Raw genomic sequence first — 144,179 nt, 5'->3', positions numbered from 1 at the left:
TGTTGTAGCCCAGGCTGAACCAAGTGCTCTGCCTAGAGGAGAGGACTTGGAGCCCTTGCCCTACAATGAAGGACAGTCCCCAGTACCTGAGGATGCCTGGTTTACCGATGGTTCTAGCCGAGGGGCTGCAGCTATTTGGACGGCTATTGGTGTGCAGCCCAAAACAGACCATTTGGTTTGATACTGGGACAGGCCAGAGTAGCCAGTGGGCTGAATTACGGGCTGTGTGGATGGTAATCAGCCACGAACCTGGGCCCCTAGTTATTTGCACTGACAGTTGGGTGGTGTTCCGGGGCCTAACGTTGTGGCTCCCTACATGGAAACACCAAAACTGGTTGGTGGGACACCGTCCACTGTGGGGTCAAGCCATGTGGCAGGACCTCTGGGACCTAGGGCAGAGAAAGGAGGTGACCTTAATGTATGTCACAGGTCACTCCCCCTTAGTGTCCCCAGGTAATGATGAAGCAGACGTCCTAGCACGGGTACGATGGTTAGAGCGGGCTCCTGACACTGATGTGGCCCATTGGCTGCATAGGAAATTACAGCACGCCGGAAGCCGAACCATGTGGCAGGTGAGCAGACGCTGGGGCCTGCCTTTGAAATGGCAGGAGATAGCAGATGCCTGCTATGACTGTGCCGTCTGTGCCCAGGACAGCTCCCAAAGGCGGAGCCTCCCCTGGGAAACACAGCAGATTACGCGAGGGAGGGTGCCCCTCACTCACTGGCAAGTGGAGTACATTGGACCCCTGCCTAAGGCCCGCAATGCGATATATGCATTTACAGCAGTGGACACTGCTACAGGGTTGATGTTTGCTTGGCCCTGTCCGGCTGCGGATCAGCGGCATACAGTGGTCGCCCTTACACGGCTGTGCGCCCTCTATGGGTGCCCCCAAGTCATTGAAAGTGACAGGGGTACCCATTTTATGGGGCAAGAAGTGCAGTGCTGGGCTGCCAGGATGGACGTGCAATGGTTGTTTCACACCCTGTACAATCCACAAGCAGCTGGCATGATTGAACGCTATAATGGCCTTTTGAAGCAAGGTCTCTGGGTGTCAAAACACCCTCCCATGATGCGTGACTGGGCCTCGCATCTATGGGACGTCCTGAGAGTCCTGAATGACAGACCACGGAAGGGAGGGCCCGCACCAGTAGAAGCTCTGCTACATCGAATGGCCGCTCCCATTCAATTACAAGTTACCACCAGTGAGACTGTTAAAGCCAGGCTACAGCAGAAATGGGAACATTTTGCTGCCAGCACCCACATGCTTGAAAGCAGGGGAACGGCAGCAATGGACTTGGCCCTGGCAGATCAAAAGCCCCCACTGTCGGTGGTTGTGCCTGATAGCCCCATGGGGGGCTGGTTTCACTCATGATTTGCAAGTGATGCCAGGGGTGGTGGCTGAGTGGCCAACACAAATGACCGTAGTATACGGAGGTCCATAGTATACAGAAGTCCTGACATTGGGATGATTTTGCGGGGAACCTATGTGCTCTCACTATGGCCTATTATGGGGTCCCTTGTTCTGTTACATGTTAAATCTACGCAAGGGACCCCAAGCACTGCCATAAAGGTCTGGTACCACAAAACAGGAAAGGTGCCAGTGGCAGCGACCCTCCTTTCCCAGGACAAAAAGCTAGCATGTATCCTCCCAGATGGAAGGGATTTGCCATTGTTGGTTCCTAAGACTACTGTTTCTTTCCATCCGTAGGTGCATGTAGGCTAATATGGCACAGGGACCCTCACGGAAGAAGCTTGTCACGTAAATTTTACGGTGAGACCCTGTAGGGGTGGAATGTGGGGACAGAGTCCCAGAGAGCAGTTTCCAGGCTCTTGGCCTCACGTGGAATAGTGCTGGCTCGGGTAGTAAATGGCCATCAGCTGTGGGTAATTGACCATCAGCTGTAACCAGTTAGCCAATTAGCCACTGATATAACTGCCACAGCTGCATTGGTTGGTCGGTCAATCGGTTGGCAGGCAGAGAAGCGGACAGCAGGTTGAAGGTCGTGTGGATCCAGCCTCCAGTGAGACTATAGTGCTTCCAGTGAGACTGTAGTGGTATGACTCCCCTATGTATGGCTCCGTGGGTGTTCCTTTTTGGCCTAGCCATATCCTGCATTCTTATGTGGGGAGCGGGAGCAGAGACCCTGCAGGCCGCCTCGCATGACAATAAATACATCTCTACAGAGTCAAAATATTTCCCAAGATCAGGTGAAGAACGTTCTAAATAGTAATCTACTTAATTTACAGTTTGCCAATTTTCTCTATAAGTAATGAACAAAATAATTTTTATTTTATTTTATTTTATTAGTTTCAGGTGCACAAGATAAAGCAAAACTTAGACGTTTATCATTTATATCCCTCCCACTGTGTGAACCCCCCTCCCCCATCCACTATCCCTCTGTACGTTCCCCAAATTAATTTTCAAACCCCCATGACCATCTTGTGGTTACCGACTATTTTTCAAAACCTCTCACCTTCCCCTTATCCCCACTCCCCCGCCCCTCTAGCAACCCTCTGTTTTTCCTCCATGTTTCCAAAACTGTCTCTGATTAGTTCATTCACTTATTCTTTTCTTTAAATTCCGCATATAAGTGAGATCATATGGTATTTGTCTTTCTCTTTCTGACTTATTTCACTTAACATAATGTTCTCTAGGTCCATCCATGTTGTTGCAAATAGTAAGATTTCTTTCTTCTTTATGACTGCGTAATACTCCATTGTATAAATGTACCACAGTTTCTTAATCTAGTCATCTACTGACGGGCATTTCAGTTGTTTCCAGGTCTTGGCTATTGTGTATAGTGCTGCAATAAACATAGGAATGCATAAAGATTTTTGAATTGGAGTTTTGGATTTCTCCGGATAGATACCTAGGAGTGGGATTGCTGGATCATAAGGTAAGAACAAAATAATTTTTAAATGATGGCTATAAAAAATACATGTTAGCCCTATATTTTTGGCCTGCTGAAGGAAATATAAAAGTTTTTTGCTTACATTCACAATGAACTATTTATGAAAAATTTTTAAAAAGTATGTATATTGTAAAAATAACCTCACAACATCCAAAAATTTTTTAATTTTGTCTTCTACCTTAAAGCTCCATTCTTCTGGTAATACTAAGTTTGTCATCTACTCCAAAAAGTGTTCTCTACACTCTGAGCATATAGATGGATAGTTAGGAAGAGGGTGGTATGTGTGTGTGTGTGTGTGTGTGTGTGTGTGTGTGTGTGTAGATGTCCAGAGGAAACGGCCCTACATGGGAGGGGGCCCCAGGATCTTAGGGGCTCTCATTCCCAAAATAACCTTATGGGAGGGTTGAGCCCTGGCCTAGGAGGCTGGAACCCTCCCTTCTCTGGATTCCACCCACCTCCCTGCCTGGACCAACCCCTGCCTCTCCTGGCCTTAGTTTCACAATTGTCACGTGAAGGTCAGACACCGAACTGTGTGAGCCCAGCTTCTGGGTGGGGGTGGCTGGATGTGCATGGGGCCACAGACAGCACGTGTGCAAGATGTCATCTCGCTGTCTGTGCTATGCACCAATAGCTTCCAGCAGTGCTGTACCACTCATCCCTGGTGGCCACTGCTCTGAGAACCCATGATCCCTGGAACCTCCATGCCGCCCGACTCCGGCCAGGTGGGCCAGAGACCTGGGTACATGAGAGTCATGGAATACACCACCCAGCTGTCCTCAGGTTATCCTAGGGGCCAGCTCATGCATGGCTGTGTCAGGGGGCCCTGGAGGCAGCAGTGGACACCGAGTCCAGGCAGGGAGAAAGTCAGGCTGCTTCTTACCCTTCTTCCTCTTTGCCCTCTTTCCTGTTTTTTGAGGCAGGACCCCTGGCTGCAGCCTAGGCTGGTGTAGAAGGGGGCAGGAGAGAGCCCTGGAAGGAAGTGGCTCCACAGTGAAAGCAGAGCGAGTGTTGGGGGCAGTACTGTTATTAGGAAACCCCACATGCTCATTGATTGAGTTCACTCCATTTTATAGATGAGCAGTGGCACCAGCACTCAAGGTCCCTCAGCTCTAAGTGACTGAGCCCCACTGAACTGAGTCTCTATGAAGTCAGGGTAGAAGCATGCCTGTCACAGGGCTGTGACATGGCCCCAGGTCAGTCTGACCCCAAAGGCAGTGCTTGCATGGAAGCCCAAGGAGGTGGCCCCTGGGCCCAGTCTTGGAGGTGAGTCCCTCATGGACTATGGAGAGGGGCAGTGCAGGCAAGGGGCTGTGAGGGCCCCTGAGTGAGTAAAGCTCTAGGGAGGCTGGAATGGGGGTGAGGGTGCACATTGGGGACATCAGGACCAGATCACCCAGGACTCTAAATGCCAGGCAGCCAGGGGGCACTGTGGGTTGGGGCTGGGCAGGAAACAGTCTAGAGCCACAGCCTCGGAGAGCTGAGCCGAACACATTACCCACTCCCACCAAGAGCCCCAGGGGATGAGACCTGCCTGGGTGTGCTCTTGTGTGCAGTGGAGGGCTGTGGTCATTGTCTGTCTCCCAGGACAGGGTGTGCTACCTGGAAGGCCAGAGCTGGCTGCTGGTCAAAGGAACAACACCCAGAGAGGTCTGAGCGGGCACTGAGGGGACTGTCCCGCCTGTCCAGATCAGGGCGCTCCTGTCCGAGTGGCTCCAGGCTGACGGGGAGGGTGCAGAGCAGCAGGGAGGCGCAGTGCTTGTGGCTATGTGTGGTCGTCCAAGGCATGGCAGAAGCTGACAAGGACATGCTGCTGGTGGTCTAACTGGAGCTGGTGATGTTGGGGGCCGAGGAGGTCCACTCCTGGAACAGTGGGGGATGGTAAAGTCAGCCGAGGTCCCAAATTGTGCAGGGCACCCATGGCGGGGTGCAGCTTTGGGAACTCGGAGAACATGGGGCATCTTGGCTCCTTTTGTGGGTGCAGACTGGAGAACACTGGCACTGAGAAGGCAGGTGCTGAGGCAGTGCTGTCAGACAAGGGGCAGGCACTCCTTTTCTTGGCCATCAGAGAACTCCAGGAAAAAGCTCATGTTGGTTTTCTTCACTCCAGAGCTGGAGGAGCCAGCTGAGTGCTTGTGGAACACACCAGTCAAGCCCCTCTGCTGATGTTGGGCTGCCTTTAATGGGCACAGGACTTGGAGGGGAGCTGCCGCTGGACTGGGGCTCTTCTCTGGGGCCCTTATTTGGGGCCCTTGTGGCTGAGTGAAAGGCTGGCTTTGCAGAGGTCAGACCCACTGGGAGAGTGGGTATCCCAGGGTGCCTGTAGGCACAGGTGGCAGTGACCCACACCCAAGAAGAGAGGAGTAATAGGTGGTGGGCATTTGCATTAATGTGTATGGTGTGATAGAGCATTCTAGAAATGGATGGTGGTGATGGTTGCAACAGCACACTGAATTTACTTAATGCCACTGTCTGGTACCATTTAAAATGATTGAGAGGTAAATTTTCACTGGGTGTAACTTTTGAAACATACAATGTAAAATGTGAAATAGATGAAATAGAAAAAGGAAATAAAAGTTACAGGCACAGTGAGAAGGGCAGCCAAGGTATAGGAGCCGCTGCTGCCTCAGGAGCTGATGCTGATGAGGCCGCCAGGACGCACCTGGCCCTGGAGCGGTGCCACCCCGAGTGCTAGAGACACCACTGGCCTTGGCTGTGGAACTGTCATAGGACCTGGTGTCAGAGCTGGTGCTGGAGCTGGTTCTAGAATTGGCTCTCTTTCTGTGGCACTTCGAATCTGTCACTGGTTCTAGAACTGGTAATAGAATGGCTTATGGACGTTGCTATAGGTCTAGAGCTAGGACCAGAGCTGGCGTGAACACTTGAGCTGGTGCCAGAGCTGTCCAAGCCCAGTTGTGTAGGCCTTGTGCTAGCAGGGGCTGTGGCTCTGCAGCCCCACCTGCTGCCTGTGGGTTAGATGCTGTCTCACCTGCTGGGCTGTGAGCTCTGAGGGCTGTAAAGGTGTCTGCGGCTCATGTTTATATGAGTGTTGCAGCCGCCTGCACATGACAGGGAGCCCTGCACAGGAATGCAATGATGAACAAACCAGTCATCCCAAGACTTCTTTATGTCTCGGGTCTCTCATCTGTAAGGTGACAGCAGCCACCTCATAGGACTGCTGGGGGATTACACTGACTCAGTGCATGTGACCATGCCTCCTGGTGCCAGGCGCTATTCTGGAGGCTTAGGGATACAGCAAAGAAAAGGCACGGCACCTGCTCACAGGGAGCTGACTGACAGAGGAGTGTGGGCCACAGGCAGGCCATCCAGCTCGTTTGGGAGCAGCTGCCTGGATGAGCGGGTCGTGCACATATCTTTGTCCAGCAACTCAGGACCGTCCTGAGTGGAGCTGGAGGGGACGTGGACCCCTTGGTGTGAGTGCCCAGGCTACATGTAATCCCAGGTGGCCATTCCCATCTTTAAAATGGGCATGTGAGAGAATCATTCCTTGGTTCCTCCACCAAGTTTTTCTTGCTCCTGCGAGACACACAAAGACCTCCCTGTGATCTGTCTTCCCACTGGGAACCCCAGACACTGGGGTTTGAGTTTACCAAAGGAACTGGGCAATGTCCTTCAGAAGACTAGCTAGGGCTAGTGGCTAGCTAGTCTGGTCAGTGTCCACACTTGGCCGGGATCCCTGGGCTCGAACCCCCAGTGGCCACAATGACCCTGGCATTGGTGGCACACTAGTCAAGCCATGTCTCCAGGTGCTCAAAAAAGCCAGCTTCCCACGGGAGGGACAAAACAGAGAGGGCCAGCCCTGCAGGCAGGCAGGACCAGCAAAAGGGCTGCAAATCAGTAAAGAGCTTCCTCCCTCCAGTCGTTCTTCCTGGTCTTTCCGCCTACACTGTGTTTCATCTCAGGGATGGTCATCATTCATTTAAGCAGATCAACAGTGAAGGAAACTGGGTTGTTCCCAGTCTTTTGCTTGTATGAAGAAGGCTGCAGTGAATGACTACTTATGTCCAATGTAGACGTGTTTACATGGACTAAATTCCCTGAACCGGGATAGTTGAATCAAAGGGTGAATACATTTGTCATTTGATAGACATAGCCAAACTGCCTCCTTTGGAAGGCAACTTGTACCTCATCAGTAATGAATAAAAGTTCCTATTTGTACACAGCTTCGGAGTATATTCTCAGTCTTCTGGATTTAATTTTGTGTTAGGGCTGAGACTGAGCATCACGTAGTTAAGGCTATTTATATTTATTTTTCATGAAGTGTATTATAATGTATTTTGCCCGTTTTATACCGTGTAACTGCTCTTTTCCTCATTGGTTTCTAGGATCTCTTTATTTATAGGGGGTGTTAGGCCCTTAGCCTGAGATATGAGTTGCAAATATTTGCTCCCAGCTTATCATTTCTTTTTAAAATATGGTATCTTTTCCCCTGGTATAGTGTTAAAATATCAGTTCTCCCCAATTTGATTTATAGATTCAATACAGTCCCCATAAAATGCCTCAACAGGTATCTCTTTGTGGAAATGGTGACCTAATTTCAAAGTTTATATAGAAATACTTAGAGAAGTACTTAACACCCCTGAATCGCACAATTTAAAATGATTAAAAGGTTACATTTTATTGAATCTAAATTTTAACACATAAAATATTTATCAAAATTTTAAAAATATAAAAGAGAAAAATGAAAAACAAAACATGCTGCCAGCAGAGGGGAGAAGGCCAGCTCTGGTGCTGGGTGCTTAGGAGAGGGTTCTGAGGGAGGTGCCAGGTGCAGCCCCAGCTCCACAGGTGCCTCACCCAGCTCTAGCGCCCCTTCCAGCCCAGCAGAAGCCAGCTCTAGTGCCACAGTTGCTGCTAGAAGTGGTGTGCATGTGGCTGTGGCTCTGGCTCTGCCCCCGGAGGTGGCATCAGATCTAATGACACAAATGCCTCCAGCTCTAGAGCAGCTTTGCTTCTGTAGTCATGCAGCTGGATCTGGCTTTTGAGCTGGTGCAGGAGCCAGTGCTGGGGACAAACCATTGGGGACATCACCCACAGGCCTGCTTCCCCAGGGGCCAAACACTGAACACATCCCAGAGCTTTCCACATAAGAACATCTTCCCAGACTGAGTCCACCTGACGGGTGGTATGAGGACAGTGGCTCCCGACCCTGCTCTAGTCTCTGGCAGTTCCTCCCTGAGTAGCCCCAGCACTGACCCCTCCCCATACGTTCACTCTAGGGTTCTGCCTCCGGGGGTTCCTGGTCAGCCAGCTGGGTCAAAAGTGGGGCATGGTGCTCCAGGTGTGGGCCAGGCATGCTGAGCTGCGTGTAAGTCACAAACTGCTTCAGGGCGACAAAGCCGCATCCTCCAGATGCTGGTCCCAGGCCTCAGCCCCCAGAAATCCGCCACCACAGAGACAGGAGCCCTCTCTCTTAACCCAAAGCCCACTCACTCTTACTTGTTCCTGGAGTCTGTCACCCTGACGAAGGCAGAGGAATCCATATCCAGACGAGGTCAGGAGGGCATTGCCTTGAATGTCCTGTGCCCTCCCTGCTGTGTTGTCTCATGGGACTGGCCAAGTCCCCAGCTGGAATGGAAGCCTGGGGCGGTAGAAACTTCAGTCTGCTCCATTCAGTGAGCTACACCAAGTGCCTAGAAAAGGGCCTGCACACAGTAGGCACTTAATATTATATTCTTGACTGAATGAACCTCAGATACCTCAGTCAGCCCTCAGAAGTTCCTGCTCTGGCTACACCCAGGATAGGGGACTCTTCCCCCCCCCCAATAGAACATGAAGCCTTTACAGATGGAAAACAGCTCTTCCCAAGGCCACAGAATAAGTGAGGCTTGAGGCAGAAAGCTCCTTCATGGGAGAGAGAAAAATCATAAGTAGGAATGACCACAGCCCTTGGCAGCCCTTTCCACGGGACCAGGCACGGGGTCAGCACTCTCCATGGCTTATCTCATTTAATCCTGACAAGATCCCTACAAGGGTGTTTGGTCCGCATAGCACCCCAGTTTTCACACAAGCAAACAGGCTCAGAGGTCAGGTGACGTTCCCAAGACGCACAGCTAGGAGGTGGCAGAGTAACCACTGTGCTGTAGAGGGGAGAGGCACCCACCTTTTCCGCAGCAGACGTGTGACCTGTTGGGTGCTGGAGAAGTTTCAGTGGATAGATGGGAAGATGGGGACACGGAGTCTGCTCTGGGGGCCAGACACTACATATTCTACCAGCTGCTCTGGCGTGCCTGCGTTTACAGTCCCCACCCTGCTAGTCTCATCCAAGTTCAGGGACGATTACTTTTACACTGGGGTGGGACAGAAGAGGAACGGGTCAAACAATATGAATAGTATCAAACTGCAAAAATAGTTATGGCCATAATGTGAAGTAAAAAGAGTAAAGAATTGTCTGATATCCCGGCAAAAGTAATTTTGTTTTCACAGTAGCTGAATGAGTCAATGAGAAGGTCTCGGAACCCCCCTCCCGCCTCTGAGCAGCTCACATTGTGGAACTGGAGTCTAATAATAAAAGATGCAAGTTGAGTTGGAGGCAGGGGCACGCCCAGAATGACCCCTGGGTGACCCCTTCCCTCTCCAGCCGCTCCATTGAGCACAGTGGGTACAGCCCGCCCCCTCGTGGTCATCCTCAGCACTGCAGCCGCAGGCGGAAAACCAGGGGGGAAAAAATACACCTTTGGGGGTCTTCAAAGCAGTGGAGCTGGCTCCAGGAGAGATGAGAGGAACCTCGGATGCTCCATGTCCCCGGTTTATGTCCACTGTCTTGGGGTGCCCAGTTTCCCCCGGAGGCTCTGGCATGGGTGGTCCGGCCCCTGATCCCAGGAGAAGCAGTCTAGCACCCTGCCCCTGGCTCCCAGGCCACCCCGTCCCAGGGTCCTCGGGGTAGAAAGCATTTACTGGACTCAGCGCAGTGGGTCATGGACGGAGAACAGTGATAGCACACTGTTTCCTAGGAGCCTGTAGGACCCTCGGGGTCCCCGCCCCAAGCACACTCCTGTATCCTGGAGGACCCTCCCCATGGGGGCTTCTCCTGGTCGCAGGCGCCCAGAAAGGTCCTGACCCCGCTGACACAGCACTCCAGACCCCGTCCTCTCCAGGCTGCCATTGGGTGGCACGACCGACTGGGAGCCTCCGGACCCCAGCCCATCAGCCTGTAATAGCTCCCCTCGGGATGCGGTGAGCCACGGGAGTTTTGCTGGGAGACTGAGGCCGGGCCTGATCCTGCCTGGGCCCCAACGCGTGGCGCGTGCTCCCCCTTTCCCAAAGTCCCACCTTCAGAGATGTGGGCGTGCCTGCTGGCCTCCCTGGCACGGTCAGCTAACTGGCCTCCTCTGAGCCTCTAGCCAATCGGGGCCTCCCGCTGCTGGCGCCGCCAGCCAATCAAGGTGTCCACGGCCAGCGCCGCCCTTCCGTGATGCCGCCAGCCAATCGGCGTCCCCTGTGGCTTCCCTCGAGTCGCGCAGCAGCTCCGGAAGACCTCTTGAAGTGGAGAAGATACCTATTATATTTTGTGCCTGGGCACCTGGAAGTGAGGCGCCATCGCAGTGGGGCGTCGGAAGCGGGGGGATGGGGGTTGGGGGGTGGGGCGGCGCCTCTCCTTTCCGTGACTCGCCTGGATGTGGAGGTGCCACCGAGGGGACACGTGCAGCTGCATCGGCCTTCCCAGCCGGTCTCCTGTACCTCCCTGGGAGGCTTCCTGTGTTTGAAAAATGGATGGAATTTTTAGAGCATAGATTTAATGAAAATGGGGCTTGTCCCGATGGTATTTCACATTGAAGCCAAATCATAATTATTCAGAAATAATGTTTGGGAAAGCCCAGAAGAAAATGTTGTGGAGCTTGGGTAAGGGCAAAAATAGTGGCAGTCACCTAACTAGATCAAACAGCAGCCAACTGTCACTGGAACACGTTATGTGTATCAAGAAGATAAGGAAATGGTGTTGTTGCCAACTTCGTTTTAAACTGAAGCTTCACGTTACCTGCGTAGAAACCTGACGGTGGAAGCACTTTGAACTTTGGAACTTTCCCCTTGGACTTCTAATTCTTGTCAGTGCTTTGGGACAAGGCACTAACTAAAAAGCCTTTCAATTTTTTTTTTTTAAACTTAGTCTTTGGGGCCAGCCGGGTTGCTCAGGCAGTTAGAGCTCCATGCTCCTAACTCCGAGGCTGCTGGTTGCCTGACATGGGCCAGTGGGCTCTCAACCACAAGGTTGCCAGTTCAATCCCTCGAGTTCCGCAAGGGATGGTGGGCTGTGTCCCCTGCAACTAGAAAACGGCAACTGGACCTGGAGCTGAGCTGCGCCCTCCACAACTAAGACTGAAAGGACAACAACTTGAAGCTGAATGGCACTCTCCATAACTAAGATTGAAAGGACAACAACTTGACTTGGGGAAAAAAAGGCCTGGAAGTACACACTGTTCCCCAATAAAGTCCTGTTCCTCTTCCCCAATAAAATTCTTTAAAAACAAAACAAAAACTTAGTCTTTGATAAAAAGATGTTGCTTCCAGAAATCACATAGGAAGTTATTGGATGACTCGGAATTAGAAGGACAATCCCTGCTCATCTAAATATTTAGATTATTCTAAGACATATAAACTCTTAGAGGCTGCCCCGACCAGCGGGGCATTCAACAGAGACTGAAGAGAGACACCCTGAAAAGAGAAAATAGGAGGCGCGAAGAAATGGAGGCAAGACAAAGTTCTGATCAAGCCTCAAATTTTTTATTGCAGCTACAAACTTATATAGATTAGGGTAAACTGGGCGGGGAGCGGAATGAGGAAGGAGTTTTACTTAGCAGAGACGTGACCTTTTAAGGGCAAACTGACTGTTCCAGGAATTAGGTCATGTGCTGCCGGATGGCATAGTTTTTCTGAGTCAGGCTCCTACATCTCCTCTCTCTTTATCTTTTTAAGAGAGTGAGCCTTAACCGAGACGGGAACTCAGAGTCCCAGAGGGTCCCAATAGTGCGTAGCCCCTGGTGTCTTTTGTGGACCAGGGGTGGGGCAGTTATTTTTGTTGTAGGCACCAACCCCTATGCAGTCTGGGCATGAGTTCAGGGAGAACTGAGATTGGGTCAGTCGGGACCCTCCCTTGCAGTACCCAATCGCTGCAGCCGTCTGGTGCTCAGGCCTCTTGTTATAGGCCGACATGTCCTCAGCCACCATGTCAGTTATATGTCTATATAACTGGAGCCTGTTTGTGAACGAGTATAGTCACCCTCTGGGTGATCCATTGTCGCCAGCCGTTGATAATGAATGTGGATGGGTTTGGCCAAAATGTTGTCTATTTGTTGTTTGATAAATCCTGTCAGTTTATTAAATGCCCAAGGTCCGAGGGAGACAAGTAGGAGTAATCCTAGAATGGGACCAAGGATGGGGAGGAGGACAGGCAAGAGACCATTAAAACTGGTTAGAAAGGGGTTGTCAAGAAGTTGTTTTTTGCGTTGAAGAAGATCTTCTTGGAGTCTCTTGACCTTGTCTCGCACTATGCCAGATTTGTTGGCATAGAAGCAGCATTGTTCCTGTAAAGCTAAATAGATCCCCCCTTGTTCCGCTGTTAGAAGATCAAGCCCTCGTCTGTTTTGGAGTACTACTTCTGCTAAGGAATCGACCTGGTCTTGAAGGTCATTAATAGTATCTGATAGTGTGGTAACATCATCAATAAGTTGGAGAGAAAGCCGTTGATAAGTGTCTACGGACACTCCTACCCCGGCAGCACCTGTGGCCATAGCGGCGGTTATACCTAGTCCTGCCATAAGGGGAATGAACACGAGGGCCCGTTTTTGTCGCCCAGGGAAAAGATCAAGGGCTGGTATAGGAAGTGACTGATCTCCGGGTAGAATATCTATATCTGGCAAGAGAAAAGCCAGTGCACAGAGGCCAGTCCAATTGGTGGGGAGGGCCGTGAAGGCCAGGCCGTTGCCGCAGATGAAAACATGATTAGGAGCGGGGCAGGCAGGAGCAGTGGAATTAACAATAGCCAGCCAAAACGCAAGAAGTTACCAGGAGTAGATATCCAACGAGAATGGTTGGGTGTAACATCTGTGGAAAAAAAGGAAATATCTCAGGGATTAAGTCCCTGGTGGTGGTGGATTAGTGATAGGGGGGTTAATGGGTTTGACCAGACGAGCGGGTAACCAGTGGGGATTGTTTTCTTGGGTATCATATATGCAGGCAGATCCTCGTGCCCAGATGAGAACTGTGTCGGGCCCGTTCCATTTTGCCGTGAGGGGATTTCTCCACATGACCTTGGCGTATTGATGTTTTGTTTTTTGACGCCAAAGGCGGTCTGCAGCGGAGTTACCCTGGTCATCTAGTTGTAGAAAATTGAGGACGAACAGGGCGTGATTTAGAATATTATGAGGAGAACCTTTAGTGGGGTAGAAAGTGGATGTTTTGAGTTTATATAAGGTGTTTTTTAAGGTTTGATGAGCTCGTTCAACAATTCCTTGTCCCTGGGGATTGTACGGGATACCAGTGACATGTTGAATCTGAAATTGGCCGCAAAATTGTTTAAAGGCCTGGGAAGTGTACCCAGGGCCATTATCAGTTTTTATCTTTTGGGGCTTTCCGAGTACAGTTAGACACTGGAGGACATGGGCAATAACATTTTTTGTAGCTTCTCCTGTATGGAGGCTGGAGAAGATAAACCCACTGTAAGTATCGATGGTGACATGAGCATATTTGAGGGACCTGAACTCTGGGATATGGGTAACATCCATTTGCCAGATTTCATTGGCGAGAATTCCTCGAGGGTTGACCCCAAAGTGGGGTGTTGGGAGAAGAGTAACACATCCAGGGCAGCTCTTGACTATTTCTCTGGCCTGATCCCTAGTGATTTTGAACATGAGGCGGAGTGTGCGGGCATTTAAATGATGGAGGGCGTGACACTGTTGAGCTTTGGTTAGGGGGTCGGTGAGAACGGAGAGGACGAGTCGGGTGCCGGCATCCGCAAGGGCGTTACCCTGAGTTAGTGGGCCAGGAAGGTCGGAATGGGCCCGTAAATGGCCGACAAAGAAGGGGTGATATCTTGAGGTAATGAGCCATTGAAGGCAGCAGAAAAGAGGGACTGCATTACTGGAGGGTTTGATGTAGGGCACAGTTTCTAGAAGGGGAAGGGAGAAGGCGATATAAGCACTATCTGTATATAGGTTGAATGGAGTATCTGGGAGTTGGATAAAAACCTGTAGGATAGCAAACAGTTCAACTAGCTGTGCAGATTAATAGGGTGAGGGGACTGTAAAGGTTTGGCCATTGATAACATAGGCAGCCTGACTGTTGGAGGAGCCGTCAGTGAAGACTAAGGCAGCCGCTAATAGGGGCTTGGCACTGGTAATTTTTGGAAAAATGAATGGGTGTACTCGTGTAAATTGGAGCAACCTATTGGCAGGATAGTGGTTGTCTATAGTACCCGGAAAGGAAGAAAGTACTACTGTCCAGTTATCATCGTTTTGCATGAGCCAATTAATTTGATTTTTAGTATAAGGGAGGATGATCCGGTTAGGGTCCTTCCCAAAATGTAGTCGACTTTTTTCTCTCCCTATTTGGATGATGTTGGCTGTTAATGTGGGATAGGGAGTAAGAACCTTGGCGGGTGAGGAGGGTAAATGAATCCACAATAGGGGGGCCTCTTGCCATAGTACCGCCGTTGGAGAGTGAGAGGTGGCACATATGATAAGAGAAAAGGGTTGGTGGTAAGATATGTGTTTAATCTGTTGTTGTTCAATGGCTAATTGTATTATTTGAAGGGACTGGTGAGCTTCCGGAGTAAGCGAACGCGGAGAGAGAGGATTAGGATCTCCCTGTAAGATATCAAATAATGGTTTTAACTGTCCTGTAGTGAGCCTGAGATTTGGCCGGAGCCAGTTAATGTCCCCCAAGAATTTTTGAAAATCATTGAGCGTACGGAGATGGGATGTTTTTAGCACAATCTTTTGAGTGGTAATAAGATTGGAATTGAGTTCGAAGCCAAGATAATAGTAGGGATCTTGTATTTGAATCTTATTAGGAGCGATTTGGAGACCAAATTGGGCAAGATTTTTGGTAAGTTCCAGGCAGCATTGGAGAACCTTTTCGGAGGATGGCCCGGCCAAAAGGATATCGTCCATGCAATGGATGATGTAAATAGAGGGCCACCGAGTGCAAAGAGGGTCAACTGCTTGGGCCACAAATTTTTGGCATAGTGTAGGGCTATTGACCATGCCTTGTGGAAGGAACTTCCATTGATAGCGAGGCATGGGTCCTTTGAAATTAATGACTGGGAGACTAAAGGCAAATCTCTCTTTGTCTTGGGGATGGAGGGGAATGGTGAAAAAGCAGTCTTTTAGATCAATAATAATTTTGGCGTGATTGGCTGATATGGCAACAGGGGAGGGGAGGCCAGGTTGAAGGGCCCCCATGGCAAACATAGTTTTATTAATTTCACGGAGGTCTTGGAGAAGTCTCCAGGCTCCACTCTTTTTTTTAATAACAAATATAGGAGTGTCCCACTGGGAGGTGGTAGGCTCAAGATGGCCAGCCGCCAGTTGTTCCTGTACTAACTGTGTGGCGGCTGTGAGTTTTTCTGAATTAAGTGGCCATTGGTCTACCCATACAGGCTCATCCAATTTCCATCTTATTTTGTCTGCATGGGGTACAGGGAAATCAATGGCCGCTAGGAGAAATTTTGGTCGGGATGTCCCAGACCTGTCCGATTATTGTTGGTTATAACAGTTATGGGATGTTTGATGCCTTGTCCTGACTTTCCAAGCCCCTGTCCTGGGACAAAGCCTTGGTTGAGCATTTGTTGTGTGACTACTTCATTGGGGCTACACATGATAAGCTTTAACTGGGAAAGTATATCGCGTCCCCAGAGGTTAACGGGAAGCCCTGGGATGATATAAGGTTGGACGTGGCCGGTATTACCTTCACTGTCTGTCCAAGTGAGAAGTTTTGTACTTTGTCTAGGGTTAGTAGACTGACCGATGCCCTTTAGATGGGTGGAGGCAACAGTGGTAGGCCACGAGGCAGGCCAGAAATGAGAGGCGATGACTGTAGCGTCAGCCCCAGTGTCAATGAGTCCCTCAAAGGGTTTATTGTCTAATTTTAGGGTGAGTAGGGGTCTGTCAGGGGTAATTTGTTGTATCCAGTAGGTATCCGAGGCCCCAAAGGCAGAGTGTAGTCTGGGGTGAGGGAGGTTAGACTTAGTGGAGGAATCTAAGGGAAGTAAAATAAGTTGAGCTATTCTCTGGCCTTGTTGAATAGTAACCGGCCTGTTAGGCGCTGAGGCCAGGAGAGTAATGATCCCCGTGTAATCTTGGTCAATTACTCCCGGGATAATATTAATCCCCGCTAGAGCTGAACTACCGCGCCCAAGGACTAACCCGAAGGTATTGGGTGGTAGAAGCCCATGGGCATTGGTAGGGAGGAGTTGTATGCCTTGATCAGGGGTTAATAATGTTGGGGTGGGGGACAAGAGGTCCAATCCTGCACTGCCTGGGGTGGCTCTGCAGAGGGAGGTAATGGAGACTGGGACTGAGGAACAAACTGTATTGCCCCTGGTTTGTTCTGGGGACTTGGGGCCAGGGGCTGGCCCCGTTGGGGGTTTCCCGACCTGGGAGGAATTGGGTTACCCATAGCATCTACCTTGGAGTGACAGTCTCTAGCCCAATGTTTGCCGCGTTTACAGCGAGGACAGATAGTGGAAGGTGGCTGACGGGGCTGTTTGTCTATAGGGCATTCCCGGACAAAATGACCAGGTTGTTTACAATTGTAACAGGATTTTTGATTGTCCTGTGTGAAGCTTTTTAGTGCGGCTCCAATGGCTAGACCGATGGCGTGAGACATCCCGACACCAGAAAAAGTTTAATATAGTCTGAGAGGGAGCCATTGCGATGGGGGCGGATGGCGTTTTGGCAGGTGGCATTGGCATTTTCAAATGCAAGATGTTTAATAAAGGCGCTATCTGACTCTTCTTTTCCAAATAAGCGCTCGGAAGCCTCAGTTAGGCGGCTGATGAAATCACAATAGGATTCATCAGGCCCTTGATGGATTTTGGCCAAGGAGGTGCTGGCGGGCCCTTTGGGTGGGAGTTTACGCCAGGCCTTGAGGCCGGTGTTTTGGACTTGAGCTAATAAGCCTGGGGGGAAGGTGGCCTGAGCCTCATTGGTGTTATAGGGCGGTCGGCCGAGAAGGCGATCTCTAGTCCAGGAGCGGGAGGACTGGCTCTGAGTATTTCGTTCAGCCATTTTTCGTGCGTTTTCCACATACTCTGTGCGCCATAAAACAAAATCACTGCTAGACAGGGCAGCGTGAGCTAAAGTGAACCAATCATTTGGCGTTAGCCAACGGTCGGTGAGGCTTTCCAGCAAGGCTACCGTGAAGGGAGCTACAGAGCCATAAGCGTGGACCGCAGCCTTTAAGTCTTTTAAATACTTAATGTTTAAAGGGCGGTAGCGCTGTCTGTCTCTTAGGGGCCCCGCCTCTTCCTCTGAGGGGGGGTTATCCTGTTCCTCAGCTTCATTATCGGACCCCTCCACGGTATACTCCTCTTGGGGGTCCTCAGGGGTCTGAGTATCGGGACCTACCTCTGCAGCCTGTCTGCGAGTGACCGGAAAAGCGAGGACAGGTCTTTGTTTGGGAGCTCGTTTTAGGGGTAGACGGGGGGAAAAGTGCAGCCCAGAGAGTGCAGCGAGTTCAGCCTCAAGGGCACGGAGTTCTTTGAGAAGACTAATGTGTTGGCGTTTTTCCTGGAGGGCCTCTCGAAGAGAGGCAATCTGTTGTGTTAGGGAAGCAGTTGTTTGAGTAGGGGGATTGGAGTGAGGAATAGTAGAAGGGGGACTGTGGACGATGGGAGCGAGGAATGGAGGGTGTTGAGGGATGGTATAAGGAGGTGGCCGGAGGGTGGAGGAGACGATACAGAGGGGTCCTTCTGATGGTAACGAGCGGCCGCATCCTCAAGGGTAGCCTGGTCCTCGGGAGGGAGGGTTGTGTCCGAATCTTGGGGAAGGTTTTTAAGGCAGGGATAAAGTCTTATTGAGGGATGACTAGGGGGTTCAGCCGAATTTTGGGTAGGGCCTTCCTCGAGACAGGGCTTGGGCTTAGGGTCAGTAATAGGGATATCTATAGACACGGAGTCATTTTCAGACGGGGGACGGGACGATTCCTTTAAGAGGCTCTCCCCCTTTTTAATAACTTCTATGACATCCGGGTCATGGGAGTGAACCCTGAGGACGTCATTTATGAGATTCCAGTAAGTAAAAGTAGAAACGGGGACCTTTTCAGGCCCAAAGGCTTTATAAAAATCTTGGAACGCATCGCCGACGCGCTTCCAAATTGTAATATCAATTGTTCCCTCCTGGGGGAACCAGGGGCAAATGTCTGTCAGAAATTCGAAAAAGTTACGGAGATCTTTTTTTCTAGCCTTAATTCCTCGCACCTTGAGGGAAGTTTTTAACCCAGAAATGAAGAGTTCATGAGAACTCAATGTCTGACCCATTATCCCCTTTTCGGCCCTTCAGTCAACAAAGGAAACAGTCAGATGCCCGTCTGGCCGTGCCCCTCGCGGGACTAAATCTGTCTTGGCTAAGGCGCTTCGGTATAAGTCCCCGAACTGGTGGACCGGAGTCCAGTCGCCGTTATGCCGTATGACAGAAACGGAACCGCAGATTAGGGCCCAAGCAAGCTCCGTGACAAGAAGTCGTGGAACTATCACTCATTCACACATTCATTTGACCGAGGGGTAACATTAAATCTAATTTTATCCCGAAACATCTATTTTCATATGTCTGCTTACCTCTATCAGATCAGGCTCACGGATCGGCTTGTATCCGCGGAGATCAGGAAACGAGTCAGGCTCACGCGGTAAAATCGCGCAGAGACTCAGCAACGCGTCGGGCCGGACTTAAGGCAGACAGTTTTTCAAAGGGTCTGGGATCTTCCAGCCCCACGTTGGGCGCCAGAAATGCCCCGACCAGCGGAGCATTCAACAGAGACCGAAGAGAGACACCCTGAAAAGAGAAAATAGGAGGCGCGAAGAAATGGAGGCAAGACAAAGTTCTGATCAAGCCTCAAATTTTTTATTGCAGCTACAAGCTTATATAGATTAGGGTAAACTGGGTGGGGAGCTGAATGAAGAAGGTGCTTTACTTATCAGAGACGTGACCTTTTAAGGGCAAACTGACTGTTCCAGGAATTAGGTCATGTGCTGCCGGATGGCATAGTTTTTCTGAGTCAGGCTCCTACAAGAGGCCATGGGTGTTGTTCTCAGCATCTAGCCAAGGACATGCGTATTTGGCAGCCATTCAGTGGCTTTAACTGTCTTGACTTATTAAAGTCTTATTGCCTGACTTCAATTCTGTCTTTTATGTCCTGTGTCTTCTGCACACAGCTGGGTGTAGGAGTCCAGACATTCCTGTACACAGCACAAGGAAAAGCTGTGAAAACCGTGCTTATGGGACCAACACATTCCCTTTTTATTGTTGTTGGACTTCAGGGGCATAGAGTTGGATTAATCACAACCTCCCTGCCCTGCAAACTAACGAACACCCATGATCGATGGGAACAGAACAGTTCCCAGGAGAAGACAATTGTAACGGCAGCCCCCTGCAAGCTGACAAGCACCCTACATCCTGCTTAGAAAAAAATAAAACCTGAGCACTCCTTCTCTTGGGGCAGCTGTCCCTATTGAGCCTGCCCTGGTAACACTTCCCTTCACCACAACTCTCTCTCTCTGCCTGACTTTCTATAAAGCTTTTTCGCTCTCCCACTTTGTAGAGTCTCATGAATTCTTTTCATGTTCTACAAATGACCAGGGATTAATTCTATGCCAATATATGAATATCAATTTTTCTCTTCATGTTTGCTAATGTTTATTTAAGTTACCCTATGTTGTGTGCATGGATATTTACGAGTGTTGCAGTCTCTTATTGGAGTGATCCCTTTATCATTATGTAATTCCTTTTTTGTCTGTTCTTACAGTCTCTGCTTTAAGGTATATTTTGTCTTATAAAAGTATTACTACTTCAAATTTCCTTTTTTCCCCCCATTTTCATGGAATATCTTTTTCCATCCATTCACATTTAGTCAGTGTGTGTCTTTGAATCTAAATGAGTCTCCTGTATGCAGAATATGGAATATATGGGGCTTGTGGTTCTTATCCATTTTAACCTTTGTCTCTCAATTGGAGAATTTCATTCATTTACATTTGAAGTAATTATTGACAGATATGTACTTTTTGCAATTTTGTTAATTGTTTCTGGGTTGTTTTTGTAGTTCTCTTTCTCTGGTTTTTGTTTCGTTTTGTTTTGTTTTTGTTGTTCTTTTCCCTTGTGATTTGATGACTTTTTTTAAGGTTATATTTGGGTTCCATTCTACTTATTTATTTTTGTATGTGTATGATACAGGTTTTTGGTTTGTTTTTATCATGAGGTTCATAAAAATGACATATATATGTAAAATCACTCTATTTTAAGTGTATGGTCACTTAATTCATTCTAAAAGAACTACATTGTTACCACCCTCCATACTTTGTTTTTGACATCAATTTTATTGTTTTGGTTTTTATATCTCTTACGTAATTATTGTAGAAATAGATGATTTCTCTTTTAATCTTCCTATTAGCCTTATAAGTGGCTAATCTACTTCATTTACTCTGTATTTGGCTTTATCAGTGAGATATTTTATTTCTTATGTATTTTTTTTAATTAAATTTATTGAGGTGACAATTGTTAGTAAAATTACATAGATTTCAGGTGTACAATTCTGTATTACATCATCTATAAATCCCATTGTGTGTTCTACACCCAGAGTCAGTTCTCCTTCCATCACCATGTATTCGATCCCCCTTACCCTCATCTCCCACCCCCCAACCCCCCCCCCTTACCTTCTGGCAACCACCAAACCATTGTCTGTGTCTATGAGTTTCTGTTTCTCATTTGTTTGTCTTGTTTTTTGTTGCTTTTGGTTTATATACCACATATCAGTGAAATCACATGGTTCTCTGGTTTTTCTGTCTGACTTATTTCGCTCAGCATTACACTCTCAAGATCCATCCATGTTGTCACAAATGTTCCTATATCATCTTTTCTTACCGCCGAATAGTATTCCATTGTGTATATATACCACAACTTCTTTATCCATTCATCTATCGAAGGACATTATGGTTGTTTCCATGTCTTGGCCACTGTAAACAAAGCTGCAATGAACATTGGAGCACACGTGTCTTTATCTCTAAACATTTTCAGATTTTTTGGGTAGATACCCAGAAAAGGGATTGCTGGGTCATATGGCAATTCTAAGAGTATCTGATTCCCTCGTGTCTAGGATCGATTACATCCCTAACCAAATTCCATAAGGAAAAAGTGTCTACCGGTACCTTAGAGGGTCCATGAGCATCATAATATCCCTGTAAATGCTCTCTCACTTTTTCCCCCCAAGTTTCTAAGTTTAACGTCCCTTCTTCGGGGAACCAGGGACATATTTGTTTTACAAATTCTAAGAATCGAAGCAACTGTGCTTCACTGGTTTTTCACTCCTCTAGCTTTTAGCATGCTTATCTTTAACATGTGAGTAAACAGCCTTTTACTGTTACCCTGTCGCATTTTGTTTTACTGCCGACAATGGTATCTCACCGCTTTCACCAACCTTACTCTCCACGCGTCTCACTTGCAAGCGGTGTCCTTCACTTCTGATTCCCCAGTATTCAGGTCCCTGTTCGGGCGCCACTTGTCGGAGCCTGCCGACTAGACGAACGGTTCCTGAAGTGGGGAGTGAGGATTGAGGAAAAAACAGACAAGAGACAAAGGTGGGAGCGGGAGAGCGAGCAGTTCTAACTAGACTGCTGCACCTGTTTTATTTTCCAGCTTTCTTTTATACACACAGAAACAAGAAGGATACATAGAGCGGCTGAGGCAGCAAGTACAGATTAGTTATGTTTTTTCAAAGTTTGACCCTGACTGTCTTTATCTTTTTGATAATCCCTCATCCCCAGAACAGCTGGTGACTGTTTGTTCTTTATGCTTGTCGGAGTTCCCCTCGGTGATCCTCCCAACCTCTGCTTGAAGTTACATTTTCTTAACCCTCGATGCTCCAGCTCCCTACATATCCCCCTCTTATATTTTTTTGAGATCGTGTCTGGCTTAGGGAGTCAGTACAGACGCCTTTACTTACCCGTCATGGGATATCGATCATCACAACGATCGATTCCTGTCTTAGGTTGTAAAAACGCTTACTGACCATTACCCGTCATTGGCTACCGATCTCCTCTGGGGTTAGACAGGGGCAGTGGCTTTTGGTTTATTAGCCATGTGGAGCCTTATTTTGTGAATTTCTCCGTAAATTTCTGTGACTGTCCCGATCACAGCTTCTGTGATGCAGGGGAGGAAACATAGTATCAGGAGGATCACAACAAGCGGAATTACAAGGGGTGCCATAGATTGAAGCATTGAAGAGTACGATGGCTATACATTGTGAAAGCTAGAGACAAGCTTGTTGAGCGTCTCAGCTATATCAGTATTTAAAGGAGAGGTCTCTTGCAGTGTCAAGACCTCTTTATGGAACTGGATAAGGTCAAGAGTAACGTTTTCATGATGCCAAATGCCTAAGAAGTGTTTTTTTTTTTTTTTACCTTATCGCAAGGTGTCTCAGATTGATTACATTGTTTTGCCGTCACACAGATCCAAGTGTGCTCTGCATGACGAGATAACCTTGTCTTAATTTTTAGGGCTTGTACCTCCTCACCCGTCCAAATTGATATCTCGTATAAGGCATCGATTTTTGCGCTTAATTTTTGATCTATGAGATCTTGCGTACCTAAAGCAGTGGATACATTTTTAGACAACGACTTTACATAAGCAGCTGTTTTAACAGTCTGGGATAGAGAAACTGCCGCCGTTACAGAGGAGGCTATGAGCACAATTAAGGCAGTTATCCCAGCTACAATAAGCCCTGCGGCTCGAATTGGTCTTGAAAGAGCCACTTCTCACTTTACTATTACTTGATATCCTTTGTCAGAATACCATTCTTCAGACATGTGAACAGGTAACATCACCAAGGAAGGTTGATGTAATACCATGACTCTCTGTTTTTTGGGGAGCCATGTGACACAACTACTAAGTTTACAGTTTATACAAGAAACATTGAACTGAGAATTATCTAGAACATGAATGGTGACATTGCCTATCAAAAGTACATGTGGGGGTCTGACACAGGCAGTAACAGTTTCTTGTCTAAGAGTAACTTTACCGGAGGGGGTTTTAGCCGCCAATTCCACGGCATCTAATGCTCCTGCTATTTTCCACATATGATGTTGGGGATAGGAATCAGCCCACCACAGGCCTGCAACTGTTGCCAATTGTCCGGGGTTTGGATGTGTCCCATTTCCTCCGGACCAGTCTATGAAGGACCTATTAAAGCCTGGGATGGGATACCTCCAGGGTTCGATGTAACAGTCTCTCCATAATGCAGTTGTGCTGCTTGTGCGCTTCTGTTTTCACAAGCATCTACAGTCTGGGGTCCTTCCCATATGGTGGGATGCAAGAGGGGGGGTCAGGGATGTAAGCCCAATACGTGGTTCCATCAGCTGAGGTCAGGACCGTCAAGACTCCGAGTAGGATCTGCAGCAGAACGCACCAGCCTTTCCAGCAGCCACCGTGCTCCTCCATTATCCTGTGAATAAACACAAACATGTCCTCGTCCCCATATGAGGACTGGATCTGGCCCATGCCAGTTATTGTCAAGAGGGTCGGTCCCTCCACTTTACATATGCGTAATCATGTTGAGTAGTGGGATGCCACAAGCGATCTGCGGCAGATCTGCCCCGTGCATCCAAATTTTAAAAATTCACAATAAAGTATGATTTAAGATTGTATGTGGCGAAACAGCGTAGGTCTCCCCCTGTTTTATTTTTTATTTTTGTTGGGCTTTTAGCATTCTATGAGCACGTTCAACAATTCCTTGTCCTTGTGGATCATAAGGAATACCCGTTTTGTGTGTGGTGTTAAATTGAGAGCAGAAGTGTTGAAACCCTTTACTGGTATGTCCAGTACCATTCTCTGTTTTAATTATTTCTGGAAGGCCCATAGCAGAGGAGCAATGCAAGCAGTGATTAATAATATGTTTCGTGGCTTCTCCTGTCTGGGCCGTAGCCATGAGAAATCCAGAGAAGGTATCTATAGTGACAGGTACATATTGTAATTTTCCAAAACTGGGGACGTGTGTAACGTCCATCTGCCATAATTGATTGGGCGTGATACCCCGAGGGTTAACCCCTAAATGTGGCACAGAGTGATGTACAGGACAGATCGGGCATTGTTTTACAATTTGTCTGGCTGTTTCTTTTGTAAGCTGGAATTGTCCTTGTAGACTCCGACTGTTTTGGTGGTGTAACTTGTGTGATTGTTCAGCCAATTCAACGTTAGTCAGGGCCACCAATTTTGTGAGCGGATCTGCTGTGGTATTGCCTTCAGTGAGGGGGCCAGGTAGCCCGGAATGGGCCCGAATGTGTCCGATAAAGCAAGGATTTGTACGTTGTCTGATAAGAGTTTGGGTTTGAATGAACAGCCCCTGAATTTCATTATTTTGAGTTTTAATGGATGCTATAGTTTCACGTTTATCTACTGATTGAGCTACATAGTAGCTATCAGTATACAAGTTAGAAGGAACTGAGTGTAAGGTTTGAAATACAGCACTGACAGCCCGTAATTCAACTACTGGAGCTGATGCCGGAGGTGATGCAATTACATGTGGTTGATCACCGATAACATAGGTAGCTCTTCCATTAGAGGAGCCATCTTGTAAAAACAAGAACAGCATTTTTAATGGGTTGTTGCTGAACAATCTTAGGAAAGGTAAAGGCATGTGTCATATAGCAAAATGCAGTAATTTGTTGTTTGGGTCATGTATACCAATTTTTCCAGAAAAATTAGCAAGTGCAATGCCCCAAGTGTTAGAATGTTGAAACAGCCAGTCTATTTGCTGCATGGTAAAGGGAACTGTAATGGTTTGTGGCTCTCTTCCAAAATATTTAATTGATTCTCCCCGACATAGCTGAACTAACAGCGCTACAGCTTCATGATACGGATTTAACACTTTCACGGGAGAAACAGGGAGATGGATCCATCTTAGGGGTCCTTTTTGCCAAATAACTGCTGTTGGGGTGAGGTTTGTGGGTAAAATGTACGCCTCCCAGGGTTGGGTATAATCTACATATAATATTTGTTGTTCATTTATGGCGGTTTCTACTATAGCTAAAGCCTTTAAGCCCTCTTGAGTCATCTCGCGGGGAGAAGTAGGATCGGCTTCCCCTCGTAGTTCATTAAACAAAGGTTGCAAAGCTCCGGTTGTCAACCGGAGATTTAATGTCTCCCAGGAGCTCTTGAAAACCATTTAATGTTTTTAAACAATCTCGCCGGATTTGTATTTTTTGAGGCACAATGGCCTGAGGCATTAAACAATATCCCAGATAAGAGTAAGGAGGCACTTGCTGAATTTTTTCTGGGGCTATAGCCAGCCCATAATTGAGGAGTTTTTTTCTGTAAATGAGCAAAAGCAGTAAGCAACTTTGGTTCACATGAGTGGGCAAGGAGTATGTCATCCATGTAGTGGATGATGTAAATGTCTGGAAATGCCCTTCGGGTAGGTTCTATTGCAGCTGATACAAATTTTTGACATAATGTGGGGCTATTAGCCATTCCCTGAGGTAGCACTAGCCAATGATATCTCTTAAAAGGTTCTTGTAAATTAACAGAAGGAACATTGAATGCAAATCTAGGGCAATCATTAGGATTTAAAGGTATGGTATAAAAACAATCTTTTAAATCCAAAACAATTTTATGTGTTTTTTGGTATGGCTGCGGGGCAGGGTACGCCTGGCTGTAAAGCTCCCATTAATTCCATGGTTTCGTTGATTTTTCGTAAATCCTGTAACAATCTCCACTGACAGGATTTTTTCTTAATAACAAATATGGGAGAATTCCAGGGAGAATTAGAGGGAACAATGTGTCCTTTTTCAAGTTGCTCCAGTGCTAGCAGCTTGGCAGCTTGCATCTTTTCTGCTGATAAGGGCCACTGATCTACCCATACTGGGGCATCACTTTTCCAAGTGAGGGCGTCAGCATAGGGTACAGGACGCTCAGCGACCCCAGCTGAAAATATCCTAGTCCTGATCTAAGGGGTAAAGGAGATGGGACAATAGGTGACCTTCTTCCTTGATTGTTTGTTCCCAGTCCATTTTCAGGGAGGAAGCCTTGGCCAAACATCATATTAGTGACCTGTTGATTGGGACTATACAAATACACTCCCATCTTACTCATGGTGTCGCTCCCCCATAAATTAACAGCTAATCCTGCTGCAATATATGGTTGAAAAGTCCTTCGATGTCCCTCCTGATCTTTCCAATTTAAATTATCACTACTTTGTTCTGGTGATTGTGACATTCCTATTCCTTGTAATTGAGTTATGGTTTGATGTTTTGGCCAATGTGCCGGCCATTGTTGAGCAGTTATAACAGACACATCAGCTCCCGTATCTAAAAGTCCTATAAAGGAGCGGCCATTAACAGTGAGAGTCATTTCTGGTCTTTGATGATTCATTGCTTGAACCCAACAAGCATCAGATGAGCCGAAACCATGTTGTCCTCTAGGTTTATTTTGTTTAACCTGACCTGTTTTGAATCATGGAATTAATGACAATTGGGCTAGTCTCTGTTCTTTTTCTATAACAGGGATGCAACCATGTTCAGCTGTTGCCTACATCCAGGTATACATTTAGGTTCGGAACAGATTTTGAGACATGGTAACCACGAGGGAAGATAAGGTTGGTATGATTGTTAGGGTGAGGGTGAGGAATGGGACAGTGTTCAGCTTCTGCATACAGCCAGGTGTACATTTATTCTCGGAACACTGTTATGGCCACAGTTAGCTGGAGGGTATGGGAAAGGATTGTATATTGGTTACTGTCAAGCTTTTGGATGAGTCAGAGTTCTGTTACTGCTTGCAGCTAGGTATACATGAAGGTTCCGGTCAGTGTTAGAGTCGGTTAGCCGGAGGGTGAGACAGTGTTTGTGTGTTAGTTAAAATGAGGGTGAGTGTTTGGACATGGTACGGTTTCGTTTAACAGCCAAGTATACATTTAGGTTCGGAACAGTGTTTGAGCCACGGTAACTGTGAGGGAAGTAAAAGGTTGGTATGATGGTTAGGGTGAGGGTAAGAAATGGGTCAGGGTTCTCCTTTTGCTTACAGCCTTTTGTACATCTAGGCTCGGAACACTGTTAGGGCCACGGTTAGCTGGAGGGTATGGGAAAGAATTGAATGTTGGTTAGTGTCTGTCTGAGGGATGGGAGAGTGTTCGGCTAATGCCTGTATCTATGTATACATTAAGGTTCGTGTGAGGGTTAGGAACTCGGTTAGCCTGAGGGTGAACAGGTTTGGTGTGTTAGTTAAAGTGACGGTGAGTGTTTGGACAGTGTAGAGTTTCGGATAACAGCCAAGTAGTTTCGTAACAGTATTTGAACCTTGGTCAGCCTGAGGGAAGTTAAAAGTTGGTATGTTGGTTAGAGTGAGGGTGAGTGATGGGAGAGTGTTGAGATATTGCTTACAACCAGGTGCACGATTAGGCTTGGAACACTGTTATGACCACTGTTAGCTGGATGGTATGGGAAAGGATTGTATGTTGTTCAGTGAGAGGCTGAGGGATGGTGCAGGTTTCAGCTACTGCCTGTAGCCAGGTATACATTAAGGTACCTGTCAGTGTTAGGGCCTCGGTTAGCCCAAAGGTGAGACAGGGTTGGTGTGTGAGTGTAAGTGAGGGTGAGGGTTTGGACAGGGTAAGGGTTTGGATAACAGGCAAGTATACGTTTACGGTCGGAAGAGTGTTAGAACCACGGTTACCGTGAGTGTAGAAAAAAGGTTGTTATGTTGGTTAAGTTGAGGGTGAGTGATGGAAACATCCACGACTGTTGCCTACAGGCAGGTATACATTAAGTTCGGAACAGTGTTTGAACCTTGGTCAGTTCGTGGGACGTTAAAGGTTGGTATGTTGGTTAGGCTGAGGGTGAGGGATGGGTCATGGTTCGGGTTCTGCTTAAAGCCAGTTGTACGTTTGGGCTTGGAATTATGTTAGGGCCATGGTTGCCGGAAGGTATGGGACAGGATTGTATGTTGGTTAGTGTGAGGCTGAGGGATGGGACAGGGTTCAGCTACTGCCTGCCGTCTGGTATACATTAAAGTTCGGGTCAGTGTTAGGGCCTCATTTAACCCGAGGGTGAGAGAGGGTTGGTGTGTTAGTTAAAGTGAGGGTGATTGTTTAGATGGGTACGGGTTTACATAACAGCCAAGTATACGTTTATGGTCTGAAAGTGTTAGAACCATGGATACCGCGAGGGTAGGGAAAAGTTTGTATGTTGGTTAATTTGAGGGTGATTGATGGAAACTTGTTCTGCTCTGCCTACAGCCAGGTACATTTAGGTTTGGAACAGTGTTCAAACCATGGTCAGTGTGAGGGACGTTAAAGGTTGGTATGTTGGTTAGGCTGAGGTTGAGGGATGGGACAGGTTCGGGTTCTGCTTACAGCCAAGCGTACGTTTAGGCTTGGAACACTGTTAGGGCCACGGTTACAGGGAGGTATGGGACAGGTTTTTATGTTGGTTAGTGTGAGGTTGAGGGATGGGACAGGGTTTGGCTACTACATGCAGGCTGGTATTCATTAAGATTCCGGTCAGTGTTAGGGACTCGGTTAGCCCGAGGGTGAGAGAGGGTTTGTGTGTTAAAGTGAGAGTGAGTGTTCAGACAGGGTACGGGTTCGGATAACAGCCAAGTATATAATTAGGGTCGGAAGAGTGTTAGAGCCACGGTTATCGCAAGGGTAGGCAAAAGGTTGGTATGTTAGTTAAGTTGAGGGTGAGGAATGGAACTGTGTTCGGCTGCTGCCTACAGCCATAAATACATTTAGGTTCGGAACAGTGTTTGAGCCACGGTTTACCGCAATGAAAGTTAAAGGCTGTTATGTTAGTTAGAGTGAGGGTGAGGGATGGGACTGTGTTCGGGTTCTGCTTACAGCCAGGTGCACGTTTAGGCTCAGAAGACTGTTAGGGCCACGGGTAGCGGGAGGTTATGAGAATGGATTGTATGTTGGTTAGTGTGAGGCTGAGGGATGGGACATGGTTCAGCTACTGCCTGCAGCCAGGTGAACATTAATTTTCGGTTCAGTGTTAGGGCCTCGGTTAGCCCGAAGTTGTGGACAGTGTTGACTTGTTAGTTAAAGTTAGTGTGATGGTTTGGACAGGTTACGGATTTGGATAACAACCAAGTATAAGTTTAGGGTCGAAAATGTGTTAGAGCCACGGTTACAACGAGGGTAAGGAAAAGGTTCTTATGTTGGTTTAGTTGAGAATGAGGGATGGAACCGCGTTCGGCTGTTGCCTACAACCAGGTATACATTTAGGTTCAGAACAGTGTTTTAGCCACTGTAACTGCGAAGGAAGTGAAAGGTTAGTTTGATGGTTAGGGTGAGGGTGAGAAATGCGACAGGGTTCGCCTTTTGCTTACAGCCTTGTGTACGTCTAGGCTCGGAACACTGTTAGGGCCACGGTTAGCTGGAGGGTATGGGAAAGGATTGCATTTTGCTTAGTGTCAGTCGAGGGATGGGACAGAGTTCAGCTACTGCCTGCATCCAGGTATAAATTAAAGTTCGGGTCAGGGTTAGGAATTCGGTTAGCCAGAGGGTGAGACAGGGTTGGTGTGTTAGTTAAAGTGAGGATGAGTGTTCAGACAGGGTACGGTTCGGATAACAGCCAAGTATACATTTAGGGTCGGAACTGTGTTACAGCCACGGTTACCGCGAGGGTAGGGAAAGGTCCATATGTTGGGTTAGTTGAGGGTGAAGAATGGAACCTTGTTCAGATGTTGCCTACAACCAGGTATACATTTAGGTTCGGAACAGTGTTTGAGCCACGGTATCTGTGAGGGAAGTAAAAGGTTGGTATGATGGTTAGGGTGAGGGTGAGAAATGGGACAGGGTTCGCCTTTTGCTTAGAGCCTTGTGTAGGTCAAGGCTCGGAACACTGTTAGGGCCACGGTTAGCTGGAGGGTATGGGAAAGGATTGAATGTTGGTTAGTGTCAGTCTGAGGGATGGGAGAGTGTTCGGCTACTGCCTGTATCCAGGTGTACATTAAGTTTCGGGTGGTTAGGAACTCGGTTAGCCCAAGGGTGAACAGGGTTGGTGTGTTAAAGTGACGGTGAGGGTTTGGACAGTGTAGAGTTTCGGATAACCCTAACCCTAACGCTAACATAACCGTAACCCTAACCTAAACCTAGCCCTAACGCTAACATTACCCTAACCCTAAGGCTAACCATAACCCTAAACCCCAAATCTAACCCTAATCCGAACCCTAAGGTAACCCTAAAACTAACACTAAACCCTAACCCTAACCCTAACCCTAACGCTAAGACACACCCTAACTCTAACCCTAACGCAAACCCTACACTATCCCTAAACCTAATCCTAATCCTAACCATAACATTAACCCTAACACTACACTAACCCTAACGCTAACATAACCATAACCATAACGTAAACGTAGCCCTAACCCAAACACTAACCCTAACCCTAACACTAAATTAATACTAACCCTGACATTAACAATAACTCTAACCTTAACCGAAACGCTAACATAACACTAACCCTACCATATCCGAACCCTACCCGAACCCTATCCGAACCCTAACCCTAACCCTAACCTTAACCCTAACCCTAACCCTACCCTAACACAAACCCTAACTTTAACATTAATCCTAAACTTAACCCTAAAACCAAACATAACCCTAAGCTTAACCCTAACCATAATCCTAATATTAATCCTAAACCTAACCCTAAAGCTAACGTAAAAATAACCCTAACACTAACCCAAATCCTAACACTATACCTAACCCTAAGCCACCACTAACCCTAACCATAACTCTAACCCTAACCCTAACACTACACTAACTCTAACCCAAGTCCTAATACTAAACTCTAACCCTAATAATAACCATAACGCTAACCCTAAACCTAACATTACCCTAACAATAACCCTAAAACTAACGCTAACATAACCCTAACCCTAACGCTAACCATAACCCTAAACCCTATCTCTAACCCTAATCCGAACCCTAAACTAACACTAACAATAACCCTAAATCCTAACCCTAACCCTAACCCTACTCCTAACCCTAACCCTGACAATGACCCTAAACCAAAACCTAACCCACACCCTAACCGTAACATCACCCTAACCCTAAAGCTAAACCTAACCCTAACTTTAACCCTAACTATAACCCTAACACTAAACTAAACCTAACCCTAATATTAACACTTACCTAACCTTAACCGTAATGCTAACATAACACTAACCCTAACCCTAAATTAACCCTAACCCTATCCTAACCCTAACCCGACCATAACCCTAACCTCAACCCTAACCCTAACCCTACCCTAACCATAACCCTAAAACTAACATTAAAACCTAACCCTAACCATAACCCTAACCCTAACCCTAACCCAAACCCTACCCTAACGCTACACTAACCCAAACACTATCCCTAAACACTAATCCTAATCCTAACCCTACCCCTAACCTTACCCTAAATGAAACCCTAATCCTAACCCTAACCTAAACCCTAACCCTAACACTAAACTAACCCTAACCCTAACATTAACAGTAACCTTAAACTTAACCGTAACGCTACATAACCCTAAACCCAAACCCTAACCCTAACTTAACCCTAACCCTAAAACTAACCCTAAACCCTAACCTTAACCCTAATCCTAACCCTATCCTAATCCAAAACCTAACCCTAACACTAAACCTAACCCTAACTCAAACCCTAACTCTAACCCTAACACTACCCTAAACCTAAACCTACCCTAAATACTAACCCTAACCCTAACCCTAACCCTATGCTTAACCTAAACGAAACCCTAACACTAACCCTAACCAAAAACTGACCCTAACATTAACCCTAAACCTAACCATAAGCCCTAACCCTAACCCTCACCCCAACCCTAAACCTAATCCTAAACCTAACACTAAACCTAACGCTAACCTTAAACCTAACCCTAAACCTAACCCTAAAAATAAACCCTAACACTAACCCTGTTCTGAACCCTTACCTAAACCTAACCCTACAGCTAAACCTAACCCTAACCCTAACCCTACACTAACACTAACCCTAAACCTAAACACTAAGCCTAACCCTAACCCTACACGTAACCTTACCCTAAACTAAATCCTAACCCTAACCCTAACCCTAAAGTAAACCTAACATTAAACCTAAATTTAACACTAAGCCATAACCCTAACCCTAATCCTAAACCTAAACCTAAACCTAAACCTAACCCTAACCCAAACCCTAACATTAACCCTAACAATAAACCCTAACCCTAACCCGAATCTGAACCCTAACCTTCCCCACACCCTAACGCTAACCGTAAACTTAACTCTAACCCTAAACCACACCCTATCCAAAACACTAACCCTACCCTAACCCTAAACTAACACTAATGAAACACTATCCTAAACCCTAACCCTAACCCTAACCCTAACCTAACCCTAACCCAAACCCTAACCCTAACCCTAATCCTAACACTAACCATAAACCCTAACCCTAACCCTAATCCGTACCGAAAACTAATTCTAACCTTAATCCTAACCCTAACCGTAACCATAACCCTAACCCTAACCCTAACCTAACCCTAACCCAAACTCTAACCCTAACCCTAACCCTAACAATAACCCTAAACCCTAACTGTAATCCGAATCCGAACCTTAACATAACCCTAAACCTAATTCTAACCCTATACTAACTCAAACCCTAACCCCAGCCCTAGCTTTATGCTAACCCTACACTAACACTAACCCTAATCCTAAACCCTAAACCCTAAACACTAACCCTAACCCTAACCCTAAACCTAACGCTAACCCTAAACTTAACATTAACCCTAACTCTAACCCTAACGCTAAAATAACCCTAACCCTTACGCTAACACTAACCCTAAATTCTTACCCTATCCCTAATCCGAACCCTAACTTAACACTAAACATAACCCTAACCCTAAACCTAACCCTAACCATAAGCCACACCATAACCCTAACACTAACCCTAAACCTACCCTAAAATTAACCCTAAACCTTACCCTAAACCCTAACCCAACCCTAACCCTAAATCTAAAACTAAACCTAACGCTAACGCTAAACCTCAAATTAACGCTAACACTAACCCTAACCTTATCGCAAACATAACCTACCCTTAACGCTAAACCTCACCCTTAACCCTGTCCCTAACCCTAAACCGAACCCTAACATAACCCTAAACCTAACCCTAAAACTACCCTAAACCTAAACCTAATTCACACCCTAACCCTATCCCTAATCCTAACCCTAACACTAACCCTAAACCCTAAAACTAACCCTAACCCTAACCCTAACCCTACACTAACACTAATGCAAACACTAATCCTAAACACTAACCCTAACCCTAACTTTACACTAACCCAAACCCTAACCGTAACCCTCACACTAAACCCTAACCGTAACCCTAACCCTAACCCTAACCCTAACCTAACAGTAACCCAAACCCTAACCCTATCACTAATTCTAACACTAACCCTAAACCGTAACCCTAATCCTAATCCGAAATTTAACCTAATTCTCACCCTAATCCTAACCCTAAGCGTAACCCTAACCCTAACCTAACTCTAACCCAAACCCTAAGCATAACCCTAACCCTAACACTAACCCTAAACCATAACCCTAACCCTAATCCAAACCCTAACCTAATTTTAACACTAACGCTAACCCTAACTCTAACCCAAAACCTAACCCCAACCCTAACACTTCACTTACACTAACCCTAATCCTAAACACTAAACCCTAAACACTAACCCTAACCCTAACACTAAACCTAACCCTAACACTAACCCTAACCCTAAACACTAACCCTAACACCACCCTAACCGTAACCCTAACACTAATCCTAAACACTAACCCAAACCCTAAACTTAAACCTAACCCTAACACTAACGCTAACTCTAACCCTAACATTAACCCTAAGCCTAACCTAACGCTAACCCTAAACGTAAACCTAAAGCAAAACCAAATACTAACCACAAACCTAACCCTAACACTTACCCTAACCCAACCCTAAACCTAACCCTTACCCTAAATGAAACACTAACCCTAACCCTAACCTTAAACCTAACCCTAAACCCTACCCCTAACGCAAATCCTAACCCTAAACCTAACATGAACACTAATACTAACATTAACTCTAACACTAACCCGAACCCTAACGCTAACTTAACCCTAACTGTAACGCTAACCCTAACCCTAAACCTAACCATAAACCTACCCCTAACATTAACACTAATCATAACCATAACCCTAACGCTAACCTTACCCTAAACCTAACCCTAACCCTAACGCTAACCCTAATACTAACATTAAACCTAACACTAACCTGAACACTAACCCTAACATAACCCTAACCCTAACGCTAACCTTAACATTAAACCCTAACCCTAACCCTAATCCGAACCCTAACCCTAACCCTAACATTAACTCTAAACCCTAACTCTAACCTAACCTTACCCCTAACCTTAACCTTACCCTAACCGAAACCCTAAACCTAACATTAACTTTGTCCGGAACACTAATCCTATCCCTAACGCTAACATAAACTTAACACTAACCCTAACTTAACCCTAACCCAAAACCTACCTGAACTCTAAACCTAAACCTAACCCTACACTAACACTAAACCTAACCCTAAACCCTAACCTAACCCTAGCCTTAACCCTACCCTTAGTCCAACCAAACTCTAACCCTAACCCTATACTAACCCAAAAACTAAACCTAACATAACCTTAACCCTAAAACCTAAACCTCAACCTATCCGTAACCTTAACCGAAACCTAATCAAAACATTAACCAAAAGACTAACCCAAAACTAACCCTAACCCTAACATTAACCCTAACCCTGACCCTAATCTAAATTAACCAGACAACTAATCTTAACCTAAGCTTAACCCTAACCCTAACAGTAACGCTAAACGTAACACTAACCCTAACCGTAACACTAACCCTAAACGCTAACCCTAACCCTAATCCAAACCCTAAACCTAAACCTAACCCTAACGCTAATATTAACCCTAAAACTAACCCGAACCCTAACGCCAACATAACCCTAACCCTAACGCTAACCCTACCCCTAAACCCTAACCATAACCCTAATGAAAACCATAACCTAACCCTAACACTAAACATAACCCTAACACTAACCCTAACCCTAACCCAAAACCTAAACCTAACCCTAACCTTAACCCTAACTTTAATCCTACACTAACCCTAAAACTAACCCTAAACCCTAACACTAACCCTGATCAGAACACTAACCTAACCCTAACCTTAACCCTAAACCAACCCTAACTCAAACCCTAACCTTAAACCTAACCCTAAACTAACCCTAACACTAAGACTAACACTAAACCCTGACTCTAAACCTAACCCTAACCCAAACCCCAATCACAACCCTAACTCTAACCCTAACCCAAACAATAACCCCAATCGTAACTCTAACCATAAACCTAACCCTACCATAACCCTAACCCTAACCCTAACCCTGAACACTAAACCTAAACACTAACCCTAACCCAAACCCTAACTTTAACCATAAAACTAAACCTAGCGCTAACGCTACACCATAAACCTGAATTAACCCTAACACTAACCCTAACACTAACGCTAACCCTAACACTAAACCCTATCCCTAACCCTAATCCGAACCCTAACCTAACCATAACCCTAAGCTTAATCCTAACCCTAAGCCACACCCTACCATAACTCTAACCCTAAACCAAAACCCTAAACCTAACCATAACCCTAAACCTAACCTTACCCTAAACCAAAACTTAACCCTACCCCGAACCTAATCTAACACTAACCCTTACTCTAAACCCTAATCCTAACTCTAACCCTAAACCTAACCCTAACGCTAACACTAACCCTAACCCTGACATTAACCCTAACACTAACCCTAACACGAACGCTAACTCTAAACCCAATCCCTAACCCTAATCCGAAACCTAACCTAAACCTAAACCTAATCCTAACACTAACACAAAACCTAACCCAAAATCTAACACTAACCCTAACCATAACCTTAACACTAACACTAACCCTAAATACTAACACTAAGCCTAACCCTAACCCCAACCCTAAACTGACCCTAATATTAACCCTAACCCTAACTCTAAAACTTAACCATAACCCTAACCCTAAACCCTAACCCTAACCCTATTCTGAATCCTAAATTAACCCTAACACTAAACATAAACCTAACCCTAACCCTAAATTAACCTTAACCCAAACCCTAAACATAACCCTAACCCTAACAAAACCCTAACCCTAACCCTAAACCTACCCCTAACTCTACCCTAATCCTAAACCTAAACACTAACCCTAACCCTAACCTTACCCAAACACAAACCTTAACGCTAATCCTAACCGTAAACTGATCCTAATATTAACACTAACCCAAATCCTAAACCCTAACCCTAACCCTAAACCTAATCCTAAACCTAACTCAAACCCTAACATTAACACTAAACCTAACATTAACCCTAACACTTACCCTAAACCTAACTAAACACTAACCCTGTCCTAATCCTAAACCTAACTCTAACTTTAACCCTAACCCTACCTTAAACCTAACCCTAACCCTAACCCTAAACCCTAAACCTAACCATAACCCTAACCCTAAACTTAACCTGAACCAAACCCAATCCCTAAATCTAAACCAAACCCTAAACGTAACCCTAAACCTAACTCTAACCCGAACCCTACACTAACCCTAAAACTAGCCCTAAGCCAAACCCAAACCCTAATCCTAACCCTCACCCTAACCCCAACCCTAAACCTAACCCTAAACCTAACACTAACCCTAACCCGAAACCCAACCGTAACCCTCACCCTAACTCTTCCCTAATCTTAAAAATAACCGTAACCCAAACCCTAACCCTAACACTAACCCTAACACTACACTAAACCTAACACTAACCCTAAACCTTAACCCTAACACTAATCCGAATCCTAACTAAACCTAACCCTAACACTAAACACTAACCCTACCCCTAACCTTAACCCTAACCCTAACCCTAACCGCAACCCTAATTCTAAACCTCACCCTAACTCTTCACTAACCCTAACCGTAAGTTGCACTAAACTGAATCTAACATTGTCCCTAAGGCTAACCCTACACCCTAAACTTAAACCTAACCCTAACTATAACATAAACCAAACCCTAACCGTAAGACTGAACATAAACCCTAACCCTAACCCTAATCTGAACCCTACCATAGCACTACCCCTAACCCTAACACTAACCCTAACCCAAACGCTAAACCTAACCCTAACCCTACCCCTACCCTAATCCTACACAAACCCTAAAACTAACCCTAAACCCTAACCCTAATCCGAACCCTAACCAAACACTAACCCTAATACTAACCCTAAACAAAACCATAAACCCAACCCTAACCCTGACCCTAATCCTAACCATACCCTAACGCTAACCCTACCCTATTCCTAACCCTAACACTAAACTCCAAAGCTAACACTTATCCGAAACCTAACCTCTCTAAACCTCACCCTAACCCAAAACTTACCCTAACACTAACATTAACCCGTACCTAACCCTAACAATAACCCTAAGCCTAAACTAACACGAATATTAACCCTGAACCTAACCCTAACCCTAAACCATAACCCTAACCCTAACCCTAATACGAACCCTAACCTAACCCTAACCCTAACACTAAACTTAACCCTAAACATAAGCATAAACAAAACCCTATCCCTAACCCTAAAGATAACATAACCGTAACCCTAACCTTACAATAACCCAAACCCTAACACTAACATTAACCCTATCCCTACCCTAACCCTACCCCAAAACCTAAACCTAAACCCTAACCTTAACATTAAACCTAACACTACGCTAACCCTACCACAAACCCTAACCCTAACTCTAACCCTAACCCTAACCCAAACCCTATCCCTAAGATTAACCCTAACCTTACCCTAACTCTACCCCAAACCGTAAACCTAACCCTAACCCTAACCCTAAGTCAAAACCTAACCCTAACCCTAACCCTAAACCTAACCCTAACCCTAACCCTAACATCAACCATAAACCTAACCCTAATCCTAAACCTAAAGCTATCATAACCCTAACCCTAACCGTAACCCCAACCTAACCCTAACCATAAACCTACTCTTCCCCTACCCCTACCCCTAACCCTAACAATAATCCTAACTCTAACCCTAAACCTAACACTAACCCTAACACTAACCCAAATCCTAACCCCAACCCTAACCCTAAACCAAACACTAAACCTAACCCTACCCTAAACCAAACACTAACGCGAACCCTAAAACCTAACCCTAACCATAACCCTAATCTGAACCCTAACCTAACCTAACCCTAACACTAACGATAACCCTAATACTAACAATAACCCTAACACTAACCCGAACCCTAACGCTAAGATAACCCTAAACCTAAACCTAACCCTAACCATAACACTAATGCTAACGCTAACATAACCATAACCTAACCTAACAGTAAACCTAAACATACACTAACCCTAAACCTAACACTAATCCTAACGCTTACCCTAACCCTAAACCTAACCCCAAACCTACAACCTTAACTCTCACACTAACCCTAAACCTAATCCTAAACCAAACCCTAACCCCAACCCTAAACCTCACCGTAACCCTAACCCTAACCCTAAGAGTAACCCTAACCCCAAACCTAACCCTAATCCTAACCCTAACCCTACCCTAACCCTAACCCTAAACCTAACCCTAAACATAAACCTAACCCTAACCCTAACATTAACCCTCAGACTAACCTGAACCCTAACGCTAACATAACCCTAACCCTACAACAAACGTAAACCTGAACCCTAACCATAACCCTAACCCTAAGCCACACCCTAAACCTAACCCTTACCCTAACTCTATCCTAACACTAACCTTAACCCTAAACACTAACCCTAACCCTAACCCTAACCTTATCCTATCCCAAACCCTAACACTAAACATAAACTTACCCTAACACAAAACCTAACTTTAACACTTAACAATAAAGTAACCCTAACATTAACCATGACCCTAACTCGAACTCTAACCTACCCAAACCCAAACTCTAACCATTACCCAAACCATAACCTTAACCATAAACCTAACCTAACCCTAAATCTAACTGTAACGCTAAACCATAACACTAACCCTAACGCTAACGCTAACATAACCCTAACCCTAACCGGAACTCTAACCTAACACTAAACCTAACCCTAATCCTAAAACTAACCCTAAACTCTAACACTAACCCTAACCCTAACTCGAACCCTAACCTGAACCCTAAACCAAACTCTAACCCCAACCCTAAACCTAACCATAAACGTAACCCTAACACGAACCCTAAACCCAAGCCTAACGCTAACCCTAACCCTAACCCTAACCCTAACCTACCCAAACCCAAACTCTAACCATTACCCTAACCCTAAACTAACCCCAACCCTAACATTGACCCTAACCCTAACCCAAAACCTGACCCTGACCCTAACCCCAAAAATAAACCAAACCCTAACCCTAACACTAACCGTAATATTAAACCTAATCCTAAACCTAAACCTAACATTAACCCTAACACTAACCCTAATGCTAACACAATCTTAACCCTAACCTAAACCTAAGCCAAACCCTAAAGCTAACACTAACAATAACACTAAACAAACCCTAACCCTAACATTAAACTAACCATAACCTTAACCGTAATGCTATCTTAACCCTAATCCTAACCTTAACCCGAACTTAATTCTAACCCTATCCTAACCCTAAACCTAACCCTAAACCTAATCTTAACCGTAACACTAACCCTAACCCAACCACTAAACCGAACCGTAACCATAACCCCAACAATAACCCTAACCTTAACCTTACCTTAAATCAAAACCTAACCCTAAAACTAACCCTAATCATAACACTAACATAACCCTAACCCTAACAGTAAACCTAACCCTAACCCAAAACCTTAAACAGAAACCTAACCCTAACCCTACACCTAACCTTACCCTAACCGAAACCCTAACCCTACACCTAACTGTAAACTAACCCTAATATTAACCCTAAACATAACCCTAAATATTAACCCTAACCATAACCATACCCCATACGTAATCCTAACAATAACCCTAACCCTAACATTAACATTAACACTAACCCTAATGCTAATATAACCATAACCATAAACGTAAACCCTAACCCTAACACTAATCCGAACCCTAACCTAACCCTAACCCTAACGCTAACCCTTATTCTAACCCTAAACCTAAACCTAAGCCACAACCTAACAATACCCCTAACCCTATCGCAAAACCTAACACTAAACCCTATCCCTAACACTAATCCGAACCCTAACCTAACTGTAACACAACCCAAACCATAACCCTAAATGAAACCCTAACACTAAACCTAACCAAACACTAACCCTAACCCTAAACCCAACCCTAACCATAACCCTAACCCTAACACTAACATAACCTTAACCAGAATCCTAAACCTAAACCTAAACCCTAACCCTAACCCTAATCCGAACCCTAACCTAACCCTAAACCTAACCCTAACCCTAACCCAAAAACTAATCCAAACCCTAACCGTAACTCTAACCCTAACCCAGCCCTACTCTAAACCTAACACTAACCCTAACCCTAAACCCAAACCCTAACCCTAACATACCTTAACTGAAACCCTAAACCTGACGCTAAACCTAAACTAACCCTAATATTAAACCTAACCCTAACTATAACATTAACCCTAACACTAACACAAATCCTAACCCCAACCCTAACAATAAATTAACCCTAACTATAAACCTAACCCTAATCCTAACCCTAAACCCTAACGCTAACATAACCCAAAGACTAAACCTAACACTCGTCTAACCCTAACCCTAACCAAAACCTAAACCTAACCCTAAACCTAACACTAAACCTAACAATAAACTATCCCTCAGCCTAACATTAACACTATCCCTAACCTTTATCGTAACGCTAACTTAACCCTAACCCTAACACTAACCATAACTTAACCTACCACTAATCGAACCCTAACCTAACCCTAACCCTAACCTTAACCGTAAACATAACTACCATAAACCTAACCATAACCTAACCCTAACTAAAACCCTAACCCTAAACTAACCCTATTCCTAACATTAACCCTAACTCTAAACCTAAAACTACACTAACCTTAACCCTAACCCTAAACTCTAACCCATACGCTACTCCGAACACTAACCGAACCCTAACCCTAACCCTAAACGTAAATGTAACCCTAAAACTAAACTTTACGCAAACCTTAACCCTAACCGTAACCCTAACCTTAAAGCTAACCTAACGCACATCCTAACCCTAAAACCTACCCTATCCCAAACCCTTACCATAACGCTAACATAACCCTAACCCTAAACCTAACCCTAAACCTAACCCTAACCCTAACCCTAAACCTAACCCTAAGCATAAACCTAATCAAAACCCTAACCACAACCCTAATCCTAACCCTAAACTTAACCCTAACCATAACCCTAACACTAACCCAAATCCGAACTCCAAACTTAACCCTAACCATAACCCTAAACCTATCCTAGCCCTAACCCCAACCCTAACCCTAAACACTAACCCTAAATATTACCCTAACACTTCCGTTACCGTAATGCTAATTCTAACCCTAAACACTAACCCTAACCTTAACACTAAACCTAACCCTAATCGAAACCCTCACCCCAACCCTAAACCTAACCCTAACCCTACATTAATCCTAACACTAACCCTAAACCCTAACACTAACCACAATCCGAAACCTAACCTAACCCTAACCCTAAACATAACACCCTAAACCAAACCATAACCCCAACCCTAACCCTAACCCCAACCCTAACCCTACCCTACCCTAACCAAAACCCTAACCCCAACCCTAACACTAAACACTAAAACTAACCCTAACCCTAAGCATAAACCTAACGCTAACGCTACCATAACCGTAAACCTAACCTATCCTAACCCTAAAGCCTAAACCTAACCCATTTCTGAACCCTAACATAACCCTAATCGTAATCCTAACCTAAACCTAACCGTAAACCTAACCAAAACCATAACCTCAAACCTAACCCTAACGCTAACCCTAACCCTACCCTAACCCTAACCATTACCCTAAACCTAACCCTAAACACTAACCCTAACCCAAACCCTAATCCTAAACCCTAACCCTAACCCTAAACCTAACCCTAATACTAATCTTACCCTACATCACACCCTAACCCTAACCCCTACGCTAAACCTAACCCTAACCCTGACACTAACCTAACCGTAATCCTAACCCTAAACCTAAACACTAAACCTAACCCTAACCGTAACCCAAACACTAACCTCAAACCTAACTCTAACCCTAACCCTATCCTAACCCTAACGCTAACCCTAATCTTATCCCTAACCCTAAGCCAAACATAACCCTAACCCAAACCCTACCCCTAAACCCTAACCCTAACCATAACCATAACCCTAACCCTAAGTTTCCCATAAAACATACCCTAATACTAACCCTAACCCTAATGCTAAGATAAACCTAACCCTTACACTAACACTAACCCTAAACCCTAACCCTAACCCTAATCTGAATGCTAACCTAACCCTAACCCTAACGCTAAGGCAAACACTGAATCTAACACTAACCCTAACCCTAACTCTACACTAACCCTAACCGTAACCCTATACCCTAAACCTAACCCTAACCCTAACCCTAACCCTACCCCTAACATTACCCTACACCAATCCCTAACCCAAAACCTAACACTAAACTAACCCAAAATTAACCCTAAACCTAACACTAAACACTAAACCTAAACTTAAACCTAACCCTAAACATAACCCGAAACTTAACCCTAACCCTAACCCTAACATTAACCTTAACATTAATCCAAACCCTAACCCTAACTCTAACGCTAACATAACCATAACTCTAACCCTAATACTAAACCCGAAACCTAACCCTTACCATAACCCTAACCCTAACATAACCCTAACACTAAACCTTCCCTAACTTTAACCGGAAACCTAAACACTAACCCTAACCCTAACCCTAAAACTAACCTTACCCTAACCAAACCCTAAACCTAACCCTAAACTGATCCTAACATTAACCACAACCCTAACTCTAAATTCTAACCCTAACCCTAACCCTAATACTAACGCTAACATAAACCTAACCGTAACCCTAACAAAAACACTAAACCTAAACCTAACCATAACCCTAACCCTACACTAACCCTAACACTAACCTTAACCCTAACCCTAACCGAACACTAATCTACCCTAAACACTAACCCTAACCCTAGCCATGAACATAACACTAACCATAAACCCTAACCCTAACACTAATCCAAACACTAATCTAACCCTAACCCTAACCCTAACACTAACCCTAACCCTAACCCTAAAAACTGACCCTAACGCTAGCCATAACCCTAACCATAACACTAAACCCTTAACCCAAACACTAACCCTAAACCTAAACCTAACCATAACGCTAACCATACCGTAAGATTAACCGTAACCCTAATATAATCCTAACCCTAAACAGAACCCTAGCCTAACTCTAACCCTAACCTAACCCTAACCCTAACCCTAATGCTAACATAAACCTAACCCTTACACTAACACTAACCCTAAACCCTAACCCTAACCCTAATCTGAATGCTAACCTATCCCTAAACCTAACCATAAACCTAACCCTAACGCTAAGGCAAACACTGAATCTAACACTAACCCTAACCCTAACTCTACATTAACCCTAACCGTAACCATAAACCCTAACCCTAACCCTAACCCTAACCCTCACCATACCCTACACCAAACCTTAACCCTAAACCTAACACTAAACTAACCCAAAATTAACCCTAAACCTAACACTAAACACTAAACCTAAACCTAAACCTAACCCTAAACATGATGTATTTAAGTCCCGTAGTATAATTGTGTTTTGGTCAATTTCTCCCTTTAGTTTTGTTAGTAGTTGCTTGGTATATTTCGGTGCTCCCTGATTGGGGGCATAAATATTGATGACGGTTTTGTCTTCTTGTTGTATAGTCCCCCTTACCATTACAAAATGTCCATCTTTGTCTCTTATTATCTTTTTCACCCGGAAGTCTGTTTCATCTGATATCATTATGGCTACACCTGAATTTCTCTGGGTACCATTTGCTTGGAGTGTCAATTTCCACCCTTTCACTTCGAGTCTATGCTTGACCTTGTAGCTGAGATGTGTCTCTTGGAGACATCATATGGTTGGGTTTAGTTTTTTGATCCAATCTGCTACTCTGTGCCTTTTTATTGGTGAGTTCAGTCCATTTACATTTAGGGTAATTATTGATATGTGAGGATTTCCTGTCATTCTATCTTTAGTGTTCTGGTAAGGCTGTGTCTCCATTGTTTCTTTGACTTTTTGTTGTTGTCTATTATTTCTGTGTGGTGGTATGCTATGATGTTTCCCTCTGTTTCTTCTTTTATTACAGTATATGGTTCAGTTCTGGATTTTTTGTAGTGGTTACCCTTAAGTTTATGTAAAAGAAAGTTTGGTATTTAGAGTATTCCATTTTCTTCAGCATGCTTACTTTCTCCATTCCCATATTGCGGTTCAGGCCTTTACTCTCCCCCTTTTTATGTTTCAGTTGCCACGAATTGTCCCTGTTGATGGTGGTCGAATAGTCTCTTTTAATATTTCTTGTAGTGCAGGTCGTGTATTAGAAAATTCCCTCAGCTTCTGTATGTCTGGAAAGGTCTTTATTCCTCCTTCATATCTAAAAGATACCTTTGCTGGATGTTGCATCCAGCGCAACACGGGCAGTGAGGGTGCGAGAAGGGGTGGTTTGGGTTAAGTTTTTTAGAAAGAAACAAACAGAGACTTAATGCAGTTAAATCTCTCCGAAGGCCAGGGGTCTCTCAGTCCCAGAGGACTGGAGCCCAGAATATGGCCGACTGGCGGTTTTTATTGAATAGATATGCAAAAACAAGAGAAAGCAACATTGTTTCGTACATGGTCTCTGAAACTCACACATCATAGCAGAAAAATATTTATCTCAATTACCCTTTGTCAGTCAACAGCTGAAGTACAGGGTCCCACAATGTCCTAATCAAGGTATGTATCTTCTCAGGGTCAGAAGGGTCAAGTCTCTTATTTGTAACAGTTCCGTTGAGCTAAGTGGAGAGAACTGATCTTTATTGTTTTTGTAACTTCTCTCACAAACAGGTGCCAGGGAAAAGGCAGAGCCTGCAACAGCTTTTGCCAGGCAGGGGGGAGGGGAGGCAAGGCCCCTTCCCATGTTTTTGTAAGGCAGCTCATTGGGGGTCCCCACTCGGTTCCGCCTGGCTTAGGTTGTATCTCCCGTGAGATATCTTACCCATCTTTGGATGCAAACCATCTTTTGGGGACCAGACAGAGAGAAATAAGGTGTAAACATAAGGATGGAACAAAGACCCAGAAAGGCAGAGTGAAATAAGGTGTAAACATAAGGATGGAACAAAGACCCAGAAAGGCACAGTCTCACAGACTCTTCTTTCCTTAAGGAAAGATACGGGGGGACAGTTGGTTAGGCTGTTGTGTGACTACAGCTGGATATATTATTCTTGGCTCATAATTTCTCTCTTTCAATAGTTTGAATATTTGGTTCTACTCCCTCCTGGCTTGTAGAGTTTCTGCTGAAAAATCTGATGATAATCTAATGTGCTTTCCTTTGTAGGTTACCGTCTTCCTTTCCCTGGCTGCCTTGAGGATTCGTTCTTTGTCGTTGATTTTAGACAGCTTCAATACAATGTGCCTTGGAGAAGGCCTGTTGGGATTGAGGTAATTAGGTGTTGTATTTGCTTCTTTGATTCAAGGATCCAGTTCTGTCCACAAGTTTGGGAAGTTCTCATCAACAATTTGTTTGAATATATTCTATGTTCCCTTCTCTCTTTCTTCTTCTGATATGCCCATTATTCTTATATTGCTCTTTCTGATGGAGTCTGAAAGTTCTTGTAGAGTTCTTTCATTTCTTTTAAGTCTCAAGTCTCTTTCTTCTTCCATCTTCCATCTGTGTCATTTCTGGGTTTCTATCTTTGATGTCACTGATTCTTTCCTCCATCTGGTCAACTCTACTACCTAAGCTGGTTATTTCATTCTTCATTTCTTCTATTGAGTTCTTAATCTCCATAAATTCTATTTGGTTGTTTTTTGAAATTTCAATCTCTTTTGTAAAATGCTCATGTTGTTTTTTGATTGTGTTTCTGAGTTCATTGAACTGCCTTTTTGTTTTTTCTTGCATCTTAAGTTTTTTCAGAACCGCAATCTTGAATTCTCTGTCATTTAAGTCACATATTTCCATAGAAAGGCATCGCCTCTCCATTCCCTGTGTTTAAAATTCCTTCCAAGGCAGAGTGTCCCTTGTTTCAGACTGTGGGACAGGCCAGTTCCCATCCCTGAGCTACAGAATTATACGCATCCTTTACTGCGTGTTTCACCTCTTGTCCTCCCAAGCTACGGACTTAATGCAGACCTCATGTCGTACTTGATGGGGAGCGACTCCTCTCTGTTCCCCAGAAATGAAAAAGGGGAAGTTATAACAGATGCCACAGAAATACAAAGGGTCTTCCAAGAATACTATGAAGGACTATAAGCCACCAAATTCAATGACCTAGAAGAAATGGACAAGTTCTTAGAAACATATAGCCTTCCTAGGCTGAACTATGAAGAACTGGAAAATCTAACAGACCGATCACCAGTAACAAAATTGAATCAGTCATCCAAAACCTTCCCTAAAGCAAAAGTCCTGGGCCAGATGGCCTCACTAGTGAATTCTACCAAACCTTTAAAGAGGATCTAATACCAGTCCTGCTCAAACTCTTCCAAAAAAATGAAGAAGAGACAGTACTCCCTAACTCATTTTATGAGGCCAACATTACCCTGATACCAAAACCTGGCAAGGGCAACACAAAAAAAGAAAACTACAGACGAATATCTCTGATGAATATAGATGCAAAAATCCTAAATAAAATTCTAGCAAATCGAATACAACAATGCATTATTTATAGATGATGTCATACAGAATTGTACACCTGAAATCTATGTAATTTTACTAACAATTGTCACCCCAATAAATTTAAATTAAAAAGAAATTATTCATCACGACCAAGTGGCGTTCATCCCTGGGGCACAAAGATGGTTCAATATCCGCAAATCCATCAATGTGATACACCACATAAACAAAATAAAGGACAAAACTCATATGAATATCAATTGATGCAGAAAAAGCATTAGACAAGATACAACATCCATTTATAATTAAAACACTTAATAAAATAGGTATAGAAGAAAACTACCTTAACATAATAAAGGCCATACATGACAAACTCTCAGCTAATCTCATAATTAATGGTGAAAAACTGAAGCCTTTTGCTCTATGTTCAGGAACACGACAGGGCTATCCCCTATCACCTCTGCTTTTCAACATAATGTTGGAAGTCCTCACCAGAGCAATAAGGCAAGAGAAAGAAATAAAAGGCATCCAAATTGGAAATGAAGAAGTCAAATTGTCACTCTTTGCAGATGACATGATGCTATATATAGAAAACCCTAAAGACTCCACCAAATAGCTTTTAGAAACAATAAACGAATACAGTAAAGTTGCTGGCTACAAAATCAATGTACAAAAGTCCATTGCATTCCTATATACTAACAATGAAATCTCAAAAAAATAAATTAAAAAAAATTCCTTTTGCAATTGCAACAAAAAGATAAAATACCTAGGAATAAACTTAACCAAGGATGTGAAAGACCTATATGCTGAAAAATATAAGACATTTTTAAAAGAAATTGAAGAAGACACAAATAAATGGAAAGACATTCCATGCTCGAGGATTGGAAGAATCAACATAGTTAAAATAGCCATATTACCCAAAGTAATATACAGATTTTACACAATCCCCATCAAAATCCCAATGGCATTTAAGAAAAAATTAGAAGAAAAAATAATCAGATTTGTTTGGAACCACAAAAGACCCTGAATAGCCAAAGCAATCTTAAAAACAAAGAATAATAATGGAGGTATCACACTCCCTGACTTTAGCTTGTACTACAGGGCTACAATAATCAAAACAGCATGGTATTGGCAGAAAAACAGACACATAGACCAATGGAATAGAATTGAGAACCCAGAAATAAAACCACATAAATATGGACAGATAATTTTTTTTAAAATTAAATTTATTGGGGTGACAACTGTTAGTAAAATTACATAGATTTCAGGTGTACAATTCTGTATTACATCATCTCTAAATCCCATTGTGTGTTCATCACCCAGAGTCAGTTCTCCTTCCATCACCATATATTCGATCCCCCTTACCCTCATTTCCCACCCCCCCACCCCCCGCCCCCTTACCCTCTGGCAACCACTAAACTATTATCTGTGTCTATGAGTTTCTGTTTCTCATTTGTTTGTCTTGTTCTTTTGTTGTTTTTGGTTTATATACCACATATCAGTGAAATCACATGGTTCTCTGCTTTTTCTGTCTGACTTCTTTTGCTCAGCATTACTCTCTCAAGATCCATCCATGTTGTCACAAATGTTCCTATATCATCTTTTCTTACTGCCGAATAGTATTCCATTGTGTATATATACCACAACTTCTTTATCCATTCATCTATCGAAGGACATTTTGGTTGTTTCCATGTCTTGGCCACAGTGAACAAAGCTGCAATGAACATTGGAGCACACGTGTCTTTATCTATAAATGTTTTCAGATGTTTTGGGTAGATACCCAGGAGAGGGATTGCTGGGTCATATGGCAATTCTATTCGTAATTCTTTGAGGAACCTCCACACTGCCTTCCATAACGGCTGCACCAGTCTGCATTCCCACCAACAGTGTATGAGGGTTCCTTTTTCTCCACAGCCTCTCCAACATTTGTTACTATTTGTCTTGTTGATGATAGCCATTCTGACTGGGGTGAGGTGATATCTCATTGTGGTTTTGATTTGCATTTCTCTGATGATTAGTGATGTTGAGCATTTTTTCATATGTCTATTTGCCATTTGTATGTCCTCTTTGGAGAAACGTCTCTTCAAGTCCTCTGCCCATTTTTCAATTGGGCTTTTTTGTTGTTGTTGAGTTGCATGAGTTCCTTGTATATTCTGGATACTAGCCCCTTATCGGAGGTACTGTTTGCAAAAATCTTCTCCCATTCAGTTGGTGGCCTCTTTATTTTGTCAATGGTTTCTTTTGCTGTGCAGAAGCTTTTAAGTTTCATATAGTCCCATTCATTTATTTTAGCTTTTACTTCCATTGCCTTTGGAGTCAAGTTCATAAAATGCTCTTTGAACGCAAGGTCCATAAGTTTAGTACCTATGTTTTCTTCTATGCAGTTTATTGTGTCAGGTCTTATGCTTAAGTCTTTGATCCATTTTGAATTAACTTTGGTACATGGTGACAAATAGAAGTCCAGTTTCATTCTTTTGCATGTGGCTATCCAATTCTTCCAGCACCATTTATTGAAGAGGCTGTCTTTCCTCCATTGTATGTTTTTAGCTTCTTTGTCAAAAATTATCTGTCCATATTTATGTGGTTTTATTTCTGGGTTCTCAATTCTATTCCATTGGTCTATGTGTCTGTTTTTCTGCCAATACCATGCTGTTTTGATTATTGTAGCCCTGTAGTACAAGCCAAAGTCAGGGAGTGTGATACCTCCGTTATTGTTCTTTTTTCTTAAGATTGCTTTGGCTATTCGGGGTCTTTTGTGGTTCCAAACAAATCTGATGATTTTTTGTTCTATTTCTTTAAAATATGCCATTGGGATTTTGATGGGGATTGCATTCAATCTGTATATTGCTTTGGGTAATATGGCCATTTTAACTATGTTGATTCTTCCAATCCATGAGCACGGAATGTCTTTCCATTTCTTTGTGTCTTCTTCAATTTCTTTCAAAAATGTCTTATAGTTTTCAGCATATAGGTCTTTCACATCCTTGATTAAGTTTATTCCTAGGTATTTTATTCTTTTTGCTGCAATTGCAAAAGGAATTGTTTTTTGTATTTCTTTTTCTGAGATTTCATTGTTAGTATATAGGAATGCAATGGACTTTTGTGCGTTGATTTTGTAGCCGGCAACTTTACTGTATTCGTTGATTGATTCGAATAGCTTTTTGGTGGAGTCTTTAGGGTTTTCTATATATAGCATCATGTCATCTGCAAAGAGTGATAATTTAACTTCTTCATTCCCAATTTGGATGCCTTTTATTTCTTTCTCTTGCCTGATTGCTCTGGCAAGGACTTCCAACACTATGTTGAAAAGCAGAGATGATAGGGGACATCCCTGTCGTGTTCCTGAACATAGAGCAAAGGGCTTCAGTTTTTCTCCATTAATTATGAGATTTGCAGAGGGCTTGTCATATATGGCCTTTATTATGTTAAGGTATTTTCCTTCTATACCCATTTTATTAAGTGTTTTAATCATAAATGGATGTTGTATCTTGTCAAATGCTTTTTCTGCATCAATTGATATAATCATATGATTTTTGTCCTTTATTTTGTTTATGTGATGTATCACATTGATGGATTTGCGGATGTTGAACCATCCTTGTGCCCCGGGGATGAACCCCACTTGGTCGTGATGAATAATCTTTTTAATGCATTGTTGTATTCGATTTGCTAGAATTTTATTTAGGATTTTTGCATCGGTATTCATCAGAGATATTGGTCTGTAGTTTTCTTTTTTTGTGCTGTCCTTACCCGGTTTTGGTATCAGGGTGATGTTGGCCTCATAGAATGAGTTAGGGAGTACTGTCTCTTCTTCAATTTTTTGGAAGAGTTTGTGCAGGATTGGTATTAGATCCTCTTTGAAGGTTTGGTAGAATTCACTAGTGAAGCCATCTGGTCCCGGACTTTTGCTTTTGGATGACTGATTCAATTTCGTTACTGGTGATCGGTCTGTTTAGATTTTCCAGTTCTTCATGGTTCAGCCTTGGAAGGCTATATGTTTCTAAGAACATGTCCATTTCTTCTAGGTTGTTGAATTTGGTGGCATATAGTCCTTCATAGTATTCTTGGATGATCCTTTGTATTTCTGTGGTGTCCGTGATAACTTCCCCTTTTACGTTTCTGATTTTGTTAATCAGTGTCTTCTCTCTTTTTATCTTAGTAAGTCTAGCCAAGCGTTTGTCAATTTTGTTAATCTTTTCAAAGAACCAGCTCTTTGTCACATTAATTTTTTCTATTGTCTTTTTTTTCTCTATTTCATTTAGTTCTGCTCTAATTTTTGTTATTTCCTTTCTTCTGCTGACCTTGGGTTTTACTTGTTCTTCTTTTTCTAGTTCTTTAAGGTGTAACATGAGGTTATTTATTTGGGAGTTTTCTTGTTTCTTGAGATAGGCCTGTAATGAGATAAATTTCCCTCTTAAAACTGCTTTCGCTGCATCCCAAAAATTTTGGTAGGATGTATTTTCATTGTCATTTGTTTCTATGTATCTTTTGATATCTCCTCTAACTTCTTCTTTGACCCAGTCCTTCTTTAAAAGTATGTTGTTTAATCTCCATGTATTTGTGTTTTTTCCCGCTTTCTTTTTACAGTTGATATCCAATTTCAAAGCCTTGTGATCAGAGAATATGCATGGTATTATTTCAATCTTCTTAAATTTGTTGAGACTGATTTTATATCCCAATATATGGTCTATCCTTGAGAATGTTCCATGTACACTAGAAAAGAATGTGTAGTCTGATGTTTTAGGATGAAGTGCTCTATAAATGTCAATTATGTCCATTTCATCTAATGTGTCATTTAGGGCTACTATTTCGTTATTTATTTTCTGTTTGGATGATCTATCCATAGCTGTCAATGGTGTATTTAAGTCACCTAGTATAATTGTGTTTTGGTCAATTTCTCCCTTTAGTTCTGTTAGTAGTTGCTTGGTGTATTTCGGTGCTCCCTGATTGGGGGCATAAATATTGATGACTGTTATGTCTTCTTGTTGTACAGTTCCCTTCACCATTATGAAATGTCCATCTTTGTCTCTTGTTATCTTTTTCACCCGGAAGTCTGTTTCATCTGATATCATTATGGCTACATCTGATTTTCTCTGGGTACCATTTGCTTGGAGTGTCAATTTCCACCCTTTCACTTTGAGTCTATGCTTGTCCTTGTAGCTGAGATGTGTCTCTTGGAGACAGCATATGGTTGGGTTTAGTTTTTTGATCCAATCTGCTACTCTGTGCCGTTTCATTGGTGAGTTCAGTCCATTTACATTTAGGGAGATTATTGATATGTGAGGATTTCCTGTCATTCTATCTTTAGTGTTCTGGTAAGGCTGTGTCTCCATTGTTTCTTTGACTTTTTGTTGTTGTCTATTATTTCTGTGTGGTGGTATTCTATGATGTTTCCCTCTGTTTCTTCTTTTATTTCAGTATATATTTCAGTTCTGGATTTTTTTTGAGTGGTTACCCTTAAGTTTATGTAAAAGAAAGTTTGATAATTAGAGTATTCCATTTTCTTCAGCACGCTTACTTTCTCCATTCCCATATTCCGGTTCAGGCCTGTACTCTCCTCCTTTTTGAGTTTTGGTTGCCACAAATTGTCCCTGTTGATGGTGGTCGAATAGCCTCCTTTAGTATTTCTTGTAGTGCAGGTCGTGTATTAGAAAATTCCCTCAGCTTCTGTATGTCTGGAAAGGTCTTTATTCCTCCTTCATATCTAAAGGATATCTTTGCTGGATATATTATTCTTGGCTCATGATTTCTCTCTTTCAATAGTTTGAATATTTGGTTCCACTCCCTCCTGGCTTGTAGAGTTTCTGCTGAAAAATCTGATGATAATCTAATGGGCTTTCCTTTGTAAGTTACCGTCTTCTTTTCCCTGGCTGCCTTGAGGATTCTTTCTTTGTCGTTGATTTTAGACAGCTTCAATACAATGTGCCTTGGAGAAGGCCTGTTGGCATTGAGGTAACTAGGTGTTCTATTTGCTTCTTGGATTCGAGGGTCCAGTTCTGTCCACAAATTTGGGAAGTTCTCTTCGACAATTCGTTTGAATATATTCTATGTTCCCTTCTCTCTTTCTTCTCCTTCTGGTATGCCCATTATTCTTATATTGCTCTTTCTGATGGAGTCAGAAAGTTCTTGTAGAGTTCTTTCATTTCTTTTAAGTCTCAAGTCTCTTTCTTCTTCTATCTGTGTAATTTCCAGGTTTTTATCTTCGATGTCACTGATTCTTTCCTCCATCTGGTCAACTCTACTACCTAAGCTGGTTATTTCATTCTTAATTTCTTCTATTGAGTTCTTAATCTCCAGAAATTCTATTTGGTTCTTTTTTAAAATTTCAATCTCTTTCGTAAAATGCTCATGCTGTTCTTTGATTGAGTTTCTGAGTTCTTTTAACTGCCTATCTGTGTTTTCTTGTATCTCGTTGAGTTTTTTCAGAACTGCAATCTTGAATTCTCTGTCATTTAAGTCACATATTTCTGTATCTTTAAGTGCCTTTTCTGGAGATTTTTCACTTTCTTTCTGAGCTATCTTGTTGCCTTGGTTATTCATGGCGATTACTGGTTTGCTATTTCTCTTCCTAGACATCTACAGGAGTGACTTCTGCAACAGGTTGATAGAAAGCGGTCTTTCTTTTGTTTGTCAGTACTTGTTGGTAGAATGTTTTATTATTTCTCCAACTGCAACTTATTTTTCTTCTCCCACACGGTAGTGCTATGTTTTCTCTGCACTATTCCAACTTCTCACACAATGGGGGGATTCCCTGGGAGACGGGCTTCTCCTCTATTAATAGTTCGTCTAGGTCACAGGGCGCAGTGTCCTGGTGGGTATGCGGAGAGCTTTTGATGTTCCAAAGCTCTTTAAGCTCCTGATTCAGAGCCCGTATGTTTCAGCAGTTCTGTTTACTCCTGCAGGGATCCGCCCAGATAGGTGGGGTCAGGGGCGGGGTGAGTTGTGAGAGGTGGCCCAGAGCAATGGCAGCAACCACCACCACAGCCGGTCCTGCTTCCACAGGTCTCTCCCCTTTGCCGGAACTAGTTGGGCTATGAATTTGTGTCTGCGGTTCACAGTTCTCAAAATAGCAAATTTTCTGTTGTTTTGATCTGACACTGCTACTGTTCCGCTTCTAGCACCGGGCAGGTGGGGTTGGGGCGAGCTCTGGGAGGGGAGGGAGGGGGCGGCTAGTCTCAGTGCCTAAGGCTCCATTCTCTGCTCGGCAGTGCGGGCTTAAACCACCATTTTCAGCCTTTTTCCCTCAGTCTTTACTCCGAGGTCTCTGCCGTGAGCGTTGGGTTCAGCCTGTTATATGCTGTCCCCTCAGCCCTGTGGAGCCCTGGCGGAGCCCTGGCGGAGCCCTAGCAGGCTGAGTTCTTCCCTCTCCTGCAGCTGCGGTAGTTCCAGGAAGCAGCGAGCTCGGCACACTGAGCTAGGTCTGCGTCCTGCGTCCGCGTGGCTCCGTCTCCGCGCACTTCTCCCTTTCCTCCTCCCTCCACTCGCGCGAATCTCCCACCTGTAGGTGATTTCAGTCGGTAGTGGGCCTCTTCGTCTTGCCTGTCTGCTGTGCAGGGAGTCCTTTGTGGAGTTTTTGTTGTTCGATTCTTTGTAAATTCCAGGGGAGCTTTACAGAGGCTCACCTCATGCCTCCATTTATCCGGAAGTCGACAGATAATTTTTGACAAAGAAGCTAAAAACATACAATGGAGCAAAGACAGCCTCTTCAATAAATGGTGCTGGGAGAATTGGATAACCACGTGCAAAAGAATGAAACTGGACTGCTATCTGTCACCATGTACCAAAATTAATTCAAAATGGATCAAAGACTTAAACATAAGACCTGACAAAATAACCTGCATAGAAGAAAACATGGGTACTAAACTTATGGACCTTGGGTTCAAAGAGCATTTCATGAATTTGACTCCAAAGGCAATGGAAGTAAAAGCTAAAATAAACGAATGGGACTATATGAAACTTAAAAGCTTCTGCACAGCAAAAGAAACCATCGACAAAATAAAGACGCAACCAACTGAATGGGAGAAGATTTTTGCAAACAGTGCCTCTGATAAGGGGCTAATATCCAAAATATACAAGGAACTCATGAAACGCAACAACAACAAAAAACAAACAACCCAATTGAAAAATGGGCAGAGGACCTGAAGAGACATTTCTCCAAAGAGGACATACAAATGGCAAATAGACATATGAAAAAATGCTCAACATCACTAATCATCAGAGAAATGCAAATAAAAACCACTATGAGATATCACCTCATCCCAGTCAGAATGGCTATCATCAACAAGACAAATAGTAACAAGTGTTGGAGAGGCTGTGGAGAAAAAGGAACCCTCATACACTGTTGGTGGGAATGCAGACTGGTGCAGCCGTTATGGAAGGCAGTGTGGAAGTTCCTCAAAAAATTACGAATAGAATTGCCATATGACCCAGCAATCCCTCTCCTGGGGAGGGATTTATCTATCTATCCAAAAAATCTGAAAACACTTATCCATAAAGACAAGTGTACTCCATGTTCACTGAAGTTTCATTTATGGTGGCCAAGACATGGAAACAACCAAAATGTCCTTCGATAGATGAATAGATAAAGAAGTTGTGGTATATATACACAATGGAATACTATTGGGTGGTAAGAAAAGTTGAAATAGGAGCATTTGTGACAACATGGATGGATCTTGAGATTATAATGCTAAGCGAAATAAGCAGACAGAAAAAGCAGAGAATCATATGATTTCACTGATATGTGGTATATGAACCCAAAACAACAAAAGAACAAAACAAACAAATGAGAAACAAAAACTCATAGACACAGACAATAGTTCAGTGGTTACCAGAGGGTAATGGGGGAAAGGGGATGGTAGATGAGGGTAAAGGGGATCAAATATATGGTGATGGAGGGAGAACTGACTCTCGGTGATGAACACACAATGTGATTTATAGATGATGTAATACAGAATTGTTCACCTGAAATCTATGTACCGTTACTAACAATTGTCACCCCAATAAACTTCAATTAAAGAAAAAAGAGAGAAATAATGTTAGAGTTTGATGGTAACCATCAGAATGATCAATCAGGTAAATTACGTGACGTTTCAGCATTTTTCTTTTTCTTTTTTAAAGATTTTATTGGGGAATAGGAACAGGACTTTATTGGGGAACAGTGTGTACTTCCAGGCCTTTTTTCCAAGTCAAGTTGCTGTCCTTTCAATCTTAGCTGCGGAGGAAGCCCGTTCAGCTTCAACTTGTTGTCCTTTCAGTCTTAGTTGTGGAGGGCGCAGCTCGCTCCAGGTCCAGTTGCCCTTTTCTAGTTGCAGGGGGCACAGCCCACCATCCCTTGTGGGACTTGAGGAGTTGAACCGGCAACCTTGTGGTTGAGAGCCCACTGGCCCATGTGGGAATCGACCTGGCAACCTTCGGAGTTAGGAGCATGGAGCTCTAACCACCTGAGCCACCGGGCCGGCCCTGACGTTTCAGCATTTTCCATTTGTGCTGTCTCTGATGGTACAGTAACTGAATCTGAGAGCACTGATCAACGGTCCCTATTCAACCAACTGCCATCTTCCGTATGGGCAAAATCTTCAACTGATATTGGCAGAATTCACAGTGTACCTCCTATCAAGGTTCAAATTGATCCTTCAAAGCCTCTGCCCAGAATTAATCAATATCCTATAAGTAAGGAGGCCTTCCAAGGTATAAAGCCCATAATAGAAGATGACATAACTCAGGGTCTTATTATTCCTTGCACTAGTCCTTGTAACACCCCTATTCTACCTGTGAGAAAGCCAAAGGGACGAGGGTGGAGGTATGTCCAGGACCTCTGAGCAATAAACCATATTGTCATCCCTTGACACTCTGTTGTTCCTGACCCTCATACGTTGCCCAGCATCCATCCCAACTGCAAGTAAATTCTTTACAGTAATTGATTTATGCAGTGCATTCTTTGGCATCCCAGTTGAGGAAGCTAGCCAATACCTTTTTGCTTTCACTTGGGAAGGAAAACAATTTATCTGGACGGTAATGCCTCAGGGTTTTACTTACAGCCCTTCTTACTTCACACAGATTCTGAAGACTGATTTGGATGATGTGTTTTCCCTAAAGGTTCCATCTTGTTACAATACGTATGTGGATGATTTACTTCTTTGCTCTCCTCAGGTTTCTTCACAGGATGATAGCATCTATCTGTTGACACTTTTGGCCTTAAAGGGACATAAGGTCGCTAAAGAAAAATTACAATTTGCTCAAACTCAGGTTCGATATTTCAGACATCTGATATCAGAACAGGGTCTACACCTGGAACCAGACAGGCTCCATTGCATCCTAAATTTCCCAAGGCCCAAGACTAAGCACCAATTGCGAGGTTTTCTTGGGCTAATCAGCAATTACCAGAATTGGATCCCAAATCTCTCTCCTATGACAAAACCTCTATATGTTCTATTAAAGAATGACAGTCCTGACCCAATTTCGTGGGAAGAACAGGATGACGTGGCCTTCAAGGCCTTGAAGGAGAGTTTAATAAACCCACCTTCTCTTGGGCATCCTAACTATCAGATTCCATTTTTCATTTCTGTGCATGAAAAGCAAGGAAATGCCCTTGGCATGCTCACTTAGAAACATGGGGATCAACATAAACCCTTAGGAAACTATAGTCAGCAACTGGACCCTGTGGTTTGGGGATACCCTTCTTGCCTCAGAGGTGTTGCTGCCACTGGCCTCCTGGTTAAGGCCACAGAGAAGATTATTGTGGGATCCCCTCTAACTATCTTTGTGTCTCATGCAGTAGAAGCTCTCCTAAATTCTCATCACACCTAGCATCTTTCAGTCAGTCGTCTTACTTCCTATGAAATCCTTTTGTTAACCGCTTCCCATATAACCCTTTCAGCTACTTTTCTTTCTTCTGAGACTGAGGAAGCCCCTCATGACTGCCTGCCATTAACAGATCACCTTCTGACTTCTCGTGACGATTTGCAGAAAACTCCTCTAGATAAAGCTGATCTTTCATGGTTTACAGATGGTCAATTTACTTAAAAAACAACAATGATAAGTACTGTGCTTATTATGCTGTTGCAGCCCCTTCTGAAGTCATTGAGGCAGCACCTTTGCCTCTGGCCACTTCAGCACAGCAGGCTGAATTATATGCCCTCACTCGAGCTTGCATTTTAGCAAAGGGCAAAACTGTGAACATTTATACTGACAGTAGGTATGTTTTTGGAGTGGCTCACAACTTTGGGATGCAATGGAAACATGGTTTCCTTACCTCCAATGGAGATAAAATTAAGAATGGTTCATATTTATGGGAATGATTAGATGCTATAGTTCTGCCTTAGCCATTATTAAGATTCCAGGACATTCTAAACTAGATTCCCTGAAAACTAAGGGAAATCACATTGCCGAGATTTCTGCTAAGAATGCTGCCCTTAAAGGCATCAGCAGCAGTCAGACTTCTGTCATGGTCCAAAGAGAAGCTTCTTGTGTTACTGGCTAGAGAAGCCCAACAATCAGCTTCTGAAGAAGAAAAACATGACTGGAAATCCAACAATTGCTGGTTTAATAAGGAAATAAACTCTGGTTTGGACCAAATAACAACCCAGTTCTACGAGAAATGCTAAAATTCCCAGTCCTAACCACTTTACATGTGTTGAATCATTGGTCTACTGACAAAATGGTAGCATTCATGCACCAATATTGGTGGACAGATATTAATAAGGCTGAAAAAAGTTCCTACCTCAGGTGTCCCACCTGTCCAAAGTACAACTCAGGGAAGCCTGTTCGCACTGCCCCTGGACATTTTAAATTGCCAAACGGACAATTTGCTGTCTGGCAAATGGACTTCATACAGCTTCCCCCATCTCATGGACACAAGTGTGTTTTAGTCATGATACGTATATTTTCTCAGTGGGCTGAAGCTTTCCCTTGCAGACAAGCTAATGTGTCTGCAGTAGTTAAAGTACTGTTAGAAAAGATTATTCCTACTTGGGGAACTCCTGTTGAATTCCATAGTGATCGAGAAACCCATTTCACTGGGCAGGTGCTAAAACAAGTCTGTGCTGTTTGGTCAGCTCTGTAACATTTTCACTGTGCTCACCATCCTCAATCTTCAGGATTGGTTCAATGCACTAATGGCATTATTAACACTCAATTGGCAAAATTTTAGTAGAAACTCTTCAAATACCATGGCCAAAAGCATTGCCATTAGTCCTTTTAAATCTCAGATCTACACCTTTTGTGACTCATAAGCTTTCACCTTTTGAGATAATTACAGGATGCCCTATGCATTTGGCCCCTGCCTCTCTTGATCCACAGTTGGTAAAAGGAGACATACTTCAATATTGTAAAGGCTTAGTTGCTTTTATCAACAATAATCAAGCTTTAGTAGAAGAATCGTTTCACAGTGCACTCCAGGGAAATGAAAAACTGCAAATTCATACTCTACAACCTGGAGTTTTTTTTTACTGGAAAAGACACCTCAAAAAGGATTCCCTCCAGTCACACTGGAAGGGCCCTTACCAGGTACTGTTGACTAACCTCTGTGCTGCTAAACTGCAGGAAGTAGACTCTTGGATACACGTGTCACACCTAAAGAAGGCACCAAACCCTGACTGGAACTGCACACAGTCTGGTGACCTGAACCTAAAGCTGTCAAAATTTAAAGCAGGTGACCTCTAAGGAAATGGGTTACCAAATCTTTCTGGTTGTTGAATCTATCATCAAGAACTTTGATCTATTTAAGATAATAATAATCTTTGTCTCATTAGCTATGAGCTTAAACTTCTGGTTTACACCTACCATATAAACTAGGTTGTTATGTTCTAATTCTACCTTTAAATCTTATTGTTTTTAAGCTCTGCTCCTGATGCCCATCAACCCTGGACACTAGCTGTTCCCAGTCCATGCACTCTCCCCTTGATGTAAGCAATGACACCCAGAGAAGGTCCTTCCTGACACTGAAGGACAAAAGGCTGAAGACTGTAAAACCTGAGACCTGAAGACCTGACTGTTGATCAATGATGCTTTTAGAGAAAAGATCTTGATCAAAAGGAGGGAATGATAAAAGTGAACTGGCACTTTAAGTAAAGTGACCCGGGAGCTGGGAGGTCTATGGATGGAGCTGGGCTTCCTGTTACTCTCTAGTCCTGACTTCCTGTTAAACTTTATGGTTCTAACTTCCTTCAGGGGGAATATACTCATATATAGGGACCATCTTGGGAGAGTGGTAGAACACTGCAAGTGGGCGCCGGCCGGAGGTGTGTGTTCTCACATTGCTGCGGTGGTTTTGCTTTTACCTTTTCCCAAATAAACCCTCCTTTTGGCTGACTGCCTGGCAAATTATTTTGTCCAGTCGACAAGACTAACACCCTTGCAAACTTTCCCAACATAATTGCAAAGGGAAATGGACTCTCTGACTGTTGGACATGCCACACGCAGCCTGGAAACCTCCCTCCTCTCCCCAGTTTCAGCCTGCCCTTTTTAATCTCAGCCTTACCTTTCTGTCTGGGGTCCCTAAAGGGTTCTTCCACAGTACTCCCTTTGTTGTCAGGTTAGACTCCTCAGCTACACGTCTGGGCTGCACTCACCTCACCCCACTAGTTAATCGGTCTGATACAACTAGGGTCAGAACCCTCAACTGTACATCCACATCTAGCCCTTGTCACTTCTGTACATATCGAGAGGGAGGCTACCTCTTGTCTGTCCAGTTCCCCTATTAGCCCATTACCTTTGACATTTCTAAAAGGGGCACTCCGAATACTACCTTCTGGTGTCCAGCTAGTCACAGAGCTCACAACAGGACAGGCAACAACATCTCGGAAACTTCGCCACCTACCTCCAAGAGCAGGATGGGTACCAACAAGGCCCAGGGATGCTGGGCTAAGGGGAGACCTTTCCTCTCCCCAATACAACAGAGCTCCTCCTTGGGGCTCAGGTCTGACCACATGGTTTAAGTCCTCCTCCCACATCGAGCTTGTACTCCCCTCCAGGGTATTTATTTCTCTGTGGTCCTCCTCAAAATGAACTACCCAACGAAAAGTTGCCAGGTGGGTCTACCACCACTCTCCTATCACCCTGGCTACACATGTATTGACAAGTCTCAGTTTGAAGGACGTGCCTTAGGGTTTTTAGGCCTTTGGGGCATATCAATCACGGTTCATAACATCACTCATCCCCAAGCCAAACAGGCCGTAGGACTCATTTAGTTGGTACTGGGGCTGCCGTTGTTCTAGCAGCCTCTTGGGGGAGGATCTGCCTATCGTGAGGCTACTTTAACCACCCTAACAAAGTCATAGCTGCCCTAGCTCAAGGCATCAGAGCTGCCTCCAGAATCTCCGGGGGTGCCTCGGTTCGTTTGCAAATGTTGTCTTTGACTACTGACTAGCCCTTGATTACTTATTAGTTGAACAAGGGGGAGTATGTGCAGTAATTAGTAAGACTTCCTGCACTTATATAAATGCCACCAGTCAAGTAGAAGAAGATATTTAAAAGATATATATAATCAGGCTGAATAGCTTCATAATTTTGCAAAGGAATGTACAATGACTGACTCTATCGGGCAGGCGGTAAAAGACATTCTACCTGCCATAACTTGGTTTCTACCCTTACTATGGCCTTTAGTTTGTATATTGCTTCTACTGCTATTCGGCCCATGTCTTTTTAATCTACCTGTCAAATTTATCTCCTCCAGATTACAACAGTTCCACTTAAAAATGATGTCCCTCCAGAAATTCCAACCTGTCCCTCCAGAAGACTCAGATTTAACCAGTCTCCTCTCAACAATGTCGCACCGCGTTTGCCTCCTACCTGCTGAAAGTACAGGGACAACACCTCTTTCCTCCTGACAGAGAGCAAGAGGATTGGACCCTGACTATGACATCACTTCCTTTCAGCAGGCAGTAGATACAGAAGAGACACATTGTCCACTTTCCTAAGAGTTCAGGGTCTCAAACTCTTGAGAGGGGAATGATAGGATGGGTAGATAGAAGTGAGCAGAAGGAGAGACCTAGCCCTGGATAGAAAGCCCCTTGCTGCAGCTCCTACTTGGGTCAAGACCCCTTGCAGCTGCCCTCACTTAGGACACCAATGCCTCATTGGCCCGCCAGGATTCCAGGCTCACACATGCCCCTGAGTCAAAGGGATGTGTTGTTAGAAGCCGAAGAAGGAAGGAAGACATCCCACTTATCAGAGAATACATCCGGTTTTTAAGGACCATTTTAGTGACCTTCTCAAACAAATCATAAAAAGAAAATTGACAGAAACTACCTTGAGAAGCAAAAGGGAGGGCTGGGCACCACAGCAGGAGAGAAAGAGATAAAGAGAAGGGAGAGGGGCAGGCAATTCTACCCAAACAAATAAAAGCCTTCATACAATGTAAGGAGAGGCTTTTCCCCCTCTTGGGATTGGTCCCCTCCACATCTGAGAGTGTATCTGCCTTTGTGAATAAACTCTTTACTACACTATGCATGCACAAAACACTGTCTCTTGACTGAACTCTTTCCCTTGTGAAGAGACGAGCCAAGGAAATCATCACAACCCGGTAACACTTGCATTAAAAGTCACAGCATAAAAACCATGGCTCCCGCTCAATTAGGTGGCAGAAAAATAACTGGGTATTTCAGCATCACAGCCTGTCCCCTGGTCTGATACCACCCGCACACACAGAAACAAGAAGACTGACTGCCAGCACATGTGCCCCCCATACACGTACTAAAATGCACAGGGTCGAATTAGCAGGAACTTATAGATACACACGTGCACAAGACTCACAATAGCACATTCACGTGTTCACAGGTGCACAGGTATCCAGACACCAGTACACAGCGACATTCCAAAACACATGTGCACACATTCCCAGAGGTATACACACACATCTGGATGCAAGACAAGACCTGTGCCTACAGGCCTAAAGGAGACACACATGGGCTGGCTGCTTGATCAGCACTTGGGAGCCCCTGGCTCTCCCACTCCGTAAATCACCCTTCTCCCACCAGTCAGAATAACTTGCCTTCCAGCCAGCCCCTTGAATAGATGTCCAGTCTTCCCTAAGTAGAGAATATCTTAGTGCAGGCAGGCTCTTGCCCTCCAGTTAAAAGGGGACACCAGGCTGAGGCCCAGGCATCAGACAGGGACAGAAAAGAGCAGGAGAAGTGGTTACTCACCAGCCTCTGCAGTTGCTGAACGCCACGGAGGAGTTTTGGGTCAGGACGGCCAAGTCTCGGAATCAGAGGCAGATCCCAAGCAGGGCTCCACAAAGGAATCTCTCTGCCACTGCACCATGGCCCCTGGCGTCACTAGGCGGGCATTGGGTGCAGCCGCAGGTGCAGGTCTCCGCCGAAGACCGTGCCATTGTGGAAGAAGCTGCCGCCAGGGTCCTCCTCGCTGCCTCCCAGGAAACCTGAGGTCTGGACCAGGGCGACTCTGAGGGCCCAAACTCTCTTTGGCTGTCGCCGCCAACACGACGTGGGACACCAAGAGGCCCTGGGCGTCAGTGCTCACTGGCACCGCTAAGGTGAGCTCTGCTCTGCGCGCCAGGGGCTCGCCTGCAAGGAGAAGGGATATTAGAGCCACAGAAACCTAGGAGCCCCCAACTCCTAGAGGCCCCACCCCACTGAGTCCGGCAACTCCCAGCCCCGCCCCCAGCCCCTAGGGTCTCCACCCTGCTGAGTCCCGCATCCCCCAGCCTTGCCCTCACTGCAAAATGAAGGGCATTCCGCCAGGCAACCGCCAACAACTAGGCAGTACCTCCCCCGCCATCTCCATAACCGGGAAGATGCGTTAACACAGCCACCACTACGGAGCCCCGCCGCTCTGGGCATCCGGCTCTGGGACGCAAGCAAAGTGCTCTGCCCCTTGCCCGATTTAGGGATGGGGCTCAGCGGGCTCTTCACAGTTCCCCAGGGGACAGCCGCATCAGAGCGTACCCTCCCCCCCCAACTTACCTTCCTGGGCAGGAGGTGGGGCTGCTCTGAAGCCTTTCCTGTTTGGCCCCTGTTGCGAGCGACTGCAAGAGTAGTCGCTACATTTCAGTCTCTTTCTGAAAGTCAAGAGGACATTTATCCCAGGGCAGGGCCCTATATACCTGCGTGGTATTCATGAGCGAGTGGGGAACAAAGTCTGGGCACACAGGTTCAGACAGATTGAGTAACACAGCTTTATTTGGGAGTTAAAGTCCTTCCAGAAGCCAATGCTCTGGTACAGGGAAGGTTATACAGACTAGAATACAATTTAATAATGAACCAAGTCCCAGAGTCACTGGAGGTGGTGAAGGCCCCGGTCTGAGAGAGGCGACTGGGCGACGTGGGGTCTGAGGCGAGCTGGTCTTGCAAGGAAGAACTTCGGAGAGTCTGGGAGTAGGTGGCTTGCACCTCCCAGAGGGTCTTAGCCATAGCGCCCTGTCAGACTACTCATGGCCTTGCTCTGGAGTTCTGCTTTTATCCTCTCTTCCTTGGACTTGTTTGCCTCTGAGGTGAAAACCAGAAGTTGTTTTGGTGAACGTGTTTATCACTCAATTTTGCTATGCTCAGTTTCACACAAAAACATACACATGTTTACTTTCACTTTTATCAGTCTCACACTTGCGGCCATAGTCCCGTCCCTAGTGGTAACCAACTTGTTTTGCCAACCTCAATCCACATATATTATATATTCTACCTGCTTTATACAGCCCCTTACACCTGCGCTTCTACCCTTCAGTGGCCCTGGGGCAGTGAAGACTCCGTAGCCCCTGGCACGGGAGGAACTCTCCTCCGTTTCCAGCTCCGGTGAGGCCACTGTCGGTTCTCGGTCCCTGAAGGGGTGGAGTAGGGCCCCTAGGAACTTTGGGGATCCCTTTCTGCGCACCCTAACCAATCCCCAGGGCCCCAGGCTGTGCGCTGGGCACCGTCTCAGCGTCTCCGGACGCCACCGCGGGCCCCGCTTCACCCTGGCTCTCCCGGACCCATTGGAGCTGGCGCTGGGACGTCCGCCGCGGGGCCCTCCCAGCCCTTCGCCTTAATGCTCCGCGTCCCGGGAGCCGCGGGGGCCCCGAGACTTCCCCGGTCCCGCGACCGCCCGGACCCCAAACTTGGCCAACGCGGCCCAGGCCAGTGCGCACGAAGTTTGTCAAGTCGGGCTGGAAGCTGCCTGGGGTGGGGCGGCGGGGCGCGTGGGGCGGTGCCCGGCTGACGGGGGCGTGGGAGTTGGGGGTGTCCCTCCTCACCTACCTGTGCCGCGGGGTCAGCAGCAGCGGCAGCATCACAGCGCAGAGCAGGCGGCAATCGGCTTCAGCCAGCGGATCCCTTGCGGTCCGATTGCAGCCGGGGTCCCGCACTCGCAGCCGGCACGAAAGTTCCCCGCGCGCCGCCCGACCCACTACTGGGGGCAGCAGGAGCCGCCCGCAGCCGCAGGACAGCAGGGTGTGGGGAGGAGGAGGCAAGGTGCAGAGGGGAGGCAGGGAGCGTGGAAGGGAAGCGGGAGAGGAAACGAGCGAGCGCGGGGAGGACAGGAACAGGGGCGCCTCAGCCTGCAGTGACCCGGTGCTTCTCCGCGCAGCCGCCGCCGATGTTCCAGGCTCGCAGAGGAGCAGGGAAAGCAGGAAGCGGTGGCAGAAGCGCCGCGGCCTGCAGGGGGATAGCCAGTGCATCCCCACCGAGAGACTCCGCCTGGGGCGCCCGAGTTCCACCAGTCAGCCCGGCATTGCAAGGGGGCCGCCTTGCCCTCTCTCTGCGCCCTGGGGCAGGAAGGGGCACAGGGCTGAGAGGGAGGCCAGAACCGTCTTTATAGGCAGGTGCACGCACTGCAGGGGCTACGCCAAAGATCAGAGAGAGACAACGTTTTCTCAGTCCTTCTCTCTGCCTGAAGTCCCTATCCCCCTCTATTGCAGCTTGGGAGCACGGCCTCTTCTATCCAGACCTGGCCATCCCTCCTGGAGCACAGGATGGTTGCAGCCCTCACCTGGCCTGGATCCCACGTGGGCATCTAACCTCCTGGACTTCGCTCTCCCCAGGCCATGCCTGAAATAGCCTTTCTACACTCTCCCCAGCTTTTCCAACTCAGCATTCCAGGCATACTTCTCCATCCTGGAGCAGGTGTGCAGTGGGAGCCCCAGCTGGGATCTCTCTTCTCTAGCAAGGTCCTGAGCCTGGAGTCACTGCCCAGCCAGGCCTGCTGCCCTCAACACAGTGACCCTCCTCCCCATGGGTGTGTCTGTTGGAATATCTCTGCTTTGTGTCCCAGATTCTGCCCTACTTCCCTAGAGGATGGACACCTGTCTCTTTGGATCTTGTCATTCACTCTGCTCCAGACCTGTGAGCCCTGGTGGGCAGGGAGGGGCCAGATGACTCAGGCCCCTCCCTGCCCACCAGGAGGGCCTGGTCTTATGGGGAAACACATGACTAGCACAACCCACTGTAGCAGGTGATTTCCTCTCCTGGGTCCCCTCATTTTTGGGGCCAGAGTGTGAGGGCACGGCAGCTTGATGGCTATCTCCACCTAGAAGCTTCCCTCCATGTCACCTGATGCTGCAGAGACAGGATCCTGCACCAGGTAAGGGGAACACTAAAGATGGTGAAATTTCATGTAAGAATTTAGATTTCTGACTTTTCTTGAGAAATTGGAATGTGTGGCCACGTTGGGCCTACGTTTCTGCTGTGGGCACTGTAGCTTGCTGTAGGTCCCCTTCTCCCAGCCCTGGCAGGCATCTATTCTGTAACCTTTGATGACACAGCTAGTTCCAGAGAAAGGTAGATGGTGATCAGCGTATGGGAAGACAGATGACTCCAGAACACCCTGGAGGACTTCCCCTAAGAAATGACCAGGGTTGACTCCTGAAGTCTGAGATAGTCAGGCAGCCCAGAGTGGGGTCCAGCAAGGTGCTATCTTGGAATCATGACATGTTTCCACTCATTCCTCTTGTGGTTGCTGTGCTTTCATCCTCCTGAAAAGATGATTGACACCCAACTAGCAGCCTATATGACATGGAGTGTCACGTTCCACTACCTCACTCACTTCCCTACCAGGCTTATGGTTATTACCTCAGTCCTCCTCCCACCACCATCATTATTTCTTTATGCACTACTTCATCCTGTACTTAAATTTTTAAAGGATATTTTAAATTACTACCATAAACGAGAAGCCAACATCTCTCCATAAATCAGATAACTGCCAAAAATCAATAAAATGAAAATAAAAGTTTTTATCAAATTCTACATACTACTGCCTGCAAAAGGGACTGAGACTGACGCTGATTAGCAAGTGTTGGAACAGTGGTGAGACGCCTCACAGAAGCAGGGTCCTTCCCTTCCAGGCAACAAGAAGGATGAAAGGAGAACTGAGAAGGAATGACTCTTGCTCTGCGAGTCATGACATTTTCTGAGGAGTCCACCTAAGAAAATTGTCTTGCACACTTTGGAATACCAGCTCTGGGATATTTTTTGTCAGGTGGGTTAGTCTCCCTGACACTCCTAAGTTACCCCTGGCAGCTGTTTCTGCCTACACTACTCCCAGACACCTGGGGCTCTACCCAGGTAGAGACCCCTCCCCCAACATGAATGGGCGGCATACCACCGCCCTTGACCAGCCCACCCTGTAGTCCCCACAAAGACACCCAACAAGGCCAAGTGATTGAATTAGGCACACCTGCATAGAAACTGATGGTCGAATCCTCCCCATAGGGGCTTTGTGGGCTTGTCCCATCTTCCCGATCCCCTGTCTTCAGCTCAAGAAAGAAAGGGACACTTCCTATTTTTTCAAAACTCCATGGCTCAGATCTTTCCCCTTCTTCTTGAAAAATGCTGCCTCCCCCACACTGCTGCCTGCCTTTCCCTCTGGACCTCCTCCTCCTCCAGGTGAAATGTAGGCACATAAATTCCCAAGTGGTCTATTGTGTAATATATATATGTGTGTGTGTGTGTGTGTGTGTGTGTGTGTGTGTGTGTGTGTGTGTATATATATATATACACACATACACGCATAATGTATGTTTTGTATGTGTGTACTGTATATATACCCCATATTTTCTTCATCTATTCGTCTGTCCCTGAATACCATATACCATTCAGTCGTCATGGCTCCTTCGTCTCTTCCCATCGGTGTCACCGACACTTGGGTGTTTCCATCCCTGGCTGTTGGGAACAGAGCTGCCACATAGCGGTGCAGACATCTCTTAAGGTCTTAACTTCAGTCCTTCTGGATCTGCCCAGAAGTGGGATGACTGGATCACATGGCAGTTCCATCTGAGGAATCTCCGTACTGTTTTTCACAGCTGTGGTGCCAACGCTACACTCCTACCAATTTCTCTACAACTTTGCCAGCTCTTATCATTTTTATTTTGTAATAGTCATTGCCAGTGGGACTGAGGTATTATCTCATTGCAGTTTTGATTTGCATTTCCCTAATGATTCATGATGTGGGGGTATCTTTTCATGTACCTGTTGTCCATTTGTATGTCTTCTTTGGAGAAATGTTCAAGTCCTTTGTCCATTTTAAAATCTGGATTTTTTTTTTTTTTTTTTGCTATTGAGTTGTAGGAGTTCCTTGTATATATTGGAAATTAATTTTATTTATCAGGTATATGGTTTGCAAGTACTTTCTCCCAATCCAACGGTTGATTTTTCATTCTGTTGTTTTCGTTACTGTGCAGAAGTTTTTTAGTTTGATAGTGCTACTATTTGATTGTTGGTTTTGTTACCTGTGCTTTTAGTATCATAACCAAGAAATCATTGCCAAGACCAAAGTTATGAAGGTTTTCCCTTTGTTTATTGTAGGAGTCTTACAGTTTCAGGTCTTCCATTGATGTCTCTAATCTATTTTGAGTTGATTTTGGGGGGTCGGAGTAAGGTAGAGGTCCAGTGTTACATTTTACATTTTTTTTGCCTGGGGATCTTCAGTTTTCCCAACACCATTTGTTGAAGAACTGTCTCTGTGTGTGCTAATAGACCCAGTGTGTGCTGTGGATACCCTTGTCAAAGATCAACTGACCGTATGTTTGGGGGGTCTATTTCTGTGCTCTCTCTTCTGTGTGCTCTCTTATATGTCTGTCTTTATTCCAGTAGCAATACCATTTTAATGACTCTGTCTCTAATATATTTTGAAATCAGGCGATGTGACCCCCTCTAGCTTGTGGTTCCATATGAATGTTATTTCTTTTCCTATTTTTGTAAAAACAAATGTGATTTTGATGGGAGTAGCATGAGTGTCTAGATCTCTGTGGATAGTATGGACATTTTAACAACATTAAGTTTTCCAGCATGAGATGATTTTCTGTTTGTCTCCTTTAATTTTATTCATAATGTTTCATAGTTTTCAGTGTACAAGTCTTTCACCTCCTTGGTTAAATTTATTCCCAGGTATTTTACTGGTGTTTTTTTTAACTTTATTGATTTTTCTTTTTTAGTGAAAACAAGAAATACAGAAGAGGGACAGATTTTATTTTTTCTTCTAGCACATAGAAGACAAAAGTACTAACAATCCTTGTTTAGTTTGACAGAGCAATTCTACAAGTACTTACACGGGTTAGGAACATAAAATATCAAGTACCACATTACTATTAGGGCAAGAAATATCAAGTAAGACAGAGTTATGTTTTTCTTCTTGAGATTACTTTCATAAGACAGCGACAATTTGCAAAATTTCAGACTCTTCAAAGATCACGTTATTCAAATTATATTTCTAAAAATAGAGCTATATATGAAGAGATTAGAACAAGCTGATATATTATCAAAGTCTTCACACTGCACAGGAAACAAGTTTGATATTTTTGTACACATTCTCAATTACAAGCAAAAAGCAGGCCTGTAAGTGTCAATTTTGCCAGCAAGCAAAAATGAAGGAATTTGATTTTACTCACAGTGAAATAAGAAGTATATACCATTTATATTCCACATATAAGGTCATTCCTAGAATACTAGAGAGAAAACATCTAGACTTGTATTTTTGTGTATAAAAATCTACTGGTGAATTCAAGGATCTAGGAAAAATTGGAGGAAAACTCTCTTCCAAGCATCCTCTTTAAACATTAACCACTTCGATTCTCCCACCCACCTCTCCTGGCAAGAGCATCAAGGCCTCTTCTCCAACCTCAGACCCTGCAAGGATCGTTTTCTCTGACTGCCTTTCCAAACCCGCTCCACAGCAGGCTCATTTCTGTGTCTGGGCTTTCAGTTTCTCCAGCCTAGAGCACCCTCCCCACTGCTTTGTATCTAGATCTACTAAGCCCTCAGGGAGCTTATGGCAGTGCCTTCAAAAAGAGAGGAGAAAAGAGGAGTGCGGATGTCATCACCACCACTATACCCCTCCGTAAGTAAGACAGCCCCGACAGCACTGCTGTCTCACCTTTTGTTTGTTTCTGAGCAATAACTGCTTGAGAGAGGAAAGGAGCAGAGGGGGGAGGAGGGAAAGGGAAAGGGGGGCAAGGAGACAAAGGAAGGAGGAGGAGGGAGAGAGACAGACCAGAAATACATCTTCCTCGGTGCCCCCGGATGGTTTATTGTCTAGGACTCAGAAAGGCTAACTGTTGGAAAGGACCCCATTCCAACCTTGCTTTGGACACTGTCACATATGACTGCCCAATCTTCCCAAAAACCTATTGGGTTTATGGGTAACCATTTGGGAAGGGAGTGGTTCCTGCATGCTGCCTGGGGTCTTAAGTCCACGGATAGCTCCTGAGGAGCCAGGCCATGGTGACTGTGCAAAGCTCATCCAAAAGACTGAGAATAGGTTTGGGTGGGCCACAGCACAGGCTTTCATACTCACCAGTAACTGGTCACAATGCAGAGTGACCAAGGGCATTAAGGAGATCAACATGATAACACAGAACACATGTCATCTGTTACCTCATTCATGCCTAGTAGCCACCCATCAGCCACCTGATTATTCTGCCAAGTAACCAGCAGGCTGGATGGTACAGGCCCAGGAAAGCAGCTGGGAACCAGTTAGTGGTAGCCTGGAATGTCCAGTTTGGGATCATGGCTGGTATCATCTATTTCAGCTTCATCTTACAGCAGTGACACTCAGACAGCTCACCATAGCGTACAGGGGTCAGTGCATATCTATGGCATCATGTGCTTGGCATTGAAGCAGTGGACAGCCATGCACTTGGAACATGTAACACTTTGCAGAACGGTACCAAGGCCCAGAGGAAGAAGAGCATAGGCATGTAAGCAACAATCTTGCAACTGGTTGAAGACCTAGAAGAACCAAAGAAAAAAATAATCCCGTGCGAAGAGAAAGCAGATGGAAGATTGCATGCTGTTGTCTAAGCGTAGAATCCAAGAGGAGGTGGTAAGGAAACTTGTGCAGGAGCTTCTCACAGGTCAGGAATTAGCCAGACTGCAGCCTGAAGGACCTGGGGCTCTCCACTGGTTGCCTTGCTGGATCTCAAATTCCTCTGTGGGGTCCTTCATCCATCAGGTAATATTGTAGGGGATTGAGCCACAGTTCTGCTTTCATAATCTCAGCAATCCTGTTGAATTCTAGGAGACTATGGTCTAAGAACCAGTTGAAGAAACTGAGGATGGTGTTCCCCTCCTGTTTCCTGTGGCTATGGGACTGGGGGTGTTGGCCCTGGTGCCAGCAGATTGGAATGGAAAGGGACACCATCCAGCCAGAGGATCTGTGCACATATTCCTTGATGAGCCCCTCTTTTCAGAAGTAGAGGTTGCTTTGAAAGATGAGCCTGAATTTGCAGCCTATTTTAGGGTGTTTAAGCTCCTCAACTTCCAAATTGATGATGTACCTCATCATGTCCTCATCTTGGCCACTGGTCATAGGTGACAGCTAGGGATGGTTCCGAAAAGCAGTGACCCAAAAACCTGGGATATTCTGGATACTTCCACACTGCATATGGAGCCTTTGCATCCAGCCAAATTGCCCTCCAGCTGAAGGAAGGCCCTGTCTACCTGGGCACTTATGTTTGACAGCTCCTGATCAATGGCCTCTAGTGAGTCCATGCAGTTATTGATCTTCGGACCCCTGGCACCTGTCTCCTGTTTCACTCCTACCACCTTTTTCTCCTTCTGTGTTGCCTTCTTTTCCTCCACCACCTCCTCTGCTACTCCCTCCCTTTCTGGTGTCGCTGAGATGGCACACTTTTTTGTCATCACTTCCTTGGCCTTTGCCCCAGACATCATTTGAGACCCCAACTCCCCTGCGCCACAGGCTTCTAGAAATTTCTCCCCAGCAGGACCGCTCAGTTCTCTATGCTGACAGCCATTTCCTGTCTATTGTCTGCTGCCACTGAGGCAGAGGCAGAGGCTGCTTCCAGGCCCTCCGTAGCCTCTTTCTGGCCCATTTTAGTCATTGCACAGCTGCAACTCCCAGCAACTTGAATGCAGAGCACAGGGCCACAGCCCCAGTGGGCCTGAGATGGGCCTCCCTCCAAGGCAGTTTCCAAACTGCCATCACATGTGTCTCCTCGGTTTTCTTGCTCTGGCCCTGGTTCAGGTCCTGATGTCCTGGAGCACGGTCAGGAGTAACAAGGCCACAGGTTTTAGAGACAGGAAGGTTGTTGCCCTCATCCAGGCCACTCGTTTTGGTAGAAGTCAGACCCGCAGAATGAGAGAGCGATCCTTGTCCTCTGCAGAAGCCATGTCTTACTGGTTTTGATGATATTGTAAATGAGGTTGTTTTCTTAATTTCCTTTTTGCACGGTTCATTGTTAATATATAGAACTGCAACAAATTTCATTTTATTTTTAAATAAAAATTTAAATATCTAAGGTGTACAGCATAATGTGTTGATATACATATACATGATGAAATGATGAGTACAGTCGAGCTAGTTAACATATCTCCTCATAGTTCCCAGTTTTTTTGTGATGCGAGCATCTGACATCTACTCTCTGAACAAATTTCTCGTATTCAATGCAGTATTATTAACTAGAGTCATAATGCTATATGTTTGCTCTCTAGACTTATTTATCCCGCAAACTGCAACTTTGTCCCTTCTGACCGACATCTCCCCCTCCCCCACCTCCGCAAATTCCCTGTTAACCACCATTCTGCTCTCTGCTCCTGTGTTTGTCCTTTTAGATTCCACATATGAAGGAGATCATGAAGGGATTTTTTTCTTTCAGTGTCTGGAAGCTCAGACGATAAAATCAAGAGTAAACAAGTGGGATTCCACCAACTAAAAAGCTTCAGTGCAGCAAAGGAAACAACCAAATAGAACATTAGCCTGTGGATTGGGAGCAGATACATGCCAACTACATGTCTGGTAAAGGGTAGATATCCAATAAAACAGCTCAATAACAAAGAAACAAACAACCTGATTAAAACATTGACAAAGGATCTGAATAGACATTTTTCTGAATAAGACGTAAAAATGGCCAACGGCTGTATGAAACGGAGGAAATTGGTACAGCCATTCTGGGAAACAGTATGAAGGTTCCTCAACAAACTACAAATAGAAAATCCATATGCACCAGCAGTCTCTTTTCTGTGTATAGAGCCACAGAGAATGAAATCAGAACCTCAGAGAGAGAAATCTCCTTCTTCAGGGGCCTCCCAGGCTGGCAGTGCCCACCAGGTGGCTGTGCCACCCTGAGGGCTCAGTGCCAGGACTGGCCCTCTGTGCCCTGGGGAGGGAAGGGCCCAAAGCACCCCTTCCTCCCCGGGCCCATCCAGGCTGGCTGGAAGCTCAGGTTGGCTAGATGCCCATGGCAGGGACAGGGGTGCAGGGAGATTGAAAGGCTGTGTCAGGGCACCTGAGGAAGGAGGGCTAGGACGGGGCTGGGGTGGCAGCCTCCCATGAGGCTCCTGGAGCTAATACTGCCTGTGGGGTCCAAGCTGCAGGAGCAGCTCCCTAGGGAGTCCCACAACCTCCCCTGGAGAAGATGGGCCTCCTGCACTGTCCCTGGGCCAGGGATGCAGGGGAGGGTTACCGGGAGAATATTCCCTACCAATGACCTTCAAGTGCCCAACTCGAAACCCTGGGTTTATCCTAGGGGCACAAGGATGGTTCAACATACGCAAATCCATCAATGTGATACCTCACCTAAACAAAATAAAGGACAAAAATCATACCATTATATCAATTGACGCAGAAAAAGCATTTGACAAGATACAACATCCATTTATGATTAAAACACTTCATAAAATAGGTATAGAAGGAAACTACCTTAACATAATAAAGGCCATATATGACAAACCCTCAGCTAATCTCATAATTAAGGTGAAAAACTGAAGACTTTTGCTCTACGTTCAGGAACACGACAGGGCTGTTCCCTATCACCTCTGCTTTTCAACATAGTTTTGGAAGTCCTCGCCACAGCAATAAGGCAAGAGAAAGAAATAAAAGGCATCCAAATTGGGAATGAAGAAGTTAAATTGTCACTCTTTGCAGATGACATAATACTATATATAGAAAACCCTAAAGACTCCACCAAAAAGCTATTAGAAAAATTCAACGAATACAGTAAGGTTGCTGGCTACAAAATCAATGTACCAAAGTCATCGCATTCCTATATACTAACAATGAATTCTCAGAAAATGAAATAAAAAAGAATCCTTTTGCAATTGTAGCAAAAAGAATAAAATACCTAGGAATAAACTTAAGCAAGGATGTGAAAGACCTATATGCTGAAAACAATAGGACATTTAAAAAAAATTGAAGAAGACACAAAGAAATGGAAAGACATTTCATGCTCATGGATTGGAAGAATCAACATAGTTAAAATGGCCATATTACCCAAAGCAATATACAGATTTTATGCAATCCCCATCAAAATCCCAGTGGCATTTTAAAAAAAAATAGAACAAGAAATCATCAGATTTTTTTGGAACCACAAAAGATCCCTAACAGCCAAAGCAATCTTAAGAAAAACAACAGTGCTGGAGGTATCACACTCCCTGCCTTTAACTTGTACTACAGGGCAAAAATAATCAAAACAGCATGGTATTGGCAGAAAACAACAGACACATAGACCAATGGAATAGAACTGAGAACCCAGAAATAAAACCACAAAAATATGGACAGACAATTTTTGACAAAGAAGCAAAAAACATACAATGGAGAAAAAACAGCCTCTCCAATAAATAGTGCTGGGAGTATTGGAAAGCCACATGCAAAAGAATGAAACTGGACTGCTATCTGTCACCATGTACCAAAATTAATCCAAAATGGATCAAAGACTTAAGCATACGACCTGAAACAATAAACTATAGAAGAAAACATAGGTACTAAACTTATGGACCGTGCTTTCAAAGAGCATTTCATGAATTTGACTCCAAAGGCAAGGGAAGTAAAAGCTAAAATAAATGAATGGGACTGTATCAAACTTAGAAGCATCTGCACAGCAAAAGAAACCATTGACAAAATAAAGAGGCAACCAACAGAATGGGAGAAGATTTTTGCAAACAGTGTCTCCAATAAGGGGCTAATATCCAAAATATACAATGAACTCATGCAACTCAACAACAAAAAAATGAACAACCCAACTGAAAAATGGGCAGAGGACCTGAAGAAACATTTCTTCAAAGAGGACATACAAATGGCAAATAGACATATGAAAAAATGCTCAACATCACTAATCATCAGAGAAATACAAATTAAAACCACAATGAGATGTCACCTCACCCCAGTTAGAATGGCTATCGTCAACAAGACAAATAATAACAAGGGTTGGAGAGGCTGTGGAGAAAAAGGAACCCTCATACACTGTTGGTGGGAATGCAGATTGGTGCAGCCGCTATGGAAGGCAGTGTGGAGGTTCCTCAAAAAACTACGAATAAAATTGCCATATGACCCAACTATCCTTCCCCTACCCAAAAAATCTGAAAACATTTATCCATAAAGACACGTGTGCTGCACTGTTCATTGCAGCTTTGTTTATGGTGGCCAAGACATGGAAACAACCAAAATGTCCTTTGATAGATGAATGGATAAAGAAGTTGTGGTATATATACACAATGGAATACTATTGAGCGGTAAGAAAAGATGAAATAGGAACATTTGTGACAACATGGATGGATGTTGAGAGTATAATGCTAAGCAAAATAAGTCAGACAGAAAAGCAGAGAACCATATGGTTTCACTGATGTGCAGTATATAAACCAAAATCAATGAAAGAACAAGAGAAACAAATGAGAAACAAAAACTCATAGACACAGACATTAGTTTAGTGGTACCCAGAGGGTAAGGGGAGAGGGGGTGGTAGGTGAGGGTAAAGGGGATCAAATATATGGTGGGAAGGAGAAGTGACTCTGGGTGATGAACACACAGTGTGATTTATAGATGATGTAATACAGAATTGTTCACCTGAAATCTATGTAACTTTACTAACAATTGTCACCCCAATAAACTTTAATTGAAAAAAAAAAAGAATCACAAAGTATGACAAATAGAAATCAAGCACTATTTAACTGCTACATTAAGTTCCTTAAATGTACTTTCTTTTGATTTTGAGGGTGGTTGGTTAATGTTAAAAATATGACCTCTGGAAAGGAAACATCCAATTCATTTCCACCACTGACTAGTTAGGGTACCTGGGTAACCTTAAATTCCTCATTGGTAGAATTGTTAATGGAATGTCTTGTCATAATGCTTATAGGCTATTGTAAATATCGCTATGCCAAGTCGCCAATTATTTTTAATTTTAACATTGCTATTTATGAAGAAAAATAATACATTTCAAATTTAGCCATTTAAAAAATACCACACATATATAAAGCAACGATTTGAATACTTGAAAGATTTAAATTGAAATACTATACACTGTTAGTTAATCGATCCCTATTAGAAAAGTCAATAGCTTTAGAAGCTGACCTTCTGTACAATTGACTATTATTGTATTTGTCTTAGAGACAAGTGGTAGGAACAGAATCATTAAAGTGAAACATGAAGTATTTGATCTGACAAAAAAACCTGTTATAACTAATAAATGAATTCAGTAATGTGGCAGGATACAAAATTAATAGTCAGAAATCAGTTGCATTTTTATACACAAATAATAAATTATCTGAAAGAGAAATTAAGAAAACAGTCTCATTTACAATTCCATTTAAAAACACCTAGGAAGAAGTTTAACCAAAGAGGTGAAAGACCTGTACTCAGAAAATTATAAGACATTGACTAAGAAACTTAAGAAGATACAAATGAAAGCATAGACCGTGCTCCTGAATAAAATTTAACATTATTAAAATGTCCACACTATCCAAAGCAGTCTACAGATTCAATGCAATCTCTACCAAATACCAATGACATTTCTCACAGAACTAGAACTACTAACCCTAAAATTTATATGGCATGACAAAAGACCATGAATAGTCAAAGCAATCTTGAGAAAGAAGAACAAAGGTGGAGGTGTCGGAAGCAGGAGAGGGCTGTGGGGAGAGAGAAGGGCAGCGCAGAGTTAAGAAAAGACAGTAGCCACGAATACAATGCAAACTGCGGTGCCAAGGGAATCAGCCTCAGGCACTGACCGCCTAATCAGGCCAACACGTAGTTTTTATTGGTAAACTTCTAAAGAGGTAAAAGATGGTTAATCTCAATATCTGTGTGTTAGTAGCCTGCTGGCTGTCTTTCTGAACGTTCCCATTGTGTTCCAGCTTGTACTTTGCCTTCACACACACACATCTCCAAGGAATCCATTGAAGGGGAGGGAGCGATATAATTCCATCGGGTCTCAGTTTGCTGAGACGTCCCCTCAAAGGAGCTTTCCCAATATATCTCCTACGGGCCTCAGTTTGCTGAGGCACTCCCTTGTGAAATCCTGGGAAAAGCGCGGGGAGAACAAACGGTTTGGCAACTGTAAGGCAACATCGAGGTATCACACTACCTGTAGTCATCAAAACAGCACGGTACTGGCATAAAAACAGATGCATAGATCAATGGAACAGAATGGAGAGCCCAGAAATAAACCCATGCCTATCCAGTCAATTAACCTATGACAAAGGAGGCAAGAATATGCAATGGGGTAAAGACAGACTCTTCACTAAGTGGTTTTGGGAACACTGGACAGATATGTGCAAAGCAATGACACTAGACCACTTTCTTACACCACATGCGGGAATAAACTAAAAATGGATTAAAGACTTAAATGTAAGACCTAAAACCATAAAATTCCTAGAAAAATACATAAGTAATACACTGCCTGACATTGATCTTAGCAATCTTTTTTTTGGATTAGTCTCCTCAGGCAAGGGAAGCAAAAGAAAAATAAACAAATGGGACTATGTTTAACTCAAAAGTTTTTGCACAGCAAAGGAAACCATCAACAAAATAAAATGGGAGAAAATATTCAACAAAATAGAATGGGAGAAGGTATTCTCAAGTGACATATCCGATAACAGGTTAACATCCAAAATATATAAGGAACACATACAATTTAATGCCAAAAAAGCCAAACACAAACAATCTGGTTAAAAATGGGCAGAGAACCTAAATAGACTTTTGTCCAAAGAGTACATACAGATAGCCAATGGACATATGAAAAGAGGCTCAACGTCACTAATCATCAGGGAAATACAAATAAAATCCACAATGAGATATCACTTCACACCTGTTAGGATGACCATCATCAAATAAATCAACAAACGATAGGTGTTGGTGAGGATGTGGAGATAAAAGGGAACACTCGTGTACTGTTGCACTGTTGTTGGGGTTGCAAATTTGTGCAGCCACCATGGAAAATAGTATGGAGGTTCCTCAAAAATTAAAAAATAGAACTATCATATGACCCAGCAATTCCACTTCCGGGTATTTATTTGAAGAAATCCAAAACAAAAATTTGAAAAAATATATGCACCCTTATGTTCATTGCAACACTGCTTGCAATAGCCAAGATATCAAGGCAACCTAAGGGTCCATTGATAGATGATTGGATAAAGATGTGGTACATATATACAATGGAGTATTACAAACACATGAAAAAGAATGAAATCTTACCATTTGTAACAACATGGATGGACCTAGAGTATATTATGCTAAGTGAAATAAGTCAGGCTGAGAAAGACAAATACCATATGATCTCACTTGTATGTGGAATCCAAAAAACAAAAACATGAAGAAACAAAACAGGAACAGGTTCATAGATACAGGGACCAAACTGATGGTTGTCAGATGGGAGCAAGGTTGGAGGTCTGGGGAAAAAGGTAAAGGGACTAAGAAGTTCAAATTGTAGTTACAAAATAGTCATGGGGATATAAAGTACAGCACAGGGAATATAGTCAATAATATTGTAAAAACTATATATGGTGTCAGGTGGGTTCTAGATGTATTGAGGGATTACCTCATAAGTTATATAAATGTCTAACCACCACACGGTACACCTGAAATTGATATAATATTACATGCGTACTGTCACTGAAAAAAAGTCACCACCCTCAGCCCAAGGCAACCATTCCCAAATTCCTTCCTTCTCTCCATCTCCTGCTTCCCCTACAATCAGAGGCTGTTCTCTTCCTCCTCCAGGGAGAGAGCCTGGCAAGTTTCCCCACGGAGGAACCATGTTCTCTGCTTGGTGGGAGTGTGTGTGTGTGGTGAGGGTTTACAGATCTGTGTAGACAAGTGACATGTTGTCGCTGACCATGGCCTCACCTGACGCCTCAGACCAAGTGAAGTTCTGGCCTGACTTGGAGGGAGATGAGGTCCGTCTCCATGGAGCCCACAGACAGAGCCCCTCACCGCAGCTGCATGTGCCAGCTGTGTGGGCTGGCCTCTGGCATGGGGGTGGGGTTACTCCCGCTGGATCCTTAGATGTGGTTGGCACTTTGTCTCATCTCCAAAGCCGCCAGTCTCGTGCTCTGACCTCCCAGCAGCTTCTCTGAGCCCCTCTGTGTTTCACAAAGGCTTCTGCTCACACAAGCTCAAGTGCATCCTGCCCTTGAAACTGAGAACTTCACCTGGATGCAGCCAGTTCAGGGTGGTCCCCATGACACACTGAGCAGCCCTAGATGTGCTTTCCTGACTTAGGAGAAGGGTCCTGTGCTCGGAGGGAGAGGGAGCAGGTGCGGGTGTCCAGGCCGCCCTTCTCCTGTGCTGGATGGCAGGGTCAGGCTGATCAGGTGAGTTATGATGGGGTGCGGCAGGGGCAGGGCAGGTGGGGGTGCAGACTTCCAGCTAGGTGGTCACTTCCAGGTACCTTCATTAACCCCACTCCCAGCACGTCTTCCCTCTGCCCCTAAGGTCTCAGCCCCAGGGTCTCAGCACCCTGTTTCCCCAAAAAAGCTCAAAATGGGCAAGGAGATCTGGGATGTAGGAAACTGTGTCCTACACCTTAGCATTGTGTTTACATCATGACCAAGAATCTGTACTTCCAGGGATCTGTTCTAAAGTCAGATTCGTGGATGCAGATGTCCCCTTCAGCTCGGTGATGGAAATCAGAAATGGCCTATGTGGTCTCAGACACTAGATCCCAGATGCACATGGTGGGTCCATGCGTGTCTCACGTCAGAGAACCCCAAAGACCCTGCCTGCACCTGGACACCAGGCACTGACGTTAGCGGCTGCTGAGTGTTATTTGTCCATATGGACCAGGATGAGTAGATCCCATCCCCTCTCCGTGGATATTAGTGTTCGTTCCAGTTTCCTGCTGTTTGAACCAGTGCTGTGAGGAATGCCTTGTAAATACATCTTGTAAAACGTCTTTGAAACATTGCGCAAGCCTGTCTGTGGGTCACATCCTAGGGTGAGCACTGCTGGGGGAGGGGAGCCCCTGCGGACCTGGGATGGGTCCTGTGTCCTGTCCTTCCAGAGGAGGGGCATTTCCCACTTCTGTTCAGGGGTCTGCTGGGACCTCTGCTTGCTCACCGTGTCCCTAGGGCTGGTCACCACCAGACCAGGACCCTGCCAGTCTGATGGTGACAATGCTCTCTCTGCACTGTTTACATCTGTGTGTCCCCATCGGGAGGACTGGCATTTCTGACATGTATTGGTGGTAGGTGTTGCCTCTTGTTGGAATTGCATGTGATTGCTCTTTGTCATTTTTGAAACATTGATTTTTGAGAAGTTTTTGCACCAAAGGGATGTTAAATCTTTCTTTGATTCGGGGTTGTGAAAAATGCTTTGGGGTTTCTGGTTTGTTTTCCAGCTTCTTACATTTTTTGTGATTCTGTTTTGGCCACAGGAAGAGCCAGCTGCTTCCTGTCTGTCTTCTAAGGCTGATGTCACATGTGAACAGTGGTGTCTACCCCGAGATTAAGTACATACAGTATTTACTAAAAGGCTTTATTTATACATCTAATAGTTCATCTACCTGAGGTTTCACTTTTAAAAAAAATGAGTTCCAATTAAAACAGAAACGAGTTCCAATTAAAATGAATGAGTTCCATCAAAAGATTCATGGGCAGACACAAAAGGGAACCTATTCTATGCTTCCATTTAGAGGAATAATTACAGTAACAGAGACAGAAAAGAGATTGGGGTTGCCAGGGGTTGGGGAAGAAGGAATGGGGAGTGAAGCATGTGGGTGATGGATTTCGGTTCGGGAGATGAAATATTTCATAGCTAGAGGGTGACAATGGATGCCTGGTCTGCGAATGTACTAACTGCTCAGGAATGTGCAATGTATAACAATGTCTGTTGCATTTAATTACAATAAATTTAAACCCCAAATGTAAGTCATCACATAAATATGACAAAAAATTAAAATTAAGCCAAACAACAAATGTAAACAATAAGAGGGAAGGGAAAGAATGTTCTGGTGGAGGACAGGGTTAAAGCTGTGGAACAGGAAATAGTTCTGAAGGGCGTTCCAGAGCCTGCCACCCCTGCAGGGGTGCGGGGCGCAGTGACAGCTCCATGTCCCCTGAAGGCACCAGAGCTGGAGCTGGTGCAGGTGATGGCTCTTCCCCTTCCCCCATGGTTGCTGGGCACAGTGACAGGTCCAGGTCCATTCTCAGAAGGCTGCCCTCTTCTCAGAAGGACCTCGAGGGAGCAGAAAGCATTTTCCAGGGAATGGGAGCATGCTGGGTCATACCAGCAAACCAGGGGAGACAGACTCTTCTGCAGATCATGAGACTTTTGGTGTCACCCCACATATGCACCACACATTACAGGAGAATAAGCTGAGGCCTTCTCTCCTGCAGCCTCTCCATACTGGGGTCATCTCCTCCTGGTTACAGGGTCCCAGAGTGGAAGACACAGGACCCAGACCTTGTTCTCTTCAGGTGCCCAGGAATGACCCTGTCTCAGACAGACCCCTGGGCACTTCGAGGTTGTCCTGCCCATCAGCCTGGTGTCTCTGCCCTCCCTATCTGTGGGAACCGGACATGGTGTCCAGAGACTGGATGCCCCTCCCCCATAGCAGAGCTACCTCCAACCTCTTACTTCTTGTCCCCTTGTCATCTCCCAAGTGTGTACACCTCTTCTTACCCCCAGTGTGCATGTGTGTGTGTGTGTGTGTGTGTGCGTGTGTGTACCTGTGTCTGTGTGGAGATGCCCAGAGGAAAGGGCCCCACATGGGAAGGGGACACCAGGATCTCAGGGCCTCTCATTTCCAAAGCAAACCCTGTGGTAGGGTTAAGCCAGGGCCCAGGGTGAGATGTAGGTCATGGCCGTTGTAGTACAGACTGGGGACGTAGCAGGTGCCGCAGTCAGTCAGCCTCGGGGTACAAAAAAAGTGCAGACTGTGAGAGGACCTCTGTTAGTATTAAGGGGTGCCAAGTAGATTCTCGAGCTGCTCAGGGCACTGTCCATCAGTAGATTGAAACCCTCAAAATTCTAATGACCAAATATAGAGAAAGACGCCCGTTTCTTAAGGAACTGTGGGTGTGGTTTTTGGTACCTGGATTAAGTTAGAATCCACTACACAGAAAACCCACAGAGTGGTTCAAAGAGCTGTATTGGCAAAAGCACTGACTGAGATGGTGCAAAGCGAAGAAAGGCCTGTAGGTCCACCGACTTTCTGCAGGCAGGAAACCCGCTGAGCACATGGCCGTGTCCCAATGTCTCCTTCAGAAGTGGCCAAAGGGAGTAATGAACACGTGGGAAAAGAAGGCGGTCTTAGGGGACAGAGTGAAGGGAAAAATGGACAGGGAACCACTCCAAGTCACAAACATCAGGGAATACCCTCTCCCCTGGTTAACAAGTCCTAACATTGTCCAAGGGACTGAACTTCCCAGGACTGTGACTGCCCTGTGTTCCCAGTCTTCTTTCTCACAGGACTGCAGTCACATGCTCTCTGTCCCCACGCAGGTGCTGAGCCCGTGGGAGCTTAGTAACTTCTCATTTAGTTCCAAGGTGTATGACTTACAGGGCCCTCTGGGAGGGATACCATGAGATCCTGGATTCAAGTGTGATACCCTGATGAGATGGGACCTGGGGGACCTGAGATGCAAGATGGGGTGAAGACACCTGACACACACAAGGGACATGAACTATGGTGGCCAAGACTGAGAGCTGGAGCAGACGGCTTTCAGGGACCTGGGCCTGTCACCTTTTCCTGAACCCATGCCCTTTGCCCAGGACTTCGCAGTTTCTCTGCACCTTGAATGAGACTCCCCAGGAGCCCCTCCCCACTCCCGCTGTTTCCAACAGCGCTGTTTATTCCTGCCTGTCCCCTGGGAGATTCCAAGCCCCTGGGGACCTGGAACTAGATTACTGCCCCTCCCTCACCCTGTCACTCCTATACCTCCTAATCTTCCCTGGGCAGAACCTCTCCGGGATTCATACCTGGGGAAGTGGAGGACTTTGCCTCCATGTGGACTGTCGGCCCCAAGCCCAGACTCTCACTTTATGACCTCCCACTTTGCAATGGTCTCTCCCACTCAGCCCCGCTACAGCCACCTGATACCCGCCCAGGTGGCTTTGACGTCCAGGGCCCCACACTCTTTCCACCCACTCTGACCGTATGCTCACTCCATAGGTCACACACGCTCCCCACCAGCCCCACCTTTCCACTTCACCCCTCCCACCTGCCTGTACCCCTCAGACTGTGACTGACTGCCATGTGTGCCTGTTTATGTCCCCTAGTCAATACTTTGAAGCGGCTGATGGTATTAGGAGGTGGGGCCTTGGGAGGTAGGTAATGAGGTTTAGATGCAGTCAGGACTGTGGAGTCCTAAGGATGGGATTGGTGCCCTTAGAAGAAGAAGAGACCAGACCCTTCTCTCCTCTCTAGCAGGACCCATGGAGAAGGCAACCATCTGCCAGCCAGGAAGAAGACACTCTTCAGAAACCCACCATGTTGGCTCCCTGAACTGTGAGAAATAAGTGTGAGCCCTCAGACCTGTGGTGTCTGTGATGGTGCATGAGCTGCGTGAGGCAGAGGCCTCACCTTACCAATGCCCTCCCTTCTGAGCCCCGATGTCCCTCCATGGGACTGCCAGCCCCACACCCTCTACACACTACCAGGTGTGCCCTGGCCACCGGGGCATGTAGACCAGGCCTTCCTCTTGTCAGTAGACAGCATGTGGAGCCCTCCACCCTTCCCCAGGCTTAGAGGAGAAACAAGGAGTTGCCCCCACCAGGACTCCTCCCATTGCACTGGAGGGCTTCCCAATGGCCTCAGAGAGTCTCCGCTGATGCTACCCTCCAGGCCAGGGGAACTAGGCTGGCCTTATCATCCTCGTCTCAGGTGTGTCCCCCCACCCATGTTCTTAGAGGCAAAGGGGCCGCTGGGGGGCCAGTGGGGTCACAGACTTCCTAGCATGTCTCTCTGACCACAAACCCAAGGACCCTCCACCACTTTCCTTCTCTCTTTCTATCTCATCTCTATCTCTGGGCCTGGACCTCATGGGCACAGTTACTCTGGAGCACAACCTTCTTTCTGTTTTTCTGCAGAATTAATGTATGTGACTGGCACCCTGCAACATGGGCGGGGGGCGTGCAGAACTGGGGCTGTGAGCTCTAAGCCAGGAAGCCTCTCTTCCTGCCCATGGCCACCCAGCCCCACCCAGGAATACCCTGTTGCCCCTCCTCCACCCTTAGTTCGTGGCGGAACTGTGCATGGCTGGGGGTTGTAAGAAAGCCTGGGAGCTTCATTCCTCATCTTCCATGAATTCAATCAAGCCTCTATTTTTCTGGAATTTTCTGCAGGACGGCTGGTTCCACAGCTTACAGTAAACTTCCCAATGCCCACTGCTTGCCCAGTGCCCCATGGACTACAGCAACCTCTCCCACCTTCAGCCCTTTGAATTTTAGGGGCAGGAGATAATGGGGGTTGGGGCTCTGGGGACTGTCACTGTGCCATTTCCAGCCTGACCCACATCTCCCCATTTCCCCTCCTGGATAAGTGATGCCTTGGGCCATTTGAGGTTGGCCAAGGGTGTGTGGCAACCACCAGGCTCATCCACTCACCTGGTAAATGCGAAGGCCCACTTTGTAACAGCAACACAGATGACCTCAGCTTTCCTTTCTCTGTGCCCAGATGTAAAAGGCCCATGCCCAGGTGACCAGGGCCCAAGGAGGCACAGGGCTGGGCATTGGGTGCCATGTGTTGGAGTTCCCTTCCCTGGCAGCTTCCTGGGGGAGATTGTCCTTCCAGCTCACCCCTGCACCCCATCCCACTGACTCTTCCTGCTGTAAACCCACACTACCGGAACAGCCGCAATTCACAGGCCTGTGCCCACAGCCGCCTCCACAGAACCTCCTACCTGGCCAATGATCCCATTATTCCAGAACATGTCCTGTTCATTCTGCCTGCCCTCTGCCAACCTGGCATCTCCAGGCCACTTTATACCACACCTGTCTTGGGTCCTCCATCCTGCACCCCGACCCCCAGGGCTCTGGGTCGGTGGACCCATGGTTGTCAAGTGAGTTTGGCAGTCTGGCCTGTCCCTGAAAGAGGCCATCAGCCCCCTCAGGAGCCCTCCTTTCCTGCCGGTCGCGGTGGCCCGGACACACAGGGCACAAAGAGTCGGGACAAACCAGGGGACGGAGGGAGCAGCACCCCATCACACCGCACGCCCTCAACTCCAGGAGAGACCACCACAAGGGGAAGAGCAGGCACCGAGGCACACAACCCTCACAACCAGGGTGCCTGGGGTCTGCCGCTCGCCTCCCGCGGGTGGGTTCCTGGGCGGGGCTCGGAGCCCACTGGCCCTCCGGAGACCCTGGCGGCCCGCCCCGGGGACTTCAAGGTTGACTGCCAAAGCCCGGGCACTGCCTCCTTAGCGGAGCCCAGGCCGGGCACGAACCACTCCGGTGGAGAAGCTGCCACTTCAACACAGCCTCAGTGCGTCTGTCCCAGTCCGTGTGCCCGCCTGTTCGTCCCTCCCCCTCCCCCACCCCATGTCTGTCTGCCTCTGTGACATGCCTGTTGGGCTCTGGCTCTCGCTCAGGAGCTGCCTCCCTGCGAGCCAGCCCCCTCTGTCTCTGTCTCTGTCCATCTCTCTGTATGTCTAGATACATACATGTACATATACGTGTATTTTTCCACCTCGCTCCCTCTTACTCCTCCTCCCGATCTGTCTGTCGGTCCCTGTCCTGCGGGGACTCTAGACCCTCTGCCCACACAAGAATGCAGGTTATGGCGAGGCCAAGAAGGAACACCAAGGGAGCCATGGATAGGGTGTTCCGGTTTGCGTTCGGGTTATGTTTCGGTTTAGGATTACATTTAGGTTAAGGTTAGGGTTAGGTTTAGGGTTAGGGTTAGGGTTAGGGTTAGTGTTAGGTTAGGGTTAGGGTTAGGGTTAGGGTTTAGGTTTAGTGTTAGGGTTAGGGATAGGGTTAGGTTAGGGTTAGTGTTAGGGTTTAGGTTAGGCTTATGTTTAGGGTTAGGGTTACGTTTAGGTTAGGGTTATGGTTACGGTTAGCATTAGGTTTACAGTTAGGGTTAGGGTTAGTTTAGGTTAGGGTTAGGGTTAGGCTAAGGGTTAAGTTTACGGTTAGGGTTAGAGTTAGTTAGGGTTAGGTTTAGGGTAATGGTTTAGATTTACGTTTAAGGATAAGTTTAGGGTTAGGGTTTGGGTTAGGTTTAGGGTTAGGGTTACAGATAGTTTAGGGATAAAATTAGGGTTAGTGTTATGTTTAGTGTTTGGGTTAGTGTTTAGGGTCAGGTTTAGTTTTAGGGTTTGGTTTAGGGTTAGAGTTAGGCTTAGGTTAAGGTTAGGTTTAGGGTTAGGGTTAGGGTTTAGTGTTAGGGTTAGTTTTAGGGTTAGGTTTAGGGTTAGGACTGTTTAGGTTAGTTTTAGGGTTAGGGTTAGGGATTAAGTTTACTGTTACGGTTAGGGTTAGGTTAGGGATAGGGTTAGTTTAGGGTTAGGGTTAGGGTTAGGGTTATGTTAAGGTTAGGGATAGAGTGAGGGTTAGGGTTAGGGTTACGTTAGGAATATGGTTAGGGTTATGTTAAGGTTAAGGTTAGGTTAGTGTTAGCATTAGGGTTAGGGTTATATTTAGGTTAGGGTTAGGGTTAGGGTTAGGTTTAGGTTTTGGTTTAGGGTTAGTTATGTGTAGGGTTAGGGTTAAGCTTAGTTTTAGAGTTAGGGTTAGGTTTAGTCTTTAGGGTTAGGGTTAAGTTAGAGTTAGGGTTTAGGGTTAGGTTTTGGGTTTATGGTTAGTGTTAGGTTATGGTTAATGTTAGGGTTTAGGTTTAGGGTTAGGGTTAGGGTTAGGTTTAGGTTTAGATTAGTTTTAGAATTAAGGTTAGGATAAGGGTTAGACTTTATGATTAGTGTTAGGTTAGGTTTAGTGTTAGGGTTTAGGGTTAGTTTTAGTTTAGGTTTAGGATTAGGGTTAGGGTTCAGGGTTAGATTTGGGTTCAGGTTTAGGGTTAGTATAGGATTAGGTTTAGGGTTAGGTTTACAGTTACGTTAGGGTTAGTTTTATGATTAGGGTGAGGGTTAAGGTTAGGTTATGTTTAGGGTTACGATTAGGGTTAGTGTTAGGGTTAGTGCTAAGGTTAAGTTTTATGGTTAGGGTTAGGGTTAGATTAGGGTTAGGGTTAGGGTTAGGGTTTGGTTTTGGTTTTTGGTTAGGGTTAGGGTTAGGTTTACGGTTAGGTTAGGGTTAGGGTTATGGTTAGGTTAGGATTAGGGTTAGGATAAGTTTAGGTTTAGATTTAGGGTTAGGGTTAGGGTTACTGTTATGTTAGTGTTCGGGTTAGGGTTAGGGTTAAGGTTTAGGGTTAGGGTTAGTGTAATGTTAGGGTTAGGGGTAGGGTTTGGGTTAGGGTTCGGGTTAGGGTTAGGTTTAGGGTTAGGGTTAGGGTTAGGGTTAGGGTTACGGTTACGTTAGGTTTCTGATTAGGGTTAGGGTTAAGTTTAGGTTTTAGGGTTAGGGTTAGGGTTGGGGTTAGTGTTAGGTCTAGGGTTAGGTTAGGGTTAGGTTTTAGGGTTTTTGGTTTAGGATTTAAGGTTTAAATTTAGGGTTAGGGTAGGGTTAGGGTTAGTGGTTAGGGTTAGGGTTAGGTTTAGGGTTAGGTTATGGGTTATGGTTAGGGTTAGTGTTAGGGTTAAGTTGAGGGTTAGGGTTAGGTTTAGGGTTTTGGTTTAGGCTTAGGATTAGGGTTAGGGTTAGGGTTAAGGTTGGGTTAGGGTGGGATTGGGGTTTGGGTTGGGGTTGGGTTGGGGTTGGGTTTAGGGGTTAATGTTAGGGTTAGGGTTATGGTTAGGTTTAGGTTTAGAGGTTGTTAGTGTTAGGGTTAAGGTTAGGGTTAGGGTTTAGGGTTAGGGTGATGGTCATGGTGATGGTGAGTGTTAGGGTGAGGGTTTAGGAAAGGGTGAGTGTGAGGGTGAGGTTGAGGGTGAGGGTGAGCGTGAGGGTTTAGGGTTACGTTTAGGGTTAGCGTTAGGGTTATGTTTTGGGTTTAGCGTTAGGGTTAGTGTTAGGGTTAGGGTTAGGTTTAGGGTTAGGGTTTAGGTAAGGGTTAGGGTTAGTGTTAGTGTTGGTTAGGGTTTATTGTTAGGGTTAGGTTTAGGGTTAGGGTTAGGGTTAGGGTTAGGGTTCGGATTAGAGTTAGGGTTAAGGGTTAGGGTTATGTTTAGGATTAGGTTCGGGTTAGTGTTAGGATTAGGTTAGTGTTAGGGTAGGATTAGGTTTATGTTAGCGTTAGGGTTAGAGATAGGGTTATGGTTAATGTTAGTGTTAGGGTTAGTTTAGGGTTAGGATTAGGGTTATTGTTTAGGGTTAGCTTTACGTTTAGGGTAGAGTTTGGGTTATGTTTGGGTTAAGTTTAGGTTAGGGTTAGGGTTAGAGTTCAGGTTAGGGTTTAGGGTTAGGGTTAGTGTTATGGTTAGGTTAGGTTTACGTTTAGGGTTAAGGTTAGGGTTAGGGTTAGGTTTTGTATTAGTGTTGAGTTAGGGTTAGTATTAGGGTTAGGTTTAGGGTTAGGGTTATGGTTAGATTAGGGTTTGGCTTATGGTTAGGGTTAGGGTTAGGGATTAAGGGTAGGGTTAGGGTTAGGGTTAGGGTAATTGTTAGGGTATAGATTTACGTTTAGGGATATGGTTAGGGTTAGTGCTAGGGTTAGGGTTAAGGTTAGGGTTAGGGTTAGGTTTTGTATTAGTGTTGAGTTAGGGTTAGTATTAGGGTTAGGTTTAGGGTTAGGGTTAAGTTTAAGCTTAGGGTTAGGGTTTGGGTTAGTTTTAGGATTTAGGGTTAGGGATAGGTGTAGGGTTAGGATTAAGTTTAGGTTTCAGGTTAGGTTTAGCATAAGTTTAGGGTTAGGTGTATGGTTAGGTTTAGGGTCAGTGTTAGGGTAGGTTTAGGATTAGGGCTAAAGGTAGTGTTAGGCTTTATGGTTAGGGTTAGTGTTAGGGCTAGGATTATGTTAGGGTTAGGGTTCTGGTTAAGGTTAGTGTTGGTTTAGGCTTATATTTAGGATTAGGGTTAGGGCAACGGCTAGGTTAGGGTTAGTGTTAGGGTAAGGGTTAGGGTTAGGTTTTGGGTAAGGGTTATGGATATTCTTAGGGTTAGTGTTACGTTTAGGTTAGGGTTAGGGTTAGGGTTAGGATTAGGGTTAGGTTAAGATTAGGGTTAGGTTTAGGATAGGATTAGTTTTTATGGTTAGTGTTAGGGTTAGGGTTAGGTTAAAGTTAGGGTTAGATTTAGGTTAGGGTTCGGGTTAAGGTTAGGGTTAGGGTTAGCTTAGGGTTAGGGTTAGGGTTAGGGATTAGGGTTAGGGTTAGTTTTAGGGTTTGTTTAGGGTTACGGTTAGGGTTACGGTTATGGTTAGGTTAGGTTTCAGATTAGGTGTAGGGTTAGGGTTAGGGTTAGCTTTAGGTTAGGATTTGTGTTAGGGTCAGGTTTAAGGTTAGCGTTAGTGTTAAGGTTAGGTTAGGGTTAGGATTTGGGTTAGTTATAGGGCTAGGGTTAGGTTAGGGTCAGGGTTAGGGTTAGTTTTAGGGTTAGGGTCGTGTTTACAGATAGGGTTAGGGTTAGGTGTTGGATTATGGTTTGGGTTAGGGTTAAGTTTAGGATTAGGGTTTGGTTTAGGATAAGTTTAGGTTTAGGGGTAGGGTTATGGTTAGTGTTAGAGTTAGGTTAGGATTAGGGATAGTGTTTAGGTTAGGGTTATGGTTTAGGGTTAGGTCAGCCCTAAACCTAACCCTGAACCTAACCCTAAACATAAACATTTCCCAAAACGTAACCCTAAACCCTAACCCTAAACCTAACGTTAATCCTAACACTAACCTAAGCCTAACAGTAACCCTAACCCTACGGTTAAACCTAAACCTTAATCTTAACACTAACCCTAACCCTAATCCGAACACTAACATAACCGTAAACCATAACCTAACCCTATCCCTAACCCTAACCGTAACCAAACACTAACGCTAACCATAACATTAACCTTAACCCTAATCCCTAACAGTAACCCTAACCCTAACACTAACCTAACCCTAACCCTAACCCTAACCCAATCTCTAACCCTTTTCCTAGCCTTAACACTACCCCCACCCTAATTCCTAACCCTAACCCTAACCCTAACCCTAACCCTAAACTAAACCTAATACTAAAACTATCACTAACCATACCCCTCAACCCAAAATTAACCCTAACCATAACCCTAACCTAACCCTAACCCTAACCCTACCCTAAACCTAAAACGTAACCCTAAACCCTAAATGAACCCTAAACATAAACCCTAAACCTAAACCTATTCTAACCCTCACCCTAAACCATAACACTAACCTTAACGCTAAACCTAATCTAACCCTAAACCTCACACTAACACTAACCCTAACCTAAACCTAACCCTAATCCTAACCTAACCCTAACCCTAACGCTAATCATAACCCTAACCCAAAACATAACCCTAACTCTAACCCTGAACCTAACCTAACCGTAACCTTAAACCTAACCCTAAATATAACCCTAACCCAAACCCGAACCCTAACCTTACCATATCCCTAACCATAACCCTAACCATATACCCTAACCCTAAACCTAAACCTAAAGTAACCCTAACCATAAATCCTAACTATAACACTAACCTAACACTAACCCTAATTCCTAACCCTAACCCTAAACTAAACCTAACCCTAACCTCACCCTAACCCTAACCCTAACTATCGCAAACCCTAACACTAACCTAACCGTAACCCTAACCGTGACTTAACCCTAACCCTGACACTAACTATAACCCTAAACTAACCCTAACTGTAGCCCTAACCCTAAATATAAACCCATCCCTAACCCGAACCCTAACCCTAACCTAACCCTAAACCTAACCCTAATCCTAACCCTAACCCTAACCCTAACATAACCGTAACACAAAGACTAACCCTAAGCATAAGCCTAACCCAAACACAAAACTTAACCCTATCCCTAACTCTAACCCTAAACTAACCCTGACCCTAACCATAACCGTAAACATAACCCTAAACTGAACCTAACGCTAACCCTAACCCTAACCTTAAACCTAACTGTAACATAAACCTAACCGTAACCATAAACCTAAATCTAACCCTAACCCAAAACCTAAACCTACAAATAACACTAACCCTAACCGTAAACCCTAAACCTAACACTAACGCTAATCCTAACCCGAACCTTAACCCTTAACCCTAACCTTAACCCTAACCCTAAACATAACCATAACCATGTCCCTAAAACTAACAATAAATCCTTACCCTAACCCTAACCCTAACCCTAACCTAAGCCTAACCCTAACTCTAAGGCTAACCCTAAACCCTAAACTTAACCCTAACCTTAACCCTAATCCAAACACTAATCTAACTTTAACTCTAAACCTAACCCTAACCAAACATAACGCTATCACTAACCCTATACCTAACCCTAAACCTAATCCCTAATCCTAAACCCAACCCTAACCCTAACCCTAACCTAAGCCTAACCCTAACCCTAACCTAAGGCTATCTCTAAACCCTAACCTTAACACTAACGCTAACACTAATCCAAACACTAACCTAACCGTAACCCTAAAACTAATGCTAACCCTAACCTAACTCTAAAACTAAACCTAACTCTAACCTTAAAACTAATCCCTAACCCTAACCCTAACACTAACCCTAACCCTAACCCTATCCTAACTGAAAACCTAAACCTAACCCTAACTTAAGCGAAACCCAAATCCTAACCCTAAACCTAACCCTAACCCAAACCCTAACCTAGTGCTTTACCCTTAACCTAACATTAACCCTACAGCCTAACCTAAGAGTAACTGTAAAACTAACCCTAAACCTAACCGTAACCTAACCCTAACCCTAAACCTAACCCTAACCATAACCCTAACCCTGCCCCTCACGTTATCACTAAAGCTAACCCCTAAGTGTAACCCTACCCCTAAACTCTAAAATTATCATTAAACGTAACCCTAAACCCTAACCGAAAGCCTAAACGTAACCCGAACCCTAACCCAAGCCCTACCCTAACCCTAACCCTAAACCTAAACCTAACAATAACCATCAACCCTGCCCTAAACCTAAACTAACCCTAACCGTAATCCTAACCTTAAACCTAACCCTAATCTAAGCCTAATCCTAACATTAACCCTAAACCTACACCTAAACCTAAACCATAACACTAACCAAAACCTAACAATAACCCTAAAGCCAAAACCTAACCCTAAACCCTAACTCTATATTAACCCTAACCCTAAACCATAAACATAAACCTAACTATAACACTCACCCTAACCAACACTAACCCTAAACCCAACCCTAAACCTAACCGTAAACCTAACCCTAAACCGAACTCTAACCCTAACCCTTAACCTAACGCTAACCCTAAACGAAAAACTAACCCAAACCCTATCCCTAACACTAAACCCTAACTTTACCCCTAACATTAACCTAATGGTAAGCCGAAACCTACCCCTAACAGTAAGTCTAACACTAATCCCGAAACCTAACCCTAACCCTAACCCTAACATAACCCTAACCCTAACCCTAAATCTAAACATAATCCTAACCCAAACACTAACCCTAACTGTAACCCTAACACTAAATCTAAGCCTAAACCTAACCCTAAACCTAAACCTAACCCTAACTCTAAACATAACCCTAACGCTAAAACTAAACCCTAACCTTAACCCTAACACTAACCCTGACCCTAACCCTAACACTAACCTAACCCTAGCCCTAATCCTAAATCTAAACCATAACCCTAACCGTAAACATAACCCTAACCCACATCTGAACCTAACACTAACCCTAACCCTAACACTAAACCTAACCCTATCCCTAAACTTAAACCTAATTCTAACACTAACCCAAACCCTAACGCTACACATAACACTAACCCTAACCGTAAACCCTAAACCTAACACTGAGCCTAACCTTAATCCTAAAACTACAACATAACCCTAACCCTAACTCTAACCATAACCATAACAATAACCATGTCCGTAAAAGTAACCCTAAAGCCTAACCCTAACTCTAACGCTAACCCTAACATAAGCCTATCCCTAGACTAACCCTAACCCTAACCCTAACGTTAACTCTAACCTAAACCCTAACCCTAACCTTAATCCGAACTGTAACCTAACAGAAAACCTAAACCTAACCCTAAACCTAACCATAACCCTAACAAATAACCTAACCCCAACCCTAAACTAACCCTAACTCGAACACTAACCCTAACCCTAAACACTAACCCTAACCCTAACCCAACATAATCTCTAAACCTAAACCAAACCCTAAACCCTAACTTTAACCATAACACTAACACTAAACCTAAACAATAACCTTAACCCTAACGCTACTCCCTAACCCTAAAACTAACACAATCCCTAAACCCTAACACAAAACCTAACCCTAACCTAACCCTAACGAAAACCCTAACCTAAGCCTAAACCTAACCCTAACCCAAACCATAACTCTAATGCTAATCCTAAACCTAACCCTAATCCTAACACTAATCCGAACCCAAACCTAAACATAAGCCTAACCCTCACCTTAACCCTAACCCTATACTAAATCTATATCAAACCCTAAACCTAACACTAACTCTAACGCTAACCCTAACCCTAACCCTAACCTAACCCTAAACCTAACCCCAACCCTAAACCTAAACCGAACCCTAAACACAACCACAAACCTAACCCTATCCCTAACCCTAACCCTAACCTAAACCTATCCCTAAGTCTAAAACCTAACCCTAACCTAACCCTAACCCAAACCATAACCCTAACCATAACCCTAACTATAAACTAACCATAAACCTAACCCTAATCCTAACCGTAATTCGAACCCTAAATAACCCAAACCCAAAACCTAACCCTAACCCTAACCTAACACTAACCCTAACACTAACCCTAACCATAAACCCTAACCATAACCATAACCCTAAACCTAACCCTAACTAACCAGAACTATTACCCTAAACCTAATCCAACCCTAAACCTAACATAACCCTAACCCTAACCATAAACCTAACCCTATCCTAACACTAACCCTAATTCTAACCTAACCCTAACCCTAACACTAACCTAACCGTAAACCTAACCCAAACCCTAACCATAACCCTAACCCGAATCCAAACACTAACCTTAACGCTACTCCAAACCCTTACCCTAACCCTAACCCTAACTGTAACGCTAACGCTAACCCTAACCCTAAACCTAACCCTAAACTGAACCCTAACCTAAACGTAAACCTAAACCTAACCCTAACGCTAACGCTAACCTAAGCCTAACCCTATCCCTAAACCTAACCCTAACCCTAACACTAGTCCTAAACCGTAACGCTAATCCTAAGCCTTACCCCAACTGTACACTAACCCTAACATTAATCCTAAACCTAAACCCTAACCCTAACCTTAACATTACCCTAACACAAACCCTAACCCTAAACCTAACACTAAACTAACCCTAACTCTAAACTCTAAACCTAACTCTAACGCTAACCGTAACCTAACCCTAACCCAAACCCTAACCCTAACAATAACCCTAAATTAACCCTAACCTTAACATTAACACACCCTATCCCTAACCCTAACCCTAACCTAAACCTATCCCTAAGTCTAAAACCTAACCCTAACCCAAACCCTAACCTAACCCTAACCCTAACCTTACCCTAAAGAACACCCTAACCCGAACCCTAACCCTAAACAAACCCTAACAATAACACTAACCTAAATCGAACGCCAAAACCTAAACTTAACCCTAAGCCACACCCGAACCCTAACCCTAAAGCTAACCCTAACCCTACACTAAAGCTAACCCTAACCATAACCCTAAACCCTAAAGCTAACCCTAACATTATCCTAACCCAAACCCTAACCCAAACACTAACCCTAACCCTAACCCTACCCCTAACCCTAACACAAACCCAAACCATAAGCCTAACCATAACCCTAAAGTAACCCTAAACTTAACATTAACCTTAACCCTAATCCTAAACCTAAACCTAACCCTAAACCTAGCCCTAACACTAATCATAACCCAAACACTAAACTAACCCTAAACCTAACATTAACCCTAACCCTAAACATAATCCTAACCCTAACCCTAAAATTAACCGTAACACTAACCCTAAAACTAACCCTAACATTAAACCTAACCATAACCCTAACCATAACGCTAACATAACAGTAACCCTAACCTAACCCTAAGCCAAACCTAACCCTAACACTAATACTAAACTACCCCTTTCCCTAGCATTAACACTAACCTTAACCTTAACCGTAACGCTAACATAACCATAACCCTAACCCTAACACGAACTAAACACTACCCATAACCTAACGCTAACCCTAACCCTAAACTTAAACCTAACCCTAAACCTACGTTAACCCTAACCCTAACTCTAACCCTAAACCCTAACCCTAACGCTAACTTAACCCTAACCATAACCTAAAGCTAACCCTAACCTTAACCCTAAACTTAACCCTACGCTAACCCTAACCCTAACCCAAAACCCTAACCCTAACCCTAACCTTACGCTAACACTAACACAAACCCTAACCCAAACGCTAACCCTAAACCTAACCATAAACATAAACTTAACCCTAAGCCACAACCTATCCCTAACCTTAACCATAACCCTAACCCTAACCTAACAGTAAACCTAAATTTAACCCTAAACATAACCATAAACCTAATACTAACCTTAACATAAACCAAAACCTAAGCCTAACCCTAACCCTAACCCTAATATTAAACCTAAACCTAAACCTAAAACGTAACCCTAACCCTAACGCTAACCCTAAACATAACCCTACCCCTAACCCTGACCTTAACATTAACCCTAACCCTAACCCTAACGCTAACAATAACATAAGCCTAAACTTAACCATAACCCTAAACCCTAACCCTAACGCTAAACCTAACCCTAACCCTAAAGCTAACCGTAACCCTACCATTAACCCTAACACTAATCCTAAATCTAACCCAAATTCTAATCCTAACCCTAACCCTAACCATAACACTACAGTAACCCTACCACTGACCCTAAACCATAACCCTGACCCTCATCCGAAACTTAAACTAACACTAACCCTAAAGCTAAAACTAACACAACCATAACCCTAAACCTAACCCTACCCTAAACTTAAACCTAACCAAAACACTAACCCTGACCCTAATCTTACCCTAACACAAAACCTAACCCTAACCCTAACCCTAACCTTAAAGTGACCCAAATATTAACCCTTACCCTAACCCTCAACCTTAATCCTAAACCTAAACCCTAACCCTAAGCCTAACGATTATGCTAACGCTAACCCTAAACCTAACATTAACCCTAACACTAACCCTAACACTAACGCTAACATAACCTAACTCTAACGCGAACCCTAAACTTAAACTTTAATCCTAACCCTAATCCGAATCCTAATGTAACCCTAAACCTAACCCTAACGCTAACCCTAAGCCACACACTAAACCTAACCCTAACACTAACCCTTACACTAATCTGAACCGTAACTTAACACTAACCCTAAGCTTAACCCTAACCCTAACGCAAACCCGAAACATAACCTAACCCTAACCCTATCCCTGCATCAACAATAACACTAACCTTAAACCTTAACCCTAACCATAATCCGAACCCTAACCTAACCCTCACCCTAACCATAACCGAAAACCTAACCCCAACCCTAACCCTAACGCTAACCCTAACTAAAAACCCTACCCCTAACCGTAATCCGAACCCTAAACTAACCGTAAACCTAACACTAACCCGAACCCTAAACCTAAGCCACACCCTAACCCTAAAATTAAACCTCAACTTAACCCTAACCCTAAACCTAAACCCTAAACATAACCGTAAACCTAATCCTAACCATAACATAAACCAAACCCTAAGCCTAACACTAACCCTACCCCTAACATTAAACCTAACCCTAAACCTAAAACCCAACCCTATCCCTAACGCTAACCCTAAACATAACCCTACCCCTAACCCTGACCTTAACATTAACCCTAATCCTAACCCTAACGCTAACGTTAACATAACCCTAAACTTAACACTAACCCTAAACCTAAACACTAACCCTAAACCTAACCCTAACCTTAACCCTAAACCCTAACCCTAACCCTAACCCTAAACCTAACCCTAACCCAAATGCTAACCCTAAACCTACCATTAACCCTAACCCTAAACCTAACTCTAAACCAAACTCTAATCCTAACCCTAACCATAACCATAATACTACAGTAACCATAACACTGACCCGAAACCCTAACCCTAACTCTAATCCGAAACCTAACATAACACTAACTCTAACCCTAACCCTAACCCAACCCTAACCCTAACCCTAAACCTACCTTAACCTTAAACCTAACCAAAACACTAACCCTAACCCTAATCTTACCCTGAACCAAAACCTAACCCTAACCCTAACCCTAAACTGACCCAAATATTAACCCTCACCCTAACCCTTGACCCTAACCCTAACCCTAAACCCTAAACCTAACCCTAACCTTAAACCTAACCGTAATGCTAACGCAAACCCTAACCCTAACATTACCACTAACACTAACCCTAACACTAACGCTAACATAACCTAACTCTAACGCGAACCCTAACCCTAAACCTTAACCCTAACCCTAATCCGAACCCTAATGTAACCCTAAACCTAACCCTAACACTAACCCTAACCCTAAACCTAACCCTAACCCTAACCCTAACCATAAACCTAAGTCACACTCTAACCCTAACCCTAACTCTAACCCTTACACTAATCTGAACCGTAACCTAACACTAACCCTAACGATAACCCTAACCTAACCCTAACGCAAACCCTAAACATAACCTAACCCTAACCTTATCCCTGCACTAACAATAACACTAACTTTAAACCCTAACCCTAACCATAATCCGAACCCTAACCTAACCCAACCCTAACCCTAACGCTAACCCTAAACCTACCCTAACTCTAATACTAACCCTAACCATAAACACTAACCCTAAACCTAAGCCTAACCCTAAACCTAAACCCTAACCCTCACCCTAACCGTAAACCTATCCGTAACCGTAACGCTAACCCTAGTACTAACATTAACACTAACACTAACACGAACCCTAAGGCTAACATAACAGTAAGCCTAACGCTAACCCTAACCCTAACCTAAGCTACACCCTCAACCTAAAACTAACACTAAACCTACCCTAACCCTAACAATAACCCTATATATAAACCCTAACCCTAACCTAACCTTACCCTATCCCAAACTCTAACCCTAACCCTAACCCTAAACTAACACAAACCCTAACCCCAAACCTAACCCTTACCCTAATCCTATCCCTACCCTAACCCTAACACTAACCCTAACACTAAACACTAACCCTAATACTAACCCTAACATTAAACCTAACTCTAACCCTAACCCAAAACTTATCCCAACTCTAACACCAACCCTAACGCTACCCTTCCCTAAACCCTAACCCTAATCTGAACCCTAAACTAAACCTAACCCTAACACTAACCCAAACACTAAACCTAACCATAACCATAACCCTAACCGTACAGTAACCCTAACACTAACCCTAAACCCTAACCCTCACCCTAATCCGAAACCTAACCCAACACTAACACTAACCCTAAACCTAGCACAAACCCTAACCCCAAACTTAACCTTAACCATAACCCTAAACCTACACTAACCCTAACCCTAACCTTAACCCTAACCCTAAACCCTAATCCTAACCGTAATCCTAAACCTAACCCTAACCCTAACGCAAACCATAACCCTAACTTTAACACTAACAATAACCCGATCCCTAACGCTGACATAACCCTAACCTTAACGCTAACCCTAACACTAAACCCTAACCCAAACCCTAAACCGAACGCTAACCTAACACTAAATCTAACCCTAACCCTAAGCCTAAACCTAAGCAACACTCTAACCCTATTCCTAACCCTAACCTTAACACTTCCCTAACCTTAACTCTAACACTAAACCCTAACCCTAACCCTAACCCTAACCTTACACTAACCCAAACCATAAACCTAACCCTAACCCTAAACTGACTCTAACATTAACACTAAGCCTAACCCTAAACCCTAACCCTAACCTTACCGTAACGCTAACGCTAACATAACCCTAACACTAACACTAAACCTAAACCCTAACCCTAACACAAATCCGAACCCTAACACAAACCTAAACCTAACCCTAAAACTAACCCAAATCCTAACCCCAAACCTTACCCTAACCCTAACCATAACCCTACCCTAACCCTAACCCTAACACTAACCTTAAAGAATAACAATAACCCTAATCCAACCCTAAACCATAACTCTAACCGTAACCTGAACCTAACCCTAACCCTAATGCTAACACTAATCCTAACATTAATCCTAACAACACCCGATCCCTAACGTTAACATAACCCTACCCCTAACGCTAACACTAACCCTAAACCCTAACCCTAACCTGAATCCAAACCCTAACGTAACCCTAAACCTAAACCTAATCCTAACCCTAACCCTAACCCTCAGCCACACCGTAACCCTAACCCTAACCCAAAACCTAAACCCAACCCTAAACCTAACCCTAACACTAACCCTACCCTACCCCTAACCCTAAACATACTGTAAACCTAACACTAACCCTAACACTAATCCTAACCCTAAACCTACCCCAAAATTTAACCATCACCCTAACACTACACTAACCCTAACCCTAACCGTAACCCTAACCCTAACCCTAAACTAACCTTAGCCCTAAACCTAACACGAATCCGAACACTAACCTAACCCTAAATCTAACACTAAACCTAACAATAAACAAAACCCTATCCCAAAACTTAACCCTAACCCTAACCCTAACATTAGACTGACGCTAACATTAACCATAAAATAAACCTAACCGTCAACCCTAAACAAAAACCTAACCCTAACCCTAACCTAAACCTAACCAAAACTCTAACCATAACCCTATTCCTAAATTAAACCTAACCCTAACATTAACGCTAACCCTAACCCTAACCCTTAAACTAACCCTAAGCCTAAACCAAACCTAACCCCAACCCTAACCATAACACTAACCCTAACCCTAATCCTACCCTAACCCTAATGCTATTGCTAACCCTAAACACTAAACCTAACCCTAAAACTAGCACCAACATAAAACTAACCCTAATGCTAACCATAAACCTAACATTAACCCTAACAATAAGCCGATCCTAACGCTAACATAACCCTAAGCCTAACGCTAACACTAACTCTCAATCCTACCCCTAACCCTAATCCGAACACTAACCTAACCCTAAACCTAAACCTAACCCTAACCCTAAGCCACACCCTAACCCTAACCCTAACACAAACAGTACCCTAACTCTAACCCTAAACCTAAACACTAACCCTAACCCTAAACTTAACCCTAAACTTACCCTAACCCAAACCCTAAACATTACTCTACCTGTAAACTGACCCTAACATTAACAGTAAGCCTAACCCTAAACCTAAACCCTAACCCTAACACTAACCCTAACGCTAACATAACCCTAACACTAACACTAACACTAAAACGAAACCCTAACCCTAACCCAAACCCTAACCTTAACCCTAACCCTAACACTAATCCTACACTAACCCTAACAGTAACCCTGAACCCTAACCCTAACGCTAATCCGAACCCTAACCTAATCCTAATCCTTACCCTAAACCTAACACTAACCCTAACCCAAATCCTAAACCCAACCCTAAATCTAACACTAACACTAACCCTACACTAACCCTAACCCTAAACCTGACACTAATCCTAAAACTAACCCTAACACTAAACATAACCCTAAACCTAACCCCACCCTAAAACTAACGCTAATCCTAAACCCTAACCTAACCTAACCCTAACCCTAAACTTACCCAAACCGAAACCCTAACCTAACCCTAACCCTAAACTAACCCTAACCCTAACACTAACCCTAATCCTAACCCTTACCCTAATCTTAAAACTAACACTAAACCTAACCCAAACTCTAACCTCAAAATTTACGCTAACCCTAAACCTAACCCTACCCTAACCCTAACCCTAACCATAAACAATAAACCTAACGCTAACCCTAACACTAACCCTAATACCTATCCGAAACCATAACTCTAAACCTAACCCCAACCCTAACGCTAACCCTAAGCGTAACATTAACCCTGACCCAAACCCTAACCCTAACGATAACATAATCCTAACCCTAACAATAACCCTAACCCTAAGCCTAACCCTAACCCTAACCCAAACCCTAAACCTAACCCTAAAACTACACTAACCCTAACACTAACCCTAAACCCTAACGCTAAACCTAATCTGAACCCTAACCTAACCCTAACAATAACCCTAACACTAAACCTAACCCAAAACCTTACCCCAAAACTAAGCCTAACCCTAACCCTAAACCTACCCTAACCCTAACCCTAACTCTAACACTAAACACTAAGCCTAACCCTAACCCTAACCCAAACCTTAACCCTAACCCTAAACCCTAACCCTAACCCTAACACTAACACAAACACTAACACTAACCTGAACTCTACCTCTAACATAAGCCTAACCTTACCGGTAAGCCTAACCGTAAACCCTAACCCTAATGTGAACCCTATTCAAACCCTAAACCTAACCGAACCCTAACCATAACCCTAACCCTAACCATAAGCCACACCCTAACCTTAACACAAACCCTAACGCTAACACTACTCTAGCCCTAACCATAACCATAAAAATTAACCCTAACCCAAACCCTAACCTAAACCTTAGCCTAATCCAAAACCTAAACCTAACCCTAAAGTGACCCTAACATCAACACTAAGCCTAACCCTAAACCCTAACCCTAACCCTAACCCTAAACCTAACGCTAACATAACCCTAACCCTAAACGTAACACTAACCCTAAACCCTAACCCTGACCCTAATCTGAACCCTAAACTAATGCTAACCATAACCCTAACCCTAACACGAACCCTAACACAAACAATAAACCTAACCCTAATGCTACACTAACACTAACACTAACCGTAAACCATAACCCTAATCTTAATCCGAACACTAAACTAACCCTAAACCTAACCCTAACCCTAACCCAAACCCAAAACCCAAACCTAACCCTAAAACTAAACCTAAACCTAAACCCTAACCCTAAACCTATCCCTAAGCCTAAAGCTAAACTTAATACTAACATTAACCCTAACACTAACTCGAACCCTAACTCTAACATAAACATAAACCTAACGATAACCCTAACCCTAAACCCAAACCCTAACTCTAATCCGAGACCTAATCTAACCCTAAAACTAACGCTTACCCTAAGCCTTACCATAAGCCACACCCTAACCCTAAACCTAACCCAAACCCTACTTTAACCCTAACCCTAACCCTAAACTTACACTAACCCAACCCTAACCCTAACCCTATACCTAAACTAACCCTAATCCTAACATTAACCCTAAACCTAACCCTAATCCTAACCCTAACGCTAACATAACCTTAACCATATCTCTAACCTTAACCCTAACCCTAACCCTACCCTAACTCAAACCCTAACCCTAAACCATAACCTAACCCTAACGCTAACCCTAACTTACCCTAACCCAAAACCTAACCATAAACCCTAACATAACCCTAATGCTAACCCTAACCTTACCCAAACCCAAACCCTAACCATAACCCTAACCCTAAACTAACCCTAACCCTAACCCTAATCTGAACCCTAACCTAACCCTAAACATAACATTAAGCCAAACCCTAACCCCAAACCTAACCCTAACGCTAACCCAAAACCTAAACCCAAACCATACCCTAATCCTAACCCTAAACCTACACTAACCCTAACCCTAAACATTAACCCTAACGCTAACCATAACACTAACCCTAATCCCTATACCAAACCCTAATTCTAAATCTAACCCCAACCCTAACGCTAACCCAAAGCGTAACATTAACACTAACCCTAACCCTAACCCAAACGATAACATAATCCTAACCGTAACACTAACACTAACCCTAATCCTAATCCTAACCCTAATCGGTACCCTAACTAATCCCTAACCATAACCATAACCCTAACCCAAAACCTAAACCTAAAGCTAACCATAGCCCTAAAACTACACTAACCCTAACACTAACCTTAAACCCTAACCCTAAGCCTAATCTGAACCCTAAATTAACCCTAAACCTAACCCTAACCGAAACCCTAACCCAAACCCTAAGCCTAACCCTAACCCTAAACCTACCCTAACCCTAACCCTAACTCTAAACACTATGTCTAACCCTAACCCTAACCCAACCCCTAACCCTAACCCTAACCCTACCCTAAACCTAACCATAAACACTAACCCTAACCCTAACCTTACCCTAACCCCAAACCTAACTCTAACCCTAACCCTCAACTGACCCTAACATTAACACGAAGCCTAACCCTAAACTCTAAACCTAACCCTAACCCTAACCCTAAGACTAAGCCTAAACCATAACCCGAACACCAATCTGAACTTTAACCTAACACTAACCCTAACCATAAGCCTAACCCTAACACTAACCCAAACTCTAAACCTACGCCTAACCCTAATCCTAACACTACACTAAACCTAACACTAACCTTAAACCCTAACCCTAATCCGAACCCTAACCTAACCCTAATCCTAACAATAACCCTAACCCAAACCCTATCCTAACTCTAAACCTAACCCTAACCGTAACTCTAACCCAAATCCTAACACCAACCCTAACCCTAACCCAACCCTAAACCTACCCTAACTCTAACCCTAACACTAAACACTAACGCTAACCCTAACCCTAAACCCTAAACCTAACCGTAACCTGAACCCTAACCCTAAACCTAACGCTAACCCTAACCCTAAAATTAACCCTAACACTAACCCGAACCATATCGCTAACTTAACCCTAACAATAATGCTAACCGTAACCCTAAACCCTAACCCTAATGCGAACCCTAACCTAACCCTAAACCTAACCCTAACCATAATCCACACCCTAACCCTAACCCTAACCGTAACCCTAACGCTCCCCTATCCCTAACCATAACGCTAAACACTAACCCTAACCCAAACCCTAACCTAAACATTACCATAACCCATAATCTAAACCTAACCCTAACCCTAAACTGACTCTAACATTAACACTAAGCCTAAAAATACACCCTAACCCTAACCCTAACCCTAAACCTAACGCTAACATAACCCTAACACTGACTCTAACACTAACCCTAAACCCTAACCCTAACCCTAATCTGATCCCTAACCTAACCCTACCCATAACCCTAACCCTAACCCGAACCCGAACCCAAACCCTAAACCTAACCATAGCCCTAACCGTAACCCTACACTAACACTAACACTAACTCTAAATCCTAACCCTAACCCTAATCCTAACCCTAACCTAACCCTAAACCTAACCCTAAACCTAACCCTAAGACTTAAACTAAACCCTAACCCTAACCGTAATCTGAACCGTAACCTAACACTAACCCTAACCATAACCTAACCCTAACCCAAACCCTAAACATAACCCTAACCCTAACCCTAACACTACCCTAACAATAACATTAATTCTAAACCCTAACCCTAACCCTAATTCGAACCCTAACATAAAACTAAACCTAACCCTAATCCTAACCCAAACCATAACCACAACCGTAACCCTAACCCTAATCCTAAACCTACCATAGCCCTAACCGTAACCCTAACCTAACCATAGCCCTAACCCAAAACCTAAACCTAACTAACACAAACCATAACATTAACACAAACCCTAACCTCAACCATAAGGCTAATACAACCCTAACCCTAACCCTAACACTAACTTAACTGTAACCGTAACCCTATCCGAACCCTAACCTTAACCCTAACCCTAACCTTAACCCTAAACCTAACCCTACCCTAACCCTAACCCTAAACCCTAAGTTAACCCTAATTCTAACCCTAACCCTAACATTAACCATAACCCTAACCCTAAAATATAAACCTAACACTAAACCTAACCGTAACCCTATACGAACCCTAACCTTAACCCTAACCCTAACCTTAACCCTAAACCTAACCCTACCCTACCCCTAACCCGAACCCTAAACCCTAAAGTTAACCCTAACCCTAACCTTAAACCTAACCCTACCCTACCCTAACAATTACCCTAAACCTAAACCCAAATTCTAACCATACCCTAATCCTAACCCTATCCTTAAACGTAAACAAAAACTAACCCAAACCATAACATTAACCTTAACCCTAACCCTAACCATAACGCTAACACTAACCCTAACCCTAAACCTAACCCTAAACCCAAATCCTAACCATAAACCTAACCTAAACCTAACCCTAACCCTAAACCCTAACCCTAAACCTAACATTACCCTAACCCAAACCCTAACCCTAACCCTAAATTAACACTAACACTAACCCTAAACATAAACCTTAACGCTAACTCTAACCAAACACTAACCCAAACCATAACCCTAACCATAACCATAAAGTAACCCTAAACTTAACATTAACCCTAACCCTAACCGTAACCCTAATGCTGACATAACCGTAACCCTAACCTAAACCTAACAGAAACCTTAACCCTAACCCTAACACTAAACCAGCCCTAACCCTAATATTAACACTAACCGTAACCTTAACCGTAATGCGCACATAACCCTAACCCTAACCCTAACTTAACCCTAACCCTAACCTAACCCTAACCCTAAATATAAACTTAACCTTTACCTAAGCCTAACCCTAACCCTTACCATAAGCGTAACCCTAAACACAAACCCGTACCCTAACCCTAAAACTAACCTAACCCTAACGCTAACATAACCCTAAACCTAACACTAAACCTAGACCCTAACCCTAACCCTAAACCTAACACTAACCCTAAGCCAAACCCTAACCTAACACTAAAACTAACCCTAAACACTAACCCTAACCCTAACCCTAATCCTAACCCTAAACCTTAACGCTAAACCTAACCCTAACGCTAACCCTAATACTAACATTAACACTAACACTAACCAGAACCCTAACATAACCCTAACACTGACGCTAACCCTAAATCTAAACCCTTACCCGAACCCTAATCCGAACCATACCATAACCAAAACCCTAAACACAACGCTAACCCTAAACTAATCCTAACCCTAACATTAACCCTAACACGAACCCTAACCTAACCCTTACCCTAAACCTACCCTAAACCTAACCCTAACACTAACACTAACACTAATCCTAAACCTAAACCTAACCCTAACCTTAACCCTAAACCTAACCCTACCCTAACCCTAACCCTAACCATAACCATAACCATACAGTAACCTAACACTAACACTAAAACACTAAACCTAACCCTAACATTAACCCTAACCCTAACCCAAACCCAAATGCTAACATAACCGTAATCCCAAACTAACTCTAACAAAACCCTAATATTAACCATAACGCTAACATACCCTAATTCTAACCCTAACCATAACTTAACCCTAAACATATTCTAAACTTAACCCTAACCCTAACCTTAACCCTAAATCTAACCCTACCCTAACCCTAAACCTAACCCTAACCCTAACCCTAACCTAACCCTAAACCTAACCATAAACCTAACCCTAACCCTAACTTTAAACCCAACCCTTAACCCTAACCCTAACCCTAACCCAAACCTTAAACCCAACCGGAAGCATTACCTGAACCGTACAGTAACCCTAAAAATAACCCTAAACACTAACCCTATCCCTAACCATAACCCTAACCCAAACCCTAAAACTAGTCCTGACCCTAACCTTGACCCTACACTAACCGTAACGTTAAAGTAAACCCTAACCCTAACCTTAATCCGAACCTTAAACTAACCCTAACACTAACCCTAACCGAAACCTAACATGACTCTAACCACAACCCTAAACCTAAACCTAACCCTAACCCATACCCTCACCCCAAAGATAACCATAACCTTAAACCTACACTAACCTTAAACCTAACCCTAAACACTAACCATAACACTAACCGTAACCCTACACTAACACTAACCCTAACCATAACCTTAACACTAACCCTAACCCTAAACCCTAACTCTAACCCAAACCCTAAACCTAACCCTAACCTTAACGCTAAACCTACACCTAACATTAAGCCTAACACTAACCCGAAACCTAACGCTAATATAACCCTAAAACTAAACCTAACCCATCCCTAAACCAAACCCTAACCTAACCCTAACCCTAAACCTAACCCTAACCCTAACTCTAACCCTAACCTTATCCTAACCCAAACCCTAACCCTAATCCTAACCCTAACCCTAAACTGACCGTAATATTAACCCTAACCCTAACCCTAACCGTAAACCCTAACCCTAACCCTAACGCTAACAGAACCCTAACCGTAACCTTAACACTAGCCCTAAATCCTAAATCTAACCGCAATGTGAACCCTAACATAACCCAAAAAATAAATATAACCCTAACCCTAATCCTAACCGTAACCCAAAGCCTAAACCGAACCCTAACCCCAATCCTAACCCTAACCCTAACCCTAAGCCACACCCTAACCCTAACCCTACCCTAACCCTAACCCTAACCCTATCCCCTAACCATAACCCTAAACACTAACCCTAACACTAACACTAACCCTAACCCTAAACCCTAAACCTAACCCTAAAACTAACCCTAACACTAACGCTAACCGTAACCCTAACATTAAGACTAAGACTAACCCGAACCCTAATGGTAAAATAACCCTAACCATAACGGTAACAGTAACCCTAAACCACAACCCTAACCCTAATCCGAAACCAAACCTAACCCTAAACTTAACCCTAACCCTAAACCTAAGCCACACACTAACCCTAACCCTAACACTAACACTAACCTAACCCTAACCATAACCCTAAACACTAAACCTAACCCTAACCCTAACCCTAACCCTAAACACTAACCCTAACCCTAACCCTAACGCTAACATAACCCTAACCCTAACACTAACACTAACCCTAACTCTAACCCTAACCCTACTCTAACCCTAACCCTAACCCTAACCATAAACACTAATCCTAACACTAAATTAACCCTAACCCTAAAATTAAACCTTAACCCTAACCCTATCCTAACACTACCACTAACGCTAACCCTAATACTAACATTAACCCTAACACGAACCTGAACCCTAACGCAAACTAACCCTAACCCTAAGCATAAACACTAATCCTAACCCTAAACTTAACCCTAACCCTAAACTTAAACCCTAACCCTAATCAGAAACCTATCCTAACCCTAAACCTAACCTTAAACGTAACCGTAACCCTTACCCTAAACCTAACCCTAACCTTTATCCTAACCCTAACCTAACCCTAACCCTAAACCTATCCCTATCCCAAACGCTAACCCCAACCCTAACCCTAACACTAAACCTAATCCTACATTAACACTAACACTAACCCTAACCCTAACACTAACACTAACCCTAACCCCATCCCTCACCCTAAACATAAACCCACAACTAAATCCTAACCCTAAACCTAACCCTAAACCTAACGCTAACCCTAACCCTAACATTAACCCTAACCCTAACCCTAACGCTAACATAACCCTAACCCTAAACCTAACACTAACCCTAAACCCTAACCCTAACTCTAATCGGATACGACACCTAACACTAATCCTAACCCTAACCCTAACCCTAACTCTAACCCTAATCTCCACCCTAACCCTAAACCTAACCCTAACCATAACATAACCCTAACATTAACCCTAAAGTTTACCTTAACACTAAAGTTAACATAACCGTAACTCTACATAACCCTAACCCAAAACCCTAAACATAAACCGAACATTAAACCTTAACCTAACCCTAACCCTAACCCTAAACATAACCCTAACCCTAACGCTAACATAACCCTAACCCTAACCCTAAAAATAACCCTAAACCCTAACCCTAATCTGAACCCTAACCTAACCCTAACCCTAACCATAAACCTAACCCTAACCCTAAACCTAACCCAAACCCTAAACCTGACACTAACCCTAGCCCTAATGCTACACTAACCCTAACACTAAACCTAAACCCTAACCCTAACCCTAATCTGAACCCTAACCTAATACTAAACCTAATCCTAACCCTAACACTAAACTTAACCCAAAACCTAACCCCAACCCTAACCCTAGCCTTAACCCTAACCCTATCTCTAAACCCTACCCCTAACCCTAAACCTAAACCTAAAACTAACGCTAACCCTAACCCTAACCCTAACCCTAACCCTACACTAACCCTAACACTAACCCTAAACCCTAAACCTAACCATAATCCGAACGCTATCCAAACACTAATCTAAGCCTAAACCTACCGTAACCCAACCATAACCCTAACGCTAACCCTAACCCTAAACCTAACCCAAATCCTGAACCTAACCCTAACCCTAACCCTAACCCTACACTAACCCTAACATTAAACCTAACCCTAATCCGAATGCTATCCTAACACTAATCTAAGCCTAAACCTACCCTAACCCTAACCATAATCCTAACCCTAAACACTAAACCTAACCCTAACACTTAACGCTAACCCTAAGGCTAACCCTAAACCTAACACTAATCCTAACGCTAACCCTAACAAAGACATTAACCCTAAGACTAACCCGAACCCTAATGCTAACATAATCCTAATCCTAACGCTAACCACAACCCTAAACCCTAACCATAACTCTGATCTGAAAACTAACCTAATCGTAAACTAAACCTAACACTAAACTTAAACCTAACCCTAACCCTAAGCCACACCCTAACCCTAAACACTAACCCTAACACTAAAACTAACCATAAACCTATCCCTAACGCTAACATAACCCTAAACCGAAACCTAACACTAACCCTAAACCTAAAGCCTAAACCTAACCATAATCCGAACCCTAACCTAAGCCTAAATCTAACCCTAACCCTAACCTACCGTAACCCTAACCTAAACCTAACCCTTGCAATAAACCCTAACCCAAACCCTAACCCTAAACCTCACCCTAAACATAACGCTAACCCTAAACCTTACATTAACCCTAACCCTAACCCTAGGCATAAAGCTATCATATCCCTAACCGTAACCCTAAATGTAACCCTAACCCTAACCCAAACCGTACACCTAACCCTAACGCTAATCCTGAACTAACCCTAACACTAACCCTAAACCCTAACCCTAATCCAAACCCTAACCTAACCCTAATAATAACCCTAAACCTAACCCTAACCCAAACACTAACCCCAATCCTAAACCTAACCCTAACCGTAACCCTACACTAACACTAAGCCTAACACTAACCCTTACCCTAACCCAAACCTAACCCTAACAATAAACGCTATCCCTAAACCTAACCCTAAACCTAATCCAAAACTTAATGCTAAACCTAACCCTAACATTAACCCAAACTGTAACATAACCCTAACCCTAAAGCTAACCCTAACCCTAAAACTTAACCCTAACACTAATCCAAACACTAACCTAACCCTAAACCTAATCCTAACCCAAACCCTACCCCTAACCCTGAACCACACTCTAACCCTAACCCTAACCGTAACCCTAACCCTACACTTACCTTAACCCTAATCCTAAACACTAACCCTAACCCTAACCCTAACCTTACCCTAACCCAACTCCTAACCCCAGCACTAAACTGACCCTAACATTAACCCTAACCCCAACTCTAAAACCTAACCCTAACCCTAACCCTAACGATAACATAAACCTAACCCTAACCCTAACACTAAGCCTAAACGCTAACCCTAACCCTAATTTGAAAACTAACATAACCCTAACACTAAACACAAACCTAACCCTAACCCTAACCCTAACCCAAACCCTAAACCAACCCTAACCCTAACAGTAACACTACACAAAACCTGACACTAAACCTAAGCCCTAACCCTAACCCTAGATCGAACCCTAACGTAAACATAAACCTAAATCTAACCCTAACCCTAAGCAACACCCTAACACTAACCTTAACCCTACATAACCCTAATCCTAATACTAACCCTAACATTAACCCTAACACTAACCCTAAAGCCTGACCCTAACCGTAAACATAACCCTAAACCTAACCCTAACCCTAACGCTAACCCTAAAACTAACATTAACCCTAACTCTACCCCTAACTCTAATGCTAACACAACCCTAACCCTAACCCTAACCGTAACCCTATCCTAACCCTAACCCTAACCCTACCCGTAACCCTTACCCTAACCCTTACCCTAATCCTAACACTAAACCTAAACTTATCACTAACGCTAACCCTAACCCTAACTTTAACCTAACCTAAACATTACGCTAACCTTAATCCTAAACCCTATCCCTAACCGCAATCCGAAACCTAACCAGCCGTAAACCTAACCATAACCCTAACCCTAACATGAAACCTAATCCTAAACCCAAACCCTTACAGTATCCCTAAGACTAACACTAAACCTAACCCTAGCCCTAACCCTAACCTAACCCTAACATTTAACCTAACACTAACCCTACTGCTAACATAACCCTAAACTTAACCCTAATCTGAACCCTAACCTAACCCTAAACCTAACGCTAACCCTAATCCTAAACCTAAACATAACCCTAAGCCACACCCTAACCGTAACCATAAACCTAATCCAAAACCTAAACTAACCCTAACCGAAAATCATCCTAAAACCTAACCTTAAAACTAACCCTTACCCTAAACACTAACCCTAACCCTAACCGATAACCTAAACCTAACACTAACCATAATCCTAAACTTACACTAACCATAATACTAACTCTAAACCCTAACCATAACATTAACGCTAATCCGAACCCTAACATAAACCTAACCCAAATTCTAACCCTAACACTAAAACTAAACCTACACCTAACCCAAACCCTAAACCCAACCCTAACCCTAACCCTAACCCTAAATTAAATCTAACAATAACCCTAAATCTAAACCCTAACCTTAACCCTAATCCGAACCCTAACCTAATCCTAACCCTAACCCTAAAACTAACCCTAACGCTAACCCTAACCCTAACCCAAATTCTAACCCTAACCCTAATCGCAATGCTACCCTAACCCTAACCCTAAACCTAAACACAAACCCTAACCATAACCTTACTCTAACCCAAACCCTAACCCTAAACCCAAACTGACCCTAATATTAACGCTAAACCTAACCATAAAACGTAACTCTAACCCTAAACCTAACCCTAACACTAAAGCTAACCCTAAAACAAACATTAACCCTAACACTAACCCTAACCCTAACGCTAAGATAACCCTAACCCTAAAGCTAACCTCGACCTAAACCCTAACCTAACCCTAATCCGAACCCTAAACTAACCCTAAACATAACCCTAGCCCTAAACCTAACTCTAACCCTAACCCTAAGCCAGAGCCTAACTGTAACCCTAACCATAACCCTACCCTACAGCTAACCTTACCACTAAACCTAAAACCTAACCCTAACCATAACCATAACACTAAACCTAACCCTAACGCTAACGCTAACACTAATCCTTACATTAACCCTAACACTAACCCTAACCCGAAAGTAAACATAACCTAACCCTAACGCTAACCCTAACCCTAAACCCTAACCTTAACCCTAATCCGAACCCTAACCTAACCCTAAACTAACCCTACCACTAACCTTAACCCTAAACTTAAACCCTAAATCTGACCATAACCCTACCCTAACCTTAACCCTAAGCCACAGCCTTACCCTAACCCTAGCCTTACACTAACCCTAAACTTAAACCCTAAACCTAACCATAACCCTAACCCGAACCTTACCCTAAACAAAACCCTAAGCCTAAACCTAACCCTAACCTTAACATATAATTAAAACTAACCCTAACCCTAAAACGTAACCCTAACCCTAACCCTAATCCTAAACCTAAACCAAACCGTACCCTGAACCCTAACCCTAAAGTTAACATAACCCTAAATTTAACCCTATTCTGAAACCTAACCTAACCCTAACACGAAATCTACTACAAATCCTAATCCTAAACTTAATGATAAGCAACACCCTAATCCTAACTCTAACCCTGACCCTAAACCCTAACCCTAACCGTAACTTTAACCCTAAACGTAATGCTAAACCTAACCCTAACATTAACCCTACACTAATCCGAAACCTATCGCTAATATAACCCTAACCTTAACACTAATCCAAACCCAAACCTAACCCAAAACCTAACCCTAATACTAACCCTAACCCTAAACTAAACACTAACACCATCCATAACCCTAACCTTAACCAAAACCCTAACCCTACCCTACCCTAACCCTAACCCTAACCCTAAACACTAACCCTAAACCTAACCCTAATTCAAAACATAACCGAAACCCTAACCCCAAACCTAAACCTATCCCCAACCCTAACCCTACCCTAATCCTAACCCTACCCTAACCCTAAACCCTAACCCAAACCTGAACCCTAAACCTAATCCTGACCCTAACAATAACCCTAAACCTAACATTAACCCTAACCATAACCCTAACCCTAACGCTAACATAACCCTAACCATAACACTAAAACTAATCCTAAACACTAACCCTAACACTGATCTGAACCCTAACATAACCCTAACCCTAAACCTAACCCTAATCCAAGTCCTAAACCTAACCCTAACCCTAACCCTACACTAACAGTAAATCTAACCCTAAACCACAACCCTACCCCTAATCGGAACAATAAACAAACCCTAACCTTAACACTAAACCTAATCCTAAAGCCTTACTGTAACCCTAAACCTAACCCTAACCCTAACGCTAACCCTAAAACTAACATTAACCTAACTCTAACCCTAACCCTAACCCTACACTAACATTAACACTAACCCTAACCCTAACCCTAAAACTAATACGAACACTAACTCAAAATTAAACCTAACCCTAACCCTAACCCTAACCCTGCCCTTATCATAACCCTAAACCTAACCCTAAAGACTATCACGAAAACTAACCCTAACACTAACCCAAACCCTAACCCTAACCCTAAACCTAACCCTAACCCTAACGCTAACCCTAAACCTGACATTAACACTAACCATAAACCTAACACTAACGCTAACATAACCCTAACCATAACGATAATCCTAACTTTAACCTAACCCAAACCCTAAATCTAACCGAAAGCATAACCCTAAACTAACACTAAACCTAACCCTAACCCTAAACACTAAACCTAACCCAAAACCTAACACTAAACCAAAACCCTAACAGTGACCCTAACCCTAATCCTAACCCTAACAATAAACCTAACCCTAAGACACACCCTAAAGCTAACACTGGCTTTAACACTACCCTAACCCTAACCCTAACCCTAACCCTAATGTAACTCTAACCCAAACCCTAACACTAAACCTTGCATTAAACATACCGTAACCCTAACATTAACATAAACCCTAAACTTACCCATAACGCTAACATAACTATAACCCTAACCCTAACCCTAACTTAACCCTAACACTATCCTAACCCTAACCCTAAACTTAACCTTAACCCTAAACCTAACCGTACCCTAACACTAACCCTAAACCTAACCCTAAAACCTAAACCTAACCATAACCCTAACCCAAACCTTACCCTAAATCAAACCCTAACTCTAACGCTAAGCCTAACCCTAACCCTAAAATTAACCCTAACTCTAACCCTAAACCCTAACCCTAAACCTAACGTTAACCCTAATACTAACCCTAACGCTAACGGTAAAATAACCCTAAACCTAACCCTAATAGGAACCCTAACCTAACCCTAACCCTAAGGCTAACCCTTATCCTAACACTAAACTTAACACTAAGCCACACCACAACCCTAACCCTAACCCTAACCCGAACCCTACACTAACCCAAACCCAAACCTAATCCTAAACCCTAACCCTAAACCCTAACCCTAACCCTAACGTAAAGTTAACCCAAACACTAACCCTAAACCTAACCCTAAACCCTAACGCTAAACCTCAACCTAACGCTACCCTTAAACCTAACATTAACCCTAACACTAACCCAAACTCTAACTAACATAACACTAACACTAAACCTAACACTAATCCTAAACCAAAACCCTAACCCTAATCCGAACCCAAACAAAACCCTAACCCTAACCATAACGCTAACCCTAAACCTAACTATAAATCTAACCCTATGTCAAACCCTAAACCTAAAATTAACCATAATCCTAACCCTACACTAACCTTCACACGGAACATAAACCCTAACTCCAAGCCTAACCCTACACTAACCCTAACCATAAACACTAACCCTAAACCTAACCTAAGCGTAACCCAAACCCTAACCCTAAACCTACCCTTAACCCCAAAACTAACCCTAAACCTAACGCTACCCCTAAACCTAACATTAACCCGAACCCTAACGCTAACATAACCCTGACACTAAAGCTAGCCCTAAACCTAAACCATAACCCTAATTCTAATCCAAACTCTAACCCAACCCTAACCCTAACCGTAACGCTAACCCTAACACTAACCATAACCTAACCATAAACCTAACACTAAACCTAAAGACTAACCCTAACCCTAACCCTAAAACTAACTGAAACCCTAACCCTAAATCTAACCCTAACCCTAACGCTAACCCTAAACCTAACATTAACCCTAACCCTAACCCTTACGCTAAAATAACCCTAACAATAACACTTACCCTAACCCTAAACCTAACCTATACCCCAAACGTATCCGTAACCCTAACGGTAAACTAACCCTCACCATAACCTACTATAAATCTAAACCTAACACTAACTCTAACCCTAAACACTAAACCTAACCCTATCCCTAACCCTATCCCTACACTAACCCTAACCCTAACCTTAACCCTATCCCTACACTGACCCTAACACAAACCCTAATCCTAAAACATAACCCTAACCCAAACCCTAACCTTACCCTAACCCAAACCCTAACCCTAAACCTAACATTAAAGTAAACCATAACACCAACCCTAAACACTAACCCTAACCCTAACCCTGACCCTAATCTAACCTTAACCCAAACCCTAACCCTAATCCTAACACTAAACCTGAACCCTAAGCTAACCCTAATCCGAACCATAAACTAAATGTAACACTAACCCTAACCCTACCCTAACCCTAACCCAAACCCTAACACTAACCCTAAACACTAAACCTAACAGTAACCATAACCCTAACCCTAATTACTAACCCTAAACCTAACCCGAACCCTAACGCTAAACCTAACCCTAACATTAACCCTAACACTAACCCGAACAGTAACGCTAACATATTCCTAACCCTAAAGCTAAGCCTAACCCTAAACCATAAGCGTACCCCTAATCCGAACACTAACCTAACCCTAACCCTAACCATAACCCTAACCCTAAACCTAACCCTAAACCAAACCCTAAACCTAACCATAACCAAAACCCTACACTAACCCTAATCCTTAACCTACACTAAATCTAACCTTAACCCTAACTCTAACACTAAACACTAACACTAAACCTAACCATAATCCTAACCACACACTAACACTTACCCAAAACCTAATCCTAAAACATAACCAAAATCCTAACCCTAACACTAAACCTAACCCTAACGCTAAACCCTAACCCTAACCCTAACCCTAAACTAAAACTAACCCTACACCAAAACCCTAACCCTAACCCAAACCCTAAACCTAACCCTAACACTAACCATAAACCCTAACCATAACCATAATCCGAACACAAACCTAACCATAATTCTAACCATAACCCTAACATTAACCCTAACCCTAAAATTAATCCTAACGCTAACGCTAACATAACCCTAAACTTAACCAAACCCAAACCTAAACCTAACCCTAAACCTACCCTAAACCTAACCCTAACACTAATCCTAACCCTAACCCTAACCATAACCCTAAACCTAACCCTAACCCTAATCCTAACCCTAACCATACACTTACCCTAAACCTAAACCTAAACCGAACCTTAACATTAACCGTAACCCTAACCTTAACCCTAACGCAAACATAACAATAAACCGATACTAAACTTAACCAAACTCTAACCCTAACCCTACCACTAAATTAACCATAACCCTAACATTAACACTAACCCTAACCATAACCATGACGCTAACATAACACTAACCCTAACATTAACACTAACCCTAAACATAACCGTGACGCTAACATAACACTAAAACTAACCCTAACCCTAACTTAACCCTTACCCTATCCTAATACTTAAGCTAACGCTAACCTTAACCTTAACACTAACTCTAACCCTACCCGAACCCTAACCCTAACCCTAAACTTAACGCTATCCCTAACCCTAATTCCAACCCTAACCTAACATTAAGCTTAACCATAACCCTAACCCTAATGCTAACCTAACCCTAAACCTATACCTAATTCTCAACCCTAACCTAACCCTAACATTAACGATAAACATAACCCTAAACCTAAACTTAACCCTAATTCTTACCCTAAACCTAAACCTAACCCTACACTGACCCTAACCCCAACACTAATCCTAATGCCTAAACCTAACACTAACACTAATTCTAACCTTACCCTAACCCAAACCCTAACCCTAAACCTAAAGCTAAACTAACCCTAACACTAACACTAAACCCTAACCCTAGCCCTAATTGTAACCTTAACCCTAACCTAACCCTAACTCAACAAATAACCCTCACCATAACCCTAACACTAACCCTAAACCTAACCCTAACCCTAATCCAAATGCCAACCTAACCCTAACCCTCACCCTAACGCCAACCATAACCCTAACGCTAACCCTAGCCCTAACCTAACCCTAACCCTAACATTAACACAACCCGTAAACCTAACACAAACCCTAACCTCAACCCTAAACCTAACCCTAACCCTACTATAACCCTAAACCTAACCCTACCCTAAACCTAACCCTAACCCTAACACTAACCCTACACTAAAACTAACACTAACCCTAAACCCTAACCTTAACCCTAACCCTAAACCGAAACCTAAACCTAACACTAACCCTAACCCACAACTTAACCCCAACCCTAACAATAACCTAACCCTAACCCTACCCTAATCCTAACCATAAATTTAACCCTAAACCCTTACCATAACCCTAACACTAACCCTAACACTAACCCTAAACACTAACCAAAATGCTACCCCTAAACCTAAACCTAACAATAACCCTAACCCTAACATTAACCCTAACCCCAACCCTGACCCTAACCCTAACGCAACATAATCCTACCCCTTACTCTAACTCTAAATATTAACCCTAACCCTAATCCGAACACTAACCAAACCCTAACGCTAATGTTAACCCTAATCCTAACACTAACACTAACCCTAACACTAACACTAACCCTAAACTTTAACCCTAAACCTAAATACTAACCCTAACTCTAAACTTATCCTAACCCAAATCCTAAACCTAACCCTAACCCTAAACCTATCTTTACACTAAGCCTAACCCTAACAGTAACCCTAACCCTAACCCTGATCCTAACCCTAACTCTAACCCTAACCCTAAACACTAAACCAAATCCTAACTCTAACGCTAATCCGAAACCTAACCTAACCCTAAACCTAACCCTAACCCTAAACCTAAACCTAACCCTAACCCAAACCCTAACCCCAACCCTAACACTAAACCTAACCCTAAACTTACACAAAACCTAACCCTAACCCTAACCCTAAAAACTAACAATAACCCTAACCCTAACCCTAACCCTAACCCTAAACACTAACCCAATTCCTAACCCTAAACCTAACCCTAACCGTAACGCTAACCATAACCCTAACATTAACCCTAACCCTAACCCTAACACTAAGGCTAACATAACCCTAACACTAACACTAAACCCTAACTCTACCCCTAATCTGAACGCTGACCTAACCCTAACCCTAAACTTAACCCAAAGCCTAAACCAAACACTAAACCTAACCCTAACGCCAGCCCTACACAAACCCTAACGCTAAACCTAAACCCTAACCCTAACATTAATCCGAACCCTGACCTAACCCTAAACCTAACCCTAAACCCTAACCCTAAACCTAACCCCAAACCTAAGGCTAAACTTAACCCTAACATTAACCCTAACCCTAAATCTAACCCTAACGCTAACATAACCCTAATACGAACACTAACACAAACCTTAAACCATAACCCTAACCCTAATCTGAACCCTAACCTAACCCTAAACCTAACCAAAACCCTAACCCTAACCCTCACCCTAACCCTAACCCAAACCATAAACATAACCCTAATGCTAAACCTAACCCTACACTAACGCTAACACTAATCCTAAACCCTAACCATAACCGTAATCCGAACCCTAACCTTACCCTAACCCTAAACCTAACACTAAACCTAACCTTAACTCCAACCCTAACCCTAACATTAATCCTAACAATAACCCTAACCCTAACGCTAACCTAACCCTAAACCTAACCCTAATCCGAAACCTAACCTAAACCTAACCCTAACTCTAAGCCTTATGCTAACCCTAAACTTAACCCTAGCCCACACCCTAACACTAAACCTAACCCTACACTAACCCTAACCCAAATCCTGCTTCTAAAACCTAACCCTAACCCTAATCGTAACCTTACCCTAACCCAAACCCTAACCCTAAACTAAAACCTAAACTAACACTAACCTAACCATAAACCCTAACCCTAACCTAAACCTAACCCAAAACATAACCCTAACCCTAACCCTAACCTTAACCCCAAACCCTAACCATAACCCTAACCCTAACCCTAATGCTAACATAATCATAACACTAACACTAACACTAAACCCTAACCCTAATCTGAACTCTGACCTAACCCTAAACATAAACCTAACCCTAACCCTAAACCAAACACTAAACCGAACCCTACCGCTAACCCAACACTAACCTTAACACTAAACCTAAACCCTAACCCTAACCCTAATCCGAACAACAACCTACCATAACATTAAACCTAACCATAAAGAATAACCCTAACCCTAACCCTAACCTTACCCTAACCCAACACTAACCCTAACCCTAAACTGACCCCAACGTTAAAACAAACCCTAACTCTAAATACTAACGCTAACCCTAACACTAACGTAAACAAAACCCTAACCCTAACACTAACACTAAACCCTAACCATAACCCTAATCTGAACCCTAACAAACCTAGTACTAACCACAACCCTAACCCTAACCCTAACCCAAACCCTATACCGAGCCCTAACCCTAACCCTAACCCTAACCCAAACCCTATACCTAACCCTAACCCTAACCGTAACACTACACTAAACCTAACACTAACCATAAACCCTAAACATAACCCTAAGCCGAACCCGAACCTCATCATAAACCTAACCCTAACCCTAACCCAAAGCACACCCTAACCCTAACCCTAACTCTACCCTAACCCTAATCCTAACCCAAAACCCTAACCTTAACCCTAATTGGAACACTAACCTAACACTAACCGTAACCCTAACCTAAACAAAACCCAAACCCTAACCCCAAACCTCACCTAATCCTAACCCTAACCCTACACTAACCCTAATCCTAACCCTACCAAAACACTAACCCTAACCCTAAACCTAACCCTAACCCAAAACCTTAAACCTAACCATAACCCTAAACCTAACCCTAACCCTAACACTAAACCTAACCCTAACCCACACCCTAAAGTTAACCCTAACCCTAACCCTACCCTAAACCTAACCCTAAACCTAATCCTAACACTAACCCTAACCGAACCCTAAACCCTAAACCTAACACAAACCTTACCCTAAACCAGACCCTAAATCTAACGCTAACCCTAATCCTAACCGTAACATTAACTCTAACTCTAACCCTAAACCCTAACCCTAACCCTAAACCTAACATTAACCCTAAACCCAACCCTAACACTAGCGTTAACATAACCCTAAACGTAACCCTAATCCTAACCTTAACCTAACACTAACCCTAACGCTAACCCTGATCCTAAGCCTAAACTTAACACTAAGCCAAACCATAACCCTAACCCTAACCCTAACCCTACTCTACCCTAACCCAAACCCTAATCCTAAACCCTAACCCTAACCATAATCCTAACACTGACCTTACCCTAACCGAAAATCTAACCATAAACTTAACACTAAACTAACCCTAACCCTAACCCTAACCCTAAACCCTAACCCTAAACCTAACCTAACCGTAACCCAAACCCTAACCCTAAACCTAACACTTAACCCCAAAACTAACCCTAAACCTAACGCTACCCCTAAACCTAACATTAAACCAACACTAACCCGAACCCTAACGCTAACATAACCCTGACACTAAAGCTAACCCTAAACCTAAACCATAACCCTAATTCTAATCCAAACCCTAACCCAACCCTAACCCTAACCATAATGCTAGCCCTAACCCTAACCATACCCTAACTATAACCCTAACCCTAAACCTAAAGACTAACCCTAACCCTAACACTAACACTAACCCAAACCCTAACCCTAAACATAACCCTAACCCTAACGCTAACCCTAAACCTAATATTAACCCTAACCCTAACCCTTACGCTAACATAACCCTAACAATAACACTTACCCTAACCCTAAACTTAACCCATACCCTAAACCTATCCGTAACCCTAACCCTAAACTAACCCTAACCCTAACCCTACCATAAATCTAAACCTAACCCTAACTCTAACCCTAAAAATTAACCCTAACCCTATCCCTAACCCTATCCCTACACGAACCCTTACCTTAACCTTAACCCTATCCCTACACTAACCCTAACACAAACCCTAACCGTAAACCTAACACTAAAATAAACCATAACACCAAACCTAAACACTAACCCTAACCCTAACTCTGAACCCAACCTAACCCTAACCCAAACCCTAACCCTAATCCTAACACTAAACCTAAACCCTAAGATAACCCTAATCCGAACCATAAACTAAATCTTACCCTAACCCTAACCCTAAACTAACCCTAACCCAAACCATAACCCCAACCCTAAAACTAACCCTAACCCTAACCCTACCCTAACCCTAACACTAACCCTAAACACTAAACCGAACAGTGACCATAACCCTAACCCTAATTCCTAACCCTAAACCTAACCCTAACATTAACCCTAACACTAACCCGAACCCTAATGCTAACATAATCCTAACCCTAAAGCTAACCCTAACCCTAAACCATAAGTGTACCCCTAATCCGAACCCTAACCTAACCCTAACCCTAACCATAACCCTAACCCTAAACCTAACCCTAAACCAAACCCTAAACCTAACCATAACCATAACCATAACCCTAAACTAACCCTAATCCTTACCCTACCCTAAATCTAATCTTAACTGTAGGGAGCCATGGTTACAGCTAACTCTGAACCTTGCAGTCTGGTTCGGTTAATGCTTAACCTGTTTCTGCTCCTAAGGCATTGTCTCTGCCTGCACCTGGAGGGTGCTTACAAGCTGCTGAGATATGAGGTGGGAACGGCCAGTTCCCGGACACAGAAGACTGATGCCTATCAGGATAATTGGTGGATTCTGTCATAGGATAATTACTTTTGGGAGTTTCAGTGATTTTGCAGTTTCTGTGAAAAAAGGTTAAAGATTTACTTTCAATGAGGTAATACATTTTTGTGATTGTTAAGCTGCATGTACTCAAACTGTATAAATTGGTGAAGGAGAATAAACTCGGGGCTTCAGCATCACTGGAGACCGATCGATCGCATCATCATTTGTGTGAGTGTCTTTTATTCATTCCCACTCCCCCATTTAGGTACTGATCGACTTGTGGCGGCTGGCTCGTCACACTTGGCGCCCGAACAGGGACCTGAATACGGGGGTAACAGTGAGGAACACCGCGTGGCAAGGGCCCGGCTTGTAGAGGAGCTTATTTCAGTGGATGCGCGGTGAGTAACACACGGTAGTATTACCCCTCGGTCGAATGAATGTGTGAATGAGTGATAGTTCCACGACTTCTTGTCACGGAGCTTGCTTGGGCCCTAATCTGCGGTTCCGTTTCTGTCATACGGCATAACGGCGACTGGACTTCGGTCCACCAGTTTGGGGACTTATACCGAAGCGCCTTAGCCAAGACAGATTTAGTCCCGCGAGGGGCACGGCCAGACGGGCATCTGACTGTTTCCTTTGTTGATTGAAAGGCCGAAAAAGGGGAAAAATGGGTCACGCAAGCAGCAAGGACCTGTATGTCAGAGGACTTAAGAAATTGCTTTCTGCCCGTGTCAGTCGGGTGAGCAGGAACAGTTAGATAAGTTTTTAGAATTTGTGAAAGAAGTTTGTCCATGGTTTCCAGAAGAAGGCACTGTCAGTCTGGGAACTTGGGAGAAAGTGGGAGAACAGTTAAAAGATTATTACGCTGTCCACGGACCTCAGCAGGTCCCTGTGGCAACATTCGGGTTATGGACTTTGATCAGGGACTGCTTAGATCTCAGGCGTAAGGGTTGTAAGCTGGAGAAAGTGAAACAAGCTGGGAACGAGGAAATTCTCCCACCTGCCGATTCTCCGGCGGAGAGAGAGGAGGGGGAGGGAGCCAAACACACAGAAGGATTTTTTAAGGTTAATAAAGAGCCTGTTTGTCAGGAATCTCTGGTCGAGTCTTGGGAATATCTAGACCCTCAGGATCAGAAAGAATTAGAAGATGAAGCAGCCAATTATGATAGGGACAAATACCCTCCTTTAGTGGCTATGACTCAAGAAGGCGGGCAGCCTGCAGGAACTACACTTTCCCTTACAGATCAAATAAAGATGATTCAGGGACAGCTGATTGAGCTTAAAGTTGCTGTGGATGGAGGAAATTGTCCTCGGGGACCCCAGATTCCTTTTAGAGATCAATGCAATCCTCGGGGTAAAGATCCCCCTTATGTTAATCCTTCTGCACCTCCTCCTAAGGAGCCCCGTATGTGGGGTCCTCCGCTGCAGCCTCCGGTTTGGGAAATACCTACTAAGCAGCCTCCGCCAGGTTATGTTAAGCCAGGATCGGACTCTGTTGTGCGATCCCCTCTTCAAATGGCTTGTGATGATGCTCACATGCAAGGGGAATCTACGGAGCAATTTGGAGTGTATCCTCTTTTTGACAGGCTTAACCAGGCAGGGAATAGGTTTAGAGAATGGAGGCCGTTTCAATGGAAACAATTGAAGGAATTAAAAGAGGCTTGTGTACAGTATGGTCCTATTGCCCCTTTCACCATGGCAATTTTGGATGCCCTGTCTGGTGAAGCTACCCCTGCAGAGGATTGGAAGCATATTGCTCATGCTTGCCTTTCTGGGGGCGACTATCTCTTATGGAAATCAGAGTTTTATGAAAATTGCAAAAAGAAGGCTAATCAAAATGCCCTAAGGCCAATTCCTATTACTTTTGACATGCTAGCAGGAGAAGGCATATATGCTGAATTAAGAAACCAGATGGGCTTTGCAGTGGGAGTTTACGCTCAAACTACTGCAGCAGCAAAAGACTCTTGGCGCATGCTGCCCGATACTTCCCGCAAAGAGGAACATGTTTCTCAGATAAGGCAAGGGCCCGATGAGCCTTTTCAGGATTTTGTGGCTCGCCTCAATACAGCCGCGGGGTGGATTTTTGGGCCATCGGCTGCCACGCAGTCTTTTATAATGCAGCTTGCTTATGAAAATGCTAATTCTGCATGCCAAGCTGCTATTAGACCGTTTAGAAAAAAGGGAACATTGTCTGACTATATTCGTTTGTGTTCTGACGTGGGATCCTCTTTTACCCAAGGCATAGCCATAGCGGCAGCGATACAGGGAAAGCCTACGAAAGAAGTACTGTATCAACAGGCAAGGCTCAATGCAGGGAGTCGCTCTGGGGCTTGTTTTACTTGTGAAAAATTGGGACATCGAGCTGCCCAATGCCCTCGTAAAGGAGAGTCTGAGTACTCGACCGCTCCTACAAAAAAGCCTCCAGATATATGTCCCAAATATAGGAGAGGAAAACATTGGGCTAATGAATGTAAATCCAAGACAGATAAAGATGGGAAGCCCATCCAGGGAAACTGGGTGAGGGGCCAGCCACAGGCCCCAAATCAGCAATGTTATGGGGCACTGCAGATCCCAGGGCAGATACAGGGACAGAAAGGGAATGAGCCTCTGAGAGGAAATACATCACAGATTTATTCTGGGCCACCTCAGGCAGTGCAGGATTGGACCTCTGTTCCACCACCGACATCGTATTAACTCCTGAGATGGGAATGCAAGCATTGCCCACAGGGATCTTTGGGCCACTACCACCAAGAACTGTAGGTTTATTATTAGGAAGAAGTAGTACCACTATGAAGGGGATTCAAATTACCCCGGGAGTTATTGATGAGGACTTTACTGGAGAAATTAAGATTATGACTTATTCATCTTCAAATGTTTCAGTTATACCTGCTGGGACTCGCATAGCTCAGCTAATTATTTTGCCTCGTATAAAAATAGGGAAAAATAGGCAAAGTCAGAAACGTGGAGACCGAGGATTCAGTTCCTCTGATGCTTATTGGGTTCAGGAAATAAAAAGAGATCGACCTGTTTTGCAGCTTAAAATTAATGGAAAAAGTTTTCAAGGGATTTTAGATACTGGAGATGACGTATCCTGTATATCTGCTGAGCATTGGCCTTCTAGTTGGCCTATGCGATGCACTAACACAGACTTACAGGGCATAGGTCAGTCTCATTCCCCTAAGCAAAGCAGTAATTTATTGTCATGGCAAGATGAGGAAGGACATCAGGGGATTTTCCAACCATACATTATCCCCGGCCTGCCCGTTAACCTATGGGGACGGGACATTATGAGCAATATGGGAGTTTATCTTTTTAGCCCAAGCACTCAAGTAACTCAGCAGATGTTTGATCAAGTGCTCCTCCCAGGACAAGGCTTAGGCACTGAGGGACAAGGACGTCAGGAACCTGTTTCGCCTACCCCTAATTTACAAAGAGCTGGTTTAGGATATTTTCCCCAGGGGTCATAGATCTACCTGTACTCCACCAAAAAACAGCAGAAGCAATAACTTGGAAATCTGATATGCCTGTGTGGATAGATCAATGGCCCCTTACTCAAGAAAAAATATTAGCCACTCAAGTGCTAGTACAGGAGCAGCTTGATAAGGGCCATGTAATTGAATCTACGTCGCCCTGGAATTCACCCATTTTTGTAATTAAGAAAAAATCAGGGAAATGGAGATTGTTGCAGGATTTGAGAAAAGTAAATGAAACTATGGAAGTTATGGGTGCTCTCCAGCCAGCATTACCTCATCCTTCTGCTATTCCAAAGGATACCTATAAAATAGTGCTAGATCTGAAAGATTGCTTTTATACTATACCACTGCATCCTCAAGATTGTAAGAGATTTGCTTTCAGTATTCCTAGCCCGAACTTCCAGGAGCCTATGAAAAGATATACATGGCGAGTCCTTCCCCAAGGTATGGAGAATAGCCCCACCTTGTGTCAGAAGTTTGTTAGTGAAGCAATTGATAACACCAGAAAACAGTTCCCTTCTGTGTATATCATTCATTATATGGATGACATCTTATTGGCTTGTAAGAAAGAGGGAATGTTGTTAGCTTGCTTTGTAGATATGAAAAAGAATCTTCTGGCCTCGGGTCTTATTATTGCACCTGAGAAAGTACAGAGAAGTGAGCCTTATTCTTACTTGGGATTTCAGTTGTTTGCTCAGTATTTCACTCCACAAAAAATAGAGCTTAGGAAAGATCATCTTAAATCTCTTAATGATTTTCAGAAACTGTTGGGAGATATTAATTGGCTGCGCCCTTCTTTGGGATTAACTACTGGAGATCTTAAACCATTGTTTGAAATTTTAAAAGGAGATTCTGATCCAACCTCCCCCAGGTCTCTTACTGAGCCTGCATGGAAGGCTCTTTCTAAGGTTGAGGAAGCCATTCAGCAACAGCATGTCTCCTTTTTAGATTATTCTAAACCTCTATATGTGTATGTTCTGAACACTAAACATACACCCACAGCGGTGTTACGGCAAGAAGGGCCACTTAGATGGATACACCTCCATGTGGCTGCTCAAAAGAATCTTACTCCTTATTATGAATTTGTGGCCAGTTTAATTCAGGAGAGCCGCTTGGAAGCTCGAAAATATTATGGAAAGGAGCCAGACTCTATTGTTATCCCTTTTACAAAAACACAGATTCAAGGCCTGATGCAGTTTACAAACAGTTTTCCTGTTGCATTGGCTCATTTTGTGGGAACATTGGATAATCATTATCCCAAGCATAAATTGCTTCAATTTTTTTCAACGTCATGATCCAATCTTCCCTTCAATAGTGTCACATGCTCCTCTTCCTACTGTACCTAATGTTTTTACTGATGGATCCAGTAATGGTGTAGCTGTCTATGCACTCAATGGGAAGATCATCAAAAGAGTGCAGACACCTCCAGCCTCAGCTCAGATAGTTGAGCTTCGAGCAGTTCATATGGTATTGCTTGACTTTGCTTCCCAGTCTTTTAATTTATTCTCTGACAGCCATTATGTGGTTCGTGCCATCAGAAATTTAGAAACGGTACCTTTTATTAGCAGCAGCAATCCTGTTATTCAGGACCTGTTTCTTCAGATACAGCAGGCCATTCAGCTGCGCTGTGAAAAATTTTACATTGGCCATATTAGAGCTCACTCTAATCTTCCAGGCCCTTTAACCTCAGGAAATCAAATTGCAGACTCTGCCACTCAGCTCATTGCCTTGACTCAAATAGAAAAGGCACAAAAGGCTCATAGCCTCCACCATCAAAATAGCCAGAGCTTGAGACTGCAGTATAATATAACCAGAGAAGCAGCACGTCAGATAGTAAAACAATGTCTGGATTGTTCACATCTCCAGCCTGTGCCTCATTATGGAGCCAACCCTCGAGGCTTGCGTCCTAATGACTTATGGCAAATGGATGTGACTCATATACCTGAATTTGGAAAGTTAAAATACGTTCATGTCTCCATTGATACCTTTTCCGATTCGTTGTGGCAACAGCTCAGACTGGTGAGGCCACATCCCATGTTATTAGGCATTGTCTTGCTGCTTTCGCCATGATTGGAACTCCTAAAAAACTTAAAACAGATAATGGCTCAGGTTATACCAGCAAAAAATTTTCTCTATTTTGCCAGCAATTTTCGATCAATCATGTTACTGGCATTCCTTACAATCCCCAAGGACAAGGGATTGTTGAGCGCACTCATGGCACTTTGAAAGTCAATTTGCATAAAATAAAAAAGGGGGAGTTATATCCCCTGACGCCTCATAATTATTTGTCTCATTCTCTCTTTATTCAAAATTTTTTGACCTTGGATGCCCATGGCAAGAGTGCCGCAGAGCGCTTTTGGCATCCTTCTACTGCCCCTCAGGCTTTGGTCAAATGGAAAGACCCACTTACGGGCTCTTGGCAAGGCCCAGATCCAGTCCTCATATGGGGACGAGGACATGTATGTGTTTTTCCACAGGATGCAGAAGGCCCCCGGTGGCTACCAGAACGATTGGTGCGACATGTGGACCCTCTACCTATTGATGACACTGATAGCCCTCAGCAATGCAGAAGACGACCAGACGTATTGGGCCTATGTACCTGATCCACCAATCCTCCACCCCGCTGTGTGGGACGGTCCTGAGATTCCAGTCTATGTTAATGACACCCATGCCTTAGGATTGCCCTCTGATGGACATATGAAACAGTATCTGGAAAGGAATTTCACTTATAATGGTATAGGAATAGGTTTGCCTATTTGTATTGCAAATAATAGGTCAACATCTGGGTGCTTGCGTAGTTCTCCTGTCACTATGCACATTAATGACTCTTTAGTTGGATGGACTGTTCGTCTTAATATGCTAGGCGATTGGTCAGGAGGACGCAGAATAAATCTGCCCATCCCTCCATCACGTCCATCTTGCAATAAAAGATTGAAATTAAATATTGAGACTGTCCCATGGAGAGACTGTCCTGGCAATGATCCTGTTCGTTATGACATCCCTGGAACAGGCAGATACATCATTGACTGGTCAACAAGTAACCAGTCAGGATGGGCCCGAGAACTGACTTCTGGATTTTGGAATTCTGACACACAATATCAGCAAAATTCATTATGGAGACTTATGGGAGTAATGGATGAGGTTGTTCAAATAGTTGAGTTCTGTAAATCAGGCACTCCCTGCAGTCATGTGAGTGTCTTGAAAGATGGGACTAGAGATTGGACTACTGTTGCTAAGACTGTTAATATATCTGCTTGTGTTCCTTCCCCTTATGCACTGTTGATTGGAAATGTTAATGTACACTTTGTAGGAAATCAATTTAATGTATCTTGTAGTAATTGTTATTTAGCAAATTGTATTTCTTGGGTACCATTGGGAACTCATATTATGATACTTAAGCAACCATCTTTTGTTATGCTTCCTGTTAATATTTCTGGACCTTGGTATGCTGAAAGAAGTTTGCAGATTTTCAAAGAAATTGAGTATGCTTTGAGTAGACCAAAACGATTTATTGGACTTTTACTTGCAGGAATTATGGCTTTGGTTACTATAATTGCAACTGCTGCTACAGCAGCTGTGGCTCTTTCTCAGACTATTCAAAATGCTCATTATGTTAATACTCTTTCAAAAAATGTTACTTTGGCTTTAGGGACCCAAGAAGCTATTGATGAGAAATTAGAGCAAAAAGTGAATGCCCTTTATGATACGGTTCAGTATATGGGAAATGTGATTCAGGGTATGAAATTAAATCTCATTTAGAATGTCATTCAGAATATCATTGGATATGTGTTACTTCTAAAAAATATAATACTAGTCAATATGATTGGAATCGAGTTCGTTTACATCTTCAAGGAATTTGGCATGATGCTAACCTATCTTTAGATATGCTTCGGCTTCATGATGAAATCCAAAGTATGAGAGAAGCTGAACCCTTGAAATTTGATGCAGCTCAGGCTGCTTCTGAGTTCGTTGATGTTCTTAGGAGTGTTTTGCCCTCTATGCCTTATATTACCCATTCTGTTATGATATTTCTTACCTTGAGCATCTATGTCTGTTTGGTTCTGTGCCTACTCCCCATCCTCATTAGATGTTTCATCAGCGGGATGTTAGACTTACGAGCTGACATCCATCAGCTTGAGCTTAAGGCAAAACCCTGAGCCTCTCTCCCCTGAGCATCCAGAGGGACGGGTTAGTCAAAGACCGGTAAGTACTTGGGAGCCGCATCAACACCTAAGACAGGGCTCATGTAATAAAATATGAGTACCAAAGACTGGTAAACTGAGGCCGGCATCCCGGGACACCTAACACAGGCACCGTCACCTCGCCATCCTGGCCGGATGGATTTTGCTCCTATAAAATAAAAAAGGGGGAGATGTAGTAAGCCATGGTTACAGCTAACTCTGAACCTTGCAGACTGGCTCGGTTAATGCTTAACCTGTTTCTGCTCCTAAGGCATTGTCTCTGCCTGCATTGCCTAAGGCATTGTCTCTGCCGTCTTTGGTACTCATATTTTATCATACAAGCCCTGTCTTAGGTGTTGAAGCGGCTCCCAAGTATTTACCCATCGTTGAGTAACCCGTTTAAGTAACCCGTTGAGTAACTCCATTAGCTGAGCTATGCGAGTCCCAGCAGGTATAACTGAAACATTTGAAGATGAATAAGTCATAATCTTAATTTCTCCAGTAAAGTCCTCATCAATAACTCCCGGGGTAATTTGAATCCCCTTCATAGTGGTACTACTTCTTCCTAATAATAAACCTACAGTTCTTGGTGGTAGTGGCCCAAAGATCCCTGTGGGCAATGCTTGCATTCCCATCTCAGGAGTTAATACGATGTCGGTGGTGGAACAGAGGTCCAATCCTGCACTGCCTGAGGTGGCCCAGAATAAATCTGTGATGTATTTCCTCTCAGAGGCTCATTCCCTTTCTGTCCCTGTATCTGCCCTGGGATCTGCAGTGCCCCATAACATTGCTGATTTGGGGCCTGTGGCTGGCCCCTCACCCAGTTTCCCTGGATGGGCTTCCCATCTTTATCTGTCTTGGGTTTACATTCATTAGCCCAATGTTTTCCTCTCCTATATTTGGGACATATATCTGGAGGCTTTTTTGTAGGAGCGGTCGAGTACTCAGACTCTCCTTTACGAGGGCATTGGGCAGCTCGATGTCCCAATTTTTCACAAGTAAAACAAGCCCCAGAGCGACTCCCTGCATTGAGCCTTGCCTGTTGATACAGTACTTCTTTCGTAGGCTTTCCCTGTATCGCTGCCGCTATGGCTATGCCTTGGGTAAAAGAGGATCCCACGTCAGAACACAAACGAATATAGTCAGACAATGTTCCCTTTTTTCTAAACGGTCTAATAGCAGCTTGGCATGCAGAATTAGCATTTTCATAAGCAAGCTGCATTATAAAAGACTGCGTGGCAGCCGATGGCCCAAAAATCCACCCCGCGGCTGTATTGAGGCGAGCCACAAAATCCTGAAAAGGCTCATCGGGCCCTTGCCTTATCTGAGAAACATGTTCCTCTTTGCGGGAAGTATCGGGCAGCATGCGCCAAGAGTCTTTTGCTGCTGCAGTAGTTTGAGCGTAAACTCCCACTGCAAAGCCCATCTGGTTTCTTAATTCAGCATATATGCCTTCTCCTGCTAGCATGTCAAAAGTAATAGGAATTGGCCTTAGGGCATTTTGATTAGCCTTCTTTTTGCAATTTTCATAAAACTCTGATTTCCATAAGAGATAGTCGCCCCCAGAAAGGCAAGCATGAGCAATATGCTTCCAATCCTCTGCAGGGGTAGCTTCACCAGACAGGGCATCCAAAATTGCCATGGTGAAAGGGGCAATAGGACCATACTGTACACAAGCCTCTTTTAATTCCTTCAATTGTTTCCATTGAAACGGCCTCCATTCTCTAAACCTATTCCCTGCCTGGTTAAGCCTGTCAAAAAGAGGATACACTCCAAATTGCTCCGTAGATTCCCCTTGCATGTGAGCATCATCACAAGCCATTTGAAGAGGGGATCGCACAACAGAGTCCGATCCTGGCTTAACATAACCTGGCGGAGGCTGCTTAGTAGGTATTTCCCAAACCGGAGGCTGCAGCGGAGGACCCCACATACGGGGCTCCTTAGGAGGAGGTGCAGAAGGATTAACATAAGGGGGATCTTTACCCCGAGGATTGCATTGATCTCTAAAAGGAATCTGGGGTCCCCGAGGACAATTTCCTCCATCCACAGCAACTTTAAGCTCAATCAGCTGTCCCTGAATCATCTTTATTTGATCTGTAAGGGAAAGTGTAGTTCCTGCAGGCTGCCCGCCTTCTTGAGTCATAGCCACTAAAGGAGGGTATTTGTCCCTATCATAATTGGCTGCTTCATCTTCTAATTCTTTCTGATCCTGAGGGTCTAGATATTCCCAAGACTCGACCAGAGATTCCTGACAAACAGGCTCTTTATTAACCTTAAAAAATCCTTCTGTGTGTTTGGCTCCCTCCCCCTCCTCTCTCTCCGCTGGAGAATCGGCAGGTGGGAGAATTTCCTCGTTCCCAGCTTGTTTCACTTTCTCCAGCTTACAACCCTTACGCCTGAGATCTAAGCAGTCCCTGATCAAAGTCCATAACCCGAATGTTGCCACAGGGACCTGCTGAGGTCCGTGGACAGCGTAATAATCTTTTAACTGTTCTCCCACTTTCTCCCAAGTTCCCAGACTGACAGTGCCTTCTTCTGGAAACCATGGACAAACTTCTTTCACAAATTCTAAAAACTTATCTAACTGTTCTCTGCTCACCCGACTGCCATGGGCGGCAAGCAACTTCTTAAGTCCTCTAACATACAGGTCCTTGCTGCTCGCGTGACCCATTTTTCCCCCTTTTCGGCCCTTCAGTCAACAAAGAAAACAATCAGATGCCCGTCTGGCCGTGCCCCTCACGGGACTAAATCTGTCTTGGCTAAGGCGCTTCGGTATAAGTCCCCGAACTGGTGGACCGAAGTCCAGTCGCCGTTATGCCGTATGACAGAAACGGAACCGCAGATTAGGGCCCAAGCAAGCTCCGTGACAAGAAGTCGTGGAACTATCACTCATTCACACATTCATTCGACCGAGGGGTAATACTACCATGTCTCACTCACCGCGCATCCACTGAAATAAGCTCCTCTACGAGCCGGGCCCTAGCCACGCGGTGTTCCTCACTGTTACCCCCGTATTCAGGTCCCTGTTCGGGCGCCAAGTGTGGCGATCCAGCCGCCACAAGTCGATCAGTACCTAAATGGGGGAGTGGCAATGAATAAAAGACACTCACACAAATGATGATGCGATCGATCGGTCTCCAGTGATGCTGAAGCGCCGAGTTTATTCTTCTTCACCAATATATGCAGTTTGAGTACGTGCAACTTAACAAAGAAAGTATGCATTACCTTAGCAAATGTAAATTTTTAACTTTTACATAGGGGATACAAAATCAATGAAAATCCCAAAGTAATTATCCTATCAATTACCCTGATAGGCATCAGTCTTCTGTGTCCGGGAACTGGCCGCTCCCACATTCCTCAGCAGCCTGCAAGCACCCCCGAGGTGCAGGCAGAGACAATGCCTCAGGGGAGGAAACAAGTTAAGCATAAACCGGGCCATATTTTAAGGCTCGGAGTCACCTGTAACCATGGCTCCCCACAGCTATCCTTAACCCTAACCGTAAACCTAACCCTAACCCTAAACCACAACCTAACCCTAACCCTAACACTAACACTAACACTAACCCTAATACTAAACCTAAACCCTAACCCTATTACTAATTTGAACCCTAACCTAACCCTAACCCAAACATAACCCTTAACCTAACCCTAACCCAAACCTTAAACCTAACCCTAACCCTACACTAACACTAACACTAAACCTAAACCCTAACCCAAACCCTAATTCAAACCCTAACCTAATACTAATCCTAACCCTAACCGTAAACTTAACCCAAACCCTGACCCCAAAACTAACCCTAACTCTAACTCTAACCCTACCCTAACCCTAACACTAAGCCTAAACACTAACCCTAACCCTAAACCTAAACCCTAACCCTAACTTTAAACCCAACCTAAACCTAAGCCTAACGCTAACCCTAACACTAACATTAACCCTAAGACTAACCAGAACCCTAAAGCTAACAAAACGCTAACCCTAACGCTAACCCTAACCGTAAGCCACACCCTAATCCGAACCATAATCTTAACCCTAACCCTACCCTAACTATTCCCTAAACACTAACCCTAACCCTAACCTTAACCTTACCATAACCCAAACCCTATGCCTAACCCTAACCCAGAACTGACCCAAAATTAACCCTAACCCTAACACTAAACCCTAACCCTAATACTAACCCTAACACTAATGCTAACTTAGCCATAACCCTAAAGTTAACACTAACCCTAAACCCGAACTCTAACACTAATCCGAGCCGTACCCTAACCCTAACGCTAACCCTAAACCTAACCCTAAACCTAACACTAACCCACACCCAAACCCTAAACCTAAACCTAACCTTAACCGTAACCTTACACTAAACCTAACACTAATCCTAACCTTAACCGTAACCCTAATCCGAACCCTAACCGCACCCTAACCCTAACCCTAAACACTAACCCTAACACTAACCCTAACCCTAAACCTAAACCAAAACCTAAACCCAACCCTAACCCTAATCTTAACCCTAACACTAAACCTAAACACTAACTATAACCCTAATCTGAACCCTAACCTAACCTAACCCTAACCATAACACTAATCCTAACACTAACCATAACCCAAACCATAAACCTAACCCTAACCCTAACTCTACAAAAACACTAACACTAACTCTAAACACTAACCCTAACACGAATTCGAACCCTAACACTAACCCTAACCCTAAACTTAACCCGAACCTTAACCCTCAACCCTAACCCTAACTCCAAACAATAACCTAAACCTAACCCTAACACTAACACTAACCCTAATACTAACATTAACCCTAACACTAACCCGAACCCTAACGCTAACATAACAATAACCCTAACGCTAATCCTAAGCCGAAACGCTAACCGTAAACCAAATCTGAACACTAACCTAACCTAAACCTAACCCTAAATTTAAACCTAACCATAACCCTAACCATAACACTAACCCTAACCCTACACTAACGCTAACCGCACCCTAACCATAACCCTAAAGCTAAACCTAAACATTAACCCTAACCCTCCTTAACACTAACCCTAACCTTAAACACTAACCCTAACCCTTACCCTAAACCCTAACCCTAACCCTAACCCTAACCCTAAACCTAAAACTAACACTAACACTAACCCTAATATTAACAATAACCTTAACACTAACCCGAAACCTAAGGCTAACATAACCCTAACCCTAACGATAACCCTAACCCTAAACCTTAACTCTAACACTAATCTGAACCCTGACCATAACGCTAAACCTAACCCTAACCCTAACCATAAACTGACTCAAATATTAGCCCTAACACTAACCCTAAACCCTAACCCTAATCTAACCCTAACCCTAACGCTAACATAACAATAACTCTAACCCTAACACTAACCCAAAACCGTAACAATAATCTGAATCCTAACCTAACCCTAACCCTAACCATAACACTAAAACTAACGCTACACAAACCCTAACTGCACACTAAACCTAAACCTAACACTAAACACGAACCCTAACACTAACATTAACCCTAACCCTAAACCTAACCCTAAACCTAACCCTAATGCTAAAGCTAACCCTAATACAAACATTAACCCTAACACTAACCCGAAGCCTAACGCTAACATAACGCTAACACTAACGGTAAACTTAAACCTAAACCCTAACCCTAACCCTAATCCAAACTGTAACCTAACCCTAACCCTAACACTCACCCAATCCCTAACCCTAACCTTAAACCTAACCCTAACCCTAAACCACACACTAAAAATAACCCTAAACCTAACATTAACACTAACCCTAACCCTAACACTAAAGCTAACATCACCTTAAATCTAACATGACCCTAACCCAAACCCTAATCCTAACCTTAACATTAACCCTAACCCTAACCTTAACCATAACCCTAACACTAACCCTAACCCTAAACCCTAACCCAAACCCTAAACCTAAACCTGAACCTAAAACTAATGCTAACCGTAACTATTACATTAACCCTAACCCTAACCCTAACGCTAACATAACCCTAACACTTACACTAACACTAACCCAAAATCCTAACCCTAACACTAATCTGAACCCTAACTTAACCCTAATACTTACCATAACCCTAACCCTAACCATAACCCAAAACCTAAACCCAACACTAACTCCAACCCTAAACCTAACCCTAACTCTAACGCTAACATAACCTGAACAATAACGCTAAAACTAAACCTAAACCCTAACCTTAACCCTAACCCTAAATCCTAACCCGAACCCTAACTCTAACCCTAAACCTAAACCTAACACTAAGGCTAACCCTAATACTAACATTAATCCTAACACTAACCCGAACCCTAACGCTAAAATAACAATAACCCTAACGCTAATCCTAACGCTAAACCCTAACCGTAACCCAAATCCGAACCCTAACCTAACATAAACCTAACCGTAAACCTAAACCTAAACTAACCCTAACCCTAAACCTAACCCTAACCCTAACATTAAGCCTAAGACTAATCCGAAACCTAACCCTAACATATCCGAATCCTAACGCTAATCCTAACCTTAAATCTAACCATAAACCTAAGCCACACCCTAACCCTAACACTAACCCTACCCTAACCCTAAACCTAATCCTAAACACCAGCCCTAACCCTAACCTTAAACCTAACTTTAGCCTAATTCAAATACCAACCCTAACACTAACCCTAAACTGACCCTAACATTAACACTAACCCTAAAGCTTAACTCTATCCCTAACCCTAACCCTAACCCTAACGCTAACATAACCCTAACGCAAACACTAACACTAAACCCTGACCCTAACTCGAATCTGAACCCTAACCTAAACGTAACCCTAACCCTAACCCTAACCTGAACCCTACCTAAACCTAACCCTAACCCTAACACAAACCCTAAACATAAACCTAACCCTAACCCTAACCCTACCCAAACCCTAAACCTAACACTAACACTAAACACTAACCCTAACCCTAACTTTAACCCTAAACCTAACCCTAACCCTAAAACTAAACCCTAATCCTAACCGTAGCCCTAAATCTAACGCTAACACTAACGCTAACCCTAATACTAAAATTAACCCTAACACTGACACGAACCCTAATGCTAACATAACCGTAACCCTAACGTTAAACCTAACCCTAAATCCTAACCCTAACCCTAATCTGAATCCTAACCATAATCTAAACCTAAACCTACCCCTAACCCTAAACCTAACGTTAAGTCAAAACCTATCACTAACCGTATCCCTAACCGTACCCTAACTGTAACACTAAACCTAACTCTAAATCCTAACCCTAACCGTAACACTACCCTAAATCAAAGCACTAATCCAAACCCTAATCCAAAACCTAATATTAACCCTAACCCTAACCCTAACACTAACACTAACCCTAACCCTAAACTAATACTGACCGTAACATTAACCCTAACCATAAACCTAAACCTAACGCGAACACTAACCCTAACCCTACACTAACCCTAACACTACCCCTAAGTCCTAACCCTAATCCGAATACGAACCCTAACCCAACACTAACCCTAACCATAAACCTAAACCTAACCCGAACCCTAACCGCAAACCTAACCCTAAACCTAACCTAACCCTACACTAACCCGAACCATAACCCTAACCCTAACCCTAAGCCATACCCTACCTCTAAAACTAACCCTAACCCTAACCCTACCCTAAACATAACCTAACCCTAAACACTAACCCTATCTCTAACCCTAACCCTAACATTACCCTCACCCAAAAACTAACTCTAACCCTATCCCTAACCCTAAAGTAACCCTAATATCAACACTAACCATAACCATAAACAATAACCCTAACCATAACCCTAACCCTAACGCTAACATAACCCTAACACTAAACCTAAACCCTAATCCTAACCCTAATCTAAACCCTAACCTATCCCTAACACTAACCATAACCCTATTCCTAACCCTAACTCTAACCCTAACCATAACCCTAACCCTAAACTAACCCTAACCCTAACACTAACCCTAACCCTATCCCAAACCTTAAACCCAACACTAAACCTAACTCTAACCCTAAACCTACCCTAAACTTACCCTAACCCAAACCTTAAACCTAACCCTAACCCTAAACCCTAACCCTAAACCTAAACCTAACACTAACGCTAAAACTAATGTAACATTAACCCCAACACTAACACGAACCCTAACGTTAACATAAACCTAACGCTAACGCTAAAACTAACCCTAAACCCTAACCTTAACCATAATCCGAACCCTAACCTAACCCTAAACCTAACCTTAACGCTAATCCCGAACTAACCCTAACACTAACCCTAAACCGTAACCCTAACCCTAATCCGAACCCTAACCTAACCCTAATCCTAACCCTAAAACTAACCCTAACACAAACACTAACCCCAACCCTAAACCTAACCCTAACCCTAACCCTACACTAACACTAAGCCTAACACTAACCCTAAAAACTAACCCTAACACTAAACGCTATCCCTAAACCTAACCCTAAATCTAACTCAAAACTTAATGCTAAACCTAACCCTAACATTAACCCTAACACTAACCCGAACCCTAACGCTAAAATAACCCTAACCCTATAGCTAACCACAACCCTAAAACTTATCCCTAACACTAATCCAAACCCTACCCTAACCTTAAACCTAATCCTAACCCAAACTTTATCCCTAACCCTAAACCACACTCTAACCCAACCCTAATTGTAATCCTAACCCTACACTTACCTTAACCCTAACCCTAAACACTACTTCTAACCCTAACCCTAACACTAACCCTAACCTTACCCTAACCGAAAGCCAAACCCCAGCACTAAACTGACCCTAACATTAACCCTAACCCCAACTCTAAAAGCTAACCATAACCCTAACACTAACGCTAACATAAACCTAACCCTAATCCTAACACTAAACCTAAACCCTAACCCTAACCCAAATTTGAAACCTAACATAACCCTAACACTAAACACAAACCTATCCCTAACCCTAACCCTAACCCAAAACCTAAACCAAACCCTAACCCTAACAGAAACACTACAAAAAAACTGACACTAAACCTAAACCCTAACCCGAACCCTAGTCCAAACCCTAACGTAAACATAAACCTAAATCTATCCCTAACCCTAACCCTAAGCCACACCCTAACACTAACCCTAACCCTACATAACCCTAAACCCTAAACCTAATCCTAAACCTAAACCTAAACTAACCCAAACTCTAACCCTAACCCTAACATTAACCCTAACACTAACCCGAAAAGAAAGCTAACATAACCCTAACTCTAACGCTAACCATATCCCTAAACCCTAACTATTACCCTAATCCGAACCCTAACCTAACCATAACCCTAAACATACCCTAACATTAACCCTAACCCTAACCGAAACCCTAAACCTAACCCTAACCCTAACCCTAACTCTATACTAACAACAAAACTAAACCTAAACCCTAACCCTAAAATTAATCCGAAACCTAACCTAAACGTAACCCTAACCCTAACACTAACCATAAGACTAACCCTAACCCTAACCCTAATATTAAACCATACCCTAACCCTAATGCTAACCCTAACGTTAACATAACCCTAACCCTAACCATAAACCGAACCCTAACCTAAACATAACCATAACCCTAACCTAACACCCAACCTAACTCTAACTCTAAAACTAACCCTAAACCAAACCCTAACCCTAACCCTAAGCCTAAATCTAACACTAACACTAACGCTAACATAACCCTAAACCTAAAACTAAACCTAACCCTAAAACTAAACCCTAACCCTAACCCTAATCCGAACCCTAACCTAACCCTAAACCTAACCGTGACCCTACCCTTAACCTACCGTAAACCTAACCCTAAACCTAACCCTAACACTAAACCCTAACCCTAAACATCACCCTAACCATAACGCTAATCCTATCCCTTACATTAACCCTAACCCTAACCCTAACCATAACCATAAAGCTAACATAACCCTAATTGTAACCCTAACACTAAACCTAAACCCTAACTCTAAGCCTAATCTGAACCCTAACCTAAGCCTAACCCTAAACATAATCCACACCCTAACCCAAACCCTAATCCTAACCCTAATCCTACCCTAACTCTAACCCTAACACTAATCCTAACCCTAAAATCTAACCCTAACCCTAACTCTACTCCTAACCCTAACCCTAACCCTAAACCTACACTACCCCTAACACCAAACCAAAACCCTAACCATAATCCTAATTCAAACCCTAAACTAACACTAACCCTAAATCTAACACTAATCCTAAACTAAATCCTAACCCCATCCCTAACCCTAACCCTAAACCTAACCCTTCCCTAACACTAAACCTAAACCTAACCCTAACCCTAACCCTAAACCCTAACCCTAACCCTAACCCTAATTCAAACCCTAAACCCTAACACTAACCCTAAACTTAACCCTAACCTTAACTCTAACCCTAACCATAACATTAACCCTAAAACTATCCCGAACGCTAACACTAACATAACCCTAACCCTAAAGCTAAACCTAACACTAAGCCACAACCGAACGCTTACCCTAACCATAACCATAACCCTAACCCTACACTAACCCTAACCATAACCCTAAACACTAACACTAATCCTAACCATAACCCTAACCATAAACTGACCCTAACATTAACACTAACCCTAACCCTAAACACTAACACTAACCCTAACCATAACCCTAATGCTAACATAACCCTAACCCTAACACTAACACTAAGCCTAAACCCTAACCCTAGCCCTAATCTGAACCCTAAAGTAACTCTAAACCTATCCATAACCCTAACCGTAAACCTAACACTAACCCAAACCCTAACGCTACACTAAACCTAACTCTAAACCTAACACTAACCCTAAACCTAACCCAAACCCTAACCCCAACAGTAACCCTAACTCTAACCCTAAACCTACCCCAACCCTAACCCTAACACTAAACACTAACCGTAATCCTAACCTTAACCCTAACGCTATCACTAAATCCTAACCCTAACTCTAACCCTAAACTTAACCCTAACACTAACGCTACCCCTAATACTAACATTAACCCTAACACTAATCCGAACGCTAACACTTACATAATCCTAACCCTAACAATAAACCTAACCCTAAACCCTCACCCTAACCCGAATCTGAACCCTAACCTTACCGTAAACCTAACCCTAACCCTAAACCTAACCCTAAGCCAAACCGAACACTAACCCTAACCCTAACCCTACCCTAAGTCTAACCCTAACCCTAACTCTAAACCATAACTCTAACCCTAATGGTAACACTAACCCTAAAATTACCATAAACCAAACCCTAACCCTAACACTAACCCTAACCCTACCATAACCCTAACACAAACCCTAAACTTAAAACCTAACCCTAACCCTAACCCTAAACTTAACCTTATCCTAACCCAAACCCTAACCATAACCCTAATATTGATCCTAACCCTAACCCTAACCTAACATAACAGTAACCACAAATTAACCCTAAACCAAACCCTAACCCTAACCCTAAAACTAAACTAACCCAAACCCTAACATTAACCCTAAGACTAACCAGAACCCTAACTCTAACATAACCCTAATGTAACGCTACCCCTAACCCTAAACCCTAACCTTAATCCTAAACCTACCCTAACCCTAAACCTAAACATAAACCTAACACTACTCTTAACCGTAACCCTAAGCCACAACCTAACCCTAACCCTACCCATAACCCTACCATAACCCTAACCCTGAAACTAAACTGAACCTAACATAAACCCTAACCCTAACCCTAAACACTATCCCAAATCCTAACTTACCCCTAACGCTAACATAAACTAACCCTAACATTAACACTAAGCCTAAACGCTAACGCTAACCCTAATCTGAACCCTAACCTAACCCTACACCTAACCCTAACCCTAAACCAAACACAAACCAAACCCTAACCCTAACCCTAACCCTAACCCTAACCCTACACTAACACTAACCTTAACGATAAACATAAACAGTAACCCTAAGCCTAACCCTAACCCTAAAACCTAACCCTAACCTAAACCTTAACCCAACCCTAACCCTAAAGCTAAACCTAACCCTAACATTAAACATAACACTAACAGGAACCCTAAAGCTAACATAACCATAACCATAACGCTGACACTAACTCTAAACCCTAAACCTAACACTAATCCGAACCCTAACCTAAACCTAAACCTAACCCTAACCCTTAGGCTACCCGAACCTTAACACTAACACAAGCCCTAAACCTAACCCTAACCCTAACCTAACCCTAACCCTATACTAACACTAAAACTAACCTTAAACTCTAAACCCAACCCTAATTTGATCCCTAACCTAACCATAACCCTAACCATAACCCTAACACTAAACCTAACCCTAACCCTAACCCAAACCCAAAACCTAAATCTAACCCTAGGCCTAACCCTATACTAACCCTAAAACTAACCATAAACCCTAATCCTAAACCTAAACCGAACCCTAACCTAACCCTAACCCTAACTCTAACACTAAAACTAACCCTAACCCAAATCCTAAACCCAACCCTAACCCTACCCCTAAGCCAACGCTAATCCTAAACCTAACCCTAACGCTAAACACTAACCCTAATCCTAACCCTAACACAAACCCAAACCCCAACACTAACCCTAACCCTAACCATACCCTAACCCTAACGCTACACCTAACCCAAACCCTAAACCTAACCCTAACCCTAACGCTAACCCTACACTAACCCTAAAACTAACACTAAACCCTATCCCTAACCCTGACACTAACCTAACCCAAATCTTAACGCTAAACCTAAACCTAACATTAACCCTAACACTAACGCGAACCCTAACACTAACCCTTAAGCTAACCCTAACCCTAAACCTTGCCCTAACCCTAAACCTTAACCCTAACCCTAATCCAAACCCTAACCTATCCCTAAACCTAACCCTAACCCTAATACTATCCCAAACCCTAAGCCACACCCTAACCCTAACCCTAAACATAACCCTACCCTAAACCTAACCTTACCTTAACCCTAACCCTAAACACTAACCCTAACCCTAACCTTAACCTTACCCTAGCAAAAACCCTAAACCTAACACTAAACTGACCCTAACATTAACCCTAAGCCTAACTCTAAACCATAATCCTAACCCTAACATTACGCTAACATAAACCTAACCCTAAAACTAACACTAAACCTAAACCCTAACCCTAATCCTAATCTGAACCCTAACATAACCCTAACATTAACCACAAACCTAACCCTAACCCTAACCCTAACCAAGCCCTAACTTAACCTAAC

At 43.9% G+C, this 144,179-nt stretch overlaps 1 protein-coding gene, 1 long non-coding RNA gene and 1 pseudogene across 2 annotated transcripts; all 3 read right to left on the bottom strand.

Moving 5' to 3' along the window:
* Positions 1–23,421: 23,421 nt before the first annotated feature.
* LOC148758258 (endogenous retrovirus group K member 8 Gag polyprotein-like) lies at positions 23,422–132,327 on the bottom strand. The gene is made up of 3 exons (XM_088798897.1): positions 131,909–132,327; positions 126,679–126,683; positions 23,422–23,621 (listed from the first exon to the last, which is right to left on the bottom strand). Exons 1-3 carry the CDS (start codon positions 132,325–132,327, stop codon positions 23,485–23,487), a joined length of 561 nt encoding a protein of 186 aa, XP_088655023.1. The 3' UTR covers positions 23,422–23,484.
* Positions 62,968–66,152, bottom strand: LOC148758260 (uncharacterized). Its single transcript, XR_016021440.1, has 3 exons — positions 65,253–66,152; positions 63,990–64,511; positions 62,968–63,590 (listed from the first exon to the last, which is right to left on the bottom strand). It is a non-coding gene; the product is annotated as an uncharacterized LOC148758260 (long non-coding RNA).
* Positions 71,235–73,188, bottom strand: LOC148758259 (testis-specific Y-encoded-like protein 4; annotated as a pseudogene).
* Positions 132,328–144,179: the final 11,852 nt, after the last annotated feature.

This window comes from Rhinolophus sinicus, chromosome 5, assembly GCF_057876585.1.
Source record: "Rhinolophus sinicus isolate RSI-liver-muscle chromosome 5, RSI-T2T, whole genome shotgun sequence".
In the NCBI taxonomy this organism is placed as follows: domain Eukaryota; kingdom Metazoa; phylum Chordata; class Mammalia; order Chiroptera; family Rhinolophidae; genus Rhinolophus; species Rhinolophus sinicus.
This window is presented reverse-complemented; position numbering and strand designations above follow the sequence as displayed.

Excerpts from the sequence above, each read along its gene's own strand:
- LOC148758258 (XM_088798897.1), bottom strand. The coding sequence starts at position 132,327 with ATGCTAGCAGGAGAAGGCATATATGCTGAATTAAGAAACCAGATGGGC.